Below are 107,826 nucleotides of genomic sequence, written 5' to 3'. Positions count from 1 at the left end.
CTTTTTAAATAAAATAAATAAATAAATAAAATAAATACACATACAGACAGACTAACAATATTAATAATTAAATTGTACAATGAAATGTTTAGTAAGAATTTAAAAGGAAGAGAGACATGACATTTCATGTTTCACTTATCCAACAAAGAAAACAGAAAATAAAAGATGAGACAAAAAAACAACAACAACAATTTCAACAACAGCACTCAACAACAAAGCAATTCTATATTAAATATATGATAACACTTCATTTTACAGGTCTGCAAATTTCATGGTAATTAGGTGATAATTAGCAAATAACCTATTTGAAATTTCTTTGGAATTACTGCCATATTACCCCAATATTTACCTATAAATGTATTGACTTTGTTATAAACATTATTTAACAATTATATTTCGCTATTTCTCAATAGCTGGTAATTAATTTAACACATTTCCAGGAAAAAAGAATACAAAGTTAATTGATCTACTTTATTTCCATGTTTGCTGGTAAATAGATGATAATTAGCAAATAACTTCTTTAAAATGTCTTAATAAACTCACTGAATCATGGCATTAATGACATCAGCTACCAGGTTACATCTGTGTAGACAATCAGTCACACAATGCTGATCAGAAGAGTCTTCTATTAGTTTGAAGAGCAGCCTCTTCTCAAGCCTCAGGGCCCTATTTTAACCATTATATGCTATTTTAGTATAGAATTATTAAATAATATTAATAATAAAGCAATTTTTGATAAATGTTGAGGTAAATTTTGGGGTAATTTGGCAGAAATTTCAAAGAAATTTCAAATAGTTTACTTGCTAATTATCAGCTAATTACCATGAAATTTGTAGACCTGTAAAATGAAGTGTTGCCATATATAGTCATGCATTAAGGTTACATGATATATTACATCATTCTACAGTCTGGTACCACTGACTCAGTGTTTACAATTTTAAAGCCTTCTACTTGGATTTTCATTTTGAATATATCACATCAATTTCACATACTGGAGAATTGTTGTTTTAACTGGACATCTAGAGGTATCTCCTAATAACATGTGTTTTTGTTACATATGCTGGATGCTGCACCAAAACGACTCTGAGAGTCAAATGTGTCCTTAAGGTGTGTGTTTGCCTTTTGTTACGATCCCAAGTCTCTTCCCACGAAAAGGCGCTTTTGTCTGAGGCGCTTAAGTACCAGCAGCATCCAGCATGGCATCAAGTCACACAGAGACAGCTGGCACACTAACGGAAGTGGGTTATTTTAACTTCAACATAAAAGCGTTTTGTTTTTTTTAGATGAAGGATTCACAGACTTTGACCCACAGACTGTGTTTACTCTGACCACAAATTTACTATATACACTATTTCACAGCCTTTACAAAAAATAATCTCGTTTGTCTGAAGTCATTGTTTATAGCACCACTACAAATTACGTCTGATATTGAAATAGCCTACGTGCAGGGTCTGAAATTAACTTTTTTCGCTTCCTGCCACTGTGACGGACAAGTATTTTTTTTGTCTGCCACTTTTGAAATCTCTGCGCTAAATGAAGGAATAACATGTTAGATCTGATTAGTTCAATATATTTTACACAATAAAACATTATATACATGGTAAATTACAGTGTTGGAATTACTTTTTCTCTCCGCCGTGTCTCCGGTCCAAAACAAACATGATACAGCATGCTTATACGTCATTGTGCATGCGTAACTGTGGGATAGCTTCAATACAGAGGAATCAATTGTCACGGAGGCATGAGATACCAAGGAATCTGACCTGTTCTCTATTCCCATCACTGGCGTTTTCCCTGTTTGCCAAAGTGGCGGATAGCCTGCCAATTTTACCTGCCACTGCCAACAATTTAAATGTGACGAGTATAGGCCTAGGTATGGGAAACATGCAACAATTTTCATTCATTTTAAACCAGGGCTGCTACTAACAATTATTTTCAATAAGTCCTTTTCATGACATTCATTTTGAATTGTCATAGCAGGAAAAGCACAGGTGTTACTAATAACATTAATGATGGCTCAGTTCTGTTCACGTGTCCCAGAAAGCCACGACAGTGAGCCAGCATGAACAATATCAGGACCCTGAAACTGAAGCAGCTAACTGGAATTCAGTCATCATTTATTTTAGTATTTACACCTGTAACATTTCTAAATGTCTTCTGTAAAAACATTATCAATAATTCATGTCCTTAAAATTGTGGAACATGTCCATCACAATTTCCCTCAGCCCAAGGTGACATATTTGACATTAGTGTATGTAAAGATATTCAATTAAAAAATAAATCAATTATTGCAATTTAGAAGCAGGAGACACTAAATATTAATATTTATCTTTAATAAATGACTGAAACTATTTATGGGTTAGATAGATAGATAGATAGATAGATAGATAGATAGATAGATAGTAACTATATTGATCCCGAGGGAAATTCAAGTTTCCAGCATCGCAAGGCAAGGCAAGGCAAGGCAGCTTTATTTGTATAGCACATTTCAGCATCAGGGCAATTCAAAGTGCTTGACATAAACATTCAAGAACATTGCGACAAAGTGCAAAAGAACATTAAGACATAATTAAAACAGTTATAAAAACAAAAACAGTTCCATAGTGCAAAACATGTTAGTAAACAGGCAGTAAAAACGTTAGTAGTGCAAAGTACAAAGTACAAAAAAATATGCCAGATATATAAATACAAGGAGATGAAGAAAACTGTTAAAAGTGAATATAGTGCAGGGTAACAGCTGTGATACACAACTATTAAAAAAGTGAATATAGTGCAGGGTAACAACTGTGATACACAACTATTAAAAAAGTGAATAAAGTGCAGAAGAGACTGTTAAAAATGAGTATAGTGCAGGGTAACTCCAGTAGCTTAGTCTATGAAAGTGCATTGCGTGCATTATTATCTGTTCTGCAGACCGTCCTCCTTTACTGAAATTGCTCAATAAAGCACTTAATTGACTAATGGTTGTAGCACTATTTACACATTTAACAATGGATCTGTTGTACCAATTTTGTTCATCAGTGTGACTTTATTTTGAAAGGTATAAGAGGAAGTGTAGTGGCTGTACTCTGTGTGACTTGATGGTGGGTCAAACAGCGGCTGTAGTAGGAGGAGGAGTGAATGGTAATAATGGGAGGAGAGACACGGAGTGAGTATCAACAGCAGGGCTCTAACTAAACGTGCAGTGTGTTGCTCTCTTTCTGATGAAACTTGATGATAAATGTGCACTGCGTCGACCGAGGGGCCATTTCTACACATTTATGAAGTTAATCATAAACTCTCACTTATGATTAAAGGAACTTCCAGCAAGTTTGGACAAAGACGACATGAAAGACAAGGCGTGGAAACTTTAAATGGACTTTAAATGGGCTGATGTTGGACTCGTGAAGGTGGACTGGGTTTATGGATTTTATTGAAACCTCAAAGTGTATTTTTTTTTAAGGAAGTTTGATGGATGCCGAGGATTTATAATTTAATTTCAGACTGAGAACAAAATGTAACCACCTGCGTTTTACCCAACACTTGCTTCTTTTTATTTTACAAGCTGTGTTTTTTTTTTTTTTAAATCTGACTTCTTCTTCTCCCTGAAGAGAGAGAGAGGAATGAAAGGTTAAATTTAGTCTGCAAGACGAGTCTAAAAGAAGAGCATCAATGGATTGAAATATTATACTTTCAGCTTTCAAGTGAAAAAGTGCCTCAAGCAAGGTAAGAAGCTGTGCAGGCAGAGCTAAAGCATCCTCTAGGGTCTGTATTTTGATAGGATATTAGTGTCCCTGCAAAACCTACTGTAGTAATGCTGAGATACACTGAGATATCACCCCTTTGTTTATGTTTAGTGTATCACATGCACCACTTGTAATCTGGGAATGAGTATTTTTTATTCTAATACCTTAGTGAATAGGTTTAACACTGTAATGACCCAAAAGTGAACCCTGTTCCCACTCCCAGGATTACAATTATGAGAACAATAGTCAGTCAGAATAGTGTTTTTTATTTTTTTTTATTCATGTTCCCTCCTCTCAGCTGGTACCAGACTCAGTGAGTCAGACAAAAGATGCACCTGTTTTGTCTTACAGGAGGGGTGCCGAGGACTGAACATCACAATTCACTGTAGGGGTGCAGAATTAAAGAGCTTGAGGCTTGTTGTCTGTTGTGTATGGCCCAGGCCATTTGCCTGCTGCTCCACATGGTGCCCTGTGCTGGGCAGAACCTAATTTTAGCTGTTTTTGTACAGAGGAGTGCAGCCGTCTTGTGCATTTTACATCATCATACTCCCTGCTAGTGTTTCCCCTTCCTTTGTTTTTGTTGTGCTTGTTAATTCTGGTTTGTGAGACGTGAGGTGCACAGAGGCACACATCACTCTGGATGCCTGTAATCCCTTGTATTGAGCCATAAGACTGTATAGGGACAATGTTTACTTTCATAAATATAAGCTTCCTTCGTTGTTAATCAGCTTGTAGGTTGCCAAAGGTTTTAGTTGACTTTAAAAAAACATAAATTGTAATGTGTTATTTCCTCAAAGAATACACCAGAGAAAAATATAGACTTCCAGTCTAGCCCTCATGGCAAACACTAAATTGTAAGTCTGTTTTTGTGATTGCCTTTGCATTATTTACAGGGTGACAGCTTTGTTCAAGAAGCCAGAAGTAAATGTTGAGCATATCATCCAGGCCCTCCAGCTTAACAAAGTCTGTGCATGTTAGATACCAACTCAGGTATAATTTTACAGTTATAACCCACATAATTCAACATTTAGCAGGCCTTGACATTTCACCAGTATATTCAAAACACTGTGTCCAACTGCACCCTTTAGGCAGATTGTCTTTCTGGAGGAAATTCATTGTGTTGAGAAACAAATTATTCATGAGTTGAAGGTGGTTACTCCATATTGCTGCGTTATTGGTGATAAAGATAGAGTCTGTTTGCCTCTACCATAAAAACATGTAATTAACACCATGTTGAAGCTCATGGAGCACCAAAGAACATACAAAAACACAAATAAGTAAAGAAATGTAGTAAACCAAAGCTAAGGGAGATTGGAGAAAGTGCCTTATAAAGTTAAAGGGCCGTGCAGTGTACCATAAGTGGTCACCATTGTATGCTTTACGTCTCATTAATGTTGACCTGTCTGAAAGAGCCTTTTACATCTGGGCAGTAACAGATGGTCGCTAAGAGAAGAAATGAGAACCATATCAGTGAGGTTAAATATTTAGGATTTGTTTAGGATCCGGGATAACATCTCTTGCTGATCTTCAGGTTTTTAAAATAAAAATCCCGTGCCATGCTTCAACAGTAGACTCCAGCTCTTGAGGTCGGTACCTTTGGCTTTTGACCCTCAGTTCCTCCCACTGTCGTGACTTGAAAGTAGCTTTATGGGACTGACCTGTTCCCGGGAGTCGGGGGCAGGGAAGGACAAAGACTCGGGACTTAGAAGAAGGATATTAGCTGCTTTGCTTTCACTAGACTCATGTCGTTTTCCCACTCCCATGAGACCAATAAGCTATATGAAATCTTCCTGGGGGGGAAAAAAGACAAGAAATCAGTGCACTTGTGATTGGAGCATAATGTAGGTGATTTATTTATGTGATTTGCAGTATTGTTCAATTGCTGCAAAATTGCACAGTAAAGGTAGCACTATTCAAGTTTCTCTGTGTGAGTAAATTAAAAACATTCATTGCTCATCTGTCAATATTGTTACAGTATACCCTGTAGCACCATGTGTTAGGTTACGAGGGATCAGTATGTTAATCCATATACAGTAGGCTTTCCCCCCCTCGAGACCATAAAGCTTCTCTCGCGTGCCCACTGTGTGCCCAGTTCATTTCCTTTAGTTAAAATACATGTCAATACAGATGCTAAATTGGGTTGCAGTGCCAGGGACACAATCCATGAATTGATTGCTGTGTTGTGTTGGCTGGTCCAACCAGTCACGTTTGGATTGATGGTTTACAACCTAGTCCCATTGTAAATAACTGTCGCATGTACTATTTGTGCAGGTCTGTTGTCTTTGCTGTGGTCAATCGTGTGATATTTCTGCCTCTGTATGAGATTGTTCTGTTCACCTGTGAAGGTTTCTGCTCAAGTAACATTTGTAGTTCTTGCTAAATTGCTACAGGCTTTTTTTTTGCACTAAGGCTACGGCCTCTGTCAGGATTAACAAGGATTACTAAGAGAGTAATGCTACTTCTTATCAGGCCTGTATCTCTCGCTAACATCACTGATAGTTCTGCTTAGGTGCTGAGGGATAAAACACACACACTCTCACACACATTACGTCAACAGTTGAATATTTGTGTGTTGGGTTTTTCTGTGAGTGTCAGAGAAGACTGAAAAGAGCAACCAATGATTTAATTGTCATTTATCAAGTGAACAAGACGGCAGAAAAGACCACTGCGCTGCTCGAGTTTACTCCCGCGTGTGATGGAATAATTGATATACAAGTTATCTTTGGAAGGAAGAGGTCCGGAGCTGATGATGTCTTACAAAAGAAGGTTTATTGAAGCTTGATCAAGGAGAATTGTCAGGTCTCCACAATAGATGCTCTCTGCGTGAAGGCCTCACAACTCTGTCCTTCCTCCCTGGTGCTCAGTGTCTTACCCCTTATCATGTTATGACTTACTTCGTTCCTCTGGCATCTCTGACCCTGGTTGCCCTAGCGACTGGCTCTACGGTCTCCACTACAGGCACAGCTGTACAGATAACGGTGGCTCCTCTAGACAGGACTCCAACCCAAGAATGTCAACAGAGGGACACTCTGACAAACACTCTGACCTTTCTACCAATAAGAGAGGAATTGATGGAAAATTCCATCACACCGCGCAGTGTAACCCTTTACAAAGTGCATCCTTAACCTTTGCATTATTCAGTTTATGCCTCCTGATCAGTTAATTCTACTGTGATTCAGAGGAGATGCATATGGAGAAATCAGGCTTACCGGCTGTTGTAGCTGACAGCTTAGAATCAGCTGTTTACTTGCATTCAACACAACACATCTATCCATCTAAATACTCATTTGAATGAAACACTTTTTTGCTTATTATTTAATGAAATTAAAGAGGGTTTTTACAGATTTCCACATTGCGCAATTGATGGTTTGAGTCTGCATTTATAAAGTTATTACTTGGCAGTGGAGATGAGAAAAGTAGCTTCTACAACAGGTGGTGACAGAGGTGTATCAGTGATCTGTTATAGAGGATCACTGATATATTAGGTTCATTTTACTGAGTCAAGGTTGCTTTCTGTTACCTGTGGTCCCCATAAAATGTGGACAACACAACCGTGCTTGCTCTACACCGTCCGTGTTATTGCCACCAACGTTTGTGGACTCCCAGCAATCAGAATAATCTGGAGTGTTTCAGTGACTTGATTTACCAGTTGATTGATCACTTCACAGCCAGATGACACGAGTGTCCTTGATTTGCCTCACCAATTTGATCTCTAATTCAATTACACTATTAACACTCAGACCAGCAGGGCAGGATTAGCCTGGGTGTTCCAAATGTCCAGTCCAGAAGGCTAAGTCATGACTAGATCTAAAGCAATTTGTGTCATTGAAATCCAGCGAAACATCGGACCAGTGAACTGCGTCCACACGTGTGTTACTGAGCTAAACTGAGTGGTGATGAGCTTGTTTGTATCGTCACTTTTTTACCTTTTAAATCTCATTATTAAAGTGCCAAAGATCACTCAGGTCCTCTCTGCTGATGTCCGTCCCATTTGCACAACTTAATTTCAAGTGAAGAAGTTTTGTGATGCAGTCAGTCTTCTCTCTCTGCATGGTTATGTGCGACTTGCGAGCAGTTGCTAATTAATAATATGACAACTTTCCCTCAGATATCCTTGTGGGGAGATTAATGTGCACCTCTCACATGCTCAAGTTGAATAGGAGCTGTCCACAGTTATTCTTTCTTTGTAAGTTACTTGAAAGATGAAAACCAAAATTGCTTACAGGTCTGCAAGTGTCTATTATCACATTGCTGTCAGGTAAATAGCAAAAGCTCTGCTGCTTGGCTGTTTTTTGACTTGTCACAGAATCGGTGTTCTGTTTTAAACATCTGAGCTCTTCTCTGAGGCCTTCTCTGTGTTCATGTCAATTAATTGGCCCCTTGCTCTGCTCTGCTCTGCTGCCTGAGGAAATAACATGGTTGTCTTGCACCTACTCCTGCACCTGCAGAAAAAAGCCGCCCTCCAGGCTTCCTCTGTAATATGGCGGCTCAGTGTGGGCGTCTGTCTGTTGCCACAAGCCAGTCATATATTCTGGTGTGGAGGCAGAGCAGAGCAGGCAGGAGCAAAGACACGATTTGTTATATCTTGAGGTTGTCAAAAGTTACTTGAGGTCTGGATGTGAGCTAGAATCTTAGATATATGATAGGATTTGCTCATTACTTTAGCTGTCATGTCATTAAAATGACTGTGAAGATGACAGGCAAGATGATGCAGTGATGTGCAATCACTTCCATCATTTTTTTGACTGCTGGAGGTGACACAGAATTTATTAGACGGAAAAGATTTCTTTTTTTTCCTAATCCATTATAAGAGTCCTGTTTACTCCGACACCCCCACTGAGCGAATAATGTTTGCTCAGTAGGAGTAATCCTTTCCTCATTAACAAATAAAACAGCCTGCTTGTCATGCAAAAAGCTTCCAACCTCAGCGTTTATTCATGCTCTACCACCCTCCCTTCTTCATCAGCTTTTACTGTAAAGCCAACCCCACTCTAATTGTCCCTCTCCTCTTCTTCAGTGCATGTGTAACATTGGTTTTATCTTTCTGCTTCTTTTGGAAAGGTGCTAAGCAAATGTTATTACGGTGCTTCACGGCCAGCTCCAGCAGCAACCGTCTCAACCCTGCGTCGGTCAAGTGCAAGGATTTAAATGCATCTTTCTGCTGCTCTATTCTGGGATGTTTGTTTACTCAAGTGCAAACATAACTGCTAAGAGACTAAACATGTCCCTCATTTGATTCAGTTATCCTGCGTTTCTACAGTGCATCCGTGGTTATAGCAGCAGCTAATATCCAACACCTACTTGCTCTCTAAGAATAGCCTCCTTCTTATATTACTTAAATGAACTTGAAGTAATAAGCTGGTATTAGGGGTATTGAATGGAGTGATTTAAGGGGAGGGGGCGAGGTCTTCCATTATGTTTGAAGGGCAGCAACTTAAACTTATGCCTTAAATCCAATTTAAGGTGGAGGGCCTCATGGGTTGCTGCAGCTGCTCTCATCGTTCAGACTATAAAGTAGGCCCACAATTTGTGTAAGTGGAGTTCTGTTTGTGGGGATTGCGCTGGTGTGTTTGCATGCGCTGTTTGTGCATTTAATAGTCAGGTGAATCGCACTTGCTGCCGTCTGCTGCTAGACATGTACTTTACTCGATGGAGTCTTGAATACAGTTTAATTTAAAAACGTTGTGAAATGACAGTCTATTTATGCCACTTAAGTTGCTTTTTTAAGCAGTGGTAATAAGGTAACATCTGGACGTCAGGGAGACGCACCTTTCAATATTGCTGGTGTCACCTGTCAATTGCTGTTGGCCTATTTAGCGTGAGACGAGACCTTCTGGATGAGCTGAACCAATCACAAGCATGAGGTTAATCTGTACATACACTTACAGTACAACCGTGTCTTCTATGTGGACACACACATACACAAACAGTTTGGCGTAATCAGGCACTTGTTGGAATATCTCATTTGCCTTAATCCAACCACAGCTCAGACATGCAATTCTCCAGAGGATTAAGTGTTTCAAAGAATACAGTTATTTATTAACCAAGAAGCATCTGGAATTCAGTGTAGTTGTTGGATTATGAGTTGATGTTAACTTGAGGGATTACATGTGCCTGAGGGGGGACGTGAGGGATGTCCTTGTGCAGCGGTGAATCAATGAATGGTACAGTGGTGTTGTGTTGAAGAGTGAACGGGATGTGTGGTCTTCTCTTTCAGGTCGGGAGATGTGTGGAGGAGTGTGACGGACGGCCATGGGACTGGAGAGACGGTGGCTTCAGGCTGTCACCACTGCTGTAGCCATCTGTCTGCTAAGTAAGTATGCTAATGCAAATATGGATCCATCGCATAAACTTACAATAAATTTCCATAATTCATTTCTCCTTCTTGAACTTTCAGAGTTTTTCCTCAAATGATTAGAGACATATCTCAGCTGTTGTCTTCGTCAAAGCTCTAAATAACTACTCTTAATGGTAAAATGCTTTTTTTTAAAATGTTAATTCACACAATGCATTCTTACTATCAAAACATTAAAGACATTTCTCAAAATTGAGTAAGTCATCCAAAGCAGTTGGAACTGTCATCTTTTGATTTGATCATTTTGTCAGGTAATTGTTGTTGTAGATCCTATTCTGCTAACGTGTTAAAAACACACCAAAACAGTAAAAGAAACAGACACAATTATGTAACACTGACATGTAAACATGACTTGGACACGTACAGCACAGATTAGCTGTGATGAAAGTCTGCTTTATGATCATGATGATGGTACTGCTTTACAGTATGTCACTGTTTGTCTTCAGTCTTATTTCGAAGCACTTTCACCACATTAGGTATTACAATATTTATAAATGCACTTTTAACTTTGTATGTTAGGTTTGGATTATGAGTTTGCGCTGTAAACTGTTTTAGTTTTGGATGAGTATGACTGAAAATGGATCTAGATTGAATTCAGTCAAATAATTTGTTCAATTTGTGCACATTTAACGTAGTTTAAAAACAATTGTAAATCCTTCACATTCCACAAAGCAGGCTGTTTTACTAACCGCATGAAGTCAACCAGATGTTTTCCTCCATTTGTCAGCCATTTGTTTGCATATCTTCACCAAAAGTTCATTGTTTACCAACATCAACAAGACCTGCGGTACGTCCCTTATTATGGTAAAAGCATCGCAAAACTGTTGGCATATGTTGCCGTTTAGCTGCCTACATACAGTTTGAGTGACACCATGATGAATCTGGCACAGCTCCCATTGCCTTACATTGGAGAAAGTAAAGAGGAGGGGTTACAACGTAGACTGGACGAGAGAAAATGGGGCCAAAATCCAAGTTAAATAATATCTCTGGGTGTGGATTTAGATCAATCTGGGATTTATGCTACCCCCATCCCTGGGCACGCTTTCCTGTGTGCGTGCATGTGTTTGTAAGGGGGGGGGTGGGGGGTGGGATTGATTGTACTGGTCCGCACACCATGTGTGGACCCCAGGGGGTGGTGGGAGGTCGGCTGGAGAGAGTACAGAAGGCCCTGCTGCCCTGCATCAGAGTATCACCACCCCCCCGCCCCCCCTTCTGAGATTAAAGTAATCACCAGGCCAGATGAGTAGCAGAGCAAACACTGGCACCCAGTTGCGCACACACCCCACGCGAGCACATGGCAGCAAGGGAGAGGAGAGACTGCTCCAGGTGTCACTAATGGGATTGCTGTGTGTTTGCAGGCTTTACAGCTATATGATCTTGTCACCAAATGGCACACGGTTGTCTTACATGCCCTGTGATAGCCCAGGTTTTTATCAGGGAACACTCTGGGGATGTCGTAGTCTGATCCAGTTCAACATAAGCATTCATGGATTGTTGTTACTTCTTTCAGTGTGTTTGCCACCAACTTTTTTGTGTCCTCCTGACCTCTTCTTGCCTGTGTTGTTTTGCTCTCTCCTCTCTATCCCAAGATATTGCTGCAAATGTTTTATGAACTCAGCATAGCAAACAATTTTCAATGACCAAAAAAATTCCAGTGAGGTTAATCCGGCCTCTCTGGCAGCCATAAATCTCGTTTAAAAAGCCCATATTTCTCAGGCTCCTGTAGAGCATGATTTATGTGTTTATTCTAATTTGTTTGGTTTATTGCCTTCTGTGCTATCAGCTAATGTTCCCAGCGAACCTCATGCTTTATCTTGGTGTTATGCTGTTGCTTTTACAGGTGTGTCTCAAGGCGTTGCATCACTGGTTCATGCCAGAGAGGGAGGCTCTGCAGAACTGAGCTGCAATCTCACTCCAACATCCAAAGAAGCCACCTCCTCAAACCTCTTTCCTCTGCATGTGGTGGAGTGGGTGCGCCTCGGTTACAACGTTCCCATCCTCATCAAATTTGGAGTGTACGCTCCTCGGGTTCACCCAAACTACAAGGGTAAGAGTTATTCAGATGTGTTCAATTACACACTCCTTTCAGAAAACACACATGAAAAACACATGTTGTATCTGTAACAACACGTGTTACTTGACTGGAAGTCCTTTCCCATGAAGTAGACCTGTAAGACCTTTCTTTTTTTCCAGTGCTTTAGTGATTTGACTGCACACAAGACCCTAAGTGGGGCTTTGAAAACATTTCTCAGTAGGACAAAGAAGAGTTGACTCTGGTAGTTTCTGAAAAGATTCCTGAGACTGACCACCAATTGACAGATTTCTCTAATTATGGTTCAGTAGATTTTAGGGAGGGGCGGGGAGGTGTCTATGTGGCAACATTTCTCTTTTACCTCAAGTAACATGCATCTGTCCTGTGTAGGCAAAGGTAGGCATAAGGAGGTTTAGGTTACACTGGTATTTATGAAGAATTGGGGAGGGGAACTTTGGATGAAACAAAATCCCAAATAGGTAATCCATCCAAACCACAATCCCTGTAATTATTGCTGGTGTTCAGTCTGTGTGTGTCCAGACTGCAATTGCAGTGCAAGGAGAAGGGGAAGGGCGAGAATGGATGTGTTTTAATAGATGCAGTTAAAGGGGGGTGGGGTAGCTGAGCAAGAAGAAGGGGGGTACCAGTAACGCCGTGCATGGGGGGATTAGGAGTGTAGGTGGGGGCTTGGTGGTCTGATGACAGTGTTTTATTAGTATGCTGAGGGGTGACCCAGTAAGGGGAGATTGTTGTGCTGGAAGGAGGATGGATGAAGCATTGGGAATAATGGGAGTTTTCTTACTGGAGCCCTATAATCCTGTCATTGTCTGCCAGAGGACAAAAGACAAAGAGGGGTATCACAACCTCCCCTTGCTTTGCCAAAGCCAACAGGACTACTAGGACACCCAAAATCCCATACTGTCCCAACTAGGTCACTGAAATATACAGTGAACCTCGCTTAAAAGCCCTCCGCGTTTGTCGTATCAGAATTTATTTTAACAGAAGCTCCCACGGAGAAGGAAAGCCTCTGATTCGGACACAAGTTTGCAGCATCGTGACAGTTCAGGAAACCACAAACAGGCTGCCGGACAATTGGGCTACATGTGTTTGGCATGTTAACCCTCTTGTAGACCGTTAACCATGTCATTGTTTAGGGGCAGTCATCTGATGCACACGCAGCCATAATGAAGTAAACAACATTGCAGAGATGTGGCTCAGAGTAGAAGACTGTTTGAGATGTCCTAATATTTTGCCACATATATCTATTCCTGGTGTGTACTTGTGTGTACTTGTCTTGCGTGGGCTTTACCCCTGCCCTGTCTGCCTCAGATCCTCATATCTCCCCTCCCACTGGAGGCAGATGGCAGCATGTGAAGCGTGTCAGTGCTGTGGGTCTGATGTATTCTACCCTCAAATTAAAAGGTTGGGGGATTTCAGATTTAACCGCAAGACAGTCGAGTAGGCGACCATTTCCTCATCTTTGTCTCGGCTTGTCTGAGATCAGGAATAAGAGAGTAGGGATGAGACCTGTACGGTTGTTCAGAGCTGGGTTGGATTTACAACATAATGGCTGCTTCCAATAAAGCTAAGCTCGATGTCAGACTTCAATATGTATTACTATATCTAAGTGCTTTGGTGTCCTTCCTTTGGTGGACTCATTGCATTGCAAATGCCGCACATTAAAGCAGACTAAATTAAAACATAAAAAGCATTCCCAAAGGCTGTCTGTCGTTGGTCTGCTGCTTTGTCTCAAGCTCACTGATGCTATTGGCCATTTTTAGAAACTGAGATGAAAGTATCAAAGCAAGCGATATCTTGGATGACTATTTCAGTCGTCCATTAAACCAACAGTTTTTGATACGATATCAGGTGTATTTGAGATTGCACTCTGTATTTTAGGAGTGTCACGGCTATTAAGCGGCGTTCTTCCGGCGACCCCCTTAGACACCAGACTGTCTAGGTCTCAGAGAGCTTCTCCTGTCTGTGAGTTAGGAAGGTATTAGTACCCCTCATCCCACTTCCTCCCTGTTTCACACCCAGCTTGCCCTGCAGGGCTGAACATTAGTCAACTCACAACAAAGAGGAAACAGCCGGATAAACTCTGACTGACACACTATTATAGTCTGTTTGAATTGTATTTGTTGAGACAATATGTTCAAGTCTTGCGGTGTCAGGATGGTTTACCGTTGCAGGGATAGATCAAATATCTCCCGTGTGTTGAAGTAAATCAGTAGAGACTGTGAGCAGGGGAGTCTGACCTGAGGTTAGAACGACAATGGGCGAACCCCCAGATCTCAGCAGGCCTCCATCACGCTCTCAGTGTGACCTCTGAACACTGGAGAAGTAAAGGCATGCATTTGTCACACACACATGCACAAGTCACGTACACTCACACACACTCAAATGTACCGATGCACACACACACACAAACCCTGAACTCTATAACCTTTGAACAACTAGCCTAAGCTTTTGCAAACATGCATCTACCTGCAGAAAATAGCCCAGTTGAAAGGTGAAACTGATCACCTTTATCCAACACCAACCAGTTTTTCAGCTATAACTAGACCAGGACGATGTATGGCAAACAATGACACAATAAGAGAAGAATAGGACTGCAACTTGGGGATTTTCCTTTTACAAAAGCTCTGTTACCTCATGCCTTAGGTGTGTCACTGGCCAGATTCCTATGAGGAACATGAGATCAGAGTCACAGTGCTGTGCTGGGCATTCATATCGGTGTTGTCCGAGTGAATATATCTACTGCTGTTAGATTACTTAAAAATAAATGAAGTTGGATTTAATTTATCAACATGGTCTACAATATTTTGAACAGTATAACAAGCTTGATGTTCACTAATGATGAGACACTCTAAGCATTTTCCTGATGGTCAACTGACTAACTAAAGCAAATTTTAGGAAACTATTAATTATTAACATCAGTGTTATCTCTTCCTGACCAGAAAACGAAGCTCAAGTTCTTTACTGGAAAACAGTTCAAACACCTCTCATAGTCTCACTGAACCGAATTCCATATTTTAAAGTACTTTGCTCCCTGATCATGTACGAGGGGCTAATGTCCGTGGCAAGTGGCCACTGTAGTGAAATTTGGCACGTGAGCTGTGTGTGTGCTTTCTTGTGCATGGGGTTAACAGAGCTGGACAGAGCGAGAGGGACAGAGTTAACTGTAATCTATCTCACGACAAAGAGCTATTCATAAGAGGGTTAAACTGATTAGGGAGACAGGAGGATTGAAGAGAGAAATTTGGGGGAGTGGGAGGGGTGAGCTGTCAGAGGCAGGGGGCCGGTCCCAGACTTATGATTGTATTCAAATCAAAACACATCCCACAATGCACCGCCGCTCGGCTCTCTTATGCACATACGGATGGACAAAGAAAAGCAGCGCTGATGCTTCTCCAAACAGAATATACGGAAATTGGTCTTCCTCCATAGTTACTCCCGAGATTGTATCGCATGTAATTCACAATACCCCATGCATTACTATGTCAGTAAGCACCAGTGGGAGCCCCTAATACAAAAATCACATTCCTTTAGAACAATAAAATTCTTGTCCTGGAGCTTTAGTCGCCACAAAATTAAGAAAACATACATGCAATGAAAGTGTTGTAAATCTTAAATGTGACTGAACTTGGAAAATAATTATGTGGGTAAAAATGTATGCAGTGTAAAGTGTCCTCGGCTCGGCCGCATTGCAGTGGCTTCACTTGCAGAAAAAGCCTCATAAATCTTGTCTTGAAAAAAAAAGAAGAAACAATAGGAGATCAGAAACCGTGACATAAGGCCAGCTCCTGGCCAGCGGCACGGCTCTGAAAGCTGAGTTATTCCTAACCTGCCACCCACTGGGCAAGAACCTGACTCTGGCTGATATAAAGAGGGTGCGTCTTAGAGGTTCACACAGCACTGGTGGATTAGCGTTTCCATTTTCTACCCTTGGCTTCACTGCAGCTCAACCTGTTGGAAACAAGGGCTCATTTTAAGGTAGACTGGAGCTGTCATGTGATAGCTGCTGGAGGAAAAACAGTGAGGAGGAGGAGGGGGTTGGACACAAGAAAGGAGCTGCAGCTATTGTTTCAGCCTTTCTCTCCGTCCACCATAGAGTGTAATGATGTTTGTCTCCTGAGGAGGACTTGTGGACATTGTGCTAATGTAGAGCCAGGGGGAGTGATGAATGTGTCTGCCGGGGAGTTACGGAGCACATAGGTCAGAAAGGTCAACCTCTCATAGGCTGTCAGTGGATTATCGATGCACACAACTCGGGTAGCCTCTCCGTAACCTCTCGCTCAATTTCCTCTTGGATTGAAAAACAGGGTGTGATTTTACTGATATGGTTGATCGTTTTTCATCTCTTGTGTCGTTGTTATTGAAGCATATTTTGCATTGTTTGTGTGCATCGGGCCATCGGAGAGCAAAGCAACCCTTTTTTGTGAACACCCCTTCAGGGCAGAGCACCTGCCGAGTGCCTTTTGAGATTTCAGTTCAAGTCCAAAGATGCAACATTCAAATTTAAATAAAGCAACATTTGTCACACAGCGTCAGCCTTTTGTCTGCCCACAGGCTGAAAGGAAAACACTCCTCTTTCTTTCTGCCTCTCATTTATTTCTCCCACTCTTCCTTTTCTGCCTCTTGTGCTGCTGGATGTGACACAAGACTGTTTTCTTCTAAATCTAAACATGTTTTTCCCCCACATGTAATTTCTCAAATCTCTGACAGAAGAAACCCACCCCCCCTGCGTGATCAACCCTCCCCTTCCCATGTTTGGCCCCGCCGTGTTTCTACAGCAACTGAATTCAAATCTAAACCTACAGCCCGGGCTTTTCTTGGTCTCATCGCTATGGTAACCTGAGAGAATGAGGAGTGGGTGGTTGGGGGGCTGCCGTCTCTTTGTAGTGATGGACAAGAGGGAGGCTACGGGAAAGGGTTAAGTGTTCGACAGCGAAACCAGAATTCCCCCGTGGAGACTCAGGGGGCAGGGCGCTCGCCAAATTTTGAAAATCAACATGTATACACCCACCCACGTGCTTCTGAACCCACAAGACCAGTGCACATGGTCAGTCCGAGGGATTTCCATATAGGCTGCGTTTCAGTCAGAATATAACGAGAGATGCTATTAGTCACAGTGATCTCTAAGTATCCCATAATATATATACACACACAAGGATTAGGTGTGTGTTAAAGAGGGTTTGTGCGCTTATGCACGTGAAAGTGTTTTTCCTCTTGGCTTGCAGTGCGGCAGTTAATTCCATGTCCGACTGGGAAAAAGGTTGCGCAGGAAATGGGCAGCTCGGGGAGGATCCCTCATGGAGAGATAAGAGGAGAATGCCTAAAGTTATCCCCACACCTGTTATCATCTGCCTGCACATTTCCTCTCTCCTGGCCCTGCCCAGTTGTTTGAAAGATGCTGACTGAAATGAGAGGCATTCATTTTATGGTGTCTCTCAAGTGAGCACCCGCCCATCAAACACTGGCTAGCCTTTTAGGAGGTCAGTCAAACATTAAACCTGACTATTAAGCACAGCAACAGCCCCAGTCAGGAATGCAGGGTTAATTGTTAGCCATTGTTGTCTGCCTTTACTCTCAGTGTGTGTGTTTCACCCTGTCTTAAGGCCACGTAGAGAGTTGAATGAATTTCATAGCTTTTAGGCTCGGCTCCAGACACTGCTGTCTGGAGGGAAAGTGGTGTGAATGGCGAGGATATTGTGTTTCTCGTGATATTGTTGTTTCAGGGTTGCAGTACATTCAAGAATTCTCCGCTCTTATATACACTATGTCTTCTGGAATCAAATGAAGAGATGTTTTTTTAGTTCATTTCTTTGCACGGAGCAAACTGTTAGCTGTTAACGGGGTATGATGAGATGCCGGAAACTTCTTCACATCGCCCCCTGTTTACTTTCAAACGGTTTTGGCCAGGGCCTGGTATGAGCAACGTGTGTGTTTCCCCCCTGCATGCATCCTCCTGTCGTTTAAAGCCCTGAGATTGAAGGGGGGAAAAAAGAGTTCATTGAGAGACAGAATAAAAGGAAGGGGGGTGGGTGGGGAAGGGTAACTTCAGTACCCTGAAAACAGGCTGCAGTCACCAGGCAACCAGCAGATCAAGTTTCAAAGCCTGACAAGGAGTTGTAAGAAGTTCAGAGAGGAGGAGAGGGAGTGCGGTATGTGTGTCTGTGATAGGGAGATGTGTGTGTGCTCGTGCATAGATCTGTCTGTGTTTCAGAGCGGGCATCTGCCGTGCTCCACGTTGTTTATCTCTTCCCAGTGTCCCTCATTGATAAACAAAAACGGACGACTCACTGAAAACTATTTTAGTGATTTAATGAAGCTGCCTTCAAGTATTCCTGGCATACTCATCCTAACTCTCAACCCTAAATGACAGGACACCAGCGTCATCTGTAATCTTGCAAATCATTACAATCATCACTTGAGTGATTCATGTGTTTGCACTTCAACTTGGGGCCACTGACTTCTCCTCCTCTGAGCTGCATAATTTGTCTGCCACCCTCCCGTATTTTCATAAATCATAATTACGTGGTTGGTTATTTGCAACAAACTTTACAGCAACAGTTGATGTTCACACTGTGCATGGATTTGTCTGCTATAGTATAAAGTCTATGACTTTGACTGTGGCCTTTGTGACACTGGATGCCTGTGTCCTCTGCATGGTAAGCCCTCTTCCTGCATGTGCTGACTCTGCCTGTCTGGCTATGTGTGTGTGCTGACCCTCTCTCGCTCTCTCTCTCACCCCTTCCTCTTCGCCCTCCCACCCTCCCCCCCACAGGCCGTGTGTCTCTGACCCGGGGTGCCTCTCTGCTGGTGGATCGGCTGACCCTGGAGGACGAGGGCTGGTTCGAATGTCGCATCCTGCTTCTGGACAGCGAAAAAGACGACTTTAGAAACGGCACATGGACCTTCCTCTCCATCACAGGTGCAGCGCTGCAGGGTTTTGGGGACTCGGGAGCAGCTTCCTTCACTGCTCATCACTGGCACTGTCTTTGTTTAGACCAGCCACAGCATGCAGCCTGGCTGAGACTCTGGCATGCTGAGGTGTTATAGCAGTGTATCAGGGCGTTCTGTGTGACGTTATGTGCGCAGGGTGATCACATCTTGTTTTTGTCTCTGCCTAGTCTGAGCTGATGTCAGCGTAGGAGTTGGTCTTAAGAATAACAGGAGCAGGACAGTGTTATGTGTGGCTTGTGTGGGCTAAAGATTAAAGTTAAATGCTAAAATCAGTCATTTTAACCCACCTACTTCCCACTCTCTGTCACACACACGCTAGTAATGCCACAATACAGTTCCATTGAGAGTGTGAAGTAGGGATTTGATATGATTGTACTACAGTGAATGAAAGACCTACATGTGCTGCATCAGGTTGCAGATGAACACTGGACACCTTTGTACATAATAATAGCATTACATCAGTGCACGTACTGAGTATCAAATTAATACATGTTACCTAAGAATATGTTCTGCAGTCCCAAAACCAAACTTGATACAGAGGCCTGTACATGGATGATGGCATATTTTATCCAAATTCCTTTGTTTCCAATTCAATGAGGGCATATATTTTTTAGCATGGATGGTCCTATTGGAGAAAAGAACGTGACAGTGTGAGGTCCATATTCTCCCCCCAATAACACAGGCAAAATGAAATGTACAACAAAACATACAGTTCTGTTAGTACAGGTTTGGTGGTATCCCAGTTATTGTGCTCCATTTACATTTGTGGTACTCAAAACAACACATTTGGAAGCATAAACAGGGTCTCTTTACAAATCTGTTGATACAGTGGAGTACAAAATCCATAAAGCTCGTTGTGAACAGTTTAAATGAGAACGTTACCTCCAAGTATACCCACCAACTGACCATGTCCACACGGAGGGCGTAAAACTGCTCACAAGGATCTCAAAAGCATTAAACCAAGAACTACAGGTCGTACCTCTCACAGCAAATCGCACCAAAACTATTTAAGTTTTCCTTTTAAGCATTTATCAGACAAGTTGTCCACCTTGAAGATGCCATAGTTGACTGTTGCCGTCCACATTTTGCAAATTCAAGTTACTGCTCTGACTGTCTTCTATGTCCCATTTGAATATGTAAATAGAAATCCATATTTAATCTGTGCTGTCTTTGTTCTAGCTCCACCTGTGTTCATCAAGACACCACCAACTTTCGTGGAGGTTCTGCTCGGAGACTCGCTGACTCTCAGCTGTGGAGCCCATGGCAACCCTCGACCAACTGTTGTCTGGCATAAAGATGAGAGCCGAATTGAGAAACATGAAAAAATAAAAGTGAGATTAACAGATGGCATTTGCAGTACTTTAATTATATACTTAATAATTATGATTAGCGTCTTGTGTATGAGTTGTAGCTTTGATGTTCCTTTTGAAGTAAACTGCTTTGTTGTCCTCTCCATGTTGTCCTCATGATCGTCCACCAACTTTTCTCTTTTGTCTCTGATCCTCTTACTCTTTACCTTTGCCCCCCTTTCAGGTACTCAATGGTACCTTGTCTATGGCCTCCGTCACAAGAAATATTTCAGGAGTGTACAAATGTCACGTGTCCAACTCAGAAGGGAACCTCACCCACTTCACGCAGCTGCAGGTCAAAGGTCAGTGTTGAACTGTCTATCATCAGGGAAGGGCAGAATGACTGCTTATCTTGTGTTCAGCACTGTGACGTGATGTTCAGGTGAACGAGACACAGAATTAGTGCTTTTGAAAATAACATCTACCACATATGTTTTTCTGGGACAACCTCTGATCCCTGTTCTCTTCAAAAGCTTCATGGTTTTGTCTGTGCTATCACAAACCCAGTGAACAGGTCGACAGTCATTGTTACAGAGTCTATACTGCCACCTACAGTCCATCCCCTGCTGTAGCATTGATTCAAGGCCTACCAGTACTCACCACTGATCTCTTTAATCCAGGTCATCAGACTGCATCACTATATAAAACAACATCTTAACATTAGGGTGTGTTATGTTTTCTTGTCAAAAGGGCCTCCAATCATCATCATCTCCCCAGAAGACACCACTCTCAACATGTCCCAGGATGCAGTTCTGCAGTGTCAAGCTGACGCCTACCCTTCTAACCTCACCTACGAGTGGGTGAAACAAGGACAGAATGTTTACCACATTGAGTGAGTATTTAAAGTGTAATGTATTCATGAACCCAAGATACTTAACATACTTTTTTATCTGTTGAATACAAAATATAGTTAATATGACGTAATCAATCACAGACAGTATCCTAATTGACTTTGGTGGAATACTGGGAAGAATATTTAAAGGAAGCCTTTTAAATAAACACAATGGAAAATCAATCTGGCATTTTTCCAAAGCGTGCTGCTAATACAATCAGTTCTAATTAGATTATTTATAAGACTATTGTATCGTGTGGTCATGAGCACGCTTTGAACTCAAAACAAAGGCGATTACGGTTCAGATTATTGTGATAATTTCCATGCTCTGATAAATAACCTTCTCAAACGATCAGTTTTTATTCTCACTACAGTCAAATTTGTTTTCATGTCAATTTGATCACTTCTTAAATAGCACCATGTTTTGGCTTTAGGTCCCTGAAGTCCAGAGTGAAGATTTTGGTGGATGGAACACTTCTTATCCCTAATCTCATCCCAGAAGATGCTGGCAACTACACCTGTATCCCAACTAATGGGTTACTCACCCCTCCCTCAGCCTCTGCACACCTGAAAGTGAAACGTAAGGGGTTTAGCCTGCTATGAGAGTGTGTGGTTCCATACACCCATTATTTGTTTATAACTATAACCATTGCACGTGGCTTGAGCTTTCTCTGCATGTCATTGGGCAAGAACATCTTTACTTTTTGTGATCAATTCCTCTTCCTCCATCTCAGACCCAGCGCGTGTGGGCCGAATGTCCCGGGAAACGTACTTGCCTGCTGGCATGGAGGGGGTCATTATCTGCCCAGTCCAGGCTGACCCCCCGGTGCTGTATGTCAACTGGACCAAAGATGGGAACAATTTGAATCTTGACAGGGTAAGCAACGCAGCATAGAAACACAATGTGTCACGCAGAGGAAATCGTCTCAAACTGCACACATGCCTCGTAAATCACTGTGCATCATTTTTTCTCTCCTTGTGACCTGTCCAGCTCCCAGGTTGGATAGTGAACTCCGAGGGCTCCGTTTTTATAGCAACAGCCAATGACAACGCTGTAGGCATGTACACATGTACGCCCTATAACAGTTATGGCACCATGGGACAGTCTGAACCCACCAACGTCATTTTACAGGTGAGGCTGGTGTTCTCAACTTCAGCTACAGAGAAAACCCTTTCCTATGAGTGTACACAGATATATACATGGGGCAGAAGTAAAAAGGCTCTCTCTCTTCTCTAGGACCCGCCGTTATTCCGAGTGCCTCCTCGGCCCGAGTATCTCCAGGAGGTGGGCAGAGACTTGATCATCCCCTGTGAAGCCACTGGAGACCCCGCTCCAAACATAACGTGGAGCAAGGTACAGGCGATTTTCCACTCTGATAGGTAGAGGTGCTGCACAAACACGTCTTATTCATGCCTTATTTTAACCTGTTGCTGCCCTTCCTCACAGATTGGCACTACTCCTCGCTCCCTGTACACTGTGATGGCTAACGGCTCCCTCCTGCTGCGGCCGCTCAGTAAAGATCACCAGGGGGGCTGGGAGTGCTTGGCCACTAATCGTGTAGCAACTGTCGGTGCTGGCACTGTGATCATGGTGCTGGGTGAGTGGGCCGACATTATTTCTACAAACTTATATGTTGGTATGTGACACTTGACCTGAGCGTATTCAAGCGTATTCAAACTTACAAAGTGTTTTTCTATTCCGCAGGCACCAGTCCTCATGTTGTGTCCTCCGTATTTGTCATCACGGAGATGAACCAGGCCAACGTGTCCTGGGTGCCTGGTTTTGATGGTGGATACACCCAGAAGTTCACTGTTTGGTCAGTAACATACAATACATACTGTATGCAGTTCTCAGCTGTCAACAACAATCTTGACTGTTTTATGCTCTGTCTTTATTTTGGCTGTTTTTCATTTTGTTCCAGGGTCAAGCAGGCATCAAGAGGGAAACATGAATGGGCGTCTTTGCCTGTGCCGACATCCAAAAACTACCTGTTGGTGACCGGGCTACTTGCCGGCACCGGCTATCAGTTCAGCGTCCTACCTCAGAATAAACTCGGCTCTGGACCTTTCAGTGAAATTGTTTCTGTGCGAACACTAGGTTTGTGCATGTGCTCTTATGTTCTGTTTGGAGTTTCCCTCACTCTCTCTAATGCTGTGTTGCTATAAGTATCAGTTTGAACTTATATTGGATCTTCTTATCAGCTGTGCCAACAGAAGCACCTACAGTCGTCTCCACTCTCCCAACTTTGGATCCTCCAATACTCCTGTCAGCCAACCGGACTGACCGAGGTGTTCTCCTCCAGTGGTCGCCTCCTGATGCTCCATCTTCTCCACTGACGGGCTATGTGCTGCAGGCCCGCAGGGATCAGGCCCACTGGGTCATCCTCAGCAGTGACATCAGTGCCAATCAGAGTGAACTACTCGTACAAGGACTGCTGAGGGTAATGATCAGTTCATTTCTTCTCTCTTAGCATCTGTACTTTCAAAAGATTCATCAATGTAGCCTCTGGGTTTCTTGCTTTCACAGCCTGGTTGCATGTAGATCTCATAGCTATTGTGCAAGAATTGTGTTATATCAAACTGATGTTATGATTTATAATGAACATTTTTGAACTTTCATCACAAGCATACTAGTTTATATTGAGTCGAACGCCTGATCTGTCTTTCTCTCAGGACTCCAGTTATGACCTGAGGCTGATGTCTTGTAGCAACAAAGTTCTCAGTGAACCGAGTGAGTCTGTCAGTGTATCCACCACAGGTAAGTGGCTTCGTATAGATTACTGTGAGCATTACATGCATATTGAGTCGAGATCCGGCATATACAGTATATATATATATTAGTTTATTGACAAAATTAGCATTGGTTTTTAGGAGTGCATTTGCTTAACTGTCTCCGGTCCGATTACAGGGATGGAGATTTACCCCCTGCGGCCAGGTTTCTTGGAGTTCATCCCTGAGCCCCTGTTGGCTGGTGTGTTAGGAGGGGTGTGCTTCCTGTTCGTAGCCATCATCCTCTCGCTGGTGACGGCGTGTTACATGAGTCAGAGGAGACGGCGTCGACGCAGAAAGAGAAGACAAGGTAGAACATCAGATTTAAAGATTTTATTATATTTATTTATTATATGATTGGACAATTTCAACTCTGCTGTTTGACATTTTAATCCGTCCTTCACCTTTTCTTAGATCTCCCATCTGCCCTCCAGAAGGGCTCATCTCCAGCGTAAGTGTCCTCACCAGTACAGCTGTATATTTTCATTAAACATTTCTGTAATGTATGTATTGCTTATTTCTGCCTCTATTTTGGTAAAGCTTGAATATTTTTTAATTAATGTATCGTTCGTCATCGGTAGACTGTGGTGAAACACTTAACGTTCTTCATACTCTGCTACCAGCCATCTAACTCTGTAACTTGAGTAAATTATATATGTAAGGGATAATGTACAACGAGTCGGTCATTGTTGTGAAATAAACCCCGACAGAGCGGTGCTGCATCTCGACACGAAGCGGTTTGCGTCGGTGGTCTTGCATCGCCCGGAAGGGGGCGACATTATCCCGCTTATTGCACGCTTGCTTACATAAGAAATCAATAACTTGACACTAAAACGATCCTCCTGAGTCCGAAATCAGAACTTTGTCCATAGTAACGGTCTGTTATAAATAACAACAGTCTGCTATAAAGAAATAACAGACCGTAGAAGGCCATGATTTACCAATCAGAATCGAGTATTCAACAAAGCTGTGTAATAAATATTATATTACCTGATGACATTTTGTCTAGAAAACCAACAATGAAATGAAACTTCTTTACAAAGCCATCATTGCAATCTCATCTTTGATGTAGTATGTATCTGCAGAAAGTTACAAATTGCACCTTCAATCATTTCTTTTTAGAATCTGTGGTACTGTAAGGTTGTTTTAAGCAAAACAAATGTTTCTTGTCCATGTCTTTTTCAGAGCTCGCTCACCTCCTCGCAGCCCAGACAGTGTCCTAAAGCTGAAGCTGTGTCCGCCGCTTCCCTTCTTCCCCAACAACTCCTCCTCACAGACCGATCGGTCATCCTATGATAAAGGCAGCCGTGGGGAATACCACGACCAGCGGAAACAACTCCTGTCCAACTCGTCTCCACCACCACATTACACACTCTTTGAGAGTCACCTGGGCTCTCAGGACACCTCGCCAACTGCTCTTGAGTCTATCTGCAGAGGCCCAGATGGACGCTTCATTGTCCAAACTGTGCCAGAGGGTTCCATTCCCTCCAATAAAAAAAACTTGAGGAAGGAGGTCCTGCAAAGTAATGGGGCAAGTGGCTCTGGGAGCAACAGGACGTCATTCAGGGACTCTCCAAAGTCAAGCATCTTGAGCTCAGAGAAGGACGAGAGGAGGGATTCTCCTCTCACTGTGGACGTCCCAGAGCTGAGCAGACCTCCTTCCTCTCCTGGAAGAGTACGGGCCATGGCCAGAAACTTCTCCCGTCACGGCTGCTTTTACTCTGACGACGAACAAAGCACAGAGGCTCTTTTGGAAAGAGCCAGCTTCTACTCGGACAACAGTGAGAAAAAACCCAGCGATGCTCTCAGGAGGTATCGCATGCCGGGCCATGGTGAAGATCTGTTCCCGAGTTTGGGGAGGAGAACAAAGCTGCTGGATAGAGATGGAGACAGACCACACCATTCAGGCTACCAGCCTATGGAGAGTCAGCTGACTAATAACAGTACTATGGTCTCACAACTTGACAGTGAGCTGGAGAGGGATAGTATTAACAAGTGTGCCCAATTGGCAAAGGAGAGGGAAGAAATGGAGAGGGAGCTGGAGAGCTATACAGCCGATCAAAGACGGCGTGGGAGAGACGAGCGACAGTCTAATAAGACAAAAAGCCCTCAAAGGGACACACCCAAGTCGGGGGACGAGCCTGTATGGAAGCCACAAGATGTTACCATCAGACAGAAAGACAGGCCCTCGGGTCAGACGACTCGGGTATCTGACTATCGGAGGGCGTGCTATTTTGGGAACACCAGCAGCCCCATGGACCGGCTCCCTGCGTCTCGCATACAGTGGGACATTAGCCCTGTTACATCAGTCACCAGCCTCATTCCTGTACGGAGCCCCCGGGAGACCACATCGCCCAGGTCACAGCAGACTCGCACATGTAGGGAAACCACAGAGGACTCTCTTGTTGTTGATTCATCACGCTCTCCTGTCACCCAGAACACCTCCCTCCCCATGCTCTCTCCTAACGTCACCTCAGAAAGTCCCCCTGTCCTGTGTCTAGAAACACCGGAGAGAGCCAGGTCATTGAGTCCTCCAAGAGAGGCAGATAGATGCAGGAAGTCCATGACTGAGCAGGGTTTAAGGGCAAAGCCAGAGAACGGAGGTGTTGCTTCAAGGTCCAGACATTCGTATGCTTATGCAACTCAGCCCTGGGATTCAGCTGCCAGAGGTCCTTCAGTTGATGATGAGAGGCCTGAAAGTTCAGCCTCTGCATCGTATAATCAGCCTGAAAAATACTACACAGCCACAAGGGATCCCAGTCCATCAAGTTATTCTACCTTACCCTATGAACATCACGAAGTAGGAGCAAAGGCCAAAGAGAAAGACACTCAGGCCAGGAATGACCGACAGAGTTCGGGTTTTTACTCTGAGTTAGAGAGAGAGGGTGTGCGAACACGCTCCAGGAGAAGTGACAAATGTCTCTTCTCTCATAGTCCGAGCCCTGTTTCAACATTAACACTTGTAGAAGAGGTCGAGAGTGACCAGTCCCAATTTTCTGTCCCCGGCATGTCAGCGTCTTTCAAGGCCAAGCCTGCAGCTCCATCGCCCCAAATGTCCCCACTGCAGACAAGTGCAATTCTTGAATACCTGAGCCTTCCGGGTTTCATTGAAATGAGCGTGGATGAGCCTGTGGAAGACGCTGCGGTCACAGACACTGCTGGACAAAGTTCAGAATTAAAGCAAGAAAAATCCCCCGGGGTTAAGCCTGATGTAGTTCCTAGAAACTGGGAGGTTCATTTACAGGAAACACACTCAAGCCACCATTCTGCCGGTGCTGCAGATGCCAGCTTCTATGCTGGTAAAAAACAAGGCCATAAACGCTCCCTCCATGCGGAAGCTAGAGATTCTCAACATAGAGTAAGATTTCCAGACGAGACAACACCGTCGTCATCCGGTCCAGAAAAAACTAGCAAGCAGCTCTATAATGAGAAAACACAAATTCGAGTTGGGAACAAAAGCACAGACAGACCTGAATCCAGACTGGGATCCAGGTCAGCTCAAACCTTGTTCAGTGCAGCTAGAGGAATGGCAGACATAGTGTCGAAACACTCACAGAGTTTTGGAGACAGTAGTGAGTCTTTATCAGAGCAATCCCAAAGAGCTTCTCAGGGCAGCAGGACTAATAACATTGCATCACGAATATGTCAAGCCCCTGTGCCATTTCTAAAGAAGTCCTTAAGCATGGGCCCTTGTAGGACGCTCTCAGGTATGGGACACCCTCGTCCTTTCCTAAAGAAATCCATCAGTTTAGGCTCACAGAGGTGGGAGCACTTCGAGAGCCCGAGGACGTATATTTCTGAGAGGTGTTACTGGGACGAGTTCCCAAACCCAGATGTCAGGGTGAAGTCGTACAGTTTGGGTCGCAGCCCGCCTTCCTTTCCCAGACCGGGCCCCTCCTGGAGGGAGTATGTCCCATTCAGACGCCCTAGCATGGGCAGCTTAGAGATGCCTCACCACGCACAGAGACCTTTAGCTAGTCCTTCCTACCTCACTCCTTCCATGTACCCACCCAGACAAACCTCAATGTCCCCGATGCTGGAACCCTCCGATCCACGACGGCAAGCCACTGTTTTCCCAGAGTCCTCCAGGTGGTCTCCCTCATATCAAGATACCATGAGGTCTGCCCAGCATAAATATGTCCCCATGCCCTCTTCCATCCCTGTCCCCCAGTACCAACACTGGCCAGGATCCAGAGGGGAAAGCATGAGACCCATGGAGCCCAGCAGAGGCCCTCCGAGGTCCTACCTGCCCAGGGGCATCAGCTGGCCCTCACCTTACTACGCCCCCTTCCCACCCAGAGAGGCAGAAAGTTACAGACAGCCAGACAGGATGATGATGAGGAGGGGAGGGGAGACAGAGACCAGGGAGGGAGGGAGGACCAGTTATGCCAGTCAGAGCAGCGGTAGAGGTAGCGCCGGCCTCTTCCGACAGTCCCTGTCCATCACTCCAACGCTGCTCAGCTCCCCCGAAACCACAGAGGAAAGCGAGCGGCACAGAGCCGAGACGGAGCTGCCTGAGAGAAGAGTGAAAAGGTGAAACACCGCCACACCTGGAAAAAAATAACAACAAACTCACTGGAGTGTCTTCTTGGCAGAGGGATTTATTTATGTTGCCAAAATAACATTCATTTTTGTCGTTTTTTGTTTCTCGTTTGTGATGTTATCTTAACCACTTGTTTTGTGTATCTCATTAGAAGGAACACATCAGTAGATGAGAGTTATGAGTGGGACTCTGCTGATGCGTGTGTGGACTCTGAGGTCCTGGAGGCCATGAGGTTTGATCAGTCACAAACGGGTTTCCGGAAAGGCAGGGGGGAGCTCAGATATGATCAAGCTGCTGGCCTCCAGGACCAGCGACAGAAAGGTGATCATTACTTTTCCACTTTCTCGTTGTTGTTTTTGATGTTGCATGTGTCATTGTGAGTGTAACGCTTTGATGTGATGGTGCCGCATGTGTTCACCCTGTTGCCCTTGTGTTGTGATTATTGTGAGCTTGTCCCATGACGTGCCCATCCATGCTTTTCCTCTCCCTGATGCCCTCCCCAGGCCCGTGTCCCTCAGTCAGCCCGCCAGTTTCCAACCCGCCTCGCTGCCAGCTCAGCCGCTCCCTAAGCGAGGCGCGTTTCAACGCTCTCCGCCAGGAGTACCAAGAGTACAGGCAGGCTCAGGAATGCCTCAGCCCTGGCCACGATTCAGACTCTGACTCCGGCTCAGCACTGCTCTAGCAGCTTAACTCGGTCCGTTATTCTGCCTACCCTCTCACCTCTTTTTTTCCCACCTCTCACTGCTCGCCTGCCTGCATCCTTTTCTTGCCTGCTTACTGTATCATCCGTGTGCAGTGAAATTGTGCATGCTAAAAAACCTGTGCAGCTAGTTAAAATGTTTTAACCTTGACCTTTTAGGAACTGTTCTCTAACGCCATACTGATCTCTATCTCTGTCTTTCACAGGTACATCCAAGACAGATACCAAAAAGCAGTTTTAATGAACAGACGACAGCACTGTGGTCCTGGACGCCGTCACATCTCACTGGAGCTTTCTCATGTGAAAGAACTCATTGTTTAAAAAAAGTTTTTTATCCTCTGTTACAGCAGACTAAAGTAAAGCAATTTAAAGAGACAGCACCATATGTTGTACGCCATCAAATGTGACAGACTGCAACCCCTCAGTTGTTATCAGATGACTTTTTCTTGTTCCATTGTGCTTTGCATGATGAAGCTGAGAAGGGATTATTTATTTTTCTAAGAAGCTCGTGCAACTGTATTTTGGGATTTTTCTTTTAGACCATGACAATCAGGCACACAGGGCCCCTTTGAGAAATGAAATGCTCACCCTCGACTAAGACAGGTTTACTGTTGAGAACAACCTGCTTTATAAAAGCAGCAGCATGCTACATACTTTCAAGTTATCGCATCAAAGACTTCCCTTTAATAATATAAAGGGATGCTAATGACAATTAAGTAGGTCTGTGTCCAAGATAACATCTGTTTGTGGAAATGTCTGTATCTGTAATGTTGCCAATCAAACAATGCTCAAAGCATTTTCACCCCCATCTCCTTTTGAATACGACAAAAGTACTTAATAGTACTCAAAGATCACATGATTAGGCAGCTCTGAATTTTTGTACTTTGGTACAAAATCTTGGAGCAGTTCCCGATGTCTAACTGTGTTACTCCACAACAATAATTTACTGTATTTAAAATAAGAGTTTGTTTGTTATTTTCCACCGTGGTTTTTCCTGTTGGTTACCTGAACTCATTTCCTGTTTTTATATTATCGTTCACAATAACGTTCGACTGTTGAGACTTTATTAATCACATCCCTTCAAATAGCCTCCCAGTATTTGTTCAAGATGTACAAATGTTTATATGTACCTTAATGTGAATGAACCCTGCTGTATTGTATATTCCACTTCATCATTTCATCAGATTAGAAAATGCTACTTTTACTCCACCTGAATCGATCAAACCTCGTCTCTGTGATTAAATGACAGATATTGTAAAAACTTTATAAGAAACACAGGGGAAATGATTTCTGCCTTATTTTTGTTAATGTCACAAACACGCACTAGTTGATGGAACACGAAGCTGACGAGCTAAAATCAAATCGGATGATCGGAGGATTCAAAAAGATTGAAAAGTTTTACCTTTTTTACACAAGTTGTGCTCACATGATGAGTATTTCTGTATATTTATGAAGGTGAGATATGATATGCAACAATGTTTACAATTCACTTCATTGACGTGAAGGCAACACTGTGAATACTTCATGGACTTCTGATTCTGTATTTGAATTGCTGTGAAGTCTGTAATGAATTTTGTGCCCATTAGCCTACTTTTTTTTTGCTCTTTTTTTTTACTGAAAAATGACAAAAGCTGTTTTTATTACGTCACCTGAAAAACAGATTTTAAGAATACCTTTGTAGCTAAGATTCAAGAGAGTTGTACTATATTTACTAATATAACCAAGATGAAAGTCCTCATATGGAGTGAGTATGCATTTCTTGATGATGGTTTTGGATGTTTTGTACAAACTGGAAATTTTTATAACTTGCCACCTGGTTGTTTTTGTCATTTTTATATGTTTCTAATGAATAAATTGTTTTATTCTGAATGCAACAGACTGAGAGAATGTGTCTTATGTTTTTGTGTTTTGAGGAAAATCATGTGACAATGAATAACTGTTAAAGGGTAAGTGACCTTCCTTAATGACTGACGTGTCATTAATACAAACAAGACTTAGGCTGAATGTCCACTTTGCTCCATGATCTCATATTTTTAAATAAGTGTATGTTCATAGATATAAAACAACCTTTGGTCTTATCATCATCAATACAATAGCCAACCTTAGACAGAGTGGAGAAGCATTTACATTATACCAGTAAGTGGTCATTTTCAGACCCCAATTTGGCACAATATGCACATACTATCTGGAAATAAGCCCTTTGTTCTTAAGCAATGGAGTGAGAAAGGTATTTATACTCTTCACATATTCAAATCAAAATGTATATTAAACTAGGTACCTAAGAGCTCGTTTTGACGTCCCAAAGACTTCCTTTTTCTCTTATCTACGTTAACACTCTGCCCTAAAATGTTATGACGCTCCACTAGTGTCTATGAGTTACTTTCTGATAAGTCACCCATTATGAAGAGTTTATAGGAATCATTTAAACAGGTACTGCACACTTTAACGTGTTTTTTAAGTGTAAACTAAATGATATGACTACTGTGATGAAATACATCAATGCTGGTGTTAATATTGATTAGAAATGTATAAAAATCAGAATTCCATGGGTTGAAAATGGCTGAAAACGCCACCTACTGCTTTAAATCAGCCCTGTATGTCGCAAGGCCAATGCTGACTATAGAGTCGACCGGTTGGGACTTATCATGTTAACACCCTCTAATCAGAGGCCAGGGGATGTCACTAATTAACTCTTGCCTCACACATCCACAACCTGGCATCCCAAACTGATCATTAATGGCTTATAAATTATCTATAAAGTAAAAGTAAATGAAAACTATTTTGAAAACTATTTTTAAAAGTCTACAAAGATTAAGTCAGCTTAATTTTATTTCTTTTTCCTAATATTTTAGGTTTCTAGGACCATAAATGTCTGTATAAAATCTCATGACAATCCATCTAATAGTTGCCAAGATATCTCAGACCAACGGTGCCACCCATACAGCCAGGCCAGCTGTCCTGGCTCTATTTCACCCCACCCTTAAATCTCCAGCTGTATTTCAACACACTGTAAGTGTGGAGACGAGTGAGTCACAGGTCTTACCGGGTCCCTCAGCAGGCGTGACAAACATTGCACAACATTGCCAGTAATTAATCATACTATTACTGTTTATTTCAAGGATTTGGGGAAGAGATTTAACATCTTAATCAGTGATATTGAGAGAATAATAACAGTAGTTTATGTCAACAGTACATACAAAGTGTAGCTCCTCATTCATTCAGCCGAAGAAACATTTATTGTTTTGTACATCCTAAATTTGTAGCTGCAGTGTACTGTTTTGGTGTTTTTCATGATCCCAAAGCAGTAGTGTGACAGCAACACTGTGACAAAAGATCAGATTGTCATTTAACTGCTGACCTCATATTTACAAGGTCAGTGTTAGCTTTGATTACATGCAGAGGTGGTGCTTTCTGCTGTGTTACACAGATGTGTCACTGTGAGGACGATGAACTCCTCCCTGCCTGCTATGAGTAAGAAATAATGTCTCCAGTTAAAAACATGGGTTAAGGTGAATGGATAGTGACTCATGAGCCCCTCAGATGTGTAGCTCTTCTCTCTGTACATGCAGACATATTAACCGAAACCATCAATTACACACGACAAGCCATTTGCTCTTTAACTAAAGCATATATATTGTTTCAAGTAGGAATTCATCACGATACAGAGGTGCACGTCGTACGTCAACACCAACTTCCTCTATTTCTTTCCCAGGCTGGAAATGTCACATCACTTGGTTGACATACGCATGACGTGTTTGACCATGGTCCCGATGCCATCAAAGATGTAGTGATAGTGATAATCTGTTTCCCACAAGAAGGAAGGAGTGCTGACCACTTTGTTCTTCTCATCCACATAGGCCTCGTAAAAGAAAAGGGTTAAGGTCAAAGCAAGAGTTATTTCACAACATAAGCAATGACAAGATGAACATGAATCTGTGTAGATTTAGTTAGCTGACACTGATAGCAAATAAAGAGAGCTCTGAAAGGATATATATGGCTCGCGGACTTGGTGGCGAGCGCCCATGCTCTTCACAGCCTGCACCATGCTTGTGTGAGGCCAGTTCCCCCAGCGAGTGTTGTCGTCTTTCTCGTAGCCCATGGTCACCTCGATGCTGGGCAGCACGCGGCAGGCCAGCACGGGAGCCATGCTGGCCAGTCTGAAAACAGGTGCACACAGTCAGTTTAGGTTTTTATTAAGTAGAGATTAAGAGACCAGACTGATCAGGGGCTGGGAATAATTGCCTTACCAGTATCCGACAAGAGAGATTCAAAGCCTGGGACCGCAGTTTATAAAACTACTATTACTGACCAAAAAGCATGAGGCAAGATTACAGATTGTCTGCTGTTTATCATCATCATTTGCCTATAAGTTAACACACACACACACACACACACACACACACACACACACACACACACACACACACACACACACACACACACACACACACACACACACACACACACACACACACACACACACACACACACACACACACTTGTACAAGGCAATTTGTGAGGTTTTAGTGAGATCCTACAGATTTAACTGAGTAGTTTAAATCAGTACGATCCCAATAATTGTAACTAACTGCCACTGGACATGACTACTGTTTCACTGACCAAGAATACAACACGGACCTGGAGTTGATGCTAACAGGAACTTCAATAACTTTATGATGTAACAATGTGTTATTTAAAACCCCCACACACCTACAGTATGGTCCGCCTACACAGGTGATTTCACTTATTGTACATGACTGGAGTGGGTGTCGATGATATCTATCTCATCCTTCTGTTGTTTTTATTTGATGACTGACAGTAGAAACCGACATGAAACATGGGGACAGATCGAGGGCAACGACATGCAACAAAGGCTCCAAATTGAACCTTTATCGTCCTTATAAAGCAAAAACATCTGTGTGGGAGTGCTGTGCCTTTAAAGAAATACATGCGTATTTATGCGTATACTATTTATTGAAGATATCCAACAGCACAGTCCATCACAACTTGAAGTCTGCATATAAGTATGGTGCTTTTTTTTTTAACAAAGCAAGCAATTTCTGATGCACTGAGCATTTTTAAGAAATAATGTGATAACGGCGAGCCGTTTTAGTTGTCTGCCAGGCACTGAACATCTCGCCCCACTGGACTAGAGTGTTATCTTCCTTTAATCCTGTAAACCAATGTGTCTCATCTCCGGATGCTGAAAAGTGATTTACATCTCAACAAAGCCAAATCTGAAGTTTGACCCTTCCAACTTCCAACATAAATATTCTAAACAAAGCTGGTGTGAGCTGGTTCAAAGTGCAAACTTGCTTATTTCAGATGAACCTTGAGAGTGACAGTGAGCCAGCATGCACGATACCAGGACCCTGAAATCAAAGCAGCTAAATGGAATTTAGACATCATTCATTTCATTATTTACACCTGTGCTTTTTCCTACTGCGACAAGTCAAAACGTCGTCCGTGAAAAAGGCCTATATAGATTTAAATTGTGTCTTTTATACTCTTAAATCAAAGAGGAGTGAAACACTGATGAAATCAGAAGAAACACATGAGGGGAGGAGCTGCAGCTGGAGGGTTTGTACTGCGGAGGAGCTGCAGAGAAGCGTTAAGAGTTTACCACCGGGGGCTTAATTATTGCTTTGAGAAACATTGTCTGATTCTAAATTTATACACCGCTTGTTTTGTTGACAGAACAGAACAATGGAGGCTGTGTTTATCTGTGAATCACAGTGATACTGACTCCTACATTACACAACAATGCCCTTTATTATCACTTGTGGGGTAAAAAAAAAAGAATTGGCATTGTTCTCAATCCTCTTTTCACTGTACAGTATATTGATTTCTCGATAAAGTTATCTCTAATGGCTCAAACTCTCTATAAGCATTAATGGCAATAGGAAAGGATTATGCTGGTATTATCCTTTAAATGACAGTTGGGTTCAGGTCAAAACTGAACATTTGTTTCATCCTCTTCCTCCTCCTCTGCTGCCAACCCCACTTCCTGTAATCCTGCATCCTCTGTCATCTCCGCACATGGCCACCAGGTGTCACCTCACCTGACCTCACCTGACCTCACCTGACCTCACCTGTCTGCACAGCTGTCACCTCATCACCTCATCACTCCATGTGCGCCAACGTAGTGGCCAAAGGATCAGTCACTCTCTATCACGTCACAGTCTACTGTATGATGCCTCAGTGTCGGAGCCTTCATGCTGTCCTGCTCGCTTTAACCCTTTTAGGATTTGACTGCCTTCATGATGCCTAATGTGACCTTTCTTCTGTTTTTATCACACCTGATCTAACTACTCTGCAAAGACTCTCAGCAGGTGGCCCCTTAAACGGTGCATCAACTTGCCCTTTAATTCTTTCCTGGCTTTACTTTAGCTATGAAGATTTTTATTACATGTTCAGATTTTTGTGAAAATTTAATTTTGCACATTTTGTGAATGTTCTAACAGATGTATCTTCACAGAAATATGACATGACTATTGCCATAATGACTTTTAGTGGTAGTATATGTGGTAAAAGTACAATTTATTTTCTAGGAAACACTGTACTTACTTTGTGAAATCAAATACAATTGACAATAGATGATACTACTAGCCTACTAGCAGGTCTTGTAATGTCACTATTGATAATAATAATAATGATAATAATAATACATTTATCAGTAATAGGATATATTTATCCAAACTTAATAACTGCAACAAGCTACATTTATTTATTTATCTACATCTAGAAACAGCTCAGTAGTCATTGTCTGACTTTTTTCCTTTTCTACAGTTGCTCCAATGCCCCAATTCCATTACGGGGATTGTTTAAATCTTGTGTTTATCTAGTTTAAGGTAATCTGATTTAAAGTGCCATATGAACCAATGACCGTCTGCAATTTAACCTCATGCTTGGATATAAAATATGAATTTTAAGTTAAAAAAAAAGCCACCCAAAGCCACAATGTCACACACTACTGTCTTAATACATAAACCTATTGATTGTACATAAGTAGAGTCACACAGTATTGTGCCTTCAGTACTGACAGATTGAATAGTGAGTAAATGATACATACCCAATAGGCTTGCGTGAGCGGTGGAACTCTTTAAGCACTCTCTCCACATCGTTGTGCAGCTTGCAGTCTTTGCCGTCCTTCACAAAAGAGGACCTAAAGAGTTGAGTTATACAGTATATTAGTTCTCCATCTTCACCATGCCAGCTTTGTATATCATTTTACACTACTCAGTCTCAAAGTGATTACTTCATATTTCATTATTCCTCACAGATTCTTTGTGACGCCGTGGCCTCCTGGAAAGATGACAGCATCAAAGCTGTTGACGTCCAGCTTGGACAGGTCTTGCATTTGCATATTTCCTTGACCGTGACTGAAGCGAGCTGACTCCATCATCATGTTCCTATGTGATGGCCAGAAATAATCATAAATACTGCCTCATGAAATTAATCAAGTCAGGTTTGTAAACTATACAACTTGAAACAACAAGCCACTAAGACCTGTCTATGATCCATCTGAGAGTGAATCATTGTGTTTCCTAACAATCCTACCGGTTCTCCCCAGAGCCGGGCTGCTTCTTCATGTGGTCCATCACATGCATCTGCTGCTGATTTGGAGCGAACATCTGGAAGCGAGCACCGTTACGGCTCAGGTGGTACATGGTGCTGAAGACAAGAGTTGTAAGTTACTATCTCTGCTTGGTGATGTGTTCATGCGATGATGTGATATTACTGATACTCACTACACTCCCTCATGGACATCAGTCCCATCCCACCAGCCACATCCTGAGAAAACCTGGATCACATTGTGATTCACAAACCAAAATGTGATTCACAAATCACAATAATGCCCACACTTAATGCCATATTGTCTCATATTGATGTTTCACTTACCACTGCAATATTGGTATTTCCCCAGTTGCCATAGTCACCCTGGTGCACAAAGCAGGCAGGCTGGCGAGAGAGAACGGCCAGTGTCTGCTTTGACAGCAAAGTCCTGGATGCCTGCATGATTAAGCTTCAATCTCACTGTTCCAGGAGGAAAATGTAACTTTAAAGTTCTGTAGCGAAGAGCCTGTAGACTTTGAGTGGTAGAAATATAGATCTCGCTGTGCCTGTATATATACCATCAGTGTGGCCAAGTGACGTTACCACGTAAGCTCTATTTCCTGAGAATAGCCGTCGCTCCATTGCCTTGAATGGCCTATTCCCCCGACAAACACCCTTCCCTATTAATACCTTGTTTATTCACCTGATTAACTTAAGTCATTTGGCTACCGAGTGATACTTGAGCTCTGGAGGGTATGCTAAACATGTTGTCCATTAACCCATGAAATATCTTGACCCATTTACAATGTAACTCTTAGCATGGTATGTAGATGGAGAAACCTGCAGATATAATGCTAAATGTTGTTTTTTTATATAGTTTTATATGTCAAGGCACTTTTTTACACAACACTCTGCATCCATGTGCAGTTTTTGGAAATGCTTCTTATTGTATTTGTACAAAGGTAGCAGTGGATGCAACACCTTCATACAGTACAAGACATACTCTATGCCCTTTAAAGTCTCATTAGGTTGTAAGGCTCTTACTCGCTGTAATGCCTACAACGTCTAGACTGTAAACCCCAAAATACCCCGGTCAGACGGAAACGTCAAAGTCAATATACAGTCAAATCAAAACTACAGCTCCTATCTAAATGCTGCATTTGGTGAGGAACCAAAGATTCAGTACAGATGACAAGCAGGAAGCAAAATATGGCATTAATTTTTATTATGACCACTTTTTATGTAGAAACAATCAATATTTACATACTGGTGTTGAAAGTATATTATGACAATTTGAGGAACAAAATGCAGAAATGGAGTAAAACAGAACAATATACACCCAACTAGAGTCACCACATCAATCACAATTTTAAGCCTCAGCTGGCACCTTGATGTGAGATGTTCTCAAACAATTCGGCCTGATGGTTTAAAATTTGCACACGAACGAAACTCATGCATTTAAAAAAAACACATACTGAAACGGTCACGTATGGTAAATCACAAAGCACAAATAGTTTCTGTTTTTAAAAAATCAAATACAAGAAACGTGTCGTGACAAACTTAGGCGGTGAGGTTCCTTTTTCTAAATGTCTCTTATTGTGAAACATAGACAGACATGTTTCTCAATTTCTCCGTGGCTGATAGTTCTCGATGCCATAATCCTTTTTAAAACACCACAAAGATGGGTCTCACATTTTTTTTTTGTGACAATTTTTAAGTACTATTTCAAATAAAAGATGTGATTAATGAATAAGACTAAACCTGTGACGGGTGTCTACAAAGCAAAAGAAAGGAAAATAAGATGCAGCACAGACAACTAAATAATAAATAATCAGGTCCATTTGATACTTTATATGAAAAATGTCTTATACAATCTTCTCAGTGTATTTCTGCATTTTTGATGCATCAGTAAAATAACATCATACACACCGCAAGCATATCAAAATCTAAATCAAAATGATGCTTAACAAAGCTTCATCCTTGATCCAACCCAGAGCAATACAGCCGCTGACAATCTGCCGACAGCCCAGCCTCAATAAATTGGCACTGATCGGGCTGCGGCTATTTCATCAATTACTTATGATGAACCATGTTGAGCACTCCTCGCAGTTTAGTTTGCTTTACATGTAAGAACCAAATCCTAAAAGCCATTTACATGCAAATCCCTAACCACTTCAGTGGTGAAAGTAAGAATCATCTCCTAAATGTCTGCCACCACAAAAGAAAGCTTTTCATGCACCCAAGCACTGTCAGTCAGTCAAGGAGTTTGTGCACTAACTGTGCACGCCGTGTTCATTATGGAGATAGTATTTGCGAAGATATCCATTTGATAAAGAGTGGGGTTTGCTCATCAAGCCAATAGCCGTGCTGAGAGAGAGAGAGAGAAGCGAGTGTTAACAAGGCCAGTCTGGCGGCATTAGGGCGTGTAGGCAGGCGGCGGCTGAAACTGATTGGCAATGTCATAATCGGCAGGAAAAGTTTCACTGCTGTCCTCCATCTCTGAGAGCAGCACTAAAGCCTGCTCCTCCTCCTCGGTGGGGTAGTGGCGCAGCAGGTTCGCGGCTGTGGCGAGGATAGAGGCTCCGCCTGCCCCTGCCACCAGGTAGAAGCTGATGGCAAAAGTGACGTATATGAGAGAGCCGTGGTACTTTTTGTGTTGCTGCTGTAGTGACAAGATGAGCTCCGAGGCCCAGTAGCAGAAGCCTATGACTGTGGCACACTGCAACACTGATGAGAGAGAAAGAAAACAAATTAAGTAGACAAAAATGACATACTTCCTTTTCTAAAAAATAAAAAAATAAAAAATAAAGGTTTATTTGTTTTTTTATTTTGCACAATTTATGACTATACAACATAACAAAAAAATAAATGAATAATATAAAGTGCAGGAAGAGGCAAAAAACCCACTGGGCTTATCTGAAGCCGCCACCTAGAGACAAGATTAATATAAAGAAATAATATGACTACATAATAGTGATAAACAATGAACAAGGTGCTGAAAAGAACCCCAGTATGACAAATACCTGTGAGAATATGTGCAAATGCATATCTGCGTGTGATCTTTAGTGCAGGGTGCTTTGGTCCGAACACATCCAAGAGGAAAGCAATCAGACTGCACAGGATTCCCAGGAAACAGAAGGCAGCGATCACTCTCATCAGCAAGATGGTCTGCGGGTTCACACAGTAATCTGGAGGACACAGACAGAGACAATCACAAAGCAATTACAGGTGGTGAGCTACCAGATTCATCTCTGCTGTTTGTTTGTTTGGTTATTAAGATCCCCATTAGCTTTTGCATAGCAGCAGCTATTCTTCCTGGGGTCCACATAGTTTACATGGTGACAATACAAAAATACACATTCACACTGCTCATCATACACTAACATAACACATCGTAATACACGTAAAAAAAAAAACACAAAGAAAATAGAAAGGCTCCGACTGAATCTATCAAGATCTAACAGATAAATATCATCATTTAATACCCTGACACACCCAACAATACTTATTAATTACTAAAGTTTCTTCTTAAGTAATGCTCTTTTAGTGTGTGTTTTAAAACCATATAGAGTATTTTGTTGTGTAATATGATTTGAGAGTGAATGCCATTCTTGCATTGCTCTGTATATTGCTGTACTTTGACCTGATTTGGTTTTGGATCTTGGTAAAGTAAAACAGCCTGCAGCAGCATGCCGTGTGGAATAATTGTGTGTATCTGTACTAAAGGATAGTTTTTTCATAAATGTTTCTTGTTTATTAACCTTATATTATTCCATGATTTATCCCTATCTGATTTATGGTAATGTTGTTTGGGCAAAAACATACCCCTCCAATCTTCATAAACTTTATTTTTTGCAAAAACGATTTGTAAGATTGGCAACTTTGTCAAACTCTAAGGAGGCCTCTGCTCTACTGTTCAGGAAACTGATCATTCTTTCAGTTTAATACATACATATTCATCAGATATGTGTGTTTATATATAAATATATGTTCTTGCCTTCTTCTTTACCATTATCGTTTAGAAACTTCTTTAAATCTAATTCTCAAATTCATTCACATAATACTAGACAGGTTAATCATCTTCACCTGGACATGGCCAGTACTCCCTCAGATATCGTGGTGTACAAATATGGAACATCAAAATACATGTTATCAAGAGCTTGTTATCCTTAGAGCATTTTAAAAGGAAATTATCATCACATTTAATTCATCATGTCTAATTATCTTTTGATATGTTTAGATATATTTTCTTTTCTTCTGTACTGTTTTTTTGTATGTAATTCATTGTTTTTATTGGATTGTTTTCCACTGTTTGGTTGGTTTTTCTGCACATTTTGTGTACTTGTTGTTGTTTAACTTTTGTTGTATTTTTTAAAATTATGATAGTTTAGATCTTTCTTCATTTTTTGTTATTGTTTTTTTCTCTCCTGGGATTGGGGGTCCTGTGGCTTCTTGACCTCTCCTGACACATTTCTTGTTTGTTTTTCATTGACTGGATTTTGTGCAATTTTATATATGTGCAAATATATATGTGCAAATAAATAAATAAATAAAAAATAGATGGAGTCTTTGTTGTTATAACATTCTTGATGAAAAGTGCAACTTTGTTTACATTTTATTTATTACATCTACCCTACATATTTTACAAGTGCAATTACCTCTGTTTACATTACATCTATTTTTATATTTTATACTTCTAGTGTAACACTTCCGTTTATATGTATTTATTACTTCTACTTTACCTGTTTTATATTGCTTTATAACTGTGTGTGTTTTACCTGTTATATGTTTTATCTGCCTCGTTTAGTCTTGTCAAGTATTTGTTTTAAAGCAATGACCAGAAGTGGCAACTGTGAATCTCGTTGTATTTAATACAATGACAATAAAGCTTTGTATTCTAAAACCATCAAATGTTTCCTCTAACATGTTTAAGGATATATATTATGTTTGTATTGTTATTTTATATGTATTTCATTGTTTTTATTGGATTGTTTTCCACTGTTTGGTTAGGTTTTTTTGCACATTTTGTGTACTTCTTGTTGTTGTTTAACTTTTGTTGTATTTTTAAAATGATGTTAGTTTAGATCTTTCTTCCTTTTTTGTTATTGTTTTTTTTTCCTGGGGTTTTGGGAGAGGTCCTTTGTATAAGCCTGTGGCTTTTTGACCTCTCCTGACACATTTCTTGTTTGTTTTTTTCATTGACCGGATTTTGTGCAGTTTTATATATGTGCAAATATATATATATATATGTGCAAATAAATACATTTAAAAAATAGATGGAGTCTTTGTTGTTATAACATTCTTAATGAAAACCATCAAATGTTTCCTCTAACATGTTTAAGGATATATATTATGTTTGTATTGTTATTTTGTATGTATTTCATTGTTTTTATTGGATTGTTTTCCACTGTTTGGTTGGTTTTTCTGCACATTTTGTGTACTTCTTGTTGTTATTTAACTTTTGTTTTATTTTTAAAATTATGTTAGTTTAGATCTTTCTTCCTTTTTTGTTATTGTTTTTTTTCAGGTCCTTTGTATAAGCCTGTGGCTTCTTGACCTCTCCTGACACATTTCTTGTTTGTTTTTTCATTGACTGGATTTTGTGCAGTTTTATATATGTGCAAATAAATAGATAAATAAATAAATAGAAAATAGATGTAGTCTTTGTTGTTATAACATTCTTAATGTAAACCATCTCTAACAGTTTTAAGGATATATATGATGTTGTGTATTGTAGGGTTTAAAAGCACACTGTGCTGCTGTTTCCTCACCATCCAGCAGCTTGGGGTCGATGTAGCCCAGCACATCCGCCACCCCGAGCTCTTGTCTCGGACAGGTTCCTCCGTGGACCCGGAGCCAGGCCGGTTCGGCCAGCGCCGTGCACAGCGCCGTGATGGACAGAGCTCCGGGCAGAGCCGACACCAGGCTCCGCTCCGGCTGCTTCGGCAGAGAGGTCCCTCCTCTCCTCCTCCGGCCTCCCGGTACAGCTGAACCCGGCGGGGCGTACATACTCATCCAATCTCACTACCGACTCGTTGTGGTGTCTGTTAGCCGGGTACAGGTAGCGTTACCTGGGCGACGAACAGGTGACAGCAGCCTGGAGCTTTGTTCTGTGGTGTCTCTCTAATGAGGCCTGTTAGCTCCGCTGTTAGCTCACTGCTAACTAATGTCACAAACTGTCATACAGACATGAACTTAACAGAAACAAAGAAGATGAATAGATAACCTGTTAACTAATCTAGCGAACTAGTCTGGTGAGGAATGACTCGTCTTAAGTCGATAGAGAAAACAAAGAGAAAACAAAACAAAGGCAGCTTAACGCAGGCTTCCTGTAAGATACTCACTTCCTTGTTCACAACACTTCTTCTTCGTGGCTTCAATAGGCTGCAGTCTAGATGTGAGGAGTGGAGGTCAGTGCTGCCACCTACTGGTGACAGCTGCTGGTGACAACTGCAGTAAATATGCTATTCCACTTTATTCTACATGATTTGTTTTGCGATTGTAAGGTTTAGAAGTTAATTCATATATTTGAGTTAAGTTACTAAAAATATATTTACAATGTTTACACAGTTAATTATTTACATATTTATGTTAAAAGGATTTACATATTTACATGTTGAAATAGTTATAATAATATCTTGAATCTGCCTGTAAGTATCTTCCTGACATTTACCTTAGTCCATGTCCTTTTGGCCTCTGATTGGTTAGTTCTACGACAGGTGAGTTAGGAACAAGGAAGTGTTGTTGTTGTTGTGAAACTGTTGAAGTGGGAAGAACAGTAAAGTGGCTGTTTAAAAAAAGTTATCCGTCTCCTGCATGTTTATTCTCCTAAAGACTGATCCTCAACCACACAACGAACTCTCACGTTACACGATTATACATTTTTTTTATAAGCCACACACTTAAAGGTGGAGGTAACAAGTGATTTTTGATTGGATAGCATCACCATGTGGCCATTTATAAAGCCCCCGTGCACACGCACGTCCATGCCTGGCAGCTAGACTCTGAAACAAGGCTGAGGCCTGGCGCCTACGTGCCAGTGGAGCACCATGCGTGTGCATGCTGCTCCACTACCACCCTGCTCTCAGGACACTTCGTGCACCGCAGCACGCCCATGCCTGGCAGTTCCGCCACGGATCCTCTGTTCAACCTCGGGTTGCGATCAGACGATTTAGCCCGTGGCGAGGTAGACCCGCCTCTGCCGAGACTCACAGCCTTGTCTCCAGGTCTCCACAAAGGGAGACCTGGAGCTTAGAGGAATGAGAAAAACGGGTCCTATAAGTAAACTCGGTTTTGGGTGGCCAGGACGTCACATATGACGTTTTGCTCACACATGACGTCACATATGACGTTTTGCTCATACATGACGTCACATATGACGTCACACATGACGCGAAACATAAGCCCCGCCCAATAACTTGTAGTACTGCTACGGCGGGGCTGTGACGTCGTACATGACATCAAGGAAGATAAGATTTTTTTATTTTTTTATTTCAAAATTACAGTATACATAGTAACAGCAGAAAACATTAAACACATTTACATACAAAAGAAGCATAGCGAAAACATAAACAAAGAGCAGTGTCAAACATAAAAGGACAACAGAAATGAAACAAAACAAACATTCAACACATAAAAAAAACACACAATAAAAATAAATAAATAAGTAGATAATAATAATAAAAAAGAATATGTGAGAGTATGACAATAATTTCACCTAAAAACTTTAAAGATATTGCATACATTCATTGTTTTCATTGCTTTTTTGTTATGTGAGGAAGAAATTGTTGACAGATATATTTCCATTTCTTTCATAAATACAAAGAAATTAGGCTCTTTTTTTGTAAATTCACACTTTTTAAATTAAATTAAAAATTAAATTAATAAGAAAAAATGCATTACTATCTTTGTCACTGTAATCATAGCAGCCAAATATAATATTTCTATAGTACAGTGCAAAATCTGAGAAAATTTTAACAAGTATAAAATGATTGACATCTTTCCACAATTCACATGTAAATTTACAGGACCAGAATAACCAGACATTCTTCTTCGTGGCTTCAATAAACTGCAGTCTAGATGTGAGGAGTGGAGGTCAGTGCTGCCACCTTTCGGTGACAGCTGCTGGTAACAACCGCAGTAAATATGCTATTCCACCTTATACTACATGATTTGTATTGCGATTATTATTATAATATATATATATATATATATATATATATACATATATATATATATATATATATATATATATATATTATATAAATATTTTTTTATTTTATTTTTTATAAACCACACACTTAAATGCGGAGGTAACAAATGATTTTTGATTGGATAGCATCACCATGTGGCCATTTATAAAGCCCCTTATATTTTGGCTGTTAACTCCTGAAATATATGAGGTCTTTTTTTAATGAGATGCCAGGTTGTGGATGTGTGAGGCAGGAGTTGATCAGTGACATCCCCTGGCCTCTGATTAGAGGGTGTTAACAAGACATATATAAGTCCCAACCAGTCGACTCTATAGTCAGCATTGGCCTTGCAACAATCAGGGCTGCTTCAATGATCCCATATTATAAAAAAGTGAGATTTTCACAATTGGAGATCACTGCTGCTGCCTACTGGTGACACAACTAAACAACCGCAGTAAATATGCTATTCCACCTTATTCTACATGATTTGTATTGCGATTATACTTTTTTTTTATAAGCCACACACATGTGGATGGAACAAGTATTTTTTGATGGGATAGCACCACTATGTGGCCATTTATAAAGCCCTTTATATATTTTGGCTGTTAACTCCTGAAATATAAAATTTGCAGTGTAAAGCACCAAAGGGGATAGTGCAAAAAACAAGATGCATCAGCTAACACAGTAAAAAAAGAGCTAAACAAAGTGTAACAAAATATGAACCATTTAAATAGAAGGAAGTATAAAAATAGGAGCAGTATATACAGTATTGACAATAAACAGTATATTAACAAAATTGCACAAGTGGAAAATGATATTGCACAGTGAGAATGAATGAATGAAACTAGTAAAGATCTGCTGGCAAGCTGAAATAAAAAAGATTTTTAAAAGAAATAGAAAAGTGTGATGAGGAAAACAGCATTCAAAGTTGCACAAATTCATTAGGATCTCAAATATATATTATTTGTGATCTTTTTTTGTATTGACACCATTCATTCAATACAGGCATATTACTGATACTGAGTAACTATCTGATGGTGTGAAAAGTCCCTCTGGCAGAAAGAGGAGTAAGGCTTTGTGAATGGCTTACCCAGGTCAAAAGGTAGTATACTGTAAATATAGTTTAAGTATATTAAAGCTATTACAAGTATATTTGTACTTTTAGTGCTTAAATTAATGTATATTTAACATCTCAGAATTGATTAGTACTTGAGTAAATGTACTTAGTTACATTCCACCACTGGTGACAGTTATGAAGCTGTGACACACAGTAGACTGTTCAGATATAGCTAATCTGTGTGTCAGATTATTTGATTTGAGACAGAACCCCCCCCCCCGAAAAAAAAAATAAATGCTCTGAACCCTGAATCTCACCTGGAGTCTACCTGCCAGTGGAGCATATCCTCCGTGCACACGCACGTCCATGCCTGGCAGCTAGACTCTGAAACAAGGCTGAGGCCTGGCGCCTACGTGCCAGTGGAGCACCATGCGTGTGCATGCTGCTCCACTACCACCCTGCTCTCAGGACACTTCGTGCACCGCAGCACGCCCATGCCTGGCAGTTCCGCCACGGATCCTCTGTTCAACCTCGGGTTGCGATCAGACGATTTAGCCCGTGGCGAGGTAGACCCGCCTCTGCCGAGACTCACAGCCTTGTCTCCAGGTCTCCACAAAGGGAGACCTGGAGCTTAGAGGAATGAGAAAAACGGGTCCTATAAGTAAACTCGGTTTTGGGTGGCCAGGACGTCACATATGACGTTTTGCTCACACATGACGTCACATATGACGTTTTGCTCATACATGACGTCACATATGACGTCACACATGACGCGCAACATAAGCCCCGCCCAATAACTTGTAGTACTGCTACGTCGCTGTGACGTCGTACATGACATCAAGGAAGATAAGATTTTTTTATTTTTTTATTTCAAAATTACAGTATACATAGTAACAGCAGAAAACATTAAACACATTTACATACAAAAGAAGCATAGCGAAAACATAAACAAAGAGCAGTGTCAAACATAAAAGGACAACAGAAATGAAACAAAACAAACATTCAACACATAAAAAAAACACACAATAAAAATAAATAAATAAGTAGATAATAATAATAAAAAAGAATATGCGAGAGTATGACAATAATTTCACCTAAAAACTTTAAAGATATTGCATACATTCATTGTTTTCATTGCTTTTTTGTTATGTGAGGAAGAAATTGTTGACAGATATATTTCCATTTCTTTCATAAATACAAAGAAATTAGGCTCTTTTTTTGTAAATTCACACTTTTTAAATTAAATTAAAAATTAAATTAATAAGAAAAAATGCATTACTATCTTTGTCACTGTAATCATAGCAGCCAAATATAATATTTCTATAGTACAGTGCAAAATCTGAGAAAATTTTAACAAGTATAAAATTATTGACATCTTTCCACAATTCACATGTAAATTTACAGGACCAGAATAACCAGACATTCTTCTTCGTGGCTTCAATAAACTGCAGTCTAGATGTGAGGAGTGGAGGTCAGTGCTGCCACCTATCGGTGACAGCTGCTGGTAACAACCGCAGTAAATATGCTATTCCACCTTATACTACATGATTTGTATTGCGATTATTATTATAATATATATATATATATATATATATATATACATATATATACATATATACATATACATACATATATATATATGTATATATATGTATATATATTATATAAATATAAATATTTTTTTATTTTATTTTTTATAAACCACACACTTAAATGCGGAGGTAACAAATGATTTTTGATTGGATAGCATCACCATGTGGCCATTTATAAAGCCCCTTATATTTTGGCTGTTAACTCCTGAAATATATGAGGTCTTTTTTTAATGAGATGCCAGGTTGTGGATGTGTGAGGCAGGAGTTGATCAGTGACATCCCCTGGCCTCTGATTAGAGGGTGTTAACAAGACATATATAAGTCCCAACCAGTCGACTCTATAGTCAGCATTGGCCTTGCAACAATCAGGGCTGCTTCAATGATCCCATATTATAAAAAAGTGAGATTTTCACAATTGGAGATCACTGCTGCTGCCTACTGGTGACACAACTAAACAACCGCAGTAAATATGCTATTCCACCTTATTCTACATGATTTGTATTGCGATTATACTTTTTTTTTATAAGCCACACACATGTGGATGGAACAAGTATTTTTTGATGGGATAGCACCACTATGTGGCCATTTATAAAGCCCTTTATATATTTTGGCTGTTAACTCCTGAAATATAAAATTTGCAGTGTAAAGCACCAAAGGGGATAGTGCAAAAAACAAGATGCATCAGCTAACACAGTAAAAAAAGAGCTAAACAAAGTGTAACAAAATATGAACCATTTAAATAGAAGGAAGTATAAAAATAGGAGCAGTATATACAGTATTGACAATAAACAGTATATTAACAAAATTGCACAAGTGGAAAATGATATTGCACAGTGAGAATGAATGAATGAAACTAGTAAAGATCTGCTGGCAAGCTGAAATAAAAAGGATTTTTAAAAGAAATAGAAAAGTGTGATGAGGAAAACAGCATTCAAAGTTGCACAAATTCATTAGGATCTCAAATATATATTATTTGTGATCTTTTTTTGTATTGACACCATTCATTCAATACAGGCATATTACTGATACTGAGTAACTATCTGATGGTGTGAAAAGTCCCTCTGGCAGAAAGAGGAGTAAGGCTTTGTGAATGGCTTACCCAGGTCAAAAGGTAGTATACTGTAAATATAGTTTAAGTATATTAAAGCTATTACAAGTATATTTGTACTTTTAGTGCTTAAATTAATGTATATTTAACATCTCAGAATTGATTAGTACTTGAGTAAATGTACTTAGTTACATTCCACCACTGGTGACAGTTATGAAGCTGTGACACACAGTAGACTGTTCAGATATAGCTAATCTGTGTGTCAGATTATTTGATTTGAGACAGAACCCCCCCCCCCGAAAAAAAAAATAAATGCTCTGAACCCTGAATCTCACCTGGAGTCTACCTGCCAGTGGAGCATATCCTCCGTGCACACGCACGTCCATGCCTGGCAGCTAGACTCTGAAACAAGGCTGAGGCCTGGCGCCTACGTGCCAGTGGAGCACCATGCGTGTGCATGCTGCTCCACTACCACCCTGCTCTCAGGACACTTCGTGCACCGCAGCACGCCCATGCCTGGCAGTTCCGCCACGGATCCTCTGTTCAACCTCGGGTTGCGATCAGACGATTTAGCCCGTGGCGAGGTAGACCCGCCTCTGCCGAGACTCACAGCCTTGTCTCCAGGTCTCCACAAAGGGAGACCTGGAGCTTAGAGGAATGAGAAAAACGGGTCCTATAAGTAAACTCGGTTTTGGGTGGCCAGGACGTCACATATGACGTTTTGCTCACACATGACGTCACATATGACGTTTTGCTCATACATGACGTCACATATGACGTCACACATGACGCGCAACATAAGCCCCGCCCAATAACTTGTAGTACTGCTACGGCGGGGCTGTGACGTCGTACATGACATCAAGGAAGATAAGATTTTTTTATTTTTTTATTTCAAAATTACAGTATACATAGTAACAGCAGAAAACATTAAACACATTTACATACAAAAGAAGCATAGCGAAAACATAAACAAAGAGCAGTGTCAAACATAAAAGGACAACAGAAATGAAACAAAACAAACATTCAACACATAAAAAAAACACACAATAAAAATAAATAAATAAGTAGATAATAATAATAAAAAAGAATATGCGAGAGTATGACAATAATTTCACCTAAAAACTTTAAAGATATTGCATACATTCATTGTTTTCATTGCTTTTTTGTTATGTGAGGAAGAAATTGTTGACAGATATATTTCCATTTCTTTCATAAATACAAAGAAATTAGGCTCTTTTTTTGTAAATTCACACTTTTTAAATTAAATTAAAAATTAAATTAATAAGAAAAAATGCATTACTATCTTTGTCACTGTAATCATAGCAGCCAAATATAATATTTCTATAGTGCAAAATCTGAGAAAATCTTAACAAGTATAAAATTATTGACATCTTTCCACAATTGACATGTAAATTTACAGGACCAGAATAACCAGACATTCTGGTTATATATATGTAAATATTTTTTAATTTTATTTTTTATAAACCACACACTTAAAGGTGGAGGTAACAAATGATTTTTGATTGGATAGCATCACCATGTGGCCATTTATAAAGCCCCTTATATTTTGGCTGTTAACTCCTGAAATATATGAGGTCTTTTTTTAATGAGATGCCAGGTTGTGGATGTGTGAGGCAGGAGTTGATCAGTGACATCCCCTGGCCTCTGATTAGAGGGTGTTAACAAGACATATATAAGTCCCAACCAGTCGACTCTATAGTCAGCATTGGCCTTGCAACAATCAGGGCTGCTTCAATGATCCCATATTATAAAAAAGTGAGATTTTCACAATTGGAGATCACTGCTGCCGCCTACTGGTGACACAACTAAACAACCGCAGTAAATATGCTATTCCACCTTATTCTACATGATTTGTATTGCGATTATACTTTTTTTTAATAAGCCACACACATGTGGATGGAACAAGTATTTTTTGATGGGATAGCACCACTATGTGGCCATTTATAAAGCCCTTTATATATTTTGGCTGTTAACTCCTGAAATATAAAATTTGCAGTGTAAAGCACCAAAGGGGATAGTGCAAAAAACAAGATGCATCAGCTAACACAGTAAGGCAAGGCAAGGCAAGGCAAGGCAAGGCAAGGCAAGGCAAGGCAAGGCAAGGCAAGGCAAGGCAGCTTTATTTGTATAGCACATTTCAACAACAGGGCAATTCAAAGTGCTTTACAGAAACATTCAAGAACATTGCGACAAAATGCAAAAGAACATTAAGAAATAATTAAAAACATTAAAACATTAAAACATTAAAGATTAGAAAATAAAAACAAGCTAAAAATAAAAGCTAGGATAGAAGCTAAAATTGCATAAAACTCAAAAGAGTAAAAGTTATAGTGCAGTGTCAGAATAAAAAAAGAGCTAAACAAAGTGTAACAAAATATGAACCATTTAAATAGAAGGAAGTATAAAAATAGGAGCAGTATATACAGTATTGACAATAAACAGTATATTAACAAAATTGCACAAGTGGAAAATGATATTGCACAGTGAGAATGAATGAATGAAACTAGTAAAGATCTGCTGGCAAGCTGAAATAAAAAAGATTTTTAAAAGAAATAGAAAAGTGTGATGAGGAAAACAGCATTCAAAGTTGCACAAATTCATTAGGATCTCAAATATATATTATTTGTGATCTTTTTTTGTATTGACACCATTCATTCAATACAGGCATATTACTGATACTGAGTAACTATCTGATGGTGTGAAAAGTCCCTCTGGCAGAAAGAGGAGTAAGGCTTTGTGAATGGCTTACCCAGGTCAAAAGGTAGTATACTGTAAATATAGTTTAAGTATATTAAAGCTATTACAAGTATATTTGTACTTTTAGTGCTTAAATTAATGTATATTTAACATCTCACAATTGATTAGTACTTGAGTAAATGTACTTAGTTACATTCCACCACTGGTGACAGTTATGAAGCTGTGACACACAGTAGACTGTTCAGATATAGCTAATCTGTGTGTCAGATTATTTGATTTGAGACAGAACCCCCCCCCCCCCCGAAAAAAAAAAAAATGCTCTGAACCCTGAATCTCACCTGGAGTCTACCTGCCAGTGGAGCATATCCTCCGTGCACACGCACGTCCATGCCTGGCAGCTAGACTCTGAAACAAGGCTGAGGCCTGGCGCCTACGTGCCAGTGGAGCACCATGCGTGTGCATGCTGCTCCACTACCACCCTGCTCTCAGGACACTTCGTGCACCGCTGCACGCCCATGCCTGGCAGTTCCGCCACGGATCCTCTGTTCAACCTCGGGTTGCGATCAGACGATTTAGCCCGTGGCGAGGTAGACCCGCCTCTGCCGAGACTCACAGCCTTGTCTCCAGGTCTCCACAAAGGGAGACCTGGAGCTTAGAGGAATGAGAAAAACGGGTCCTATAAGTAAACTCGGTTTTGGGTGGCCAGGACGTCACATATGACGTTTTGCTCACACATGACGTCACATATGACGTTTTGCTCATACATGACGTCACATATGACGTCACACATGACGCGCAACATAAGCCCCGCCCAATAACTTGTAGTACTGCTACGGCGGGGCTGTGACGTCGTACATGACATCAAGGAAGATAAGATTTTTTTATTTTTTTATTTCAAAATTACAGTATACATAGTAACAGCAGAAAACATTAAACACATTTACATACAAAAGAAGCATAGCGAAAACATAAACAAAGAGCAGTGTCAAACATAAAAGGACAACAGAAATGAAACAAAACAAACATTCAACACATAAAAAAAACACACAATAAAAAAAAATAAATAAGTAGATAATAATAATAAAAAAGAATATGCGAGAGTATGACAATAATTTCACCTAAAAACTTTAAAGATATTGCATACATTCATTGTTTTCATTGCTTTTTTGTTATGTGAGGAAGAAATTGTTGACAGATATATTTCCATTTCTTTCATAAATACAAAGAAATTAGGCTCTTTTTTTGTAAATTCACACTTTTTAAATTAAATTAAAAATTAAATTAATAAGAAAAAATGCATTACTATCTTTGTCACTGTAATCATAGCAGCCAAATATAATATTTCTATAGTACAGTGCAAAATCTGAGAAAATTTTAACAAGTATAAAGTTATTGACATCTTTCCACAATTCACATGTAAATTTACAGGACCAGAATAACCAGACATTCTTCTCCGTGGCTTCAATAAACTGCAGTCTAGATGTGAGGAGTGGAGGTCAGTGCTGCCACCTATCGGTGACAGCTGCTGGTAACAACCGCAGTAAATATGCTATTCCACCTTATACTACATGATTTGTATTGCGATTATTATTATAATATATATATATATATATATATATATACATATATATATATATATATATATATATATATTATATAAATATTTTTTAATTTTATTTTTTATAAACCACACACTTAAAGGTGGAGGTAACAAATGATTTTTGATTGGATAGCATCACCATGTGGCCATTTATAAAGCCCCTTATATTTTGGCTGTTAACTCCTGAAATATATGAGGTCTTTTTTTAATGAGATGCCAGGTTGTGGATGTGTGAGGCAGGAGTTGATCAGTGACATCCCCTGGCCTCTGATTAGAGGGTGTTAATAAGACATATATAAGTCCCAACCAGTCGACTCTATAGTCAGCATTGGCCTTGCAACAATCAGGGCTGCTTCAATGATCCCATATTATAAAAAAGTGAGATTTTCACAATTGGAGATCACTGCTGCCGCCTACTGGTGACACAGCTAAACAACCGCAGTAAATATGCTATTCCACCTTATTCTACATGATTTGTATTGCGATTATACTTTTTTTTAATAAGCCACACACATGTGGATGGAACAAGTATTTTTTGATGGGATAGCACCACTATGTGGCCATTTATAAAGCCCTTTATATATTTTGGCTGTTAACTCCTGAAATATAAAATTTGCAGTGTAAAGCACCAAAGGGGATAGTGCAAAAAACAAGATGCATCAGCTAACACAGTAAAAAAAAGAGCTAAACAAAGTGTAACAAAATATGAACCATTTAAATAGAAGGAAGTATAAAAAATAGGAGCAGTATATACAGTATTGACAATAAACAGTATATTAACAAAATTGCACAAGTGGAAAATGATATTGCACAGTGAGAATGAATGAATGAAACTAGTAAAGATCTGCTGGCAAGCTGAAATAAAAAAGATTTTTAAAAGAAATAGAAAAGTGTGATGAGGAAAACAGCATTCAAAGTTGCACAAATTCCTTAGGATCTCAAATATATATTATTTGTGATCTTTTTTTGTATTGACACCATTCATTCAATACAGGCATATTACTGATACTGAGTAACTATCTGATGGTGTGAAAAGTCCCTCTGGCAGAAAGAGGAGTAAGGCTTTGTGAATGGCTTACCCAGGTCAAAAGGTAGTATACTGTAAATATAGTTTAAGTATATTAAAGCTATTACAAGTATATTTGTACTTTTAGTGCTTAAATTAATGTATATTTAACATCTCAGAATTGATTAGTACTTGAGTAAATGTACTTAGTTACATTCCACCACTGGTGACAGTTATGAAGCTGTGACACACAGTAGACTGTTCAGATATAGCTAATCTGTGTGTCAGATTATTTGATTTGAGACAGAACCCCCCCCCCCGAAAAAAAAAAAAAATTGCTCTGAACCCTGAATCTCACCTGGAGTCTACCTGCCAGTGGAGCATATCCTCCGTGCACACGCACGTCCATGCCTGGCAGCTAGACTCTGAAACAAGGCTGAGGCCTGGCGCCTACGTGCCAGTGGAGCACCATGCGTGTGCATGCTGCTCCACTACCACCCTGCTCTCAGGACACTTCGTGCACCGCAGCACGCCCATGCCTGGCAGTTCCGCCACGGATCCTCTGTTCAACCTCGGGTTGCGATCAGACGATTTAGCCCGTGGCGAGGTAGACCCGCCTCTGCCGAGACTCACAGCCTTGTCTCCAGGTCTCCACAAAGGGAGACCTGGAGCTTAGAGGAATGAGAAAAACGGGTCCTATAAGTAAACTCGGTTTTGGGTGGCCAGGACGTCACATATGACGTTTTGCTCACACATGACGTCACATATGACGTTTTGCTCATACATGACGTCACATATGACGTCACACATGACGCGCAACATAAGCCCCGCCCAATAACTTGTAGTACTGCTACGGCGGGGCTGTGACGTCGTACATGACATCAAGGAAGATAAGATTTTTTTATTTTTTTATTTCAAAATTACAGTATACATAGTAACAGCAGAAAACATTAAACACATTTACATACAAAAGAAGCATAGCGAAAACATAAACAAAGAGCAGTGTCAAACATAAAAGGACAACAGAAATGAAACAAAACAAACATTCAACACATAAAAAAAACACACAATAAAAATAAATAAATAAGTAGATAATAATAATAAAAAAGAATATGCGAGAGTATGACAATAATTTCACCTAAAAACTTTAAAGATATTGCATACATTCATTGTTTTCATTGCTTTTTTGTTATGTGAGGAAGAAATTGTTGACAGATATATTTCCATTTCTTTCATAAATACAAAGAAATTAGGCTCTTTTTTTGTAAATTCACACTTTTTAAATTAAATTAAAAATTAAATTAATAAGAAAAAATGCATTACTATCTTTGTCACTGTAATCATAGCAGCCAAATATAATATTTCTATAGTGCAAAATCTGAGAAAATCTTAACAAGTATAAAATTATTGACATCTTTCCACAATTGACATGTAAATTTACAGGACCAGAATAACCAGACATTCTGGTTATATATATGTAAATATTTTTTAATTTTATTTTTTATAAACCACACACTTAAAGGTGGAGGTAACAAATGATTTTTGATTGGATAGCATCACCATGTGGCCATTTATAAAGCCCCTTATATTTTGGCTGTTAACTCCTGAAATATATGAGGTCTTTTTTTAATGAGATGCCAGGTTGTGGATGTGTGAGGCAGGAGTTGATCAGTGACATCCCCTGGCCTCTGATTAGAGGGTGTTAATAAGACATATATAAGTCCCAACCAGTCGACTCTATAGTCAGCATTGGCCTTGCAACAATCAGGGCTGCTTCAATGATCCCATATTATAAAAAAGTGAGATTTTCACAATTGGAGATCACTGCTGCCGCCTACTGGTGACACAGCTAAACAACCGCAGTAAATATGCTATTCCACCTTATTCTACATGATTTGTATTGCGATTATACTTTTTTTTAATAAGCCACACACATGTGGATGGAACAAGTATTTTTTGATGGGATAGCACCACTATGTGGCCATTTATAAAGCCCTTTATATATTTTGGCTGTTAACTCCTGAAATATAAAATTTGCAGTGTAAAGCACCAAAGGGGATAGTGCAAAAAACAAGATGCATCAGCTAACACAGTAAAAAAAAGAGATAAACAAAGTGTAACAAAATATGAACCATTTAAATAGAAGGAAGTATAAAAAATAGGAGCAGTATATACAGTATTGACAATAAACAGTATATTAACAAAATTGCACAAGTGGAAAATGATATTGCACAGTGAGAATGAATGAATGAAACTAGTAAAGATCTGCTGGCAAGCTGAAATAAAAAAGATTTTTAAAAGAAATAGAAGAGTGTGATGAGGAAAACAGCATTCAAAGTTGCACAAATTCATTAGGATCTCAAATATATATTATTTGTGATCTTTTTTTGTATTGACACCATTCATTCAATACAGGCATATTACTGATACTGAGTAACTATCTGATGGTGTGAAAAGTCCCTCTGGCAGAAAGAGGAGTAAGGCTTTGTGAATGGCTTACCCAGGTCAAAAGGTAGTATACTGTAAATATAGTTTAAGTATATTAAAGCTATTACAAGTATATTTGTACTTTTAGTGCTTAAATTAATGTATATTTAACATCTCACAATTGATTAGTACTTGAGTAAATGTACTTAGTTACATTCCACCACTGGTGACAGTTATGAAGCTGTGACACACAGTAGACTGTTCAGATATAGCTCATCTGTGTGTCAGATTATTTGATTTGAGACAGAACCCCCCCCCCCCGAAAAAAAAAAAAAATGCTCTGAACCCTGAATCTCACCTGGAGTCTACCTGCCAGTGGAGCATATCCTCCGTGCACACGCACGTCCATGCCTGGCAGCTAGACTCTGAAACAAGGCTGAGGCCTGGCGCCTACGTGCCAGTGGAGCACCATGCGTGTGCATGCTGCTCCACTACCACCCTGCTCTCAGGACACTTCGTGCACCGCAGCACGCCCATGCCTGGCAGTTCCGCCACGGATCCTCTGTTCAACCTCGGGTTGCGATCAGACGATTTAGCCCGTGGCGAGGTAGAGACGCCTCTGCCGAGACTCACAGCCTTGTCTCCAGGTCTCCACAAAGGGAGACCTGGAGCTTAGAGGAATGAGAAAAACGGGTCCTATAAGTAAACTCGGTTTTGGGTGGCCAGGACGTCACATATGACGTTTTGCTCACACATGACGTCACATATGACGTTTTGCTCATACATGACGTCACATATGACGTCACACATGACGCGAAACATAAGCCCCGCCCAATAACTTGTAGTACTGCTACGGCGGGGCTGTGACGTCGTACATGACATCAAGGAAGATAAGATTTTTTTATTTTTTTATTTCAAAATTACAGTATACATAGTAACAGCAGAAAACATTAAACACATTTACATACAAAAGAAGCATAGCGAAAACATAAACAAAGAGCAGTGTCAAACATAAAAGGACAACAGAAATGAAACAAAACAAACATTCAACACATAAAAAAAACACACAATAAAAATAAATAAATAAGTAGATAATAATAATAAAAAAGAATATGCGAGAGTATGACAATAATTTCACCTAAAAACTTTAAAGATATTGCATACATTCATTGTTTTCATTGCTTTTTTGTTATGTGAGGAAGAAATTGTTGACAGATATATTTCCATTTCTTTCATAAATACAAAGAAATTAGGCTCTTTTTTTGTAAATTCACACTTTTTAAATTAAATTAAAAATTAAATTAATAAGAAAAAATGCATTACTATCTTTGTCACTGTAATCATAGCAGCCAAATATAATATTTCTATAGTGCAAAATCTGAGAAAATCTTAACAAGTATAAAATTATTGACATCTTTCCACAATTGACATGTAAATTTACAGGACCAGAATAACCAGACATTCTGGTTATATATATGTAAATATTTTTTAATTTTATTTTTTATAAACCACACACTTAAAGGTGGAGGTAACAAATGATTTTTGATTGGATAGCATCACCATGTGGCCATTTATAAAGCCCCTTATATTTTGGCTGTTAACTCCTGAAATATATGAGGTCTTTTTTTAATGAGATGCCAGGTTGTGGATGTGTGAGGCAGGAGTTGATCAGTGACATCCCCTGGCCTCTGATTAGAGGGTGTTAATAAGACATATATAAGTCCCAACCAGTCGACTCTATAGTCAGCATTGGCCTTGCAACAATCAGGGCTGCTTCAATGATCCCATATTATAAAAAAGTGAGATTTTCACAATTGGAGATCACTGCTGCCGCCTACTGGTGACACAGCTAAACAACCGCAGTAAATATGCTATTCCACCTTATTCTACATGATTTGTATTGCGATTATACTTTTTTTTAATAAGCCACACACATGTGGATGGAACAAGTATTTTTTGATGGGATAGCACCACTATGTGGCCATTTATAAAGCCCTTTATATATTTTGGCTGTTAACTCCTGAAATATAAAATTTGCAGTGTAAAGCACCAAAGGGGATAGTGCAAAAAACAAGATGCATCAGCTAACACAGTAAAAAAAAGAGCTAAACAAAGTGTAACAAAATATGAACCATTTAAATAGAAGGAAGTATAAAAATAGGAGCAGTATATACAGTATTGACAATAAACAGTATATTAACAAAATTGCACAAGTGGAAAATGATATTGCACAGTGAGAATGAATGAATGAAACTAGTAAAGATCTGCTGGCAAGCTGAAATAAAAAAGATTTTTAAAAGAAATAGAAGAGTGTGATGAGGAAAACAGCATTCAAAGTTGCACAAATTCATTAGGATCTCAAATATATATTATTTGTGATCTTTTTTTGTATTGACACCATTCATTCAATACAGGCATATTACTGATACTGAGTAACTATCTGATGGTGTGAAAAGTCCCTCTGGCAGAAAGAGGAGTAAGGCTTTGTGAATGGCTTACCCAGGTCAAAAGGTAGTATACTGTAAATATAGTTTAAGTATATTAAAGCTATTACAAGTATATTTGTACTTTTAGTGCTTAAATTAATGTATATTTAACATCTCAGAATTGATTAGTACTTGAGTAAATGTACTTAGTTACATTCCACCACTGGTGACAGTTATGAAGCTGTGACACACAGTAGACTGTTCAGATATAGCTAATCTGTGTGTCAGATTATTTGATTTGAGACAGAACCCCCCCCCCCCGAAAAAAAAAAAAAATGCTCTGAACCCTGAATCTCACCTGGAGTCTACCTGCCAGTGGAGCATATCCTCCGTGCACACGCACGTCCATGCCTGGCAGCTAGACTCTGAAACAAGGCTGAGGCCTGGCGCCTACGTGCCAGTGGAGCACCATGCGTGTGCATGCTGCTCCACTACCACCCTGCTCTCAGGACACTTCGTGCACCGCAGCACGCCCATGCCTGGCAGTTCCGCCACGGATCCTCTGTTCAACCTCGGGTTGCGATCAGACGATTTAGCCCGTGGCGAGGTAGACCCGCCTCTGCCGAGACTCACAGCCTTGTCTCTGGCGTCTCTGGCGTCAGAGCTCTCCAGGTCTCCACAATGGGAGACCTGGAGCTTAGAGGAAGGAGAGAAACGGGTCCTATAAGTAAACTCGGTTTTGGGTGGCCAGGACGTCACATATGACGTTTTGCTCACACATGACGTCACATATGACGTTTTGCTCACACATGACGTCACACATGACGTCACACATGACGCGAAACATAAGCCCCGCCCAATAACTTGTAGTACTGCTAACCTCCTCTGTGACGTCGTACATGACATCAAGGAAGATAAGATTTTTTTATTTTTTTTTAATTTCAAAATTACAGTATACATAGTAACAGCAGAAAACATTAAACACATTTACATACAAAAGAAGCATAGCGAAAACATAAACAAAGAGCAGTGTCAAACATAAAAGGACAACAGAAATTAAACAAAACAAACATTCAACACATAAAAAAAACACACAATAAAAAGAAATAAATAAGTAGATAATAATAATAAAAAAGACTATGCGAGAGTTTTTATTTATATTTTCCAAATAGTCTCGAACTACATTCTCAAAACAAACACTTATTCAGCAATCAGTTAATTTCGCACGTAAAAGGTTTGGATTAACAAATTGCCCCTTGACCCTTCCAACCCACTAACAGATCAGTCTACAGCTTCTTTTATAGATGATCTTCACCATCTGGGCCAGACAGCTGAGGAGGTGAGACGGCAGAAGAGAGACATGAAGATGTCTACTGTCATGTCCTACTGACATGAAGGACTCTGCTCCACTTCAAATAGACCAGTACAGTCTTTGCACTGAGGAGAAGAAGTCATGTTACCAGTCACAGCCAATAGAGGTGGACACTTCAAATACACATCTCACACCTCCAATCCCATTTCCATTTTCACTGTTATAATTTACAGGTATTTATGGGTTAAAACAAACCAGCAACAGCAATATTTGATCATGATGCTACTAATCAAAGTCAGCATGATCGATCATTTGATTTGACTGTAATTTAGTGCTGACTATCTGTCATTGACATCACAGTTCTTGTGGGGATTCTTATCTTCCGTGAGTGACATAGATGTAAATTGTTCCTTCTGCGAATCACATCCTGAAACTTGCTCTGATTTATTCTGGTCCTGTAAATTTACATGTGAATTGTGGAAAGATGTCAATAATTTTATACTTGTTAAAATGTTCTCAAATTTTGCACTGTACTATAGAAATATTATATTTGGCTGCTATGATTACAGTGACAAAGATAGTAATGCATTTTTTCTTATTAATTTAATTTTTTATTTAATTTAAAAAGTGTAAATTTACAAAAAAAAGCCTAATTTCTTTGTATTTATGAAAGAAATGGAAATATATCTGTCAACAATTTCTTCCTCACATAACAAAAAAGCAATGAAAACAATGAATGTATGCAATATCTTTAAAGTTTTTAGGTGAAATTATTGTCATACTCTCGCATATTCTTTTTTATTATTATTATCTACTTATTTATTTATTTTTATTGTGTGTTTTTTTTATGTGTTGAATGTTTGTTTTGTTTCATTTCTGTTGTCCTTTTATGTTTGACACTGCTCTTTGTTTATGTTTTCGCTATGCTTCTTTTGTATGTAAATGTGTTTAATGTTTTCTGCTGTTACTATGTATACTGTAATTTTGAAATAAAAAAATAAAAAAATCTTATCTTCCTTGATGTCATGTACGACGTCACAGCCCCGCCGTAGCAGTACTACAAGTTATTGGGCGGGGCTTATGTTGCGCGTCATGTGTGACGTCATATGTGACGTCATGTATGAGCAAAACGTCATATGTGACGTCATGTGTGAGCAAAACGTCATATGTGACGTCCTGGCCACCCAAAACCGAGTTTACTTATAGGACCCGTTTTTCTCATTCCTCTAAGCTCCAGGTCTCCCTTTGTGGAGACCTGGAGACAAGGCTGTGAGTCTCGGCAGAGGCGGGTCTACCTCGCCACGGGCTAAATCGTCTGATCGCAACCCGAGGTTGAACAGAGGATCCGTGGCGGAACTGCCAGGCATGGGCGTGCTGCGGTGCACGAAGTGTCCTGAGAGCAGGGTGGTAGTGGAGCAGCATGCACACGCATGGTGCTCCACTGGCACGTAGGCGCCAGGCCTCAGCCTTGTTTCAGAGTCTAGCTGCCATGCATGGACGTGCGTGTGCACGGAGGATATGCTCCACTGGCAGGTAGACTCCAGGTGAGATTCAGGGTTCAGAGCAATTTTTTTTTTTTCCGGGGGGGGGGGGGGGTTCTGTCTCAAATCAAATAATCTGACACACAGATTAGCTATATCTGAACAGTCTACTGTGTGCTTCATAACTGTCACCAGTGGTGGAATGTAACTAAGTACATTTACTCAAGTACTAATCAATTGTGAGATGTCAGCAGGATTATTACTTTATGCATCATGTAAACAGCCAGATTACACACAGTATTTAGGCTACAATAGAGGCAGTATTGAGCACAGCATGGAAATGTAACCTGATGCAACAACTTTATCAATTCATGAAAAAAAGACATGTTTGTACTTGTAATGAAAATGCGTACACTGCATGCACTGCATTAAGGGCCTGTTAATTACGTAGTAATGTGAAGAAATTGCCAGGAAATAACAGTAAAGTAAAATCAGTAAAATCAAAGCAAAGACTGTGACTTTATGACAGCTGCTCAATCAGGCCATGTGGCAGATGGATGCTTTGGATAAAAGTATGTTATTTTGTTACAGCAATAATTGTTCAGAGAAAAGTAAATAAAAAAACGGGTGCAAGGTGATCCACATGTATGCAGAAAATGTTCAAGTATTGACACAGTTCTTCATGAGCTTATACCTTTATATCAAACTTGTTGTAATAATGTTGCAGAGATATCATACATGCTGATATTACTAATATCTTGGGTGAGGGGGTTTTCTGTGCTTCTCTGTGCTGTCTGTGATATTCTGGGACACACAGGCCATTTCTTTCACCACCTGCAGGAAATCATCTTGTGTAGGTAGCCTACTCTATCTTACTGCTGCAGGTTAACTGTCACTGCTTCTAGCTGCCATGTTAAAAAGGCCAGCACCACTACAGCATTACTTCTTATTTCCCTTAATTCCTCTGATGAACTGTTCAACCATTTACCTGCTGATAAAGAGCTGCAGAGCATCCAGTCCAACATCTATTTGTAACATAGCAGCAGACTTGATTACCAGGAGCCATCAGGTCTGCAGATAAAGTATGATCGTTTTTGACTTAAAACTAGACTTTGACACCATATTGGATCATTATTATTAATATAGATAACGACATGTAATTCTTCTGTAAATCAAAAGAGCAGATTCAGAAAAGAGAACATGGTTTTATCATCAGCGTAACATCGCAGCATTAGTAAACTACCAGTTCAGCTCCACATCTTAACACAGGGGTCAGCAACCTTTACTATCAAAAGAGACATTTTAGTCAAAATAAAAAAAAAATTCTGTCTGAAGCTGCAAAACGTTTGATCATTGTGATGAAGGTAACACAGTTTATAGTCTAAGTATATAGTATATAAGTCTAATGCAGTTATGGCCAAAGTGCAAATGTACTGCAGAGTATTAGGGCCACATTGAGGGAAGAAACATCTGAGATTTATAGAATAAAGTCATAATTTTACGAGAAAAAAGTCGTAATATTACGAGAATAAAGTCATATGAGATAAAAAGTTGTAACTTTATGAGGAAAAAAGTCGTAATATTACGAGAATAAAGTCATAACTTTACAAGAAAAAAAGAAAATTACTCGTAAAATTACTACTTTATAATATTGACTTTATTCTCATAATACTACGACTTTTTTCTCAAACTTCTGACTTTATTCTCGAAATCTCAGATTTTTATTTTTTATTTCTTCAATGTGGCCCTTATACTCCGTCGTACCATAGACCTACAACAATGATAAATACAAATGAAAATGTAAACAAAAAACAGTTATTCATTTCCATTTCCTCGTCCGGATGATCTCCACAGTTTTTACGCAGCGCAAAAAAAGCGCTGCAATAGCAGAGAAAACTCTGATTTTAGAAAAGTAAACTTGAACATGAACATAGTCTACTGTATGTGGAAGCAGCCACAGCCACTACACAGTCAACAACACGGAGCTAATGCATGCGAACTGGAGAGGAGAGCAAGAGGGAGTGGACAGTGAATGGATGAGCCATAACCACGTTATGGTTCATAATAATGCAGGACTGTGAGGATTCATCCATTTCATGCAGGAGACGAGCAAGAATCTACCGATCATCCCACAGAGGTTCATATGAGACGACAGAGCAGTCACATCACATGTCACCTTGACTAGGCTACAGTGGAAATCAACATCACTTGCGTAAAACTGGAAACATATGATTTATTTCTTCCTTTTATACATGTTTACATTTATAAATACATAGAAATAGGAAACACACAGTTATTGCTGCTGTAAAAACACTCAATTTATGCGCACAAGAGGAACTTTCATAGTATCTGTGTTGCATAAAGTAATCAGAAGATAATGCATAACTGATTTAGGCTATATGAAAACGAAATGGATTATTACTAAAAGCTAATGAATACAAGTAAATATCTAAGCACCTGTCTTGGATATATTTATACACATATCTTGGTAATGTATACTTCAGATGTATTTTTATATGCATTTCATTAGGCTAAATACATTTCCACAGTTTGTACTATAGGCTATATTTGTTTAATTAAAACGTTTATGTGTAGCTATTTATACAAATCAAATTGTAAACAAATATAATATAGCATATATGCTACAATAAAACCAACTGAACATATCATGTCTGTTGGCCAACAGATTGAATTGGATAAAGAGAAACAATACCAAAGGCAATACTGCATTTATTTTGCATTTAACTTGAGTAAAACTGAAAACATATGATTTATTTCTTCCTTTATCTTTTGGCAAATCAAAATTTCCCCCCATAGCTGACAATAATGACATAGTATGACAAGAAGAGTTTTCTCCTGAAGTCTTGGCTCATTAAACTGTTTCATTAAGTGCTGACTATCTGTGAGGTGACGTCACAATTCGTGGGCGATTCTTATGTAATAAAAAAATAAAAAAATCTTATCTTCCTTGATGTCATGTACGACGTCACAGCCCCGCCGTAGCAGTACTACAAGTTATTGGGCGGGGCTTATGTTTCGCGTCATGTGTGACGTCATATGTGACGTCATGTATGAGCAAAACGTCATATGTGACGTCATGTGTGAGCAAAACGTCATATGTGACGTCCTGGACACCCAAAACCGAGTTTACTTATAGGACCCGTTTCTGTCGTTCCTCTAAGCTCCGGTCTCCCATTTAGGAGACCTTGGAGTACTCTGATTCTGTCAGACGCCAGAGACTTGGTTGTCAGCCTAGGCTACACCTCGCCACGGGCATCTCCTCTACCTACGGGGTAGGTTTTGATCCGTGGCGAAACTGCCAGGCATGGACGTGTGCATGGAGCTAGTGCTCCACTGGCACGTAGGCTTCAGGCCACAGCCATGTTTCAGAGTCCAGCTGCCAGGCATGGACGTGTGCATGGAGCACTAGGCTCCACTGGCAGGTGGACTCCAGGCGACATTCAGGGGTTCAGAGCGATTTTTTATTGGGAGGGGGGGTTTTGTCTCAAATCAAATAATCTGACAAACAGATTATATTTGAACAGTCTACTGAAACATAATTAAGTGTACTAAGTGTACTATTTTGACACACTATTATGATGCACTTAAATGTTCTCATGTACATATTTTTTTTACTAATGATGCACTTTTTAAAAATGAATTATTTTTATACTCAAAGTATATTTAAATCCACTTTTCAGATAACTGTTTACACACTTATAGTATATAAAAAAATAAATTTTAAATTCAGTTAAAATATGTGGATAATACACTTTAAATATAATTTATTACAATTGGAGTGACTTTGAAGTTTCCTTAAAATATAACTGAAATACAATAAAGTGTATTCATAAAACGTACGGATCAGTTAAAAAAGTTGTACTTAAGAATATTGAAGTGCAACTTAATGGTGTGTCAAAATAGTACACTTAAGTACACTTAAATTTATTTCAGTATATCTTTAGCACTAATGATATATTCTTAGTATACTAAGTACATTGTTACACTAAAAAATAGCACACTTTAGTATAGTAATCATGAGTGTGCTATTCTGTTCATATTTTTTTTCTGAAATAAGTTCCCATGGGATCCACCGATGCACCCCTCAGAGGAAATACATCACTACCCAGTTAAAAAAAAAAATGCACTGAAGTTCACTTAATTTAAGTATACTTGGTATACTTCCATATGCACATGTGATTAGTGTACTAAAGTGTTTTATTTTTGAGTGTACTAACAATGTAGTATACTAATGATATGTAATTAGTGCTACTTAACTTATGCTAAAACATAATTAAGTGTACTATTTTGACACACTATTATGATGCATTTAAATATGCAAATAAATATTAACTGCACACAAAAATAAAATCAGACTTTTTTATTTATATTTTCCAAATAGTCTTGAACTACATTCTCAAAACAAACACATATTCAGCAATCAGATCATTTAATTTCCCTTCATTTCCCAACATTCAATTTGTAATGTTAATATAAATACATGAGTGAATTTAATTTTGGTGGCGCTTAAAATCAACAATCTCAGTAGTAAAACTTTGAATTGATGAGTAAATCTAAGGTTAGTACGACAGAACTCTATCAAAAATAACACAGATTCTGATAATAAGGCATCAGGTTATTTAAATTTCCACTGAGTCAAATCAGGAGGTGGATTTGAGGTAAAGTAGTTGCACTGCTAAATGTTCAAATAAACAGAGAGAACAGTCCTATAACTGAAATGGTAACTCTTTAACTTGTTTTTGTATCATGAGTCACCAGTTTCACCACACTGGGTGCTCCAATCTGATGTACATTGTATATAAACTGAATGAGTCATACTGAAACTGAAAATACTATAAAACCTGTTTGTGCCTGTGTTGTTTTGAACACCTGAGTGGAGTGTACAGTGTAAAAACTGAAGGAGCTACGATTACAACTCAAGTCAATCCCAGTCTTCTGATCACAAAGCTTTTTCTAGCTACACAAGCATGAATATTAGAGCACTGAAGATAATCACGCTCTGCAGCTTCACGTCACCAGAATAAAGTCCTACATTAAGATGTCACTTCACTGTCCAGTTTCAATTTCTTGAGGTAAAACAATGTGATAATGTGAAAATTTGTTAGCACACTACCATCACCAGTTCTTGTATATGAGTTAGTTTAAGTCAGCCGTTTAGGTAAATATAGCAAAAAGTCTACAGCGATGTGTACATGAACAGAAAAAGTGACTTCTCAATCAGCAAAGGGCTGGTGCATGAATATGTTTTAGTACGTAAAAATAAGTAGTGCAATATTAATAAGTCCCTTATTTCCTGTTTTAAAGCCCAGTAATCACCCTTAAAGTGGAAATGAAATGTTCAACCAAGTTAAGCTGGTTTGCTAAATGGATTTCCACTCTAAGTAACAGTTATATAACAAACAGGAAAAATGTCAGCATTTAAAAGAAAAAAGAAGCTCAGTTTTTCGTGGCAAGAGCGTCGCCATGTTGCAGTACTTTAGTCTTTGACGTCACCAGGTTGGTTGGCTCGGCTGAGCTACACAGATACAACGGTAGAGACCTTGAAAGACAGAGTCTGAGGAGACATAGGACAGAAAAAGGAGGGGGGGGGGGGGGGGGGGGCACTATTGTATTGTTCCTGGATGTAAAGATGAGTATTATAATGTTAAAACAAAGCAAAAAACAGTCCATTTCATAAACTGCCGCTGAAACGGAGATCAGTACTGCAGCGCTGGCTATAGTGGCACGGAAAGAGCCAACCGACAGGCACTGAGTCCAGCTGCAGCTGTCTGTCTCCCCATGTCCTGTGTCCTCTCCCTCTCTGATCACCTGTCTCTCCTCCTCTGCTGTCTCATTCAGACCGTTCAAAGACATGGTCACGAAGAAAATAAACGCAGAAAGCACTACTTTATTCTGAAGTCCACGTTATAGCGTTTGTTTACGTAACTTGCCGGTAGCTTACCAGCATACCAAAACTACCATCACATGCTGATTTAACCCTACCTCGGATACCATCACAAAGTAAAACTTATCTCCAAAGCAAACAGAGGTAGAGCAGGTTGTCCACCAATCGGAAGGTCGGTGGTTTCGATCCCCGGCTGCTCCGGTCACATGTTGATGTGTCCTTGAGCAAGACACTTAACCCCAAATTGCTCCTGAAGGCTGAGCCACATGTAGTGTAAAGCGCTAAACATGCGGTAGGTTAGACTTAAGGGTCCCGGTTTGGGGGTTTGAAAATGTGGTCCCCCTAAACCAACCTTGTGACGTCACAGGCTAGAATACTGCCATGTTGGGCAGCACTCTTGCCACGAAAGATTAAACAGAGCTTCTTTTTTTTTAAATGCTGACATTTGTCATGTTTGTTATATAATTGTTCATTAGAGTGGAAATCCATTGAGTGAACCAGCTTAACTTGGTTGAACGTTTCATTTCCATTTTAAAGATTTGAAAAACAGAGTTCGAACTCGTCTTGTATGACCCTCACTGAACTTCATTAATAGCACAAAATGTTTAAGGTGATAATTCATTTCCTACTTATTTGTCTTAGCATCAAAGTAGAGTTGAGCAGCAGTGCAGTTCATGCAAAAGTAGGGCGTTTCAAGCTGATTCTTCTTATGCTGCACCATCTTGTATCTCTCAGATGTATTTTGGTTGTTAACATCCTCTTCAAGCCTTCGATTTGGGCCTCGAGATGAGTGACCATTGTGTTTACTCTGCTGTTGGCTCTGTGAATGGTACCACCTTCCTCCCGGCCACAAACACCTCTGCTATGTTACGATCATCACCTGACAAAGAGGAAGAAACGGAGACACATATAAAGTAAATGGTGTTTGGCACATTAGAGTCTGAAAAGACAAATAAACAGAAACGGACACTCACCCAAATTCAAGAACTTTTCCAAAATAATCTGAAAATTGAAATGATGATAAATTAGCGTTACACTGAAATAAAATTGTCTGCTTTCATTAATTTGTGTGTAAATGTATAAATGAAGCCCCACTGCCAACCTTTGGTTCCTCACACTGGATCAGGTCGATGGGTCCATCAGGAGCAGCTACATTCACCCTCAAGGCGTCAAAGTCTTTGCCCACTTCAAAATTCCCTGTCCGGTCATCCAGGGACAAGGCTACAGACAAGACACATCATAAAAGAAGCTGTTGTATTCTCTCCTCTCCTGTAAAACTGCAATCAGTCATCGTCAAAAATATCTCGTTCCCATGGCTACTAGTGTGTTTAATCAGGCATTTCTGCTGCTGAGTGACTTAGACACTTTAGCAAGACTGTTGGTGGAGACTAAGACGAACAGAGAGACAGAACACTTTTTAACTGTAACTTCTACACACTCTGCTGGTTTTGGGTCTTACCCTGGCTGCCTCCCAGTGTGGCCAGTCTGAACACCTCCTCGAAGGTGAGCGTGTCGTGTTCTGGGTCCTGGATGGTCAGGGCTTTAGATGTGTCCAGAGTTCTCCTCACAGCATCCAACATCGAGGCCGAGTAGCCCCCCGCCACATCTGACACCACAAACACAGATTGCGGATATGAAAAAGCATCACATTATCAGATTTCTGCTGCTTCGAGGCCTGAAATTCAGGTCTTCAGATGTTTTCAGTTTGACATTTAAAGCAGCGAAATCCAAACAAAGTGATCAGCTGGTGGTCAGCTGACCTGCATGCCAAGTCTCTCTGCTGATTGCCCTCTTTAAAACACTAAAATGCTGTAAAACCATAACAATATCCTCCTAGCACGTATCTCACTGCCTGCCCTCTGATCCCATGCATGCTTGTATGTACGGGGCAGGAAGTTTCTAACACAAAGCTTAATCATCAAACAATATTTAGTGCGGACGGACTTTGTCAAAAGTGGTCTGGAAATACTTAGAAGTGAAATGTGCACACAGTCGCTCTGCTCCTACCTGTTCCCAGCCCCAACTTCACTTTGTGTTTCAGGACGTTCCGAACATTCAACATTCCACTGCATAACCTGAGCAGATATATAGAGAGAGAGACATGATAAAGTTTCATCTGTTGCATTTACAATGCTATGTTATTTAAAGGGACTGTTTGTAACTTTTTACACGTACAAATCTACCGGGTCGGGATCCCACGCGCGCTCGCATATGCGTTGCATAAGCGCGCTCGCATATGCTCGCTCGCGTGTGGCTACGCTGTTCAGACCTCTCCTTTGCTTGCTTGTCTTCACTCACACAACGCGCGTTCTCGCTCCACCTCACGTCCATGCGCGAACACTACACACTGCAGAAGACTTAGTTTAGCTCTGAGAATATCTAGTGAATGTACAGTGGACGTTTGTGCAGAAATAAATGCTGCAGCTCCTCCAGACCAACAGAGGTTTTCCGTGTCTTGTGAAGTGACGGGGCTCCGCAACGAGTAACGTTGTTGGTCGGAGACAGCTAACATTACTGCCAGGCAGGTGAAATATAGAGTGATATTGTGGTTTTAGCTGACGTGTGTCGCCTCACTGTTTTGAGCGATGGTCGTTCATGTCTATTTAGAGCGAGCAAGCGCGAGCAACAGGACACTGACTTTCGTTGACTTAACGGCCACAGGTGTCGCTGTTAACAAGCAATTCTGAAAGTTACAAACAGTCCCTTTAAGTGCTATTTTATTGTAAAATCTGTGTCTTCATAGCATTTGGTCGCCTATAGTCTTGAGAAACAGTGACTTACGAAATGTTGGAATTGGGACAGTGAGACAAAGAGGCTCCTGTCTCTCTGAACAGAGCCAACTCTTCATCACTGAGGTAGCAGCCGTGAGCCATCACTGTCTGTGAATCATCATCATCATTTATCAGCATTTATATTTTTTCTACAAAATGTCTGCCCGCATATGTGTAAGCAGAGATGTGACGTGTGTTCTCACCTTGTCAGTGAGCAGGTTGTATTTGTGATACACGTCCGTGTAAGACTCTGATTCAGGAAACAGCTCCTTTACAAGCTGAATTTCCTCGACGTTTTCACTAATGTGACTCTGGAAATAAACACACATACGTCAGATATTAAACCGTTGTGTAATCTTTAGGGCTGTCAATCGATTAAAATATTTAATCGCATGATTGTCCATAGTTAATCGTGGATAATCGCAAATTAATCGCACATTTTTCATCCTTTCAAAATGCACCTTAAACGGTTTGTCAAGTATTTAATACTCTTATCAACATGGGGGTGGGAAAATATGCTTGCTTTATGCAAATGTATGTATAAATTTATTATTGGAACTCAATTAACAACACAAATGAATGACAAATATTGACCAGAAACCCTCACGCATTTTGCCTTTGAGAATTGCACGTGTGTGTATTTATTTCATTGTTCAAAAACCCCACAGGTCCAACACTAAATGGTATCTATGGCAACAGTCCCCTGTGGACATAGCCTGGTTTGGTTGCCACAGTGAGCTCACCTGAATGTGCAGGTTGTTATTCTTAGCGATTGCTCCCAGCTGTCCCAGCAAGGCTCCTGAGCAGGATAGAGCGAAGCGGGGAGTCACCACTGGCCTCACTAGAGGGTACTACCCAATACACAACAAGACAGAGGATTTAAAAATCTTTTCTTTTTTTTTTAATGCAGGTCTACCTTGATTTTCTTTCTTACATCCTTGACTTGTTCTGTTTATTGTATAATTGAACCTTACCTTTTTGTTCAAGAGCTCAGCAATGAATCTTGAGGGGAACAAAACAATGATTGTAACTCATCTGGCGCAGCCACATTTGCAAATTTGAAATTGCCCAAAACTTTTACAACAACTTCTAAACAAATAACATCTGCATCTTGTAGAGATGTTTCTCACTCAGAGACATATCTACCTAAAGATGAACTGTTACATGCATCATGGCAATATACATCTCAACTGTCTGCAACATATCTGTTGCTATCTGTCGCTATCTATTACATATTCTTCACACAAGTTCTTTACACACATACTGTAAGCCGCATATCCCGTTGGACACTGTTTAAAATACTGTTGATTTCAATGCCGTTTCTCTAAATCAGCTGTACACTGTGAAACTAGAGCCTACACATAAAGTCCTTCCTACTGTATTAAACAGTTGATACCCACCGACATGTTTCCTCTTGACACTCCTGACTGGTCTCTTTGTAATGTTTCACAGAATTGTTCCTGTCCATACACACCTTGCCAACTAAGGCACGCTGTCCAAAGTCATCTGCAAGGAAAACAAGGATGATGAATAACGAGAACAATATGAATAAACATTAATCCATTAAAGGGACGGTATGTAACTTTTTACAAACTAGTGTTGTGGGAGTGTGTGTGCACGTGGGAAGTGAGTGGTGAAGCAAGAGAGAGAGAGCGGCGGCGAAACGAGCGAGCAGCGGAGCAGAAGAGAGTTAGTTTAGCTTTGAGAATATCAGTGAATGTTCAGTCGAAGTTGCAGTTTTGTATCCCTGTCTCCCATGTGCGTTCTGACCACGGTCGGGAGGCTGAAGCAGGAAAAGTTAACACTAGGATCAACATCGGCCGTGTCTTCGATTCATGGAGGGACCTTCATTTAGTAAGCTAAATTACTGCCAAGCATGTTAAATATATAGTGATATTGTGGTTTTAGCTGGCTAATGTTGCTAACCTTAATCAACATGATGCCTGTCCATCAAGTTCAGTCTCGTGTGTCGTCTGTTTTGACCGATGCTAGCATCTACGTAGCGCGAGCACAAGTGCGAGCAACAAACCGCTGAGTGTCGTGCGGCCACAGGTGTCACTGCTAGAAAGCTATTTGTAATTCTTACATTGAGTCCCTTTAAGTCAGTTTATAAAGCAAACTATAGCCTAGTCAGTTCACTGGGTTTGGAGCTCACACCAAATGTGTTACTATTGGGTAACATATTCCAACTTTACATCAGTCATTATCATTCAATATTTAATTAGCAGTATTAGCAGTAATTGTTGAACACACACCTAATCAACAATCTTCATAATGTCACCTGTCACCTGCAGCGTATTGCAGCATTTCAGGTTCTTCACGTGTCAGAGTCAAATCCTGCTGTCACTCACAAACCGTAATCCCAGTTCTTATATAAATGCACGTACAGACCAGACATACATACATAACACATACACATCCCACAAGTGCACATGCACACTCTTACACAAGCTTGTGCACGTAGAAAGCTATCAAGTGAGTTATCTTTCAGCGGCAGTACAGTCGGGAATTATTTTGGTTCCGTCACGCACCACGTTGAATCCACGGCAAATATGCTGTTTGTATCAGCAGAAAAGTACTAATGAGTTTACTGTAAACAAGTTGACAGTAATATTAATTTATTGCTCCCCACCTCACACAGGCAATTCACTTGTTCTAGCTGATCGGAGCCCTCAGGACTGTGTGGGTGACACATAGACTGTTCTTGTCTGCATCCCCCTGACGTTAGCTTTGTTTCACTTGGAATAAACTACACTTCTAGCATTCTTAACTGATACATACGCCTCCTTCAGCCTGAGCAGATGTGTGATAGACCTTTTTCACAGCTGACCTTTTGGCTCTATACCAGGAAAAGCACATGTGTAACTGTAGTTTGGGAGTGGGGGGCATGTGAGAGGTGATACCTAACGTTAATAACTCTCATACTTTTAAGTTTAGCTATAAGATATTGCTTCAACAAGTTTAGTGTAAGAGATATTACATGGTCACTCAGGGACTGTGAGAGAGCTTTGAGCTACCATGACTGAACATTTCCAGTCAAATCAGGCAGAAAATGTGCATACCAGTATATATAACAGATTTCCCACGGCCCGGCGATGGCGACAAAGCGAGAAGCTCTGATTACTCCTCTATATCTTACCATACTAGACAATAGAGGTTTGCTGCTATATTAATGCTCTGGATATCGTATATAGCAACTTTATGCATATATTTTAAATATGTAAAATTGTCAAACATGCCTATGCAAACAGATGTTCTACTAAATGGAACAGCTGCTCAGAACAGGGCAAAGGTTGCTTTTTATTTTCTCTGTGTGGGTTTATGTCACCCATTCGACTTTTGTTAGTAATACCCTTTTGTAATGTAACTTTGTTAGTGCAATGTTTTGGTGTTGTGTCATTGGAAGTGTCTGGGGAAGTGGGGAGCATTGTTTGTCCTGGTCATTTGTACTTTTTGTATTAATGAAAACAATGTTTACAACAAAAAAAAAGCACAGGGCAAAGGTCAGGGTTCATCAACCCTGATAACACCGAATGCCAAAGCCAGTCAATGGTTATATCATTACACATTTATGTGAGTGTGTGTGTGTGTTCAGTATTACGCAACACAACACCATGATGATAAGGATAGAAGGCATAAAGGTGAACAAAATTATGTCTTTCTAACCCAGTTGAGAAAACCAAGGGAAACAGGACCATTCTGACTTTAAGGAGTTTAGAAAAACATATCAGCTGATTGGAGCACTTTCTGCCTGACTGTAATGAAAGTTATTAATTACAATTACTGGGATTAATCTGTTGTATTCTTCACCACAGTCAAACAAAGCATATGGATCAATTATTGCATTGTGAGCTACTGCTCTGCGTGTAAAAGCAACTATACAGCTTGAATATGTCAGACAGGACTGTGACCTGACTTTGTTCGCAGACTTACTAGTAATTTCCTAATTTTTTATTCACAAGATTTAGGTCAAAATGTGTGTGTGCGCATGCGCTTGTGTGTGTGTGTGTGTGCGTTTGCGTGTGTGCCTGTGTGTAGGACATCTTACTTGCAATCTGGCCCAACAGGAGAGAGGAGTCTGTATGTATGGTAGCAAAGTAACATGCAGTGGTTGTTCCGTTTCTCAGGGTCCTTTTCTGTAAAACACAGGGGATCATATTACAGGATTAAGACGACATTTAAACACTTTCTCTCTTTTCTATATGTTGTTAAACCATTGTACTGTTCACACCCTTCTCAAATCATAGCCTGTGTGACAATAGAGGGAACCTCACTGAATTTTCCACTTTTGTAATTTGCGAATTGCGATGCCATCGACAAACTCACAAACATATCGAGCCTGTAACACTTGCAGTGTGCCGCAGAGCTCGGTTTTGGCTCCTTGTGACTGATGCACAGCAAGTGTAAGTGGTCACTTATTTCATGATGCCAGAAAACTCACCACTACTTGAGAGTAGACCCTGTGGGCAAACTGCAGGTCCTTGAAGCGTGACTCCACAGGAAAGGTGTAGGTATGGAGCCACTGCAGTAAGGGCATGTCCAGGGCCGTGCCAGCGTAGCTGTACTGGGCTGCATGGATGTGGGTGTCCACCAGTCCTGGCATGAAGAACTCACTGCAGTGCAGCGAGCCATGGAGATGGTTCAAACATACAGTATTGTTATTATGGCACTATGTAAGGACTGATTTAATGTCCATGTATGATGTCTCTATATTCAGTAATTCATTTATGTATTCTACTCACTGTTGTGCCAGTTGAGTGACTTCAGACGGGCTGAATCCAAAGGTCTGAGACAGTCTGTACAGCTCCGTGCCTTCGCCAATGAAAGCAATCTGATGGCAGATTGCAGAATGGATATCAGACGATGATTGATGACAGTTGATGATTACCAAAAATGTGTTTGAAAGAAAAAGAGAGTAAGCTGTGAGAGCTGGAGAATACCTGAAGAGCAAATAGCATATTATAATTATCATTTAACTTATATATTTCCCAACTGCTTCTGTGACAAGATACATGAAGTCGGTGTGAGGTTGTGTAAATAGCACCCTTTTTTTCTGTACATGTCTTTGATGGTGCTGAAGCTCAGTTCTAGTGATCCACCTCCTTAACAACCACTGTGTGATTTCCACAATGTCCCCATATTGTATTTCCTTACTGATAATAACAGTGTGGGAGATTGCATGCATGTTCAAGGATGTCGTATGAATTTGAATCCCACTTGTAGTATTTGAAGAGGGTTCTCCAGACTGTTGCAAAGGTTTGTTTTTTTCTGTCTGAGAGCTTATTGTGAAAGTTGCTCAGCAACAGCTCACTGTAGAAGACAATTCAGATATTATGACAGATTTACGCCTTATCGCCTTAAGCTCAGATGCCTTTTAAACCAAACTGTGCCAAGGTTTAGGAGTAGGCTGGTTAATGAGCTATGCATTTATCAATGCTGTATATCATATGTTTTCAAAACCATAAATAGCAAAAATATATATATATATTAAATACTTCTAAATCGGACCAAAAGCTGTTTTAGATATTTTAGAGCCTGACAAACCTTTCCGTCTGTATCCACCCCCAGGAGCTTATCCTCCAGGATCTGCAGCGCAGTTTGCTGGGTCGAGTGGATAAATGTCCCCCTGTAGACGTGAGCGATACGAGAGTTTGCCATCCTTTCAATCGATTATGGTCGGAGTCGAGCAGTGAGATACCTTCAGCAGCAGCAGCAGCAGCAGTGCACCGTGGTTTTGTTCTCTTGGAGATCACCACCACGCGCCAGGACGCACGAGTCCAACTGACTGTAAAGACATTCTGCAGCCAATGAGAGAATAGGGTGTGTGTGTGTGTGTGTGTGTGTGCGTGTCCGTGTGTTAGGGTATGTCTGATCGTCACGTTGTGATCGTAAAACTATCACAGAGTCATCAAAGACTGAATGATCAGATAAAGTTTCCAGTTTTGCTTTTCTTTTACATGCACCGAGGGTTATCAACCAGGTGCTGGATTTTGAACTGTGCCTTGTGAATGATAATTCATTACAGGGACCAAACAGCCTGACTGACCTGTCAGTCACTAGGTGCTGCTCCACTCTTACAGTACCAAGAAACTTACTTTGCCCACAAGGTTTCTGTGAACAAACAATATATCTGTGCAATATCAATACACTGAATGTCTATCTACCCTACCTATTTTACAAGTGCAATTACCTCTGTTTACATTACATCTATTTTTATATTTTATACTTCTATGTAACACTTCTGTTTATATGTATTTATTACATCTACTTTACCTGTTTTATTTGCTTTATAACTGTGTGTGTTTTACCTGTTATATGTTTTATCTGCCTCGTTCAAATTTATGTGATGATCTTTTTTTTTTATCTCAAAGAATGAGTGCAGTGACATTGCAGCCCATTCCCATTCCCAGGGCGTCAAATACCGACGCGTTGTCACAGCCCTCTGCGTTAGATACTGACGCTTAAAGCTCCCTTCCTATAATAGTTCCAATAACTACAATGTAAACGCATCAGTGTCAATATTAAACCCTCAGGGAAAGTGTGCCGGAAGTGTAGAGACATAGCTTTAAAAGCAAAAAGACAAGTGATGTTCGTTCGTGTACCATGGCCCATCATTTTCACTGTACAAACGTAGTAGTTTTAAGCTCAACCATGTTGTTTTTTCCTAAACCTAACTATAGTGGTTTTATTGCCTGAACCAATGCAAGTGTTTTTGTTGACTTCACAACAATAAGCACGTGTTGACTGCGACCAAAAAGTGATGCTGAGGGGTCATTAAGCACATGTTTACTGACCGAAAAGAGTGACGCTGAGGGGTCTGACAAAGCTACAGTATATGAGTTGGGATGGGAAAGTGTTGCAGTGTCATGGTATCACTGAAATGAATGAATAAAGAGGCTGGAGAAGTTGTTGTTATATTCACGGGTCTTTAAATCCTGTAGGTCTCAATTCCCTGCAAATCAAACTGCATTTTGGGTAGTAAGCTGCGGAGAGAGAAGGCTTTATGAAAGAGGACATTATGTACCATCAGCCTTTCAAGAGAGGGAAGCACATCTATGTCCAAACACGAGAATACACAAAACACTTCCTCCTGGAACTTGAATTTAAAAAAAAACTGAAATATTGCAAACGCTGCTATACTTCTGGACATGACAGTCCGCACATATATGTGTGGGTTCAGTCTTGCGTGATTAATTGTTCCTCTTTGTCGGTGCACTTGTTGGCATGTTTTGGCAAGTTCTCATGGGCTACATCTTCATAATAACAAGGTAATTATGGGGTGGTTAATGTTAGGGTTTAATTTTTGTAACTGGGTAAAAACAAAAATAGAGTAGAAACATCTTACAGTTGGGCAGAACGTACAGCGTGGTAATAGTGTGGTAACAATAGGCCAGTACAATGTGGTAATAAAAAGATGATATAATACCTTCACACTCACAGCTGAAATTTCTCCTCCTTTAACATTTCAAATGTTCCTTTTTTTAAAACACAGAGAGCAGCTTCTAGTTCAGTGAACCTGTTAGTTGGAACTGACTTCAGAGTCATGAGTGTTTAAGCAGAACAAAGCCATGTGATAAATCCATCAGGCGACATTCATGAATTCTGCATCCTGTGAGCTCATTGATGAATCACCACATGTCATGATGTCCCTTCCATCGAATGAGGAAGTGAGGTTTGAAATATTTCCACCCCACATTATGAATAACACACTCTCCCTTTAGATGACCATGTTACTACAGGTTATTCAGTGACAGGAAGTGTACAGGTCAGCTGAAAATAAAGAAGAAAAATGAGAACTTGAGGAGTATTTTTCATCCAGAGAAGTGTATGACTGCACTGCTTTACAGTACCCTACAGAAGGGACTCTCAGTTAGTAGCCAAACAGGCTAAGAAAACAATATAGGCCTGATGCAATGCATCATCATACTGCTGCTATTGACATACAGACGTAGGCAAAATTGTTGGTACTCCCTGCTTCTAACAAGTAACATTAGTAATTCTCCTCCTGATGATTTCAACACAGATTTGTTGTTCAGTGTTGCATTATTCCTTCATTTAGCGCAGAGATTTCAAAAGTGGCAGACAAAAAAAATACTTGCCTGCCACAGTGGCAGGCAGTGAAAAAAGTTAATTTCAGACCCTGCCTACATACACGTTTTTGGGGAAAGTTGAAAAACTGTAGAGGTGAAGTGGATCCTTACAAAAATTGTGCTGCAGGTTAAATAAAAAAGAAGGAAGGCGTTAGGGATAACCTTGTACTAAATGCAAGATTGGGAGCATTTCTATTGCCTCTGCACGGCTCTCAACATGGCGACGGCGTTATCAGCTGTAACTGCCATATGAGAACAATGCAGAGCGGCGGCCGTGAGCTAGACAGTGGGGCACGCTCACATGCACAAACATGCGCTAAAAGCATGCGCGGCCGGCCCGGCGATGTCAACAAAACGTAGAGTGCCTCTGATTACAACACACACAGAGGGAGAGAGACTTCATTCTCTGCTCAGGTAGACATTACTCCTCTATATCTTTACATAGTAAATAGCTGTTTGCTGCTATATTATTGCACAGGCTATCATATAAAGAACATTTAAAATGTGCAAACTGCATATTTTTAAAACATTCTGAGGAATTTGATATTGATCAATTTGATATTTTTATAATTAAACATTTTTATTCTAGGGAAAGTGATACAGTGAAACAGTGATCTTCTGGCACATATTTCAACACACTTGAAATGTCTAACTATATATATTTTTTTGTTATACTGAGATGTGTTTCTAATATTTAGTCAACCATCAGTCATATAATAGCAGTGGACAAAATATCAGAAGCATTCATTATAACACAATACAATTCAACAGCATCACAAACTACTGCCTCAATAATTATCATAAAGTTCAATTAACAGCGATTTAAAACAGTTACAATAACCTGAACATTATAACCTTCATAAAGGTAGGATTGTTGTATTAGATTGCATTAGGTGGACCTAATAAACTAGTGACTGAGTGTAAATATAAAATATGAGTATGCATGACAGGGTCAGTATTGGCAAAGCCTATACTTCTGCTTTTAGTGATACTTCAAGTTATTGATTACTTCAGTTATTGTGAGAAAAATTGGCAGCTTGGATACATGAATTTGATATGAATGTACACAATGTACAGATTTTTATTACAGTACACTCACATGTATACATCCAGCTGGCATTGTTTGAGAATGGGTTTGCGAATGTACAGTACATCGTACAGCGCATTCATCTTAATCTACAGCACTAAATATTGTTAAACCATCTGAATCATCTGATAGCTTGTCTGTTCAACTGCCCCAGTGTTGATCAATAACTCATCATCCAGGCTCTGCATCAAACCAGCAACATTTGTTATTTTGAATTAGTTAATTTGAGTATGATCACATCTCAAACATCATACTGTACTTTGATTTGAAAACTTGTTTTGTAAATATGAAAAAAAAGGTCCACTTGGTAAAATAAGAACCGTCTCACTGTCTTCAGCCTTTAACGTTGACTCTGGATACATCTGGGAGCACATCAGACTTGTTCTGTGTTTTCTTTGTCTCTAAGTCCCTATCAAAATCCTCTCTCACATCATCATCATCATCTCCGAGGTCACTTAAGTCATCATCATCATATCATCATCACTGTCCAAGTCATCCAAGTCCTTCTTCCCTCGTCCACGTCCTTTCTTTTTCTGTTCAACGTCTTCTTTTTCTTTTTCTTTTTCTTCTTCTTCTTCTTCTTCTTCTTCCTCTTTCTTGTCCTCTTGTGAGTTTATTCTACACAGTGAGAGAAAAACAAGTTGAGGTAGTGTCAGCAGCTTTCATGTTGACTTGTACTCTTTCAAGAGCAAAGGAAAAATCCCTCAGGGCTTTGTTTTCAATGTAACAAAAGACATAGGGGCATTAAATGGACATGTAAAGACTGAAGCTAAAATGCTGTCGATGAGTTGTTAAAGGTATAATATGCAAGTATTAATTAAAAAACAATGTATTGACTGATACAAAAAGAATCCCTCTCAATCGTCACTTATGCCCCACTAGATGTGTGTGGTGGTGACTGTTTCTGCAAAGAACCTGCAGCCCTTTTCTTGTATTTTCTTTCTTCTGATTTGGATTTACTCGTGACGCTGCTGGACGCAGCCTTTGGGCCCCACATGGGGGTGTAACCCTCAACCAATAACAGCATGCAGCCCGTTCAGGTGGTCAAATGCCGCCGCTGTGTCACGCCCCTTGGCTTCTGATACCGAAGCACAACAGTCAGATATAAAGCGGCCGTATTTCACGGATGAGAACGGGATGTGTTATGTGCATGTGTTCCAGTGATCCCCCTGCTCCTCTCTGTGCTGTGAGTGCAGGTATGATCGGTGTGTGTTTGTAGTTTGATAAGAGCAGCTCTGAGCCACAGCCAACAGACAGGAAGCCTGTACTGAAAACATTTGAGGCGAGAAATTGGCATTACAGTAACAGAATATTGATTCATATTTGATCAGCGCTGCCTAGTTTGACCGTTTGATCGAAGTTTGTGAGCGATTGACTCGTGGCTCTCATAGACAGCAGCTGGACGGCAGACTCCAGATCAGCTCTGACTGGTTGTTTTCCTCCGGTCTGTGAAATCGTGCAGATGCCATTAGGAGCACCGGAGGACACCGGAGGACACCGGACGACACAGAGGCACATGATCTTTTTTCAGATAACCTGTCTCATGCACTATTGTCAGGATATAGTGACCGTTTTAAAAATAACTTTTTAATCATATTTGCTCCATTTCTACCAACTGCAGCTTTAAGTAGTTGCTTTAAGAATCAGTTGTAATGGATCTCATTGTCCACAAGATGGCAGACTTGCAGTACAATTTACTGAATGTGCTTAATGATAAAAAATATTAAGATTGACTTCATAAAAGCAATATGATTTAAACAAAAAACATAAAATGTTATTCTTTTCTTACAGTCGTCATATAAAATGTGACATGTGATAGGAATGGCTCCTTTAGGAGTCACTGATGGCAATGTGGGCAGGAAAAACGTAACATTAGCTACACTAAATAGAGATGGATTTTCTCAATAGTAAACAGAAAAGTTGATAATTTACTTAAGGTCAGAACACAAAATTACTTCACAGTCATTGATCCTTTGTATGTATGAATTTGCACACACAAACATGCACACACTAGTAATACAGGACCACTCACGGAATAACAATGTTCTCTTTCTTCCCACACTTGCAGCAGATGTCCAGCTCAAGAGAGCAGGGCTTACAAATGATGTGATACGCATCCTTCACTGTCCTCTGAGAACACTTGACACTGAAAGAAGAACACATGCATGCACAAATGTCATCGGTTTTCACATTGAAACCAACTACAACATAAATAAAAAATCCAAAACTCAACACTTTACTGCACAGATACAACAGTGTGACACACCTGCAAAGGCTGTACGAGTCTAACTGTTGTATCGCTGAACTCAATTGGTAAAGCATATGTTTGCCAAGCTAGCAGGAGATAACTGGACATATTTAACATGCCACCTGGTTTGCTACAAGCATGTACTGTATGTGGCAGACAAATTCATCCAATCAGTCGAATTTAAATTTCCAGTGGCTCCTACTTAATCAATGTCTGCCTCTCAGTGTCAGATTCTGGGAGCTCAAAACGATGATTTCACATTTCTTATGTAGCCTGACCAGAAGCTAAACAAACAAAACCCGGTGTAATAACTTCATAATGATATGAAATGGGGAAAAGAACTATATGTGTGTATGCGTATGTACAGTGTATATATATATATATATAGAACATTTTATTTTTTATAATATCTAAGGTGAAATTGTTCAACTGTTAATAATTATTACTTAAGAAAACCTCTGGAGGAGCCAGGCTTTTAAAAGGTTTTCAATTGTACTGCATAAAGTCTTGTTTTAAATGTGTACAATGATATGTTAATCTGTTGGCAGTAATACTGATTATGTAATGTGAAATGAATGCTTTTCCAAAATAAAAAGTAAATTACAAAAAAAAGAAAAAGAAATGGGGGAAAAGAAGTAAATTAGCTGTTGTGAACCTGTAACTTGAAAGTGTTTGGCTGATAAATGAATGCACTGATTAACTGATAAGTATAATCCATGTTGTTTCTCTTGCTTTGCTCTGTTTCACTTATTGCTTCAGCAACAATTACTTGCTTATTTACTGTAACAGATGAGATTAGTTGAGATGTGTGCAGTCAGGAGCAGATGTAGCAGTGCCAATACTTTTCTGTAGTGAAATTAGTGTCAAAGTGTACTCACCATTTTTTGGGCTGTGTCAGTGTCTTGTATTTATTGTACTTCACTTTCCACTCAAGAACACCCTTGCAGTGTTGACAGAGCCCATCGTGGATTTTTGAGTTTGCCAACTACAATGAAGATCACATCAAGCAGAGACATGGTGGAGATGTTATAATAATAATTTTACTTTTATACAGGATCTGTAATGCTACCACAATATAGTTTCAGGCACATAGTTAACTCTATATCAATGCACATAATTCAACACTTTAAAGTGTCTAGTTGAGCTCAGTACTCAGGCTATGCAGGCTAGCTAATGTTAGCATATTATATTAAAGCTTATCACTCACCTTCACTTGTACAGTCGCTCCGTATTTGTCGTTTCTGAAGGCAAAGTTGTTTTGATGCTTCTGGCTTCGCGACCGAGAAACATTACCTTTCTGAGAGCTCATCTTATTTATTTACCAGTTTTTAGTTACACATGTTATGCGAGGAAAACCATGCTGGGAGAAAACACTTAACCAAGGCTTATTGAAAGAGGTGTGGACATGGTTTTGAGCTCCGTATTATGACGCATGCGCAGTGTAACTGGAGCTGCGTTGCTACTGGCTGGTGAGTGTAGACCAGATTATACTGCGCATGTGCAGTACCCCGATAATATGACACGTGGTCTCTCCTCTTTTCACACGCCTTCACACTAACCCGGAAGAAGTACGAGTACGTCATGAAACGTCATTGAGGTCAAAACACGAGCCACTTAACTCTTTTTTTTTTTTTGGTCTTTTCGCCTCTGGTTAGCAGTAAAGGGGATAGTGCAAAAAACAAGATGCATCAGCTTACACAGTAAAAAAAACCAGCTAAACAAGTGTAACAAAATATGAACCATTTAAATAGAAGGAAGTATAAAAATAGGAGCAGTATATACAGTATTGACAATAAACAGACTATTAACAAAATTGCACAAGTGGAAAATGATATTACACAGTGAAAATGAAATGAAATTCCACCTGAAAATATTGCACAGTATGAATTACACCTGAGTACTGATAATGATAATGATATTGCACAGTCATTATACAGTATAGATAATTGCACAGTCATTATACATGTATGAGAATAAAGTCATAATACTACGAGAAAAAAAGTCGTGATTTAATGTCAATAAAGTCATACTATTTCCAGCTCTATTTCCCCTCTAAAATAACACGTAAAATTACTACTCTATGATATTATGAATTTATTCTCATACTACTACGACTATTTTCTCTTAAATTTATGACTTTATTCTCATAATATTACGACTTATTTTCTCTTAAATCTAGGACTTTATTTTCATAATATTACGAATTTTGTTTTTCTCTTAAACCTATGACTTTATTCTCATATTATTACGGCTTTTTTTCTCTTAAACCTATGACTATATTCTCATAATATTACGACTTTTTTTCTCTTAAACCTATGACTATATTCTCATAATATTACGACTTTTTTTCTTTTAAACCTATGACTTTATTCTCATAATATTACGACTTTTTTTCTCTTAAACCTATGACTATATTCTCATAATATTACGACTTTTTTTCTTTTAAACCTATGACTTTATTCTCATATTACGATTTTTTAATAGTAATAATGATAATGATATTGCACAGTCATTATACAGTTGTACACAGCTATAACAATCATGTGCCTCTTTGTCCATCCAGAAAAATAAATGAATAAAATATTTAAAAATAAATAAATAAAAGTTGTGTAAGCACCACCAGGCCGTTTTTAAAACACATGACGTCACCATCGGCGTACGCCGGCGTAGTAATGATGCGGACCCAGCAGTTATAGACCAATGACGTCACCCGATTGAATAGATAGAACCCCTTCGACTGGGTGCTGATTGGACTGTGCGTCACCATAGTAATCTACGGTTGGTTCTACTAAACGTCAATCAAATTTTGGGCGGCAATCTATGGGCAGGCCCCGCCCATAGACGTCCACACTTTGCACCCATTGGTCAGCTCGTTTCTTCAGCCTCATTCCTATTGGTCCATAGAAGCTGTCAATCACAATCCCCAACGTCCTCTCACGGAGCTGAAGATAACAAGCAGAGTGATTTTTCACAACGAAACGAAAGCGGGGATGTTTCAGACGCGACTGACTGACAAGCATTTTTGTTGTTATTGGACCTTTTATTAATTTTACCCGATGTCTCCGCTGAACTGTACACACTTGGACGTTTTGAATGAGTCGACTTCGTTATCATTCAGGACCATATGTTGAGAAAACCCGAGCCTAATAGTAACTACACAGCTGTGCTACCAAAGAAGAGGAGATAATACACACTCAAAGTGACACTGCCAACTAATAGGACACGGAACAGAGGATAATCTGGCCCTGAGGATAACCTGCTCAATCTCCTGGCGTCGAGAAGAAGATACATTAGTTGGCTTGGTGCGAAGATAACAGCTCACTACTAGCGACGGTCGCCAACACTGTCACCTCAACATAGAGAAGAAGAAACAAGCGTCCAGTCAACGTCCAGGTAATTAATAGTTGCGATCATATTTCAACTCTGTGTTGAAGGCTAATTGGCCCCAACACACTTGGCAATAAGTGTGTATAGCCACTGGATATTAAACCTCCATAAACCAGCCTAGAGTCATATTAGTAATCTCTATATGAACACATTTCTGCCTCCACCACCATTTTACAGTGTGGGGCTTCATTCTCTCTCCTCAATTTATAGGAGATTATGGGACTATTTTGGGGGAATATAGGAAGAAAAAAGCCTCTCACTATTTTGCTGCTGCATGCAAATGTCACAGCATCTTGCAGAATTATAGTATTCAGAAGTGGCTCTGGCACTCAGGTATCTATTGAAGTCAAGCAAGGTGATCCAAGGCTCTGAATATCCCTCAGAGTAAAGCATGTTGTATATCTGCCAGGTGCAGTTTAGGCTTCAGTTTGGAGATTATGGACTATTTTGGGGGAATATAGGAAGCAAATAGCCTCTCTCTATTATGTGATCTCACTATGCAAATGTCACAGCATCTTGCAGAAGTATAGTATTCAGAAGTGGCTCTGGTACAGCCTATAGAAGTGTGCACGCAGGTATCTAAGTGGTATTGAAGTCAATCAAGGTGATTGTTTTAGGTTTAACACAGGAAGGTAAAACAGTTTAGTTTCTTGCAAGACTATGAAATGAAGATCATCCCAAACAATTACAAGGCAAACAAAATATGAATCAGGAGAATGATGCACAAGACAATAGTAGCAAATAGCCTCTCACTATTTCTCTGCTCCGTGCAAATGTCACAGCATCTTGCAGAAGTATAGTATTCAGAGGTGGCTCATGGTACAGCCATTTGTTTAGCATATAGAAGTCGCACACAGGTATCTAAGTGGTATTGAAGTCAATCAAGGTGATTTTTTTAGGTTTAACACAGGAAGATACAACAGTTTAGTTTCTTGCAAGACTATGAAATGATGGTGATGATCATCCCAAACAAATCTATTACAAGGCAAAAAAAAAAATGAATCAGGAGAATGATACACAAGACAATTTCCAGGGCTCTGAATTGCCCTCAGAGTAAAGCATGTTGTATATCTGCTAGGTGCAGTTTAGGTTTTCATTCTCTCTCCTCAATTGGGAGATTGTGGACTATTTCTGGGGAATATAGGAAGCAAAAATAGCCTCTCACTATTTCGCTGCTGCGTGCAAATGTCACTGCATCTTGCAGAAGTAGTATTCAGAAGTGGCTCATCGTACAGCCATTTGTTTAGCCTATAGAAGTGTGCACACAGGTGGTACATCTAAGTGGTATTGAAGTCAATCAAGGTAAGATAAGATAAGATAAGATGAACCTTTATTAATCCCCGGGGGGAAATTCAGGTGTCAAAGCAGCAAAGCACAGATAGAGAGGTACAGGTGTACAAAAAGATTATTAAACAATAAATAGAAATACAGAATGGACATAGTGAATGGACATAGTGAATGGACATAGTGAATGGACATAGTGAATGGACATAGCGTGTACCGTCCATCAATAAAAAAATGTAGTGTACAATAAATAGATGTAATATGTGCAGTCTATGAAATGGTATATTGGATGTAGTGTAAAGTAAGTTTAAAGTTTAAAGTGCACCAGTGGTTAGAAGAGGTGGTTGCAGATAGATGCAGATAGTCCAGATAGTGCATGTTTAAGTTTAAGGTAGTGCAGGCGATGCAGATAGTCCAGATAGTGCAGTTGTCATGTGGGGGTCAGCCTTGGTTGTGGAGCCTGACGGCTACCAGCAAGGAGGACTGACCCAGACGCTTTGTGTTGTGCCGAGGGGGGATGAGTCTATGACTGAAGGTGCTCCTCATCATGACTAGCTCATCATGGAGGGGGTGGGAGGGGTTCTCCAGGATAGCGTCCAGCTTCCTCCTCATCCTCCCCTCTCAAAATCAAGGTGCTTTTTTTTTAGGTTTAACACAGGGAGATACAACAGTTTAGTCTCTTGCAAGACTATGAAATGAAGATCATCCCAAACAATTACAAGGCAAAAAAAATCAGGAGAATGATGCACAAGACAATTTCCAAAGCTCTGAATATCCCTCGGAGTAAAGCATGTTGTATATCTGCTAGGTGCAGTTTAGGACAGTAAGTGTGGAAGAACTGGCGAGGAAGAGCCACCAAGAGGCATGAATGATGTGCTTCAGGATTCACAGTTTTTACAGGAGTAAATCAGTGTTAAAAGAACAAAATCGAAGCATTATACATTATGCTGCTGGGATGCTTTTCTGCTACCATAAAAGAAATTAGCAACATGCTGGTGTATCCTGTCAAAAAAACTTCCGCAGACTGTTAGAGGATTGCATATTTGCATAGTTTCAATGATGCAAAGATGTAATAGCAGGGTGTAATGTCTTACTTCAAGCACCTTCATGGAAATACAATCCACAGCACACTGTCATAACCTGACAGTGATGTGTTGCACGAGTAGTTATGCAGAGTAAAATTACTAACTTGTACAAGGCATTTCCTGGAGGACATTTTATCAGGTTGACAAGCTTCAGTGTCACCACAAATGAACTCTGCCGCAGACATGACCAGTGCCGGCTGATGGCCACTGCAATTCAAAAGCACCTGGAATATCTTAAAAAAAAAAGATAGCCTTAGGTGGAGGTTCAGGTGCAGGGTGAAGCAAGAAAATCTTTTAAGTCAATACGGTCTGAGTGGTTGTGGAGCCTTGAGGCAGACGGAAAACAAACACTCAATCAGGGTCAGATATCTCTTTTATAATCCTGGCTGAAGAGAGCTATGTGTTCTGGAGAGGGGACTTGATAGTGTATAAAAAGAGAGGACAGCAGCCTGGCTTTAGCCCCCTCCAGTCCTGGAAACCCCCTGCTTTTTCCACTTAACAAAGACAAGTATTTATGTTTTTGGAGAGAGCGTCATTCAAGAGTTCTGTGGCAAAAATTGCTCTTGTGGTGTTTTCCTTGTGATCACCCTGCAGAAGATGCAGATGCTCTTGTTTGATGAGATTATATCAGTTTTCTCTCTCATTCATAGTTCTCAAAGGCAATTCTTACATTTAATCTACTAATGAAATGCCATACTTGAGACCTCAAAAATAGGGCGGATTTCTAAACAAAAGCGCGGGGGTCTGGAGGTTGTGAGTTTCAGAGACTTTGTTTCCTGCATCCTGGTGACTTCTAAAGAATGAAAATAACAAAATAATAAGTACACTGTAAGAGCATTTTTATGTCAAATAGGCCTACTTTTAATTTTACTTTTCATTCTCAGGAAAAGGAAACTGAATAATTCGTTCCTCTGGCATGAACTTGTGGGAATCTCTAGCGTAAACTAATATTCATCAGTATTCATTCATTGATTCATTGACCACTGCACTCTAAAATCCATTATTACCAATGGCTTGCGTCGCACCATGACGGTTTTTTGCTTTGTTGAGCAAAGCCCAACTTTGGGTGCTGCATGCTCTGATGTGTGGCGAGCGCAGGTCAAACTTGTTGTGTCGCGAACAGCTCTCTTTCGCCGGGAAACGACATTTGGTGTAGCTCTATTGTCGTCTGAGTGGAAACAGTAGGGATTATACACGCTGTACAGAGCCAGAAACAGGTTGTGATAACGAAAAGAAAAAAAAAAAATTGTGAAAAAAACGGGAGAATTGTGATGCTGGGAGAGGGCCATGAAAAACTGGAGTCTTCTGGAAAAATCGGGAGGGTTGGCAAGTATGCAAAATGCTACAGTATTTTAACCATTCTCATTCTCCCTGTCGCAGTGTTTTGAGGATGAACCACTTATCCATCGGCGAGCTATGTTGCCTGTTCTGCTGTCCACCGTGCCCCAGCAAGATCGCCTCCAAGCTGGCCTTCCTGCCCCCAGAGCCCACCTACAGCCTCATGTCCGATGACAGCGGCAGCAAATGGACGCTGAACCTCTCCGAGCGCGCCGACTGGCAGTACTCATCCCGCGAGAAGGACGCCATCGAGTGCTTCATGACTCGCACCTCGAGAGGGAACCGCATCGCCTGCATGTTTGTCCGCTGCTCACCCAGCGCCCGATACACGCTATTATTCTCCCACGGAAACGCAGTGGACTTGGGCCAGATGAGCAGCTTCTACATCGGCCTGGGTTCACGGATCAACTGCAACGTCTTCTCCTACGACTACTCGGGTTATGGGGCGAGTTCCGGGAAACCCTCGGAGAAGAACCTGTATGCTGATGTAGACGCCGCCTGGCAGGCACTCCGGTCACGGTAAGGAGAGGTGATGATGGAAGGAGAGGAGATGGGAGAACCTGTACACAGATGTTGGCGCAGCCTGTAGAGAAAGGATGCAGTGATTGATTAGTAGTGATGAATGCATCTACATTAGAGTAATTGAATAGCACGCAGACCCTAAACTTTGTTTCTCACAAGGTAGTTGCAAAATAACATTTAAATGGCAACGTAGATCAAACACTAGAGACTGGTGAGTCCCATGAACTTTTAGTGGGTGAATTGCATTCCCACAAGTGGATGAACACCTGAAATGCACTGCATGATGTAAACCTGCATGCAGTAAATGGTGTCCCAGATCTTAAGTGGAAAGGGAAGTAACATTCCCATATAGTGCATGCCCTAAATAGTTTATGTAATGGTTGCTCTGCATATAATAAGTCACAAATGAAGCTGGCAGCTGTATAAACCGTGAGGAAAGAGTCATATTAATAGCAACTCTATTCATGTCTATTCATGTCATTCTCGTTTGACAGCTTTGTAAGGGTAATGAGAGATAATGTGTATATCAACAATCGTAACCTTTCCTGGTTTTCTCATGCTGTGGATGTCTACAGGTGAGTGTAGTAAATGGGGACAACTAAAATAAAAGCTGATGTAAAGTAAAATCTGAGGAAACTGCGCTGATGTAGTTTGATATGGAAAATCACAGAGACATGAAGAGATGACTAAAACAGCTGGAATAGAGAGAAAGTTGAAGATGTGAAGAGTCTTGGTGGAGGGATGATTAGCCTGGGCCTGATAAAATCATGGGTGGAGATGACAGGAATGGTTCAGTAGGGATGACATGATGTTCTTCTGGGCAGTAATATTATAGGAGCGTGTTTTTCTATGATTATGCTGGACAGCCTTATGTAGGTGTGAGTGGGTGCTCTGCTGCATCTTTTTGCTCTGTGGGCTATGAATAGACTGATATTTATCGGTCGATATCGACTTCTACTGATTTTGCAGCTGATAAAATGTACTTATTCTGTGCTTCTTGTTGATGATGTATCACAGCTTTGTGATGATAATGAAACAAGCAAGGATCCCCCCTGGACTCTTTGTGGTTTCATATTGCAGATGGTCTAGAGGAATTCAGTGTTTAAGTCCTGCTCTATTACAGTATATTAGTTCATGTAGTTTTTAAAAATAGATTTACTCCTGGAAAACAATTTTTCTTAATTTCATCATGCTGTTTTCTTTCTCTTTTCACGAAGCTCAATACTGAATAAACAACAAAAGAAGACACTATGCGGATATATACTTTAACTCTGAATAATTTATATCTGTCCAAAATCCTATATGGTCTATCACTACTTACTGCAGGCATGGACTGATAACGCCTCTCTACCTGAGCAGTCTGTTTGTGTCCCTCACTTCCTTCCATCCATGTCTAACCCTCTCGTCATCTCCTCCTTTTGTCCTTTTGTAGCACCATAGGCATTGTACTCCATGTCTTTGGGGCTGGGGTTAGCAGGGGTCTCACAAGCATTCAATACACACACATATGTAGAGCTGAAACAATTAGTTGAGTAATCGATTTGCCGATAGATATCAGGGTTAATGTTTATTTTCATCTTGCTGAGTCGGGCAAGCAGGTCAGAAATCTACATGCCCAAAATAAATTTTTACTTGCCCCTATACCATTTATTTATTAGTGGTTATCAAATAACAACAAAGACCTCTATTACGGCAAACTGCGCAACCCACATCCTCTTACGCCACCCAACTAAACTCATGTTTCCAGGATAATTGAAATGCCCGCTTGCACTTCAGCTCATAAACTTTGTCTTTACCCGCCGTCAGAGTGAGAGTGCCCGATCGGTACTGTGCATGTGCAACTCTCAATAGAGATGAGAAGGAAATGAGATGGCAAGTTTAGTTTATTTATAGAGCGCATTTAAAAACAACAAAAGTTGAACAGAAGTGCTGTGAAGTGGTAAAACAATACAACAATACAATATATAAGAAGGCTCACTCCTTAGCTACTCCTATCATCAGCTCCAGTTTACTTCTTTTTTGCCACCTACCCAACCGCGCAAGTGAGTTGCTAGATTTATTAGCCTAAGGTGGCATTTTACTTGCCCGGGCAAGCCTTATTGTTTGGACCTGGATAGAAAATAGAAATAGTTGACAGATTAATTGATAGTGAAAATAACTGTTCGCTGCAGCCCTATACACATGCATAGATGCTCTTTCTTTACATAAACAAGAAAGCGCTCACCTGTTCTGACGGAGAATAGGATGTGAGGGAGGAGTCAGTGTACAGTGTTTGTGTGTGTTTAAGTGGACATAATATGTCCATCATATTTGTGCCTTTTTTGTTTACGTGGATGAGGGGGAAATAAAAGTTCATCCAATAGGCCTGGTTGTTTTTGTATACTTCCTGCTGGAAGACAAACAAATGACTATTTCGAGAGGAGATGGGGAACGTCGGCTCAAGAGCCAAAGCAGTGTAAATTAACCACAAAGAGATTCCAGTGTGGAGTGCCACTCCCGAGTCAATGCTTATGTGGGTGTATGTTCTTTCTGTGGTTTACAAAAGTGTTGGCGCTGCAGAGATTTAAAAGAGAACTGATGTTACCGTTTCTTAGCTACTGACTCTCTCTCTGCACTTCTTTTACATTTTACACAATCTACCATTTCACAGAATATACTGAGTGGTCTTCTGTAAATAAGGACCGTTTAAGTAAGGAAGCTGGCAAGTTAAACAGGAAACTGTTGATCATAAAGGTTGTGCATACAGGAAACAGGCCACTGCTGTGAAGAAGAACCTGCTTTTCTGGTGGCCAGCCTGACACTTCTGTGTCTGCGTACATGTGTGTGAACAAATGCATTCCTTTTGCTTTAAAGAAAACCTTTCTGTCACTTGTGTTTTCAATTAAGAACGCTTCATTGCCATGAATGCCTCACAAACAGTTTCACCAAAGCTTTAATTACAATGTCGAATGTGATAGAAAGGAAAAGAGATGAAGGCAGTCTGGACCGTCTGAAACCCATTCTTTCTTTTTCCTTTCTATTCACAACACACATCTTGAAAGAGAAAGGAGCACTTAAGGCTGCTGTGTTGTTCTGCTTTTTCATGTTTTCTTGTTTTCCTGCTCACTTACTTATTTTTGTTGATACAGCAAGGAATCTCCCACTCCCACACATAGTCGTGACCAGCACTGAAATTTGCTTTGAAATTTCATTCGATCTGAGCGAAGCAAAACACATGCTTCAAATAATATCAAATTACGCTTGGTGATTTGTGCGTGGGGCAGGAGGTGGTGTGAGCAATTCTTGACATCAATGCACAACTTGTTGGCTACTCTTTTTTTTATTCAAGCTCAGTTATATAGTCTATATAAAAGTTTGCATGGAGCAACTTATTTTCCCTGTCTGTCTTCTCCACACTGTGTGGCCAGAGGTGCATGATGTTGAAATGTTTTTCTATAGTCCTTTTCATTTTACTGTACAACACATCTAGTTTCCACTAGTGAACTTATTTGCATGGAGTAATTCATACGGTAGCTGTAACAGTAACAGTATGTGGATGTCTAAAAAGCATTGCTTTATTAATAGCTATTTTTTAAGTTTGAAGAATTGTTAGTTTCAACATTTTTATTGATGTGTGAGTGTGTAATGCAGAAAGGGCACCACAATCAATAGTGGAAAAGTACACAACACCAAGGGATTTTGAGAATGACAAAGAAAGGGAAAAAAACAATAACCCAATAGAATAACCCACCCCGGTGGGAATAATAATAATATCAATAAAAAAGAAAGACAGAGATAAAAAAAATATACATAATAATAATAATAAGTAAGTAAATAAATAAATAACATTTTATAAATCTCAACAGAAAAATACTAAATAAATACTTTAAAATAAATAAATACAAATAAATTTAATAAAAAATACATAAAATAAATAAACCCTATTGACCATATAGACATTGTAAAATCACCAAAATTGACATACATATGTCATCAATTTCAAAAGTCTGAACACGCATGTATGATGAGTTGTGATGCTCAGTGCATCCTGCATATGGTCACATGTGACTCCAGTTGGCAAAATATTAGCTGATTGTCTGATGAAGTCAAATCTGTGGGGAACTGACATATGGTCTTATTTTATTTGTTGATTTCTTTGGCTATAAAAAGAAAACAGTAGTACGTCATGAGCCAGATGTCTCTGTGCCCAACCCTATCATGACAAGTGCCTTGTGTGCGCCTTGAATAACAGCATGACTTATTATATAATTTGCTTAGGCCAAATAAACTTGTAAGTTGGGCTGGCTATTTGCCTACCTGTGTTACTGGTTGTAATAATAGCTGTAACAAGCTACCTGTTTCTGTACATGATTAATCAGCGCTATTCAAAAAAAGGGCAGAGCAGGTATCGGCGTCACCCAACATCTGACTCAGACACTGTATCACATGGCTTTGTAGTTTAATCAGGAAAGAAGACGCTTCAAGATCACATGAGACACTTTCTGAAACAAGGAAATGATTTGATATTTAAGAAGCCTCAACTTGCGTGTATACTGTACAACACTCTCAAAAACCAAGTCTGAATGCCAGCTTCTCATGACATTTCTTTTATGGATGTCCGTTCTACTAATGCCACAGTAAGAGAGCGTAAAACAAAATATGTCTGTCTGAATAATGGCATATGACAATGTCCCCATTTGAATGAATGAACAAAACTTTTATTGCCCCTAGGGGAATTTGCTTTGCACAAAGAGACATCAACAACCATATATGACAGCACATAATATAACATAAACCATGAGCATCATACAGACATCATAAAATATTTGTTAATATTTGTATAAAATGCAGATGCCACTTTTCATGCAAAGATAAGAATACGGCTAGATGTTAGAATATACCTTTTTACATTTGGGACTTTATGAACACTACAAAATGGACTGGCAGACTATCAAAGAGTTAAAAAAAGGAGAGCACCATTATGTAATGTGATGTGGCACACAGAATGCACTTGTCATGATAGGGTTGGGCACAGAGACATCTCGCTCATGACGTACTACTGTTTTCTTTTTATAGCCAAAGAAATCAACAATTGAAATAAGACCATAAGTCAGTTCCCCAAGTCCATTTTGCATACTAAATATACATATGCTATATTTGGCTTAACCAAATGACAAGCGCTCATGTAAAATTTGTGGTTGGGATGCCTGATCACTGGCAACAATCTCTTCTGCCTTTTATTAGCATGTCAGTATCACTCTTTCTGCCTCTCCAGTTGCAGTGTATATATCATGTTCATGGTCCCGCTGTCAGGATTGTCAACACTAAACTACTTGTGTTGCCACGCATCAGACTTTTTTTGGTTGGTGATACTCCGCTAAGGCCTCCGAACCCATGACATTATATCAGCTCAACAGGCACTTGAGTTTAACATTGATACGGTTTGCCATTTTCTTACACAAAGAGAATGAAACGATGACAGTTTCAAGGACATTTCACAACCACTCAGAGCTAATTGCTTGCTAATCACTTGAATTATAAAATGGAACATCAAGTCTCATTCATGGGCACAAATTACAAGTTAAGAGGGGATTTATTAACAGAAAATATGATGGAAATATTGTATCCTTATTAGGGCTGTCAAAGTTAAGACGATATATTAAGGCAAATTTGTTTTAATGCCACTAGTTTTTCTTTCGGAGGTTGTACCGCGCTCAGTTTTGTACCGGGCTCAGTTTTAAAGCTAGAGTGAAGATACTTGTATCATATGAAACTAGAGGAATCAATTAGTACCAACCATGTCATACTAGCTTGTATGACATGGAGGCTAAATAACACTCCAAACTTGCGGTAAATTTTGGCAAATTTTTTGGGTCCGTTGACCTCTGACCTCAAGATATGTGGATGAAAATGGGTTCTATGGGTACCCACGAGTCTCCCCTTTACAGACACGCCCACTTTATGATAATCACATGCAGTTTGGGGCAAGTCATAGTCAAGTCAGCACACTGACACACTGACAGCTGTTGTTGTCTGTTGGGCTTGAGTTTGCCATGTTATGATTTGAGCATATTGTTTTATGCTAAATGCAGTACCTGTGAGGGTTTCTGGACAATATTTGTCATTATTTTGTGTTGTTAATTGAGTCCCAATAATAAATATATACATACATTTGCATAAAGCAGCATATTTGCCCACTCCCATGTTGATAAGTGTATTAAAAACTTGACAAATCTCCATTTAAGGTACATTTTGAACAGATAAAAAATGTGTGTAATAAGGCCCTTAGTATCATGTATTATCTGCCTTATTGGCTCCGCTGTCTGTGTCTGATGGTTTGAGTGCTGTGCCAGATTCATAATTGACTCTGTGATAGAAAGAGGGTACAACCCAGCCTTTTGACCCTGCCAAGCATGAATCAACTAGATTGTGTTTATCACATCAAAAGGCCTCTCTGCATGGCCTTGCATTAGTCGGCTGCCTCGACCCTCGTGCATGTCTCTCATGTTAGATCAGACGCACAGCCTGAAGAAGAGAGCGGCACTCAGATCTCTGTCAGTTTCTCCGCTTGTTGTACTGTGTCTTCTTTTACTCATTTGACATTTTGAACAGATTCAGTCTTTCTCTGCTTCTGCTTTTTGCTTCCAATTGTTTTCTCCTTATGATTCAACAGTAAGCAAATTCCCCTTCTCTCTGAGTGTTGACACGCTTTACTCCTCAGTCATATGACAGAGGGCAGCCACCTGTCACTTTGCAAACAGTAGTCGGACCACAGCTGCTCAGCCAGGCACACAGGATATTCTCCTGTGTTCTTTTGTTCAGCCACGGCAGATGAGGCACTCCCTTCACCTGAGCAGGGAGTGGATCGGATGATTCAGCAATTGTATGAGTCAGCATGTTTATACACTCACAATTACGATTACGCATACTAATAGAAGAGTGAGTCAGGTGTCCTATTTGTTGTTCGACATTAGAAGAAATCAAGCTTGAGAAAAAAGTAGATTATTGACTAAAATTCTGTATGCGTGTGTGTTTTCCACTACAGAATGGCACTGTATAATTTTCTTTTCCCTGGGATGAGATGGAGGCGGGCCAGCAGTCAATCCTGCTAGCCTAATATTGAGCGGTAGCTTAGCAACCCATTACCAATGAGCTTTTAGACGGAGGTCTTCCCACACTATGGCCAATAAAAACAAACTCACTTCCTGGTCAATCATCATATTGATCGAAATCAAAACGCCATCCGTCTTCTCAGGCGTTCAATAGTGGGGAGAAGTTCTCACAAACATGGACACAGAAAGGCGACCAATTGTGTCTATGCATTGTTTACTCTACTTGACATATCAGTGGTAGTCAGGCAAAGTTAGACAAACGCTGCTGTGTCTGTTAGTCAGTTGGGTGGAGTGCGATCGCTCACCTGACTGGGCTTAGCACAGAGCAACAGGAACGGAGATTAGTGATGCCGGTACTTGCAGAATATATACTTATTGGCATATTAATATTTAGTTTACTCTTACTGATTTATTTATTTTTTTAAATGTGGGGTCATTGTGATCTAGGGCTGGCCTAAATACCATTTTTTTGGTGTTGAAGCTTCGGTGACAAATATTTGAAGGTATTTGAAGCTTTGGGACAGTGCTGCACTACTGTACACCCACACACCTCTAAACACAACAAAGAGTGATATCCGTCTTAGAATAAGTAATAATAACTAATGTTGAATATTAACAATGAATAATGTGTGACCATTCCTTATTTCATGGCCTATTTTGGGATTTATACATTATTATTACCTACTTGTATATATAAAAAAACTAAAAACGAAGCCTTCAAATACTGATTTGGAGGTCAATTACCATGGCAACGGTCGAAGCCTTCGGGTCAGCCCTATTCAGATCTCAACATGTATTTATTCGCAGGACAAATTTGTAGAGCTGCAACTATTAATCAATCAGTTGTCAACTATTACATTTATTGCCAACTATTTTGATAATCGATTTGAGTAATTTTTAAAAATTCTCTGATTCCAGCTTCTTAAATGTGAATATTTTCTGGTTTATTTACTCCTCTATGACAGTAAACTGAGTATCTTTGAGTTGTGGACAAAACAAGACATGTAAGGGATAATGTACAGCGAGCTGGTCATTGTTGTGAAATAATCCCCACTAGCTGTACATTATACTGCTTATTACACGGCTATTTACTTAAGAAATCAATAATTTGACACAAAAATGGTCCTCCAGAGTCTGACATCAGAACTGCACCCATAGCAACGGTCTGTTACACATAGCAAGAATAGTAGAACGCTGTGATTGACCAGTCAGAATCGAGTATTCAACACAGCCCTCTAATAATTAAGGATGTCATCTTGGGATTTGGGAAGCACTGATTGACATTTTTCACCATTTTCTGACATTTTCTGGACCAAACAACCAATCTATTAATCGAGAAAATACTCGACAGATTAATCGACAATGAAAATAATCATTAGTTGCAACCCTACAAATCTGTGTAAGCAAGTATACAGTGGAAGGACACGAGTAAAATGGTGTTAAGCATAATAACAGATCATTGCAGCGCCTCAGTGAAGGATCCCCCTGCTGTAGTGCAGATGGTACACTAATCTGTTAAAAATGCCTGTGCATATGTTCAGGATGTCCTAAAAATATCTATTAGTCATTGTGACTGCTATGGGATGAGAATATTTTTGGTCTTCAGGGAGGAAGAGGTAGGGAGCCAAGAGGGAGCGAGAGACAGAATAGGGGAACGCAGGAGGATGTGATGCATAATAGATTGGATTTGTGTCAGGAGACTAAATTGATGAAGGTTTGGGGGAGGGACGTAACCATGGAGCATGGCTCGCAATGGCTCGGTGAGGTCTATTCAAGCTGAAATGCAATGGAGAGAATTGCAGGCTTGTGTTGGCCGGTCCGGGGGGGGGGTTGCATCTTGTGTGGAACTGGGTTGGTCAAAGCCTGTCATAGTGCCGTCTTAACACGAGTGCAGCTGCAGATCTGCACTGTCCTCCTCTTTCCTGAACGTGTGAACAGAAGCCACAGCAGTCCATCTAACAGTGCCAAGATAGCAGGTTAGAGGTTAGAGTGACCTTGTTGTAAATGGAGGGTCACAGGTCCAAGCCTTGCATTATTCATTGTCCTCGAGCAAAACACTCCTACTAGCACATTGTTGGGTTAAGTGTAAACATTCCAAGTTATGATTAGGGAAAGCTTTGCAGCCGTATACAATGTTCCTTCACCTGATGACTAATATAAGCTGTCACATGGTTTCAGTTTACCCTCTCTGTGTTGACATTGCACAAGCTGTATGTTGTTATCGACATCCGTGTGGTGAGTGTTTATGTGCGTTAGGATTGGCCAGGATTTAGTGGCCTGATACGGCAAAGAACATTGATTAGATGAGCATAAACAAAAGGCGATAAGCACAAGTAATATGTGATAACAGATAAACTTGAGGGCAACTCTGATAAAGCTGTTCATTACAGTAAACAAATAGCACTGTTGTGACACGTGAGCTGAACCTTTAACTTTTAGTGAACAGGTCACACACATAGACTGTGTATAAAGATGCACCGGAACAGTAAATAAAATGTACATATCAACACTAGAGAAATATATCTATAGATTACACAACATAAATAATATTACAATACACTATAAATATACCCGACTACTACAACTAGCATAAAAAATCTAGTAAAGAGTGCAAATTACAATGTTTTGTTTTTAAATAAAAATTAAATGATGTATGCAAATTTTAAAAAGTAAAATTTTGCTTTCAGTGATGACTCTTTTTTTTTTTTTTAAGATGATTATGATCAAAACTTCACTTCAGACCCGTGTTAAGGTGCAGAGAAACAACCTTTCAAACTGGACAAAGTGGATTATCATTAAGAGTGATTTAAGCTTTTTTATTTTACTGAACCTGGTAGGTTATAAAAGCAAGATGGCATTTACTTGCAAATTGTAAAACAAAGCCGTTTGTGTGGCAGATCTTTTAGAAGCTGTTAGTCCCAAATCGGACACACTAGAAAGGGCAGTCATTTTATGATACATTTTGTAAAAAGACATGAGATTTTGGCCTCCTTCTCATTGCCCCGCACCTCCCTTTAACAGCCACATTATGTTGTATAATTGAGATAAGCTTTCAGTCCATGAATTGTGTATGGTATCGTCAGCCAACCTTGAAAGTTAATGGTGCCGTTAACCCCACAGCACCCAACAGCCGGCAGTAGCTTTCCCATGCTGTGACAGTATTTTCTTCCATATTTATACTCTGTGAAGGCCAGCTGATACACCAAAGATAAACCATTCATATATTAATGACCGTCTGTGTATGCACATTTCCATGTTCTGTCCGAAGTGGATGAGCCTGCACTTTATTGCCCCTTCGTAGCAGTAGGGCTACATTACTGCAGATTGTTCCGTTGCAAAGGTTGTGTTGTTGTGGAGGTCCTAATTATAATAATCCATCACAGCAGTGTAGAGCGATGTCAGACTTTGGTGTTCATGTGTTGTTCATCACTGTGTATTATAGGACTGCAGTGGCATAGGCTGTACCGTTAAGCCTGTAATGTTTAGTGTTCTTAATTTTAATAATAGAGTAGAGCAGTGATTTCTGTCAGGCTGGTTGTGGCTGTGCAGTGCAGCCGTGCAGACAGTGATGCAGTGTTCTCCGACTAGGTTTCAGGTTGTCAGCTGACTGCTTGCTTGCTAGAGTGGGTCACGTTCTCCATAATCAGCTGTGGAATGTCTTCTCTTCCGTTTTTTTCCCTCCTTCACCCTCAATCCAGTTTTTTTTTTGATCCCTTTCTGCTTGTTTTGCCCTTATCCCTCCTCCTTCCCTCTGAATCACGAGACTACAGCGGTGGTCCTCTCTGTTCAGCTGCTTTGAAAAGCAGCAGACAGCCACTGAACCATGGCTGCTTCCCATCTTTGTCTGCTTGTTTTAGGAGGCCGTATAATCACTGAGTCACTGTAGCGTGACGTTTCAGCCGATAATAGAGCATGAGTAAGTCTCAGTTAGCACACAGGTGTGTGTTTGCATGGAGCAGCATGTGGGGGAAATGAGAGGACGATGGGAAACTAATTGGCAGTCGGAGTATATTTACCATGTGATGGGTAAAAAGCAGTCCTTATCGTGATTACAAAAGTTACCCTTTTACCTTGAGAAGCACGTAAAGAAAATCAACTTTAACCAACTGGTGGATTCCAAAATACAACACATGCCGGCCAAGCTGCTTTTCACAATTAACAAAAGGCCTAACTGGACGCCTGCCAGTGTCTGATAAAGCACTCAAGATTTTTTCCCAAATATGTCTGTCTACTAGTAGTGTAAATATCCTGTTCGTGACTTGCAAAAGCGTGATGCTCATATATTCTGTGTCCTTCTCGCAGGTATGGCATCCGGCCAGAGACCGTGATCGTGTACGGCCAGAGCATTGGCACCGTGCCCTCTGTGGACCTGGCTTCTCGCTATGAGAGCGCTGCAGTCGTCCTCCACTCCCCGCTCACCTCTGGCATGAGAGTGGCCTTCCCAGACACCAAGAAGACCTACTGCTTCGATGCTTTCCCAAAGTGAGTGCACTGTATGTGATACATTTAGCCTGGCTTTCACAGGAGCCATCTGGCCCAAACATCCACAGAAAGGTACACAACCTCCCTGCACAGATATTCATAACAAAAGCACACATGCATTTTTAAAACACAGCACTACATGAATGAATTTGCATCAGGAAGACACACAACATCGCAAACATAGACTTACATATTTAGATGTGTGTTAAATCAATACAGGGAGTGTTTTTCTTCTTAATGAGCCACAGCGCTTAAAAATATTCTCAATAGCTCCCTCTGGTGATCAGCTGGCGAACTAGATCTGCTTCATTTCCTTTTTTTTTTGGTGAATTTTAAACATTTAATTTCGGGCTGTCAATTGATTCAAATATTTACTCGCAATTAACCGCATGATTGTCCATAGTTAATCCTGATTAATCACAAATTAATCACAATTTTTTTTTTATCTGTTCAAAATGTACCTTAAAAGGAGATTTATCAAGTATTTAATACTCTTATCAACATGGGAGTGGGCATTTATGCTTGCTTTATGCAAATGTATGTATATATTAATTTCTAGAAATCAATTAACAACACAAAACAATAACAAATATTGTCCAGAAACCCTCACAGGTACTGCATTTAGCATAAACAAATATGCTCAAGTCATAATATGGCAAACTCAAGCCCAACAGGCAACAACAGCTGTCAGTGTACAAGTGTGCTGACTTGACTATGACTTGCCCCAAACTGCATGTTTTCAAAGGACCCCTTTGAAAATGGCCGTGACAGTTTTTCCTCGCCAAAATTTAGCGTAATTTCGTAGCGTTGTTTAGCCTCCTTCGCGACTAAAGAAGCTACTAGACATGGTTGGCACCAATGTATTCCTTAGGTTTTCTAGATTCATATGATGCCAGTATCTTCCCTCTAGCTTTAAAACCTGCTACAGAAATATTGATTGCATTAATGCGTTAAAGAAATTAGTGGCGTTGAAACAAATTTGCGTTACCAAGTTATTATCACATTAACTTTGACAGCCCTGATTTATTTTAATTTTTTATAGTGTTTATGATTACAGTAACTCAACCCAGGTATTCAGGTCTGTATTCTACACCCCTACCTAACTCTGTTTTCTCATCTTCTTACTCCAAAGCATCGACAAGATTTCGAAGGTAACGTCACCAGTACTGGTGATCCACGGCACAGAGGACGAGGTCATTGACTTCTCCCATGGCCTGGCGCTGTACGAACGCTGTCAGCGCCCCGTGGAGCCGCTCTGGGTGGAGGGGGCCGGACACAATGACGTGGAGCTCTACGGACAATACCTGGAGAGACTTAAACAGTTCGTTGCAACTGAGCTGGTCAACTTGTAGAGGAGCTGGGGGGAAAAAAAGGGGTGAGGAGGAAAGAAGAGAAGAGAGCGATGGTTTTCAGGAGAGGTTGGATGATGGAGAAGGGGTACAACTTTTCCTTTTGTTTGTGAAGGCTACAACTTTTTTTGTGAAGTGTCGCGGGTAGAAGTGGTGTTTGTCTGTGTAGTACTGAAGTTTTGGTGGCAGTCTTCTCTCATTATCGAGCACCTCCCACCCCCCCTTGGAGCTCCAGTTTTCCGGGGCCCAGTCAGTACCGTCCACTCCACACACTGCAGCTGTGAACTCCCAAGTACCCATCATTTTGTTTCGCTTTTAGATTTTCTTTTTGTTATGTTGAAAATTGCACATTGTGAAAGTGTGAGAATGAAAGAGGAAGTAGACGTGCACAGACAACATACCATGTGTACATGCAGTGTATGAGAGAGTGTGTGTGTGTCACATTTTTGCTGCCTTTTTGAGAAGGACATGGTCCACTGTTCTTAATGGAGCGGTTCTGAGAAACAGCCTTGCTGCAAACTGGACTGGGCCAGACTCTCTCTAATCCAACTGAACTCCATCTGAGGTCAGGTTCGGTCCTACACTCTGCAGCCACCATGAATTTCTTCTTTTTTTTTGGATTACTGTTTTATTATATTTTTTTATATTATACATTATATTTGCACGTATCAACTGTCACTGAAGAACTGTACAAGACAAACTGACGTTATCTAGCTGTGCCAGTGTTGCCAAATGTTTAGTATAATATATAGCAGACAGTTGGACACACAAAGAACTTTGTACTACAGAATACATCTAGAAAACATCTCCAAAGCTCTGTTAGCTGTCTCTACTTTTCCATTTAGTCTTAAAATGGTTCAATTTGATGCTACATTCAAGAATATAATGCAAGATGGGGCTCCGTCAGCAGTTCATGTAGCCAGTTAAAAGGCTGTGTCTGTTTATCGTTGGCCAATTAAGTGTGGGTTATTTCCCAACACTCTGTCTTTTGAAAACATTTCCACAGTTCTTACTTGAAAGTCAACTCGGAAGTATGAGTATCACTACGCTGTAGTCGATGAGCTGGATGTTTTCAGAACAGTTTAGTGCTGGACTAGATATCTGACCCCTCTTTGGAAATGACAAGTATTCGCCTTGATATAGTAACTATTATTAAACCCAGTGTTGACAGTGTTTTTTCTGTCTTTGGGTGTGAAGATATCAAATTGTATGTAGTTATTATTACAGATCTTACGTATGTACCTGAATCAGATCTTTCTAGATGTGTCTTTTTATATGATAACATAACAACTATGTTAACTACTGTGACAGCAGTTAACGGTCTGTGTGCTCTGATCAACACTTAATACCACTAATGCCAATCAGGACTGAATGGTGAACGCTATTACAGCTGGCGTTGATTCCTTTTCAGTTCAGGAAGTTGTTAAAAATGTTGTGTTTTTTTTAAGTTATTTACATCATCTGAGCTTAAAAATGAATGGACAATGGGTTAACTTATATCAGCGTAAGTGGCTCAGCATTAAAGGCCTCCGTCATGGACTGAATGTTTTGCTTTTTGTCTTAACTTTATCTTCTTGTCTGCATGGTATTTCTGGATCCATTGTTGTCTGCTGATTTGCCCTTTAATGCTGAGTGAGGCCAAACAAAGCCTCAGCCAGCTGCTGACTCCATTAAGGCACTGTAGGTGCTACTGCATGCCATGAATGGCTAGTTTTTGGTTTGCATAAGAGATCTCAATGAATCATTTTTTTATGGGTATTTTTAAATACCTTTTTTTTAGCCTGTGTTCACAAAAGGGGTCAAATACTGTTGGTAAGTGACAATAAACCAATAAGCCAATAGGTGCTACTGTAAACCTTCAGGTCTGATTACTTGCAGGTTGAGAGGAAGCAAGGCTAGCTTTTTGTCGGATTGACCAAGATCCAGATCAGGATTGGTAACTGTTGTTTGTCAGTGATGGTCTACTACTTTTTTCACAACTCATTTGTCTTATAAACAAGGTTATGCTTTCTTTCATTTCCACTTTGTAAATACTATTTGTACCGGACATGTTGTCATTTTTTTTTTTTTTTTTCTTTTCTTTCACAAGCTTTTGTCATCATCTCTCAACTGTCGTTCTTCTAACTTCTCTAACTCTTGATATGACAACTATTAGACCAAGGTAGGCCATTATGTTGGCTTTCAGTTGACCTTTGTACCGGTCACTTTGACTATTGTCATCTCTGATTTGATTTAGATTAATTTTGTATAGCAGATTTCAATACAGAAGGAACTTATATGTAATAACAATATTAATAAAGTAATTCTAACATGGATAGAGCAAATAAAATGGTATTTGAGAAGCAACCTGAATTGTGACTGAACTGTTCATTTTTCTGGGGGAAACTTTTTATGTTTCTTAATTTCAGGTTGTCCTTCCGTCCATTCGCGTGTCACACTTTCGTTTCCGAAGTAGAACTCAGAAACTATTTAACCTAGAAACTTCAAATTTGGTATGATGGTTGACAGTGTGGTGTAATTGTGCCTTTTGGGTGTTAGAAGTCCAGGGTGGCCAACATTTTTGAAATTTTTACAAAAGGGCAAAACCTTTGGCCCTACTTTAGCAGGGGTCAAGCAGTGAGCGGGGCTGTGTGAGCCATGCTCACTTTTGCCTTGTTCTTAATGGTAGTCAGACATTGGAATTTGAATGTGAAAAAAATATTGAAAAATCCTAAATAAATAAAACATAAAATAAAACCACACAACCAAAACAATAAATAGAATGGACTCTCTGGCTCTGTTAACAAAAATGTGCAATGTCTGCGCGATGCTCAAGTCTTATAATGGTCGGGAAAACCCTGCTGTTTATTCTGGCATTATGTTGGCTAAAATGTTGGCGACATTCTTATGTAAACAAACACGCATGTAAACACAAAGGGCAATATTCAGGTCAGCAAAAATGATTGAGGTCATAGCCATATATCGTACAATAAGTCGATGACGGGTGCTCATGTTCTCAGGACAAGAGAGTGCCTCTGTTATGGCAGAGATGTATTTTGGCTGCACCACAATAAAGCAGGCTGATATTTACTGTCAATAGCACACTCCCTCTGTCAGGATCATTGTCATGACTAAACAACCAATTTCACAGGGATTACGATGTGTTTTGAGTCTCATGCTTTCAGGAAACTTTAAATTCCCTGGTCATATGGATATTTTCAAATGTGTAAAAGCTGGTTTTCCCTTGTGTTTTTAAACAGAGCCGGTGAGCAATTCATAACTTTGAATTGTGAGACTCTAAAGGGGGATTATCAAACACCTGCACAATTTATGAAATCCAACACAACAGTTCTGCATAATATATCATCTTTGTGGGTCAGAGGCAGATAATATTTGAGGGTGTATATTGTGGTATTACTGTACTAAACCATCTTTGTTTAGAAAATATAGTTGAGCTTGTGTGTTATGTTCAGTACAGCATGTTTGAGTCACAAAGTTTGGTACTTTCCCCACGTCCAATTCAACGAGATGATATTTCAAAGCAGACTCCACTGAAAGGAAAACGTGAACTTGATACTGCTGGAGGTCAAGAGGTCAACTCCGCTGCTCAGACTCCGAGACAGTGACAGTAAACGGATGAGGAGATGATTGAAAGGTTGTGGCAGAGTGTGACTGCAATGAAAATGAGAGATGTAAAATTTATGGGCAAACTCTTACTGCATCTGTGGTATTATCAGTGTTTAATATTTTAGAATTCATCATTTGGAGCATCAAGATAAAGGTGTGTCCTCCTGTCTGCCTCCAACATGGGAGGTTACAGAGTAGTTTCTCTTTGATACCAGCAGGAGGCAGTGTGACCCAGGTTTAAGCCCCTCCCCTCAGTTCATGCTCCTGGTGACACATTCAATGACTCCTCGGAAACCCCCTTTTTCCTTTCATTAAGTCTTAAATTGGGGAACCTGTCCCACTTTCAGATACCTTATGTTGGGAATAGGAGGGTTGTGGTACAACTGCAGAATTACAAGTGTGCTTATCTAGGCATATAATGTTTCTGTTACACTCTTTACTGTTCATTTCAAGTCATTTTCCTGTTGAAGTGTCCTGTCAACAGGGTATCAATAGCTCACTCCAGCAGAGGTAGATCACTGTCAAACTGTCAGTCTGTAAAGATGTGGTAACATAAGCTCCATACTAGCATATTGTCACAGGACATATAGGAGTCATCTCATTTCTGGCAACAGGGGAATGTAGTAGTATTGCTGGTGGTGTGCAAACTGCACTAAAGTCACCACATGTCCTGTACAGCTTTTGGTAGGATTCAGTCATGCTGGGTTTCCTATATACACATCAGCATATATCATAACTACAACAATGTCAACGTATTCTTACTATCAGGGTTGTAACTACTAAGACCCTGAGGACATGTCCTTAGTATTTGATTCTGGGAATTTGTTGCATTTTAGAAACCTGGGGTGAGTTACTCTCTACAATTAAAATAGGCCTATTCCTGTATTCTTACACTCAATATGCTTATTTTTTGACTGCTTTTAAAAACAGAACAAATTAGATCATTTAATAACATAAATATCAATTTTTATGTTATGTTATATTTTATGGAGAATGCTTTCAAACAGCATTTAGACTTTCATTGAGGGAAATAAAATGTACAAAAGATATAACTGAACGGCTAATTAAATTAATAAAACATTATGATAAAAAAACATGACCATAGTATTTTTAATATGACCTAACGTTACTACTACTACTCCCACCAATAATGAGAATATAATCACTACTACTTCTCCCACTACTATTACTGCATCATCATCACGTCTAATCTTTATCACGTTATGTGTTCTTCTCCATCACCAAACTTTATTTAGAAAGTTCAATACAGTAGTAACATAAACATGCTCAGATTTTTCATTACAAAAAATTCAGCAAATATATTTCACAGTATAAAAATAATATAAAAATAGAATATACAAAAAATAAAATGTAAGGAAAGGAAAAGATGAACAAAAAATAACAACAAAAAAAAATCAGGGTCTGTTAGACAATTGGAATAAATTTTAAATGTCAAAATAGGTTTTTGCCAATTAGAATTTTTCAATCATAGTCAAATATGTTTTAAAGATAAGATAAGATAAGATAAGATAAGATATTCCTTTATTAATCCCGCAGTGGGGAAATTTGCAGTGTACAGCAGCAAAGGGGATTGTGCAAAAAACAAGATGCATCAGCTAACACAGTAAAAAAGAGCTAAACAAAATATGAACCATTTAAATAGAAGGAAGTATAAAAATAGGAGCAGTATTACAATATTGTATATATTTTTGTATTATTATTTTTTTGTGTTTTGTTTTGTTTTGTTTTGTTTGCTTTTTTTTTTTTTAACTCTACTCTTTCTTTTTGTCATTATTATTATTGTTATTTCTTTTCTTGGTTTTGTTTCGGTTTTGAATGTTGAAGTTGTTTTCTCTTGTGTACTTGATGGGTTTGTCTGTACGCTCATCTA

At 39.9% G+C, this 107,826-nt stretch overlaps 6 protein-coding genes and 4 long non-coding RNA genes across 11 annotated transcripts; 5 read left to right on the top strand and 5 right to left on the bottom strand.

Annotated features, from left to right (window-relative positions):
* The first annotated feature begins 3,127 nt into the window (after positions 1–3,127).
* On the top strand, positions 3,128–31,146 carry igsf9b (immunoglobulin superfamily, member 9b). Of its 2 annotated transcripts, XM_074638342.1 has the most exons (22): positions 3,128–3,705; positions 9,943–10,038; positions 11,921–12,127; positions 18,903–19,049; positions 20,261–20,412; positions 20,615–20,732; positions 21,121–21,262; positions 21,697–21,842; positions 21,997–22,139; positions 22,254–22,394; positions 22,500–22,616; positions 22,710–22,860; positions 22,968–23,079; positions 23,185–23,360; positions 23,465–23,703; positions 23,936–24,020; positions 24,171–24,341; positions 24,446–24,482; positions 25,217–28,564; positions 28,726–28,895; positions 29,078–29,268; positions 29,481–31,146. In XM_074638342.1, exons 2-21 carry the CDS (start codon positions 9,978–9,980, stop codon positions 29,254–29,256), a joined length of 6,042 nt encoding a protein of 2,013 aa, XP_074494443.1. In that variant the 5' UTR covers positions 3,128–3,705; positions 9,943–9,977; the 3' UTR covers positions 29,257–29,268; positions 29,481–31,146. The 2 variants fall into 2 exon arrangements, with proteins under 2 accessions (XP_074494443.1, XP_074494444.1); XM_074638343.1 differs by lacking the exon at positions 29,078–29,268.
* Positions 31,147–32,370: 1,224 nt separating this feature from the next.
* gatd3l (glutamine amidotransferase class 1 domain containing 3, like) lies at positions 32,371–37,406 on the bottom strand. Its single transcript, XM_074639842.1, has 7 exons — positions 37,177–37,406; positions 37,026–37,078; positions 36,835–36,948; positions 36,555–36,686; positions 36,347–36,439; positions 33,266–33,431; positions 32,371–33,136 (listed from the first exon to the last, which is right to left on the bottom strand). The coding sequence occupies exons 1-7, from the start codon at positions 37,291–37,293 to the stop codon at positions 33,002–33,004; spliced, it is 810 nt and encodes a 269-aa protein (XP_074495943.1). The 5' UTR covers positions 37,294–37,406; the 3' UTR covers positions 32,371–33,001.
* LOC141770199 (uncharacterized) lies at positions 33,769–36,963 on the top strand. The gene is made up of 3 exons (XR_012594461.1): positions 33,769–35,546; positions 36,557–36,742; positions 36,848–36,963. It is a non-coding gene; the product is annotated as an uncharacterized LOC141770199 (long non-coding RNA).
* Positions 37,407–38,039: 633 nt separating the features above from the next.
* tmem127 (transmembrane protein 127) lies at positions 38,040–43,206 on the bottom strand. The gene is made up of 3 exons (XM_074638338.1): positions 42,603–43,206; positions 39,855–40,019; positions 38,040–39,558 (listed from the first exon to the last, which is right to left on the bottom strand). The coding sequence occupies exons 1-3, from the start codon at positions 42,844–42,846 to the stop codon at positions 39,248–39,250; spliced, it is 720 nt and encodes a 239-aa protein (XP_074494439.1). The 5' UTR covers positions 42,847–43,206; the 3' UTR covers positions 38,040–39,247.
* Positions 41,043–43,181, top strand: LOC141769362 (uncharacterized). The gene is made up of 2 exons (XR_012594287.1): positions 41,043–41,270; positions 42,359–43,181. It is a non-coding gene; the product is annotated as an uncharacterized LOC141769362 (long non-coding RNA).
* Positions 43,207–51,716: 8,510 nt separating the features above from the next.
* Positions 51,717–52,063, bottom strand: LOC141770197 (uncharacterized). The gene is made up of 2 exons (XR_012594460.1): positions 51,958–52,063; positions 51,717–51,829 (listed from the first exon to the last, which is right to left on the bottom strand). It is a non-coding gene; the product is annotated as an uncharacterized LOC141770197 (long non-coding RNA).
* A 5,275-nt stretch (positions 52,064–57,338) lies between these two features.
* Positions 57,339–83,577, top strand: LOC141769353 (uncharacterized). The gene is made up of 2 exons (XR_012594286.1): positions 57,339–58,585; positions 83,515–83,577. It is a non-coding gene; the product is annotated as an uncharacterized LOC141769353 (long non-coding RNA).
* Positions 68,314–76,198, bottom strand: gda (guanine deaminase). Its single transcript, XM_074638320.1, has 14 exons — positions 75,911–76,198; positions 75,109–75,197; positions 74,808–74,979; positions 74,415–74,502; positions 71,767–71,872; positions 71,341–71,368; positions 71,110–71,217; positions 70,570–70,677; positions 70,377–70,474; positions 69,603–69,670; positions 69,055–69,201; positions 68,698–68,816; positions 68,570–68,597; positions 68,314–68,475 (listed from the first exon to the last, which is right to left on the bottom strand). Exons 1-14 carry the CDS (start codon positions 76,022–76,024, stop codon positions 68,399–68,401), a joined length of 1,350 nt encoding a protein of 449 aa, XP_074494421.1. The 5' UTR covers positions 76,025–76,198; the 3' UTR covers positions 68,314–68,398.
* c6h9orf85 (chromosome 6 C9orf85 homolog) lies at positions 79,507–83,199 on the bottom strand. The gene is given in 5 exon segments (XM_074638319.1): positions 79,507–80,014; positions 80,017–80,161; positions 81,576–81,689; positions 82,670–82,776; positions 82,999–83,199. Coding segments are annotated over 5 exon segments (606 nt in total). The 5' UTR covers positions 83,101–83,199; the 3' UTR covers positions 79,507–79,876.
* Positions 83,578–84,744: 1,167 nt separating the features above from the next.
* Positions 84,745–104,675, top strand: abhd17b (abhydrolase domain containing 17B, depalmitoylase). Its single transcript, XM_074638318.1, has 4 exons — positions 84,745–85,184; positions 88,928–89,404; positions 100,801–100,980; positions 102,113–104,675. Exons 2-4 carry the CDS (start codon positions 88,938–88,940, stop codon positions 102,330–102,332), a joined length of 867 nt encoding a protein of 288 aa, XP_074494419.1. The 5' UTR covers positions 84,745–85,184; positions 88,928–88,937; the 3' UTR covers positions 102,333–104,675.
* Positions 104,676–107,826: the final 3,151 nt, after the last annotated feature.

The sequence above is a fragment of the Sebastes fasciatus genome, chromosome 6 (genome assembly GCF_043250625.1).
Source record: "Sebastes fasciatus isolate fSebFas1 chromosome 6, fSebFas1.pri, whole genome shotgun sequence".
NCBI lineage: Eukaryota > Metazoa > Chordata > Actinopteri > Perciformes > Sebastidae > Sebastes > Sebastes fasciatus.
This window is presented reverse-complemented; position numbering and strand designations above follow the sequence as displayed.

Excerpts from the sequence above, each read along its gene's own strand:
- igsf9b (XM_074638342.1), top strand. The coding sequence starts at position 9,978 with ATGGGACTGGAGAGACGGTGGCTTCAGGCTGTCACCACTGCTGTAGCC. Across the intron at positions 20,733-21,120 it reads CACGCAGCTGCAGGTCAAAG|GGCCTCCAATCATCATCATC; the intron begins GTCAGTGTTGAA and ends TCTTGTCAAAAG. Across the intron at positions 23,080-23,184 it reads ACCCAGAAGTTCACTGTTTG|GGTCAAGCAGGCATCAAGAG; the intron begins GTCAGTAACATA and ends ATTTTGTTCCAG.
- gatd3l (XM_074639842.1), bottom strand. The coding sequence starts at position 37,293 with ATGCAGGCATCCAGGACTTTGCTGTCAAAGCAGACACTGGCCGTTCTC. Across the intron at positions 36,440-36,554 it reads CACGGCGTCACAAAGAATCT|GTCCTCTTTTGTGAAGGACG; the intron begins GTGAGGAATAAT and ends TCAACTCTTTAG. Across the intron at positions 33,137-33,265 it reads ACCAAGTCCGCGAGCCATAT|GAGGCCTATGTGGATGAGAA; the intron begins ATATCCTTTCAG and ends CTTTTCTTTTAC.
- tmem127 (XM_074638338.1), bottom strand. The coding sequence starts at position 42,846 with ATGAGTATGTACGCCCCGCCGGGTTCAGCTGTACCGGGAGGCCGGAGG. Across the intron at positions 40,020-42,602 it reads CGACCCCAAGCTGCTGGATG|ATTACTGTGTGAACCCGCAG; the intron begins GTGAGGAAACAG and ends TGTGTCCTCCAG. Across the intron at positions 39,559-39,854 it reads ATTTGCACATATTCTCACAG|TGTTGCAGTGTGCCACAGTC; the intron begins GTATTTGTCATA and ends CTCTCTCATCAG.
- gda (XM_074638320.1), bottom strand. The coding sequence starts at position 76,024 with ATGGCAAACTCTCGTATCGCTCACGTCTACAGGGGGACATTTATCCAC. Across the intron at positions 71,873-74,414 it reads CCTGTTGGGCCAGATTGCAA|ATGACTTTGGACAGCGTGCC; the intron begins GTAAGATGTCCT and ends TTTTCCTTGCAG. Across the intron at positions 68,598-68,697 it reads TCCAGTGTGAGGAACCAAAG|ATTATTTTGGAAAAGTTCTT; the intron begins GTTGGCAGTGGG and ends TTCAATTTTCAG.
- abhd17b (XM_074638318.1), top strand. The coding sequence starts at position 88,938 with ATGAACCACTTATCCATCGGCGAGCTATGTTGCCTGTTCTGCTGTCCA. Across the intron at positions 89,405-100,800 it reads TGGCAGGCACTCCGGTCACG|GTATGGCATCCGGCCAGAGA; the intron begins GTAAGGAGAGGT and ends TCCTTCTCGCAG. Across the intron at positions 100,981-102,112 it reads TGCTTCGATGCTTTCCCAAA|CATCGACAAGATTTCGAAGG; the intron begins GTGAGTGCACTG and ends CTTACTCCAAAG.